Here is a 144,179-nt window from a genome sequence, read left to right on the forward strand (position 1 = left end):
ACTCTCCCTGACACGTTAACGTGTAGAAAAAAAGAGTAATAAGGACCCCTTCTGGCTTCTGATTTCTCTCTGATGGATTGACATGGATATAAGATGTTTTCACAAACTATTCTACTGCAATAATAAGTAGAAACCAGAAAATGGGAAAGGAAAAAAATCCATTCAACTCAAAGACTAATTCTTGGTAATCAACACACTCTGAATGATCTACAAAAATGTGTTAAATAACAGATAGCCATTCAAGTCCCACTGTCTACCTTCCTTTCAACACTGATCTTCGTAACTCCTCTTCATTTAGAAGTGTTCACTTCTGTCACTGCTGCTGCTCAGCTCCAGTCTTTTTCCCAGAAGGGAAGGAGGAATCAGACTGAGGCAGCCTTTGACTGACCTCTTGCACTTACAAGGCAGTTCTTAACCTTGCCTCTCTGAAGTCTTCTCTAAGCTTATTTGAGAAGATACATAGGCACAGAAGATGAGGCAAAACCTGTAGAATTACTTAGATAATTGCTAATACAGCTCAGTAACGAGAGGTGCTTTTAAAAAATTCTTTTCTTTTTAAATGTTTTTATTTTTCCTCATAAATTTGTCCAAGGAGAAGTTATTTATTTGCAAGACAGTTGGGGGCAATAATGAATATTCTTTTTTCAAATCCAGCTCAGCACGCTGGGGACACAAATGGGAATCTCTCAAAAACCAGAGATTTACCCTTTCTCAACAGCCATCTAGAACTCCAAGATACTGTTTAGAGTTGGTGGAAAAAGTGTTGTTTCTATACAGGCAAATGACCCCTTACTCCAGGAAGTGAACACTGCTAAAATAAGGAGAGGAAAGTGCTTAAAACACTGTGAGCGCTACTAATTCTAGCATCACAGCCTGAGGCATAAGTGTATTAACCTCTCATGCAAAGCAAGAGGCAAGGATTGTGAATGATGTTTCAGACTATCTAGAAATAAAGTGCTCTCTGGTTTTATGTGCTCTACTTTAAATTTCTCCAAAGTGTTTTCCTATGTAAAGTACTATGGTGTAAATGGTTGTTTCAAACATGCTAAGGATCTCTCCTTGCTGCACTGTGCCATGCTGCACTTAAACCTTCAGTCCCCCAAGCCCATGTTTTTCTGGGACAATCCCTACAAACCTTCAGATGCAGCTCTAGGTGCAGATTTCTCATCTTTCTTGGCAGTATCTCCCAAACAGTCCTGTCCCCAAAGCTATGAAAACAGAATTAAGCTCTCAGAAACACTCCAGCAAAACCCAACTTTCCTTGCATCTGTTCCCCACCATGACCATCAGACCAAAAGCTAAAGTAAGAGACCAAAAGCTAACTTCAGACACAGGGCAGTTGCACAGCCAAAAGAAACTTGCAAAGCAAATGGGCGATTGCTGAATGTGTTAGAAGCCCCTGTGCTTTAACAGCACGTGTGAACTGAAACCTGTTTCAAGAAAGGCACAACAAAGAAATCCTGAAGATCCAACTCAAGGCAAAGGAAGAGCATATTTTTGGGGGAAACTTCCAACAGAAATCTGTAGGCAAGCAAAACTCCCTGGTGCCTCCTGTGGACACTTGGGTGTTAAGTAACTGTTCTCTCCACCTGCGTGGGCATCTGTGGACAACGAGTACTCATTAACATCGATTCATTAACTTGGAATTAAGGACATCATTCATCACTTCAGCATAAATGCTCAAAAGCGAGAGAAAAACTGAACCAGGCATCATTTGCACTGATCAGAAAGGCAGGTTGAAGCTGCAAACAACTGTCCATGAAGGGATGGGCACAGGGCATTCTCAGAGGACATGAAGGCACAAACCCAAACCCTACAGCTTTGCTCCAGCAGAATCAGAATCGTTTCTTGTGTGGTTGGTCACACGTATGCAGTCACCAGATATCTATTGATTGATTTAAAGTTTTGTTTGTTACATTCTCAAAAATGCTTTGTTCAGCAGTATAGTCAAAATAATACATTTTGGTAAATAAGCATGTACTAACAATTCCTTAACTAACTGTTCCCACAACTTGCATCTTGTAGCAAGCTCATAATATTCTCCAGGAGCCAAACTCCTCTGATTATTCCCAGGCCATGTTCTGGTCACAGCTCTCAGTTCCTTGCAGGATCAGTCTGCTTATGCAGTTCTGTCTCACGTAGCTCCATTCCTTCTGCTGATGTTTTTCCACAGCTCATAGGTTAAAGCAGTGAATGGATTCAGGACTTGTACAGAAAAGTACCCAGGATCAGTTCTAAATCACTAAAGACAGTAATCTAAAAGTGGTAAATTTGGTATATCACAGTCCTAATCCTCTAAGGGATTAGGACTTCCTCTAAGGAAGTCCTCTGGCACTCCCCAGTTAAAAATTAAATTCAAGGGAATGGTCCAAAATGCTTTTAAGGCTTCTATTGAGTTGGCAGCTTTTCACAATCTAAAACTAATCAGCATGCTTGGATTCCTGAGCATAATTTGGTAAGTTTAGCTTACAGAACTGAACACTTATGAATCACACACAAACATAAAAAGATCTAGAATATCAAGCACAGGGAAGGAAAATCCTCTAAACATTCACTAGCACTTTGCAGGCTGCTTTGATTATCTTTTGTTGATAAGTATAATTTTTATAGCTTTAACTTAGTTATATTGCAATTAAGAGATCAAAAGAAGCCTGTGAAATGGATATCTATTAACTCTTCCAAAATTCTAATTAGTATTGCAAACAAGGCATACATACACTGTAATATGTCTCAGTCAGAAAAAGCAGCAGCTGACTGAAACCAAGACATTATTTTTTTTAAACAAAACACAAAAACCAGTTTTTTCTCAACTTAGTGAGAAAGCCCATAAGAAGCATTTCAACCTGGAATTTTAAGATAATCCTTTTAAAAACACTTAGCAAATTAAAATATTTAGAGGTAAGAATTTTTCAGTAAGCTCTGTCTTACTTGACCATTTCATATAAAATCCTAGCAGGTCTATTCAAGTGCAAGTGCAATTAAATTATTCCACTCTAATGAGGTACAGATTTAGCCCATAAATGGTCTCCCCCTAGAAAATTTCTCTTCCAGCTTACACTCAGAACAAATCTCTGTGTCATTCATCCAGTAGCTGAGGTCACTCCACTTTACCTCCTATTTGGCTAAGACACTTTCCAATTAGCAAACCCAGCAGAAAGCAAATCTCTAATTGTTCTCAAAAGTGGACACCAAAGGTTAGCTAACAAGTAGCTGCTAGAACTACATCTACCTGGATAAACTTGTGACGTTCCATCTCCTTCCACAGGGACTCAACCAATGCTGGCCCTGCAAATTTGCTGCCTCCTGCAGCACAAGGAATGATGGCTTTGCTAATACATAAGTAACCCAGAGGCACTTAAGGAAAGGCTCAGCAGCCAAGCAGTTTATGTACTACTAAGCACACTGCCACAGTTGCTCCTGTTGTGTAGAGGGACAATCCTGGTATACCACATACTTGGAATTTAAGTTCCATTGACCTTTTCAGATTTTCAAGTTCAGGCTTTAGCTGCTTGGCTCCATTATGAACAGTAGGATGTGAGCAGTCAAAATCCCTGAAAAAGGCTTGAAAAGCTACTTGCAAAATATTCCAGTGCCTCTCTGCAGATCAGCAACTGGCTGGAGGGAGGGGAAGCTGAGGAATGAGCAGGAAAGAGGACAGGAGGAATACAAGAGCAGTGTTCGGCTGTTACAAAATCAGCAGCACAGAAAAGACTCCTGCTAAGCTTCCTAGATTTAGGAAAAGGTACCAAAACTTTCAGACTTGTAGTTTACTCGTCTTCAAAGACAGATTGATTTCTTTTTTTGCCAGCTTTTGCCCACTGCATTATTGTGTTGGTTTTTGTTTTTTTTTTTTTTTGTTGTTGTTGTTTTTTTACACTTGGCTGTGTTTGCCAAAGCAGCTGCCAAAGCAGGGTATATCCTCCAAACATTTCTGGCAGCAAATCAGCAGCTGGGCATCCTGAGTGCTTGCTTCACAGGGTCACTTAGGAGCTTGGAGGAATGTCTTCCAATACAACATCTTTTAAATCCCAGATACAGATGTTTCTATACAGTCCTGGGCAATGGCCATATTCTTCCTCTCACTGTCTTGTCACCCCATATGCTGCTGGTGGGTACAGCACAACTATTTTCTTAACCAGTTTGTAGGTTCTCCTGCTTGATGCAGACTTCTGGATTCTGAGAACAGATGTGAAAACTTTACACTGAAGGACTAATTCCAGCTCATTTTTATAGAAGCAGGTTCCTGAAAAGATCATAATAGAGACCCCACTTCTGGAAGGACGATTGGTTATTGTCTCAGATGTTCAAGGATGTGCTGAGAAGGCCAGTAATGATTCCCAGCAATTCAGTAGCAGTTTGAGCCAGCAAGGTATAGGTCCCTAGATACATGGGGAATTTGCTTCTGTTGCAAGAAGGAAAGAAAACCACCAAAATATGTAAAATAAGATGCAAGTCTTACAGTCATTTTACAGCAAAAAAAGTTATTTCAAGACAAAGGACAACACAGTGTTCTGCCCAATCTTCACCTTTAGCTCAATGCTCAGTGTTTACCAGGGGACCAAAAGACAGTACATGCTTGGTAGCATATTACCAGGTTTTCAGCATAAAGATTCTAATAACAAATAGCAGGAGTCAACCAAAAACTGTCAGATCACCTGGCATTTAAGCTCTTGCTAAAGGTACAAGCAGAAACAGATACTCCTAAGAGAATTTTGCTTTGCCTATTATTCCAATCGACAGTCAGATCAATATCTTTCTTGATGTTTCTGCTGCTGTTTCTTGATTTCAACATTCTTATGTCACTTCAACTCTTTGTCTGATGGTAACATGTTCCATATATTTGCACAAGTTTGCTTTTGGCTCCTTTCAGTACTACATATGTATAAATCCCTTGAGAGAGTTCACAGCCATACACTCGCACAAAGTTCAGACTCCTGCCCCCTTAAATCTGTTTAATCTCAATGTTCTCACACAGATATACAGTAGCTTCCCAGAAATGCTTGCAGAATCACAAACTAAATGAAAAAATGAACTTCAGCTCTGCTTCAGGTATAGATCAAAGCAGGTATGCTTGACACTACAGCTAAAAGAGGAAAAATAACCAAATACCACTATTGGCATTGACCAGGCTTTCCAGAAAGAAGAACTGTACCACCAGTTCTGCATCCCTGCTTATACATTCCTATATGAGACCCTGCAAACAAGCTCCAAATAAAGCCCAGGAGGCAGACATGAGTTTTATGTTCTGCACAGGGGTTGAAAAGCATGAGGTAAGTGAGTCTTGAGCTCTCAGTACTAAAGAAGTGCTGAATTCAGTTCAGTGAGACTTGCTGAGCAGTATCTCCACACCAGAGGAAAAAATAGAAGTGTGAGTTCACGTAACAGATTCAACAGGCAACCAACTGCAGCAGTTTTTTAATCCTGAGTGCTCTGCATTGCAGTCTTAACAATGAAAGGAGGATGTTAATAGGGTTTTTTTATTATTTTACTAGGATTTTCTCATTGCTAAAAAATATATATGTTTTCAACTCAAGGATTCCCTCCTCAAATGCAAGGGTTCTTATATCAATTAGATCATCACGCTCAGGTACTGATAGGAAAAACAAAAGATCTGGTATCATTCAACATAGTTAATGAGTTCAGGTTGCTTTGTGTTTTTTTTTCCTCTGGTTGGACAGGGAGAGTATGTCTAACACAGCTGCAGAGCCTTGATGGCTATTCACAGGGACATGTAAAGCTCTGACCTAAAGAATCTGTAAAGAGAAACTAGTTGCTTCCCTATGTAAATCTTCACCATCAAAACAGAGCTTAAATTAACAGGTTCCTATTCATTTCCCTTGATGGTCTCCACTAATTACAAGCTCTTTTAATTACTAAGCATATACAAGGGGTGGAAATGACTTAGATGATCCTCCAAGATTTAATTATCAAGATCACACCAACAGTGACCCAGCTTGGCCTAGTGCAGCAGAAGCTGCTGGCTCTCACAAAATTCTCTTCTCTACCACATCCAGTCTCCAGCACAGTAGCATTTTCCTGCTGCATTCATCCCAGCAAAGCAATTCCTGGTGAAAATATGGTGATCATCTAGGAAAATCTTTGCAACTTTGTGGATGGGCAACATCCATATTTATTCTCTCTCCTCAGCTCCTCAGATTCTTTCCTTACAACTCCCACACCAGGTTGAGTATCACGTTCAAAAGACTCTCCAATTACTCAGGTATGAGCCTGGCTTGCAACAACATATATTTTCTCCTCCTTAAATACACCCATAGCTGGTGTCTGAAGGGGACTTGGGCAAGAAGAGAGACACTGGTGATAGCTCAACACCATGAAATTGGTTACACTCAGGAAGGTGGCACACAGGAATCCCTGCCACTCCCAGAGCAGCAGCTGTATTACTACAGGTGACCAGGCCCAGAGCCCTGAGGTACAATCAGTAGCCCAGAAAGATCCATCTGCCCTAACTCAATCCACAGTATACAAAACTGCTAAATAGTGGAGGAGTTCACCAACTCAGCCCCTGTCAAACATAGCAATGCATCCAGAAACCAAAACCAGTGCAAATGATTTCGTTTTCATCTTCACAGAATGTTTTTACATACCAAGCACTCTGCATGACCAGCCAGCAATAACAACCCCCTACCAAAAAACAGGATAAAATGGATTGAAAAAGAAAGCCAATACTGCCCAGAGTCCCTCTGAACAGTGCATCCAGTACAGCTACAGTTCTGCCAAGAAAATACTGCTCTATAAATGTTCCAAGTAAGCTGCAGGTAGCAGCTTTATAGGTCTCACATTACAAAATGATAAAAAGTCTGTACAAAAGCCACTACAGTCTATCAGGGAGGATATTAGGACCTTCTGGTAGAAGAACTTTGGCAAACTCTTAGACTGAATTTACAGTCTGACCCTCTAGTTCTCTACAGGATTGCCCTTTGGCTCCTTCATACAAGCTATGCTCATTCCTGAGGATGGTTTTTGGCAAAGACCAAAAGGAACTCACCCGAGTGCCAGCTCAAAATCTTCAGTTTTCTATTAGTTCTTTAAAAATATTAAATAATGATAGCCTCCAGCATGTGAGAGAGAAGAGCCAGCAATAAATGCTGCTAAAAGGATAATTCGGAGCTGTGAATAGAGATCAATAAGTAAGCAGGAGATTTAGTCACTACCTCCCACAGCTGAGCAGAACTAAAAACCACACACCTGTCTCCAAGTCATTCAAATGGGAGGAGAAGGACAATCATAGGGCAAAAATTGTCAGGGGAGAGCAGATCTTCCTGAACCTTTTGTGGCTGATCATATAGCAATTAACTTACAACTAAAATAACCGAAAAGTCACTATAAATCATTACTTATGACTTTACAAAGCAATATCCATCCCCTCTTCATTGATCATCTCAGCACAGTTAGCATTTGATTCATGAAGCTGTGCCTCAGGTTGCCAAGAACAGAGCTGCTCCTCAATTAATAATAATGAGTACTAGCTCAGGGAGCCTCACACATATCAGACCCCAAAGGAGCACCAGCCAGAAACAGAAGTAAAAAGCAACAAAACTTTTTCTTTAGGAAAAAAAAATGCATTAATCAACTTTAATTTTCATCCCTATGGTCATAAGCTTTGTGAAAATATAGTATCTTTTTGGATTTTAGCAAAGCATTTGATACCATAGCCCTTGAAACTACCTGAAACGGATTGTATCGTTAAGTTTAAAAGCTGCAACTTGGTAATAAGCTATCAAAGCACATTTACTGCAGCTGAGAAGTAAAACCCCTATGTTTTCCTGTGGTAGAATCTTCTAGAAAGAAGGAAAAAAAATGATGCCTATACATGAGCAAATACTATTATGCAAAAGCACTTACAGACAAATACACAGTGAAAGTCCATCAAACTCTCACATTAGGCAGGAATCAGTCTGCCTTCATGTTTAGGAGACCCAGTATCAGCTACATTGCATATGCCAGATCCCTTGTTTAAAGAATTAAATGCACTAATGCACAGGTGGCTGATGCCAGGCCAGAAATTTTTCTTCACCTCCATCCCTAGAGATACACAAACTCCAGGTCTGACAGTCAGCACATCTCAAACAAAGTGCTGGTTAATATAAAATCCCTGCTAGTAATTGTCCAGGGGTCACATTGACCTTATAGAAGCTAACACACAATACTTGTTTATAGAAAATAAGTAATTGTTTAGGAAGTCATCACATTATAAGGGAAGAATATGTGCTAAACTGATAACCATAGCAACCTTGAGATAAAAGAACAGAAGATATTATCAACTTACCTGAGCTAACCTAGGCTGAAGAAATGCACATGCCCGGAGAAGAAGAGTTGAAAAGTTTACCCAGAGAAAGACCTTTGCTTCATTTTTTACTTCATCCCCCCGATCCCCACGACCACCACCAGAAGGCACTGGGCAGGCGCAGGAGGGAGGAGATCATGAAAATGACCTCTTAGGATTAATTTGAATATGAAGCGGGAGTAGGTGATGCATATGTATAGGCGTACTGGGAAATCTAATGAATATGTAATACTTTAGTATATATAACAAAAGCCCCTTGGCGATACTGGTGTGTATGGATTCCGGGGGAATAATCCCCTCATGTGCCCAGTGCTGGATAAACGTACCCCTATCTATAACTTTAGAAGTTGTAGAGTCGTTTTCCACAAGTCAATTTTGGCACCCCAGATGGGACACTTCTCCACCCGGCTGGAGGATTGACTGGGAAATGGACAGTCTTGGTTCTTACCCCAAGTTTTCTCTGGAGGACTCCATTCCTAGGTGCTCACTGCGGGAGTGGACAAGAACTGTGGATAAGGTATTTCTATTAAATGTGAAGTACTGGGGCCCATAAGTTGCTGAGGGCGCTCATGCGGGTTGATGCTGCCGAGGTAGCGCACCAGAGATGTCGTGCAAGGCAGAGCTCGTTGGGTAGTTAGAGGGTACCCACTAAATTGCTAGGACCAGAAGGACCCTGCCAATGATTGTACAACAGGCAGAAGAGAGAGCGGAAACAACCAGCTGGTGGTGTAGTGGTTAAGATTCGGCGGTCTCACTACCGTAGCTTGGGTTTGACTCCCAGTTCACGGAGCCGTGGTTTGGTTAATGTAGTGGAAATTGCGTCCAACTAAGGTAGTTATAACTTTTATGTTAAATGCTGGGAGTGAGTGTGTGAATGAATGAGACTCAACACATTTGCAAAGTAAGTGCGGAGTCCTTCTAACCGCGGTTCCGTCCCCATGCCAGGAATGAATGTTATCTGAAGTGTAGAAACTGTGAAGAAAAAGAAAAAAAAAAAAAGGTTTTATTACTGGAAATTGGGTTTCACTTGCTCTAAGTGTAAACTTCAGTCTAATTGAGACTATCAGTGGTCTAATACACCCATGCCAAAGTTGTAAACTTTAGTGTGGAACATCATCGTTTGGTTGTTTTTGGTTTTCTTTTTTCTTCAGCGTCCACTGCCTGTAAACTGCAAATAAGAAAAGTATTCTAGGTGTCTGGAGGAACGTCTTCAAGTTAAATTTTAGTAAAGCTCTCAGAACAAAGGAAACTCGTTAGCATCCCAAACAAAGTCTGTGTACCCATTCTCATTACAATTGGGCGCTAATGTTCGGTAATTGTAAAATAAAGGGTAGCACAGTAAATTGCCCCACACTAAAAATTACTGTTTATTAAAGATATCTGTGCCTCTACGCTCCGTATAGCAATATTATCTGCTATCTGCCTGACGCGGTGGTAGCAGATTTGAGGAAAAATGTGTCATCCCTAGTGTGGACTTCTGTGACTGTCCGGTCGGGGCTTCTAAAGTGCTAAAGGGCCAGAGGCAGCTTACAATTAATCATAAGTGCAGCTGTGGGTATCCTCAGCTCCCCCTCCCCACTGCAAGGGGAGTAAAAAAGGAGGAAGGTGTGGGGGGAGTGGGCAGTTGGAGGAAATGGATTTTAGTCTGGAGCAGGGAGAAGGAGGCAAGCACTCGAGGTGTAGGGAACAACCTAAAAACAGTGGCAAAGCCCACCCAGGTGCTGAGCTTTCCTAGGGAGAAGCGACCTAGTGGGTCGCTAGGGCAAAACAGAGATAAAGAAAGGGGAGTGCAGAGGCATTTCAAGCAGCCCGAAAACGCAACAGCAAATTAGAGACAAAAAGCTCTGAAATGGCTCCTTTTAGTGCAAAGGACACAATCTGAAAACGTCCAGTCTCTCTGTCAAGTGGGACAGGGAGGGACGTGCTGCTGCCACATGGAAGGAGCCCACAAAATCTTACTAGAGGTCCTTGAGAGCGTCTTGTGTTGCAGGTAACGGGGGCCAGGTGAGCCGGCAGTGGCACAGGAAGGCTGGAGCCGAACCCCGCGGGCAGGACGGTGCGATGCCCTGCTAGGCACTCTCCTGAACTCATCGGCACGTCTTGCCTGTGGGTCACCCCGGCATCCTGGGAGCCTTGGCATGGCTCCCGTTAGAAGAGCAGCAAGGATGCCAAAAAGCATGGGGGCTGCTTCCTCGCCCTGCCCCAGCCGGAACCCCATCCGCCATTCAGCTGCCAGAAGGAGGAGCCCGAAAAAGAGGGGGGGGGCTCAAGAGAGCCAGTATCTTCTCCCTTCTTTCCGCCCCCCGCAGGGCCTGGGGCACGCATCCCATTTCTCACATCCTGCCACGCTGGGAAGAGCTGACAGCATCCCCCGGGAGGGACGGGGCAGCCCGGTCGGTGTCCTGACTCACCCGGCAGACACCGCGCTGCAGCAATGAGCGCAATAACAGGGGGAAGACCCAGGGTGCCGGGGGAGGCAGGAGGAGTCCTGGCAGGGCTCGAGGCGCACCAGTGGGGTGTGAGGTCCCCAAGAAGGGACTGGGCACCATCCAGGCGCCAAGGTCAAAGCCAGAAACAATCCTGGGATCAGCACGGTATCAAGAGTGGACTGGTAGCGCCCCATCATCCTCCCTGAGGCTACCGGGGAGGAGCGGGACTCCCAAGACTGGGATTGAGTTTTTCCCAGTCAAAGGTGGCCCCAGGGATGCTGCTGAATGGGACCTGACAGCTCACGGGACCAGGTGGGAGAAGCCCTGCCACTAGGTTGATGCTCCGTGGTGTCTGGAAAAGGGATGTTGCAGAGGGCATAGAGGGGTGCTAATTATATTATAGTTAAAGGAACCACCGGACAAGCTGACAAAGCATATTTCAGTAAACCTTTAAAATACAAATTGGGCAAACAAACAGGGATACGTAGATTTTTATATATGTCCCACTCTCCAAAGCCCCATTTTGGGAAGAGACTTGCTGGAACAAACGGGAGAAGTAATAAGATTTAATAAAGGAGAAATAACTCTTGAAGATCAGGATTATACTCAAATTATGAGCTTATTAGCGGCCACCACTCCCATGGTGAAAAGAAAACTCAATAATACCTATGGACCACTATGGGAGAGAAGAACAAGAAATTAGTTATCAATAATCAAATAAAAGAGAGCCAAGATGAAATGTAATCTAGGACTGACAGGAAAAGCAGGAAAATAATGTGAAATTTATCTGCAAAAAGCTTTAAAAAAGAGGGGAAGAGAAAAGATTCAGACTGCTTTAAGTGTCTGGGCTGATACACATATATAATTACAAATAAAAGGAATCCACACATGTAAATAACTAGGGGAATGGTAGAGATGCACGGCAGATGAGAGTCTGTGTACATACATGAATAAGTCCTAGGGTCAAAAAGGTCAAAGGATAAAATTGATATGGCCATGTCCGAAGAGCTGCAAAATCCCAGTTGTTTCATTCCTCTTTCTCCCAACTTGGACAGGGTTTGTAGTGGAAGTGGAGACATCAAAGGAGAAAGTGACAGACTTCTGGAAATGGGGTCAAAACACTTGAGCAAATAGAACAGAATCTTTTCTTCCAGACTCTGCACAAGTATCACTCTGAGTATCATACAGACAAGACAGACCGTAGGATCCCATAAGAAATATTTACCTCAAAACAGCTGCCCTGACAAAGTGGACATTGTGTTTGGGTGGAAGCCTCATTCGATAGCCATCTGGACTCTGTTCTCTCAAGGAGAGACCCCCACTTGGGTCACCACCCTGATAAACTGGGCCCTGTTCTCACAAGAGCAGCCCCTCCCTCAGTGGCTATCCCGATAAGCTGAACACTGGCCTTGCAAGGGGAGCTCTGTTTGATGGCCACCCTGACAGGCAGGACACTGTCCTTGTTTGATAAGGGACAGGGGCAGGCAAGCTGCACCCTGTAGAGGCAAAGTGACATCTTGTGTGTGCCCTGGGTAAAGCCACTGGAGAGGGCACATGCACAGAAATAAGGGTTATTGCTGTCATCCCATCTGGAGGGGTTCAACTGAACACCAGGCTGTGCAAGACATGCCGAAGCCCCCCACAAAAAGGTGGGTTCAGGCAGTATAAAAGAAGCACACTTGAAATGCTGGATGCGTGCCCACCATCCAAGGACCCGAACTTTCTACCGAGATCATCACTGGATCCAAGGGTTGAGATACCTTTTCTACCCCTTCTATATCTTTATCTCTTTCTCTCTCTTTCTCTCTCTCTGTGTCTCTGTTTCTAACCTTAGCTCAGCATGAGGGTAACATAGTTTCTAACTTTGTTAAGTTTTACTCCCTGTTGCTTTGTTAAGTTTTGTTAATTGTAACCTGTTGTTTTGACAACTTCCTTCAGATTTGCTAAATTGGAATCCATTGCTTTGAAAGTACCATCATTTATAATTCTGCTAGTTGTAATCTCACATGCTTTATAATCTTACTCACTTTCAAGTAAAGTTGTGTTTTATACAAACCTCCTGGGTAATAACCTTACTCCTGAATACCACACGGAGAATTGCCTAGCTTAATCTCGCCAAATGGGTTGTTAAAAAAGATAGAAGAGGAGAAGGATTTGGTCCAGCTACACCTAGGCTCCTACCTGAGAGAGTTTAGAAAGCAAGGAGGTCCAGTCCAAATTCCCCTGGGTCGACCCGCACTCTGGGGAACCCTACCTGTGTACACTGTGAGACATAGAGACGTGCCCACTACATGGGATGTGATATTTTGTTTGGCCCCCCCCATCTGAGGAGCTGTGCTCACTTTGTGAGATATGACAGCGCTGCACCCACCTTGTGGGGCATGACACAGACAATAATAAAATTAGTGTTCCTCACTCCCATTTTCTTTTTTGTTAGAAAATACATATACAGTGATGTTGCAGCCTGTCTAGGTACAGTCTGCATCCCTATGCTTCCTTTAGCAGTTCAGAAAGAATTTTTCTTGGGAACTTTGTTGTGGTATCTTGTGAGAGCAAACCCTGTGATACATTTTTCAAGGGCAGAAAAAGAAAACAGACAGAAACAAGACACACATACAGGCCAGAACATGATGGGGTTTAACAGGCATCTAAACAAGCTCCAACCTGAGCTGATTTATTTTCTAGCACTATATTCTGCTACATAGCACACATGCTGATTGCATGGCCAGTCGTTCCTCCAGGAGATTTTACAAGATTTGATGCTATAAGTTTCTCATGCAGATTCCTTCCAGCCTGCAACAGGCACTGCCAAAATGTGTATAATGGCATAATGGCAAAGTCTGCATTACCTTCCAGCTTTTCATGCTTAAGTGGTATGTACCAACAGTAACTCATATCATAGTACCTGTGGAAGATAAAAGGAAAAAACATAATGAGTTTGAAAAAAAAAAAAAAGACCAAAAAACTCCCTCTGCTGGATTCAGTCTGAAAAAATTAATTATTCTTCAGTAATGGTGCAAAGCACTGCTATCCTGAGAAACTATCACAGATCTAGCAATAGAAGCTGTGTTTGCAAAGTACAATACTGTATTTCTACAGAGCTCCCACCTAAGGTTTAAAACTCTGACTGCTTACTTTTAAAATTAATGTAAGTTGTTCTTTAAGAGTGATTTGGCTGCTATCAAAATAAGAATCAGTTTTTCAGAGAGTAGGGGCCAGGACTAGAAGCCTAGAGCACTAGAAAGCAAAAGTTGCCTGAGAATGGGGTGATAGGCTAACAGGGACAGTTCACTTGAAAGTCCAAAAGGAAATTGTCAAATCATTGCATTTTTGAGGTCATTAAGAATCTTTTCCTTGTGTACTGCAACAGAGGTTGAGGACAAGGTTTCCCTCAGCTACAAATGAAACAAACAAGCAAGCCACAATATAAAACACCAGGACTAATACATCACTACATTAATTCCCTGAAAAATTGTCTGCTTCTATCTATCCTAATTCAGAGCAGTAATGTGTGATTCCTAAATTCTTCTAACCTTAATTCATACTTATTCTACTCGTAGAAATGTTATCTTTAAATTAATGTGATCATAGCAGGCCTCATATTTCATAAAATCCAAATAATTGGGTTTTATCCTTGTGTTTATTCTGCACTAAATATTATCAAAGGATTTCAGTGCATTCTTGGGGGTAAGCAAATTAAACCAAATTCTCAAACATTTTCATATGTGAAAACCTCCTTCTCTGCAGAATGGAAGGGTTGGTACAGCGAGGGTGCAAAGTGCAGAGCCTAACAAATCAACAGGCAACCAAGACTGGGAAATGAAAGATGGTAAAGTGAGCAGCCAACACAAGTCATGGTTGTCATTGCTGAGGGTCTGGGGGTGAGGTGTTACTGGCTACTAAATGCAAGGAACTTTAAGAGTGAGCAATTTATTTTTAAGGTATAACAAAAACATGCTTGAGAAATCAGGCTCACTTTAAGCACATTGAAAACTGAGAACCATACATGCAACATTAGTTTCTGATTATTTAATCCATACTATATACCTTAAAGTTTATGCACATTAAAAGAAAGAAAACACATCCATGCTCTCCCTGAGCAGTTTGTGAAAGTTGCAAATTGTTGCACAGGAAATTGTTACAGAATAGTGAACACCTCTTCCCACCAGGAGGGCAGGATTTTCTCTGCAGGGCACTTTGCACACTTAAAGAGCAGTTAAAGATTACTACAAGGCCTTCAGGTCACAAACACATTTGCACATCTAGTCTCCATCTCCTATATCTCTTGTAGATTTCCAACCTGAGCAGTCAGTGAGCTGCATGATAGATACAGCAGGCTGGAGCAAGAGGAGCCTGTCACAGACACCCAGCAGGGAGAGCTACTAAATTATTCCAGCTCAGGTTATATTGATGCTCCTGTTCAGGTTACCCGTCTGTTTTACTCCCTCCACCTCCAAACAGATGAATGCTGCTTTCAGCTCAGCACAGTTGCTCCTACTTGCTGAAAAGAATAAATCAGCATTGCTTAGTTTGAGGCTGCCCCATCAAAGCAAAACGGGACAGGCTGAGGAGACGAATGGTCTGTATGCTAGCCAAAGACGCACAACCCGACCTATGGCTAGGCAGGGGATCTGATATTTTACAGAAATATCCCCAGAGGTGACAGGGTTAGCGAGCTGCAGCCTCTCGGATGCTTGCACTGCACTGCCCTCTGCTGGTCCCAGCAGCACTCTCCAGACTGCATTAAAATGGGCTGGAGTTTTCGCTATTGAACCAGATGAAAATACGAATTCTCTTTTAATCTGCCCTGAAGAGAGAAAAAGAATAGATAGAAGTATTTTCCATGCGATTTTTGCCAAAGTATATAATCTTGCTACCTTCTTTCCCACCTGCTTTCTATGGAATGACAGCCAAAATAATGGTGCTTAATTCTTGTCTGCTTCTGTCAGCAATGCTCCAAGTGCTTTATGAAGGGAATACTATCAGACCTTGTTATTTGCCCTGCAGACACTTACACACGTTTCCTAAGGCCTGTGCAACTAGTACTCAGCACAGTTAGCACAATGCTCTTACTTACAGTTTGTGGCTGAAAAGCCTTTCTATAACACCCTGTGACCATTAGTATATTTCTCATGTTCCTCCTCAAATTTCTTAGTTTGTACCTCCACTAGTCATACTGCAGGATAAGACTCTAGAAAACAAACTGCAGTGATGCAGGGTTCTGCATCAGCAATAATTAGTGTGAAAATAACCTCGCTGACTTTTTCCTGTAAAAGAAAAGCATTTGAATGAAATTAGACAATTTTACATGACAATAAAAACTGTCATCCTTTGAGAAAATCAGCACCCTCAAAGCAGCTCAAAAATAAGTGTTGTTGGAAGCATATTTTAAAGGAAAAATGTATTTTGAAGGAAAAACATATTTTGCATATAAAAAATTACAAAATCCAAATACACAATATCTTTCGTGTCCCAGAAACGCCATGCATGGAAGCTTTCAACAGTAGTTCATATAATGCACCTACATAGACTTGAACTCTTTTGAAGTAAGAAATTGAATGTCAGCATAAAAGGCAGAGGAGTATTATTAGCAGAGAGATCGTGTATCATTAAATTCCCCTGCATGGTAATACCATATCTGCAAGAGCTTCTAAGCACATAGGTTGAACATCATAGACTTTCTAGAAACATTAAGGTCAGGATCATAGAATCATAGAATTGGCTGGGTTGGAAGGGACCTCAGAGATCATCAAGTCCAACCCTTGATCCACTACTGCTGCAGTTACCAGCCCATGGCACTGAGTGCCACATCCAGTCTCTTTTTAAATATCTCCAGGGATGGAGAAACCACTACTTCCCTGGGCAGCCCATTCCAGTGTTTGATCACCCTCTCTGTAAAGAAATTCATTCTAATATCCAGCCTAAACTTTCCCTGGCACAACTTGAGACCATGCCCTCTTGTCTTGAATCAAGTCTTGTCTTGGATCAACTCACTTTACCGCCTTCTGCTGCCCAATGGGCAGCAATAACTTCTTTGCTACTACTGTTTAATACAACATCTCACCCACAGGTCTCTAACCTGTGTTTGAGGCTTCCAGGTTGCTACCAGAATACGAAATATAACACAGCATAACTTTCTGCACCTAGGATGGGGGAAGCCTGGAGGCAAGTACAGACTGGGGAATGAGTGGCTGGAGAGCAGCATGGCGGAGAGGGACCTGGGGGTCCTGCTTGATGGCAAACGTGAGCCAGAAAGGTGCCCTGGAAGGCAGGTGAGCCAACCATGTCATAAGGTGCATGAAGCACAGCTTTGCCAGGAGGCCAACAGAGGTGATGGTCCTGCTCTAAACTGAGATGGCCTCACCTTGAGTACTGTGTGCAGTTTTGGGCACTCTACAGTAAAGACATGAAGCTACTGGAGAGCCTCCAAATGAGAGCAACAAGGATGGTGAAGGGTCTGGAAGGGATGACTTACGAGGAGCAGCTGAGGTCACTTGGATTGTTGGAGAAAAGGAGGCAGAAGGGTGACCTCGTTGCAGTCTATGTCTTCCGCATAAGGGGAAGAGATGGAACTGGCACTAATTGGTTCACTCCCATGACTAATGACAGGACTTAGGAAAATGGTAGGAAACTGAATCAGGGGAGGTTTAGATTAGCTATCAGGAAAAAGTTTTTCACTCATAGGGCAGCTGAGCAGTGGAACAAGCTCCCCAGGGAAGTGGTCACAGCTCCAAGCCTGCCTGAGTTCAAGAAGCATTTGGATGATGCTCTCAGGAACTTGGTGTGATTCTACACAGGGACAGGAGTTGGACTTGATGATCCTTCTGGATCTGGTAGTGATAAAATAGTTCCAATAAAGGATATGAAATCTGCTCTGCAAAGAATTACTTTAAGACTTCTATTTTTTTTTCTATTTTTTTTTTTTTTTTAAACTGAGTTTTGTGAACAGGCCAGCCTTTTGAAGCAGGCAAATACTGGGACATTACTGTAATAGTCAAGAAAATATGGGAGAATTCATTTCTGCAGTGAATTTTCATCATGCTGTCAGCACGGAATCTTGCAAGTATTGACTTTTCAAATACTGGCATTCTCATTTTAGATAGGGTGAAACTGAAGCAGAGATGAAAGGTATCATGGGATAATTAGTACTCTTGTCAAACTGAGTAACAATTAAAATGGAGTCAAGAATTGTAAAAACTGCTGGACTTCTATTTTACTATGCAATGAAATTTATCAGACTGATCCAACTCTTTAAAAACTCCTAATATTTTTATGTGTACACTTCTGCCTGAGCTAAATGAGTGCTACTTACCATCCCCAGACTGAGCACTGTGTGCACAAAAGCTATTTCATACTGATGGTCACAAGAAAATGAGGGAAAATCACACCAGTTTATTTTCAAGGGTGCCTTTCTTTCTAGCTGTAGCATCTATGACAGTGATGTATCAGGTCTCTTCAGGATAAAACCTAAACAATTGTTAAAACTTGAGACGGATCATGAAACCACATTTTATCAGAATACACAGCTTCATCAAAATCTAAATGTTTCTCACAAAGTGCTGCATTTCTATGGCATTTTCTGGAAAAACTAGAGTAACATTTGGAGTATCCCATCTTGGCAAGTGATTTTAAATGCCTGCCAGCTTGGGCAACTTCAGAGGCTTGCTTTGCAATAGGCTTCAAAAACCAGCCTCTCAGTAAACACTTTTAACAACTGAAGTGATTTTCAGAGTCTGTGATGGAGGGAAACATTTCACTACTTAAACAGCTTTCAAGTGTTCAGATTTTGTATAACTGATTTGTATAACTGATTTTTGGATAACTCTGGAATAACAAAATTAAAAGTAATTCTTAAAACAGAGTTTCTGGTCCATTATGTAAGCCAATTACTTCTATCTTTAGCTTCATAACAAGAATTCCCAATATATTCCCTTAGGGCTTCATTCAAGCACAAAGAACTATCCCATGGACTGGACTAGACCTGAGAACTCCAACTGCCCATGGTTTCATATGAACAACTAGAACTCCTATCAGAAAACCCCCCTCTTACTTTTCAGGCTGACTGATTAGCATCAGATACTCAAAACTCATTTTTAGAGCTGTGACATTTATGTTCAATGTCTCTACTAACAGCCAATTCTCATTTGAAACAGCAGGTCATACTCATGACCAAGGGAAAGCAGCAACAACATCAGTTTGAGTGATGTTATGAATGTACCAGTATTAAACTAGCCTAGCACAGCTGTATTCTGTTGTGCTCATAAAAAAGAAACCATTCCTGTACAAAAAATAATAATAATAATAAAAAAAAAAGGTGCTAAGGGTATTGATTCTGGTTTGCAAAAGGGAAATGTCAGAAATAGCTCATCATCCAACACTTTCTCCTCACATGCAATATTCTGCCCAGTGACAGTAAAGCTGACCTCTTCCAGCATCAGAACATTGCATTACATCCAGTCAGCAGAACATTTTCATCACTGCCACAAGGCTTTTGCCTCTGGATGGCAGAAGGCAGAGAATGAATTACAACTTTTAGGAGCACCTTCTGCAGAAGTCATTGAATCAGCTATTTAGCATCTGACAATAACACTGATAAAAGACATAGAATCATAGAATTGGCTGAGTTGGAAGGGACCTCAGAGATCATCAAGTCCAACCCTTGAACCACTGTTGCAGTTGCTAGACTATGGCACTGAGTGCCACATCCAGTCTCATTTTAAATATCTCCAGGGATGGAGAATCCACTACTTCCCTGGGCAGCCCATTCCAATGCCGGATCACTCTATCTGTAGAGAAATTCTTTCTAATATTCAACCTAAATTTCCCCTGGCACAACTTAAGACCCTGCCCTCTTGTCTCGTTGAAAGTTGTTTGGCAAAAGAGCCCAACCCCCTCCTGGCTCCAACCTCCTTTCAGGGAGTTGTAGAGAGCAAGGAGGTCTCCCCTGAGCCTCCTCTTCTTTAGGCTGAACAACCCCAGCTCCCTCAGCCTCTCCTCATAGGATCTGTGCTCAAGATCCTCATAGGATCTGTGCTCAAGTCCCTTCACTCACTAACTGAGTCTTGTCCATCAAGCAAAGTGCCCACTCACCCAGCAAAACCAGGTCCAACAGCACGGAACTACCTTTTTGGGCCTCAGTTATGTAAGGTAGCTAAAACATGTGTATGCATTTGGAAACTCTGTGCACGAGCTTCCCAAATACCCCAAAAAACTTCACAGATCATCTTGAAGCTCAAAATAAAACATTAGGTTAAGGATTACAAGTGTCTGCCTTCAGCATTTTCAAACTTCATGATTCTCCCTTTAGCAATCCTCAAATTTTTAGTTAAAATTTCAAACTTGACCCTCCAAACTTCATTTTCCATCTACTGGAACAGGTCAGATACACTTAATGGAACAGATTTTTTTTTTTTTTCCTCAAGAACAACAAAACATTCAAACTTTGGGCAAAATACTGATGTACAATCAGGAGCTTTTTATGTATTTATCTTTATTGTATTGACTTGGACTGCCCTGGAGGAATGACTCAAATTAATCTCATAAATTTTACTAGTTAATTACATGAGAAAACTATGAAATCTATGAAATACTCTGCTCTCTTTGACAGGGCATTAGGGATGAAATAACGCTTTTAAAAACTGGAAACAATACATTAAAATTTAGCTTTTCTATGACTTTCTTCTTCATTTTTTCTTTTTTTTGTAAGTCTCATGTTAAAAAGCCTGTAAGTCTGTTGGGGAAAGGAAATTCCATGAGAAAACACTATAAGCATAACCTCCAACTCCCCCAAAATTTCCTATTTGCAGTTCCATAATTCTACACAGTCAATGACTAGAAGACAAACAGACAGGAGATAAAGATACTTATTAGAATTATGACTTTTATTTTTTATTCACTAGAGCAACATCGAGTAAAGAATTTTTACATACAGGTTTTTATAATCAACTTTACAAGCAAATTCCAATATACAGCATTTACTCTGGCCTGGGTTAAAAAACAAAAACAAGGCAGATATTACGGGTACCTCTTGTTTTAGTCAGTATTGAATTTAAGCTTTCACCGACACTGGAAATATATTGTTTTTATTGTGGTTCTTTTATAGTTAAGTAGGCAGTGAGCAGCTTTACCACAGCAATGACTAAACTTCCTTGATGGCATAGTTGTAAGATAACTACACTGAAACCTACCACCAGGATCACGTATTAAATCCACTCTGCTCAGAAAAAGCCACTTATAATGAGGTAAGGAATTGCTAAGTAAATCTAATTCAGGGACCTATTTCCATTTGTATCATGAGAAAATGTCCATTGAGGGTTAGGTGCTGTGCAAAGCCAGAAATACTTCCCCCCCAACATGCAACCTACTCAAGTATGATACTTTAAAATGTGCATATGGTTCTGACATGCAACAGAAGTAAATCACACAAATGTATTCAGTTTTCTAGCATCCTTACAATAAATCAGGAATTAGATCAAGAGTGAATTTAATGTTACTGACCTATGATGCAGTCTAGTCTCACTGATATGAGATGTAAAGGAACCCAGTTATTTTGGAACTGTATGAAAAATTCAGGGCCGTTTTGGATTTGCAGGGCCTTTTGATTATTTCCAGAAAATCTGAGAGATAATATTGCACTTCTTTTCTCAAACTAAAACATATGCTGGGAACATTACTCTTTATGCTAGTCCTAGGGAAGTTTTGCCATTGGCCTTGATTGGCAGTAGGAAGTGTCAGCTTCAGGGAAGGGGAAGGTAATAATCTGGCTGCATCATGAGTGCTAAAATTCCATGGTTAAATTAAAGTCATTGCACAACAGAAACTCAGTACACTATATGAATATTTTTAAACATGCTAGAGTGCAGCATATCAATTCTGTGAAAGTGATGTGAAGATACCTTTGAAACAGCAACACTAGCAGGAAAATAAGTTTCAAAAAAAAAAAAAAAAAAAAAAAAAGCCACACACAGAAGGAGGCATCTAGATTTTAGGCACAACTCTAAGCAATAAAGCTCATTTAAAGTGCAACTCTGTTTTTTTCTTTTGTGTTTATTCACTTCTTAAAACACTTAATTGCCTCTGTACACACACACACACTGAACAGTAGTTTAATACTTTTGTGGATATTGCACAAAAGAATGAGGAATCAAAAAGCAACAAAAAAATGGCAATAAACCCAACTGAGAAACCTAACCCCCCCTGAATATATTAAACCCTTTAATTTACACATACAGGTTAATCTGCACCAATAATCATGATATATCTGCAACTTCCATCAGGTAGTTACCTGGAAATACTTACTTAATCCCACCTGACAAGCTCTATGTAGCACCCTTTTATCCTTCTCTCCCCAGCCCTCATCCTTCACTGAAGCTTTAAACTTCACCTCTCTTCCAGCTGCCTGTCAACTCACAGGCTTTTCTCCTACTCTGGACTTGCTCTACATGCAACAGAGCCTTCCCTGGTGAAGCCTGAAGGGCCAAAAAACAGTTGTCTTTCAAGGGATGAGGTTATCAGCTGAATACAAATGCAGTTCAGGCTAGCAGCTGTCTCATCCAGGATCAAATCCTGCTGTTGCCACCTCAAAGTGTCTCACTATTCTGTCAGAACAAAATGAGGAAATGCTGCAAATAAAGAATATAATCTACTTACGCTTCTTCAACATAAAAAAAAACCCTGCAGAATATATTTTGTTCTTCTGGAAAAAAATAATTAAGAACTATAGCATTTTTAATGAAAACCCTGATCATCGTTTAGCTTCCTTCCTTATTTTTCAGTAAAGGTGCAGATAGATACCTATACTTTTAAATGTAAACAAAAATCTCAACATCACTAAATCAAGCTGGTGATACCTCCAGAATAAAGAGCACAAGAACTCATGGTGAAACACCTCTGTCAATAGCACTATGTGAAAATCAGTTTTTTGTTTTTTACACAAAATCATATACAACTAAAAATAAAATCAGCTTCTCTTCATGGAACGTAAACTTAAAAAACCCCACCTTCCATAGAAATCTATATGGACCAGAAAAAGAACCAGGAATCTGATCATTCCCTCAGCAGTTTTTAAACTCCTGAGAAACACAATTAGCTGCCAGGAGCTAGTATTGGGGGAATCCAGAAGGCCAGTTTTGTTTTCTTATTAAAATTAAGTGCTTAGAGTGAAGGCCATCTAATCAAATGCACTTCAAGAAAATAAGGAATTTTTTCAAAGAGAGTAATTTTTACAGCAATCTTGTAGTTATACTGATTCTATACCAGCTGTAACAATAAACGTTCCCCTTGTTGCTTCTTACATACATTGTCCTCACCACAGTTTACGGGAAGTTCCGCAGGTCTCTTATTTCAGATTGATCCAAGCAGTTCTGAAATAAAATCTCCCCCATACCTTTTTTGCCCCCAAGTTTGTTTGTTTGTTTTTTTCCCCACTTCATTATCAGTTAAAAGAATTCAAAGTGTGAGAAATCCAAAAACTTTCTTGGACATAAATTCCATACTGAAAGACTCAAGTGAGATGATTATATTTTTTCCTTCACCCATTCAATATCAGGATGCCTCTTCTTAAGGGATTATATTACCAAAGTTGATTACTGAATTTCTTTATGAATTTTCTGTATCTATTCACTTCTCACAAAGAAAATACTGTAAAATGTCAAAGTTCTATAGTCAAAGCCTAGAACAAACTATGTTTCATCTTACTGACATTATATGCTCTTGGGGAACTGATTTTGAGCAAAAGTAATTGCAAGAGCTTCCTGCTTACGATTTTAAAACCAATTCAAGAACAGGAAAAAAAAAAGAAAAAGAAGAAGAAAGAAACAGTAACATCTGAGAGACAGTGATGGGAAAGAAAGACCAAACTAGAGATGGGATGTAACAAAGTTTCTGGAAAGTTTCACTGGATATGCATGTTTAACTCACAGCACACATGTCAGGGTCCCACAGTTGCACCATGATGAGCATACATTTCCAGATCACTTTGAGAAAAAATACTTCTCCTAGAGAGCAGAAAAATGTTTGGTGGTTTGATTTTTGTTGCTTTATTTCCCCATAAAGCTCCTTCCCATTTATCATGCACTTTTGAAATTACACACACACAAAAAAATTTACAAAAAACCCCAAACCAAAATACACAACTCTGAAAAACTCTTAAGAGTACCAGCTCTGGATTAGGACATAATAGGGTTGCTTAAAGCAAATAAGTGGGTTAATTCAATCTTTTGTTTTAAAAATAGTTACTTTTTAATACAAGTTTTATTCTGTAAAATAGTTTCAAATCCTTACACATATGGCAAAGTTTGTGCAAAATTTCAAGTCAGGTACTTCAGAGCCTTTCAATATTAAACAGAAATCAATAAATACAAGTCGTACAGTAAAAGTTAAAAACTATTAATTAAAATGCATGTTGTGCAACATCAATATAGGTGTTATGGACCCCTTATTCCCAGAGGTTCCCTACTTACCAATTCACAAGAGCCTGTATTGGAAGGTTTTGCACTAGTATCCTTAGCACTGCGTTTCAAGAATCTTTCAAGAATCTACCTGGTAATGTGTCTATTTAACACAATAAAAACATACCACAGTCTTGCAACAAATTATAAATACTTAAGAGAGAAGAATTGTTTCATCCTGTGAAATCTGCTTATTGTCTGTGAACAGTGAAAATGGGATAAATAAAGAACAGAGCAACTTCAGATTACAGCAAAACAAAACACAACCCACCCAACCCATCAGATTAAATAACATTAAATATGTCAGTCTTGAGCTAATGATAAATACAAGGATTTTTGCATAGGCCTCTGGAATAGAGAGTCAAAATTGTGGCCAATTAAACATCTGCTAGTAAGCCTAGTTTCCACCACTCTAAACTAATGAGTACTCAGAACCAAGAAGTTAAATTCAATATTAATTTCATTGTCTAATAACTCAAATGGAGGTAAGAAATTACTTCTGCTGTCCTGAAATTCATAGTGCAGCATTCTAGTACTTGTGGTCACCACAGACTTCTGTATGGTTTAATTCCTAAGATCACTGGCCAATACAATCCTTAATTCAGACCTACAATGTAAGAAAACTGACAGAAGCTGCACAGCTCATAAGATGAACCTCAGAACATAACAGGATGGAGTATGCAAACACCAAGCAACGATGCTATTTTAATATTCACTCAGGATTTGCAAGCTGTAGATAAAGGAGGCTCAAAAGCAGTCAATACACAGGAAGTGGTTTGATGTATGGCATCACCCAGTGATATGTAGGTACGTTCTCAATGTGTCTTTGGTTTAGGGAGACGGGAATGCCGATTGCAGGGCAAACCATCCCCAGAATGCAAACTGGAATTCTGTGCCTGCACACTTTCTTTTCTCTGCACAGGTGGCTTCGGGATGTTAGTCTTCAAGCAGGTGTTCTGAGGCTCGGCTGATACTGGTGTGGATTTCTGACCGTTCATTTGCTTAGATTTAACAAAGGATATAGTTGGTGGGCGAAGTTTAGACACTTTCTGACTCTGTTTACCCTTTAGGTTACCCTGACCAGGTGCTGACTGTAGCTGAGTCAAACTACTTGATGGTAGAAGCTCACATTCCTTGGAAGCAGCGGAATGGTTTGCAGATCGTGCGAGCACGGCCATTGTAGGAGGCACTAAAGCATTTGGGGGCTTTGCTATTCTTAAAGTCTTTGGCCGAGAAGCCTGGTTTGTGAAAGAGGGTTCACCTTTCACTGCTAATTCAGTCTGCACCTCTCTAGCATCAGCTCTTGTAGAGGTCTGAAAAGAGGAACAAGATTGTGGCATCCCTTCTTTCTTCCTAGCCACCTCTCCAGGGTCTTCAGTATTTTTGTTTTTCATATTTTCCAAATATGATGCATCCTCATCTTTTATGCTTAGCTGAATGCTCATTAAAGAGTTCACTTCATTCAGGCTATTTATGAGAGAGACATTTGCAGCATTATGAGTCTGTTGATTGCTATTTGCATGCAGACCATGTTTAGAATATTCATTGTGGGCCTCGATATGTGGAGTTTTTATTAGTTTTCCCTTGGCGACTTCTGTGGAATTGGGAAGGCTGCTGGAAGGCTGTAGTACTTGAGGCTGTTCAAGAGAAAAAATTTACAATAATATATTAGGCAAAGAAAACACCAGATTACATTCTGAATCAAACATGCACTGGCTGGATGCTTGGTAAGGGCTGTATAGCTGGGTTTTTTAAAATTAAACTTTGACAAAACAGGATGGTTCATGGGGTGTGCACAGATGTAACTTGCAACTTAAGAGGGAAAAAAAGTACACCAGCACTGAAATACACAACACGGAGACAAAAAAAGAAACCTATTAGCTTAAAAACCAAAAAAAGGCATGGTTGATGGTTTCACCTCAATCTATAGGACAGCATAAGGATGGTACACGAGTACCATTGACAGATTCTGATTCAAGTGCCTAATGAACAAATGAAGCAGCTATGAGACTGTATCCATTTTTTATTTCTGTTCACTGAATACTCAAGCTAACTATCCCAAATCTTTTGTTAGTGATGTATATTGTTCAGGCAGGAAAGGAAGTCAATGGACCATATGAATTCACACTATATTTTTCTTGCCTTACTGAGGTCAGAAAATTTGATACAGGTATGTTGTAGTTAGGCTAGTGACTAGGCTCAGCTAACTTTTATCTTTAATATAATGCAAATAGGCTGATAAAGAAACCCTCTTCAACAAAGCAGTGCAACTGAGTACTTGTGAAGCTGGAGATCATATATTGCTACACTGATAACCAAGGGATAAAGAGAACAATGAAGACTCTACATTTTATCAGGAGATATCTGATCAGACATGTATCTAACAAGACCATTACCTCTTCTGGGTAATTTCTATTTTCTCTTTGCTCCTTCCTGTAAAAAGACTTTGAAGATTAATATATGCACTAGCTTCACAAACACATCTTAGATTTGCAACCTGTATAATCATCTTGAAAGAATTATTAACAATTCTGCAATTCATGGCAAAACAATGCCTATTAAACAACAGTTTCATCAAGTTCAGGTTTGGATGCTTTTCTCTTTTTCTTTATCAAGTAAGGGAACAGAACTATTACAAGCTAGTCTTATCCCTCAAGTACTTGAATTCTTACCAAATGATAGATGACAGATACTTAGTAAACAGGCTTACAGTATTTGTTTATTAGTCAAATAGAGTCAGAAAAGCAGCAGCAATGTTTGTCTCTAAAGGATTTAACTAAAAATGTCACTTCAGTCACTCTCTTGAATTATTCAAAACTTGTAAATATGAAAGTGAATTATTTGTCTGGACTTTTTAGCTATTCTTACAATCAGCAGAAGAATGTAAAGATATTTGTGCATGGCAGAGTCTCAGTACATTTCTAGAAAAACAGCACATCTCTGGATTCTTTAAGCTTTCATCTTTTTCTTGGGAGGATTACTACTGAAACCTGAATCCTCAAAATTCCTCATCAAGAAAAAAAATTCAATGGTAATGAGAGAAATAAAGATTTCTCAACTTTGTTTTTATTCACTAGCAGCTTTCCCCTTTAGAATATATCTGTAAGCAATGGCAACATCAAAGCTGGACCAGTGACATTAAGAAGTGAAAGACAGGTAACTGCAAATATGTTGAGCAGTCTGAATAGAACTGTTTTGGAAAGAGGGAGGAAGAGGAAAAGGCAAAAGGAAAAAGAAACCAAAACCCCATTTGATATAGCATCAGATGAGTAACAAAGCATTTTTCTTTATGTGATCAAAACTAGCTTAACTTTGTGAATCCTTTTTAACCAAGCAATCCTACAGGAAGGAGGCACTAAGGACAAATTAAGAGTTACAAAGAAAAAAAAAAAAGGCAAAAACCCAAAACCCTTTAGATATTTGTTTTTCATTTTTCAGTGTTTATGTAAGGGGCTACAGAAGTCATCATCCTTCTAGCTTACAAGCTGATAGACAGATATAATGATTTATGGATTTGAGACCTCACCTGAAGAAGCAAAACTGCTAAAAATAAGCATAGAAACCAAAACAATATATCCTTGATTACCATACAAATACTTCAACACATTATTCAGATTTTCTAACACTTCCTGAAGTAAAATACTAGTATATCTATAGCAAACAGTAGTGTCAAATTGTAACATGTAAAAAATAATTGTCAGAAAAAAAATCTTGCCCTCACCTAGAAAGGTTTCCTAAATACTCATTTTGAAACATGTAGATAAATACCTAATCTGAGCCTTACAAATCCTAACTTTATTTCAAATAATCCTAGTTACACTCATCAGCAAAATAAAAATATGCAGCTTACAGAAGAAACTAACTTTGTACAAAGTTAAGACACAACATCACCTGAAATACTGCAAAAAAGCAGGCTTTAGATAATGCTATTTTGAGTTCTTTTGACAAAAATGAGGCAATTTTTGAGCTTTTTCATTTGGACAATTTTCCATTTTTACATATAAAAATATATATTTTTCTCATTGTATTTCATGACCTAAAAAGGTCTAAGCAGCTTAGTATCCATAAAGTTAGCAATTCAAAGACAGAAAACAGCTCCATGCTCAGAACTATGAGAATATTAAAGCTATGGTGTCATCTTTGCTCAGTTTTAATAAATATTATACCATTTTCTAATTACATATTTCTACTTCTGTCGAAGTATCATAATTACAGATTTTAATCTCAAATTGGTGCAAGCATTAACATCCATGATGACACTGAAAGTAGAAGAACACTGCTTCCAAATTATACAAATAACTGTTCAGAAAGTATCTAACAATGAAAACTGCATTATCTTCATCCACAGTTTACATCTTTGCCTTATATACAAGTTTTACATTTAGTAGGGAAGTCCTAATACATTAAAATCAAGTTATCAGTCAGTAGAAAGATTAGTTCTTGGTGAAATCTATCAAGAGGAGGAACAGGAAGATACAGAAGCATTCTACCTTCTCAGAATAGCAATTTATTTGACCGAAATATTGAAAAAAAGTTGATCATCTGCATTGCTTTGAGTGCACTTTTCATAATGCTAACTAGACAGTTTCTTTTTTTTTTTCTCCATAAAAAACATTTAAGTGGACAAACAGCTGCATTCCTTTGAGATGCTCCTAAAATGTGAAGTTGGACTCTAAAACATCTCTTGTACTACATCACTGAAGAGAATCATCCCCAGAATGAAAGTTCATTAGACAAAACCCCTTGTGCACATGCTCCTTTTTGGCACAACAAAGAAGCAGACTTTTCTGTACTGGCAAGAAAGCCATTGGAGCACCAGTCAAAATTACTGAATTATGTCCCTACCACCTTAGTTTAGGAGATTTTCTCTTGTTTCTCTCAAGTAAATCTGGCTGCTACATCACCTAGAGAAAAATTACAACATGTCCATGAGGAAGATTATCTTTGCTACACAGTTATTGAACCCAAGATTGCACTAAGATTGCATTAGCTTTGTCTTCTAAAACTGAGACAAATATGTCATAATGATAAGTTAGACCTATGTGATCATAACAGTAATAGTCATTGCAATAACACTGCTTTCAAATTACCTTACTTTAGTTATTTTATATCTCTAGCCTCAATCCCAATCTTGATTCCCTAGGTGATACCTGTGTAGAATGAAATACATTTTCTCCCTGCAGCATTTTGAAGGACAAGGGCAGTGAAGCAATGAGGACCCTGAGGAATGCATGCACATCTCCAACAGACATGCACCATGCACAGGGCAAAAAAACCAACAGCAAAAATGCGATGGGAAGAAATCTGAAGTTGTACTGTACCACGCTTTATCACAGAAGTAATGGACTAACTTCTCAACTCCTTGCCAATAGCATAATGGGAAAGCAGAGACAAGAAAAACACAACGACAATGATATCAGAGGACCAAGACAAAACAATGAGCAATTGCCATGACAGAACTGCAACTTTTCACCATTTAAATTGCAATTACCATGTCCCCCACTCATTTTAAATCCACCTTCCAGAAACAAAGTTAGCAATAGTGTTGAAGTAATGCAGTACAAGTAGTATTTATAGCAAGACCTGGATGGAATACTCTGGTAGCTTGAAGTCTTTTAAACTCAGTTCTCTTACACTTCAAATACTGTTTAGAGCTGTAACTCTGTGTGTATGATTACAGCTGTATGCATCAAAAAAATACCTGCATCAATTCACATCCATGTAAGACATCTAAGAATAAACAACATCATCATAAGATACACTGTATATTTTGACCATGTTTCCCACAGTTTAATAACCCATCTTTTAGCAACTCACTCACAAGCTTGAAGACACTTCCAACTACCACAGTTTCTTTTTAGAGGGAGGGGGAAGGGAGAAGGGACAAAAACCCTACTAGAAAGTTTTTAACTTTCTGACATCCCTTATCTCACTGCCTTGTCACAGGAGAAGCTGTCATTTCACATGTCTTCATTTGAAGACATAGCTTTGCTGAAAGGCTCTATGGAAAAGCTCTCATTTTCTACCTCTGGAAAACACCAATATTTCACATCTTAAATCAGTAGCACTTGTCAATAACTTCAGTGTAGATTTTTTTCTTCTCTATTTTACCTAGCTATACATGTATAGCAACACTGCAAAACAGCATACCACAGTATGAAGCATCACTTCAAGTCATAACACCAAAGAACCCTAATTTTTTTTTTAAACTACCTTTTTCACTACAGCATGGAGGAAGTAAAATGATCAGTAATGTGCTATAGCAATATTTGGTTTCTGCAGTCTGTATAGAATTCCCAACATTAGAAAAATACTGTCTTTCTCAAAGAAAAAATTACTGAAAGTAATATGTAACTACATCAAGGCAGGCACTTCAGCCATAAATACAGATACATGTGCAGTCAGACAAATATTATAACATGTAAAATTGAACTTTGTTTGCAAATATATACTTAGCAAGGTACAAGAGACATTTCTCCTGTAGTTCAATCTGCAACTACCCGATGTGGGAGGTGTGGCTTGTTCCTCAAAGGCATTTCTTCATAAATCTGAACACTAATCTCTTAGAGAATAACCAAATACATATAATGGACAGTAACATAATGGTTACAGGCCATTTTTAATAATTTGTTACTCTCTTAACATCAATCATAGAACTTCCAAGATTCTGAAGCAACTTCGTTCTGCTAATGCCAACACTTTGTACACCCTACAAAGAACTAGAATCAGTCAGTAAAGGTTTGGAATAATTTCATAATATTAAGCAACATACCTTTGTTAATAAAAAAAAAACCAAACATGAAAAAGCAAAGCCTGGACCTTATTTATATTCAGTGTGCATACAGCAGCTTTCCAGCTGGTGATAAAGCTATGTGTGACCTGCTAGAATTGCTTACATGATCTTTATTAGTAATGCTTACATACAAATAGTCTAAATACTTTAACCATGAAGTGCACTGTAAGCAGAGATGTGAACAACTGCAATGCTTGAGTAACAAAGCAGTTTTCATTTGCATTTCTGTGTGAAGAAGCACTCAAGTCTAGGGGCCTAGAGAAAGTGGTAGAATATTCTTTTAAAAACAATCCAAGTTCATAATTGATTCACCAACAATGGGTATTCTAAACGCTGTGTTTCTAGAGTTGTATCACTCAGATCAGAATACAAATGCATACACTTTGTACTGTGTTGAGGTTTGCTATGTTATCAAATTATATCCTATTATCAAAAGAAAAAAATAAAGGACCATTACATAAGAATTTAGTTTAAGGCATATTTGAGTTTTAAGAAGAAAAACTACACAATTTTGTTCATTAAATGACTAAAATCAAGGTACTATTGGGAAAGTGATTATGAAATACAAAACGTTGAATTGTTTCCAAGGCTGTTGAAACAACAAAAAGGTAGTAAATGTGAAAGTATTTATAATTCATTCTCATTAGAAGTGCAAAACATACATCCAATTCTAATGAATGTTAACAAAGTGTCATGTTGTAGTAAGCTCCTAGGGCAAGTAGATGCAATTTTGGTTTCAGGATCCAGAAGTCAGAGAAGAAATGCCTGAATTCCAAGATATCCAGGCAGAAAACACAGCCAAACAAAAGTAACACGACTTCATTTTTGCATCACTTTCTCTATATTCTTGCAAAAGAACAACAACATTGACTTTAAGGCCGTTTTTTTATACTTGGTGGTGATATCCAGCTCACTACTTGCCTCAAAATCCAACACTTGGTATTCTGTTCTACCTCAAAAGACCAGCAGACCTAAAACATCTGAATCAAGGGAAGAGGTAATGCAGGTAAAAGATGAATGTTAGTAAGAATTCCAGTAACATTCTACATAAAGGGACCCCTCACACAGCCATACCTTGTAGATTTTGCAGGGAAGTCAATGAAAATGTCAAAAAAACCTCCTAATTTCCACTGTATTTTTATTCTCAATATTTATTTTTTGATCCAACTTCAGAATTAAAGAAAAAGACTAGAAATACTCAGTTATAGGAATTATTTTCCTGAGCAATATGTTCATTATAGTTTAGGTTAGTTAGTTAGTGGTCAGTTTTCATCTACTTTATTTCCTTCACTAGTAATCCACAGAATTTAATGTCTAAGATGTATACTAAAAAATCCAACCTGCCTTGGCAATGAAAATTTTCTGTGGAATCCCTGAGTAAAAGCTGCTGCCATAAGTAGAGGAATGAAGTGAGGCATCAGAGGTAGGAGAGATTAGCAAAGCTTTCTTCTTCAGTAAAACAATCAGTGTGAATAATGTGACACCAGAGGCACACATGTGGCAGCTCAGACATCAGCCTCGCATTCTGACTCTCCAGTCAGTAAAAATGTGACATTTGTATGTTCCTGAAGTCTCAATGGATCTGTTTAAGCTCAGATTGCCTACTAACAGGACAGCTAAATAGCCAAGCTGTGCTACTGCTGGCCCTCTACCCAACAACAAAAGACGTGATGATCAGCTTTAGGGGTTCTATTTCATTAGACACAAATACACACAGTCCCACAAACAGCACAGGAAAATGAAGTGCATCCCTTTGCTGCATAAAGAAAAGCCTAAAAACCAGGCTGTGCATTCCTGATGAGTTGTGTAAATGAACATTGTCACAGACATGTCAAGAGAGTATTTGAAACATAGTTTACAAGATTATTTTTTTTTTGTAATTGAAACAAATCGGGATTATTGCAGTCTGAAATATATGTAAGATTTGTTTTCCAAGGTACAGCTTACTCTTCAGATCTCCATTGGCCCTGGAAATCCTTACTGTCACCACAATTTTACTTTTTCCTTTATTTCTTGTCCAAATACACTCTTGGGCTTTACTAGGCAAACACACTGTAATTCTCAAATTACAGTACATTTTAAAATATAACTTTAGCTTTATGAAGTAGTTATATTTCTTTGAACAATTATCTGTTCAGAATGCAATAACAAAGCACAAAATAAGACTTACCAGTTCTCTATGTCTATGTAAGCACACTTTTAAAATCAGCAATTGTCTTTTGCTTTGCAGATCCAAGCCAAGAGAACAAATGCATCATATATCAGCCCACATTGTAGCTAGCACATAAGTAACATTAATAAATCATGCAAGTTTTGCAACAGCCTCTTTACAACAAATACTGAGAAGGGTAGGGAATTAGTTTCAGGGAAGCCATTCTGAAAAGTTAAGAAAACTTCTCATGAGAAGCAATGAAAAAAGACACTTTCTCACCAACATTTTTATGTACACCCACAACGCATTTAGGTATATACATCCACATACGTATACATGCAGACTTATGAGCAAACAGAAGACATAACACATACAGGATGGTATAATACAGCCATGAAAGAAAAAGGGAAAATGCAGCAAGCAAGATTCATGTTAAGACAAGACTGGAAACGGGGGCCTATTCAGGTTTGCCTGAAGAACCACTGAAATAGTGTTTAATAATTGTTACAAAGCTTTATGTTGTAGCTGCTGATACACTGGCTGAAGGAAGCATTTTGGTTAGCCACAAACTATTGTGTACACCTGGAAATCTGCCTGAGAAAGGAGGGGACTACGAGATGAACAGTGCGTGCAAAGGGGAAGCTTCTACTGGAACATGGTGAGGGAGATGAGTGAGAGGTACAGACTCACTCTGTCTGCGGTGCGGTGGAACAGTCCGAGGGATGCCCTGGAATGAGCCCTGCCAGGGAGAGAAGGAGGGAGCAGAATACCCACCCTGTGCAGAAAGAGAGAGGGGGAGAAGTATAATAAAAAAAGAGAACAGGGAAAAACAAGACACCAAAAAGCTACACCATTCTTTTTCTCCCTCAGAAAGGTATCATTATATTTCCCAGTTGTGAAAACAAATGCTACATGCTACGAAAACCTGAAGGAAAAACAACATAATGATGCCGTACACTAGTAAGAGTTCTTAAAAATACCTCAATTTTTATTCAGGATATATGCATACTTTGCTGTTAAGGATGTTTTTAGGGGCAAAATATAGGAGCTGAACTTCTCATGTTAAAAAGATATGTGAAAAATTCTATTTACACAGCTTTCAAAAATGTTTTTAAAATGTCTCACCAAGCACAAAGTTGCTTTATACTAAAATATTGGAAACCATTTACCTTTAGTTTACAACAAAAAAAATCTAATGCATAGAAACAGATTTTCTAGCAAATCCTATTGCTTTGAAGTCCATTTCACTCATATTTTGATAGTAGTATTAAAGCTGAAAGAGGGCAGATGACACATGACTGCTTTCCTTGCACTTCATTTGGTTTCAGAGAAGTGTGCACCTCAATGCTATGCAGGGTTTGCCTATCAGACATTTCAGATCACCTCAAAAATGACACATTGTGGCTGCTGCAGTCTCAGACCAAGAAAGCAATGCTATGCATTCTATCATTCTCTCTATCCCCTGACCTTTCAAAGAAGGTTCCAAGCTGGAGCTGCCCTCTTAAATCACAAAATCTTGATTTCTTATTTCAGCAAGACAGGTCTAAGTCATCACAACCCCTTCCTTCAACTGTTCCTTCTATGAGTTCTGGAAAACTGGTGCTAACAATTGCCATTGTCTGCTGCCTATCAGTAACCACAAATATCAACAGCAACCAGTTTAAGACAGCAGGTATAAGATTTCTGAACAAATGAAGAAAACAAACACAGTTTTCCTTTCCTCTTCGGCTTGTTTGTTGGCACATATGCTGCAGATCGTACTGCCAGGGCTAGACACACAATAAAGTAGTACTTTATCTCCATGCTTTATTTAAAAGAATGCTAAGCATCACACTATTTCCATAGAGAAACATTCCATTTATTATTTATCCTAACAGAATTTTAAACATTTCCCTGATTTTCCAGTTACCCTAATCTAGTTAGTTTTTCATTCCAAGTTTGAGTACTGCAAAGATGCAAACTTATCACATACATAAAGCCAAGCCTTGGAATTTACTAGGAGAACTATAACATGAAATTAGGAAAAAAAAATTTGGCATGACTTTTTCAACCTTCTTCAGAAGCTGACACAAAACATTGGAGCAAAATCCAAGGAAAAAATTAAAAGTTCTTTGATTATCCCTAGGCAGAAATACAGTTTACCTAACATGTTCTTTACAGTCTTCCTATCAGTATCCATTAACATCCATAGAACTGAGGCTTCTGCATGAAAGAACTACAATACTAGCTTCAGTCAAGCAATACAACAAAATAATGCAAAACACTGCATCAGCTGAGTATTAAATGCAGAAATATTCCTGGGAACAGGATTAAGCAATGATTGATGAGACATTAACAAAAACTTGGGTTTTCACAGCACTCTACAAAAGAACACTTATTTTTTCAGGCTTTTCCACATTTCATCATGAATTGTGTCAGGGTGGTGGAACAACAAAGAATTGTACTATTCTCTCTATATAATTACATCTCTAAAAAAAAAAACAGTGCCACCCATCATAGGGCTCATCTTGCAGAGGCTTGTTTGAGCTGGCAGTGGGCTTTTTCCAGACTGAAATTTTTAAGGCATTAAATTAAGAAGGTGAATAACCTGCATCCTCTCCCTTCTTCTCTTTGAAAAGAGAGATTAAGACAGGTATGAGCCAGCTGAGATACATAACAGTTATGATAGTATTGTAAAAGCAAAAAAATATTTAGGTATCTTGATAAATTCCAGTAATTTTTAAACATCCATACTAGCACTTCAAAGTCCAGCCACTAAGCACAGTCTTTTCAATAATTCTTCATTTATTTAATCATTTGGCTAACTGAGGAAGAAAATGAAGAAAGTTTAAGTAACTTCCTTCAGTGTTTTGCCTGCTAAATTGAGCTTCTTTCCAGGAATGGTTCAGACCTCTTTTCCCAAGTGCTAGAGAACATTCTGTAGTCTGAGAAGCAGAACTACCTCTTCCTTTGGTAGCAGTTTTGAGAGTGTCCACTACTCCACAGAAACAGCTATCAAATACATTTTTTATTTCTTATTTATAAAAAAAATAATAACAAGAACTGTTTAATTATATATCAAATAAGGTAAATAATATTAACAACAAGTGAACCAATTAATCATCAGGAAATACAGCACCGGGAATTTATTAAGAGGGGTATTATGAATTATATGAATGATAACGGTTGCACCAAATCCATAGATACCAGCACATTAAGAGACAAGTATCTGTAAATAACCTTGGCTTATTAAAAGACTTGTCTTTCAATGGTAGCTTACAAAACTCCAGCAAATTTACAAAGCTTTCTCCTTCAAACAACTCACATGCATCCCCTATCTCTCAAATGTTACAAAGTTCCAGAGAAATCCAAAGAACAGGAAAGAAGAAACCAATAAGCATGACTCCTCAGATCACGGTACATAGTCAAAATGTATAGAATATCTGGCAGTTTCCTACTAAATACAGGGAAGAAGAAAAAATTTTATGCTTAATTATTAGATTCATAAGCAAGCAGTACTAGAATTGAAAGATGAGACTTACCTCAGATTCTACTTAAAAAAAAAAAACAAACCCCAAACATCTGATGGTTTTCCTGTGTGTTCTGAAGCCTAGCCTGATGCAAGTCTTTCCAATTGCACTTTAGTGTCAGAGAACAGTCAGAACAGTTCCTCCCCCAGCTGTTATGTGCATCCAAGTCACTAAACTTAAATTCCCTACCTCTCATTTCCCAGATACTGGCATTGTGAAATAACAAAAGTATCCTAAAAGAAAAATGGTTCAAAATTTTAAACACCAGGCAAACAGAAGACTCAAGAATGGAAAAATAAGAGCAGCTGAAATAAAGCAGCCTATAAGACAGAACAAAATGATTAATCTTCTTCAGAAATCCTGATGAATTGTGCAATTGCTGCTGAAGACTTTATGAAGTTCTGACCCTGGATGCACTGGAAGATGTTGTTTTTTTAAAAGAAAGGTTACTATAAATAAGGCCACAGTTTACCATTGTTATGAAGAGACCTCAACCTATCTTGTAAGCAATCATATGAACAAATTAATAGCTTCTACCAGAAAAGGATGAGAAATATCTCCAAACTATTGCTGAATAGTAATTTTGGGCCAACAGCCAAGTATACGGACTGTTTTCCCAAGGATACACCAATATCCAAAACTGCTGCTGCTTTAAAACAGCTCTTCTGTTGCATAAACACAAACACAAGGAAGAACCATTTTTATCTTCATCTCACCTAGCACTGCCAGTTGGCTCATACAAACTCATAGCTCCACATCATGAACAAACCTAGAACCTAGAATGTCGTTTGTCAAGACACGTCATCCATGCAAAGAAAATGTTTGGAATGCCTCCTCTTGCTACCCAAAGATTATGAATCAGCAGTTCTGGCATGCAGTAGTCTTTTTAAAAGTATTCAGGTAAAAAACAAAAAACAAAACCACAAAAGAGTTACAAGATGCTGGATTACATTAAACCAATAAGAATTGCCTGTGAAAGGTTTGAAGGACCTGCCCTCTGTGTAGTCACCTACACACTACACACAGTAAGAGAATAGGAACTACCTAGTAACAACTATCTAGTTCAGCCATGGCTCTTTCTCACCAAGAATGCATATTATAATGGATCAGCAAATGAACAGCAGAGAACTGGACAACAAGAGAAGCCTGGGCTGACTGTGAGGAGAAACACCAATAATGCAACTACCCTTCAAAGCCTGGAAGTTTAAACTCATACCCACAGAATTCAAGTAGCTTCAAGGCTAAGATGGAAGGAGAAGACAAAACAGCACACGATGACAACTGAAATATTATGAAGGTTTATAAAAACAATTGGTGAGAAAGCCTTTGGAAGAACAAACTGGAACAATACTCAAATGGAAGGCAAAGTCGTAGTGCAGAAGTAAAGAAGAGATGTAGCAAAGAAAAAGAACATGCATGCTGCCAGGCAAACTGAGATTTTGTTTCAATTTTCACAGAAACAATAATGACTCTGTACACACATTAAGCAAAACTTAATCTCATCACTCTGCATATCTGCTGATATCTTGCAGGGCATGGAAGAGCACCCATGGACTTGTAGGAGTTATGCTAAAGGACCAGGGGCCAGAACCCTTCTCAGACATCATCCATATCAGGCTTTGTAGTTTGCCTGTCTTCCATTGCTCTGCATCTGAAAGCAACCTTTCCATTTTGAGAAGACAATTTCAAGAGAAACTTGACATCTAACCACTTTACCTTGAATATCTTTAAAAACCAATAACCAGGATTTAGTATTATAGAAACAATGCTGCAAAGCCTGTGAGACAATTACACCATTGGATGCTTGCATTTTGCTTCTCTGTAAGCTTGACCCATCAGCATTAATTTCTTCAGGTACTTTTATGCTCAACATATTCACCCAGGTTTTGGTTTTGTGTTGGATTTTTGTTTTTCCACGACAGATATAAAATAGGCATAAATTAACTGGATTTTAATTAAATTATATTATACTGGATTTTAATTATATATACTGGATTTTAATTAAATTAAATCCAGTATAAGAGATCAATGAGAAATTCTTCTAACACTGTCATGTTTTACCCCATCAGGGAATACTTGTACAAGCCTTTATCCTAAGGACAGCTAAAAAAAAAATGGTGTTTAACTGTAAGTGATCATTGTACAAACAGAACAGAAACTACAGAAATTACATAACATACTTTTGAGCAGACTCTCAGAACACTGCTTCGACAGGCTTCTACACCATGTAGAAGACATCGAGGCAACAGGTTAGTTCTTAATATGCCAAATCATCAAAACATTTATTTTAAGCCTCTAAGTTTTATTACATGGAGTTCCAGGGATGAAACTAAAGTTACATAGCTCCCATTTATGTAAATATTTACCTTTAAATAGGAAAAAGTCTTAGAAATATTTTCAAAAACTGTGATCTTTAAAGAGAATAAACCCATACACATTTTAATCACATAAGGATGGGATATTTTCTAGAAATATCTCATAATAAAGAAAGAACAGTTAAGAACACTAGTTCCTACAATTAATTTTTAATGATATTGAGTTGCCTATTTACTAGGAGAACTATCAAGTCATCAGAAATTTTAGCCATTTCAGTTGCTAGTAGAACTACAATAAATAACTGCAATTCATATGGTCTTAAATTCCTACCTGAAATCTTTTAATAGCCAATTTCCACTCTCATTATTTCCTCATTTATTCAAGCATCTATTCTTCTGAAACATTACATTAACAATGGTGTTAAGCATATCTGAAAGCATTTAAAGTATTTCTGGAAACAACAAATTGCTGTGAATGTGTTCCTAGACTGCTACTTATGCTTCAGGAATCAATACATAGTATAAATTCTCCTGGAATTTGTAACATTCAAAGTTATGATAATCTAACTAAAGTATCTTCCTGATATTCACCATCATTTCAAGTGACAAAGAAGTCAACACTTAAAGGAAAAAATGTAATAGTTAAATAGTCATCAATTTTGGTAACTATTACCAAGCTTAAAGTAGCAAAAAACTCATATGCCTCAAAGGAGTTTGAGAATGCCTCAAACTACTGTCAAGCTTGGAATTAAAATTTGGTTTTTTAAAAGTGCCATCTATAGGAAAACTTCAAAAGTATGAATTATGATCCACACTGGTCCACATTTAGGATCAATAGATCTGGTTTCTTCCAGCCTACACCTTCAGTTCAAACCATTCTATTAAACTAAACACAAACATAAATGAAGAAAAACATTTCCTTAAGACTTTTAAAATGAGAATACAATTTATTATATTCCTGCCTCAAGAAAATAGAGCCTATTATCTCTCGTTTCTATTGCAAGTGACAGTTTGTCAGACAACTCCAGATCAACAACCATTTCATGTCCAGGCTTTTTCTACATTTGCATTCCTACTGTACCAGGCAAGGAAGCACACAAAGCCATGTTAGCAGAACTATTAAACCAGAAAGTTAAGATCTCATCAGTAGAACTGGAACACTGAGCAAGACTGGAACAGCAAGACTATCATCCCCCTTTTAGAAATCCCACATTGAGGAGCTCATATCAATTTCTGTGTGCTTACAGGAAGCCTCCATGCCATTTACAAATAAATGCAAAGGAGAAGGTATTAAAAAAAAAACATTCTGCAGAAAGCTTCACAGATCATTGGCAAATAAGTTTCTGAAAAGCAGTGTATTTTGAAAATTTTTCAATACTTCATTAATAGTTTTTTCACAAGAAATGTTATAAGATACTAATACTGGTATCTTTATAAAGCACATCTAATAAGCATATACTCATGCCATATGTGTGTGTATTGTAAACATATATTTATGTGTATGTATATACACACACACACACACACACATATACCTCACCCAATCATGTATAGAGCAAAGGTGGTTTGGGTTCTTTCGAGTAAGACTACTTTAATTTCCTCATGACAAAAAATAAGTGTATTTCTGAACAATATTACTGAATAACTTAAAAGAAATATATTTCAACCTGACCAACTCAGACATAAATTGCCATAAATTACTACTTCTACCTGAGATAAACTCACATTCCTCATCTTTTGTGTTACCAGTTAAGACCATATATTGCTCAAGATGAAGCTTCTGAACTTCAGTAGTTACTAATCTGTTTCTGAATTTATGTGGAAAAGGAAAAAAAGTAGCATGGAAACAATAACAGTCACTAACCAAGCATTAGTACCAAAGCACAAAAACATTAAACGAATGCCACAGATAGGAAATTAAATGGGAAACGGAACCAATACAGGAGCTCAAAAGCTATAAATTACAAATTTACAACAGTAAAAGAAAAACAAATGGGATAAACCTCAAAGGCATTACACAAACTTTCTTGAACTTAAGTGTCAGAAAATACCAAGCTACTTAAAGGGATGGTCTCTTTGAACTGGATTCTTATCAGATGCTGGAAAGCATGGTCTCAACAGGATAAAGCTGTTTGCTAGAAACTGGTGAATGTACAATGTGGTGGTATTTGTATCCTAGCACAATTTACTTAAAAGAGTTAAGTTTAGAAGGATAGCAGGGATGGTTTATCTTGACTAAAATCTTACATCAAGTAACAGAAGCCACAGTAAAACCAAAGAAACAAAAAAATCTAACACCTTTTTTAAATCTTTAAATGTAAACTTTTAGGATTCTCTAGGTGGAACATTAACTTCAAGATCAAAAGACTATTTGCTGCTGACTGACAAAAAAAAAGTTTTCTTCATCATTTAAAGATAATTTCTTAGTATTATAAAATATCAATGTGTTGTCCCTCACCCATCCTAAGTGTTAAGAGATTCATGAAGAATGCAAGTTGTATGTAACGAAAGAAAATGTGATCCATGCAACAACATATGGGAATGAACATGTCCTTTGTCAAAGTGACTTTGACTCAATAATTAATTCAATGACTCAATAATTAATTAATTCAATGACTTGAATTAATCAAGTTCTTCAAATAAATGATTATTTAAAAAAAAAAACCAAAACAAACTTCTGGCTCTACCACTATGAAATATATAATACAATGGTGCTTTTCCTGAACAAAAGTGAGCAGTGCAACAATGAAACTTTAACTAAGAAAAAAATATAAATATTATTGGCAGGATAGAGAAAAATATCTTACATATGATTAAATACACATCTTGGGCTGACTAACTTAAATAGTTCAGAAGGTGATTGTTTCGAGAAGAGACTTAATTACTTATTTTAAAATAAATGTTTGTAATAAATGTTTAAATAAAAGGGTTGCAAAAGAATGCAAGGGATGCACACCACAAAGGATACCATTCTCACATACAGCACAGAATCTCACACAATGTCAACCTGCATGGCAGCTAATGTCATAAAACTGGGAAATGAAATGCAGAAAGTCATAGTGGAGAAGGAATGGCACATTTTACTCACAGAACTCCTCCTCCAGGAGGTTTGTGTAAATTTATCAGCATACATGCACTTTGCACCTGTAGGTTTTTGACTGTCTTTCTGGCAGTTACATCTAGTGGCCTTCATCACCCACAAAAAAGAGAAGAAAGAACTTGTGAGCAAATAGAGAAAGACACTTGAAAAGCAGTCAAGACTGAGTGTTCAAACATCATGCATCCCTTAGCAGTACAACACAGTCTGATTAAGCTGTGGAAACAGTGTATTTACAGTGCTGCACAACTGCTTCTTTTCCCAAGGTATATTTAGAAACAGTTTAGAATAAATGTTGAATTTCAGAAAGGGTTTTTTATTTACTCGAATTTCTGAAGCACCACATTCTTTAAGTCACCTTTCAGTAATTCCTAATGTAGTCTTAACCATCTTTACAGCACAGTTCCTTAGCTGTAACAGAGTTTTCAGTTACTACAGTAATCAGGTCTGTGGCCTACCAGGAAGGAGAGATTTCCCTGTAGAAATCTTTGAAGGTTGATGGTAAGACTGACACTAAGCATACTGAAAAATCACTACAATGCAGAATACTAACAGACAGCAGAAATTGCTTTGATATCCTGGGGATCAGAATTCTGTAGTTTAAGCAAAGCAGAAACTCAAATCTTAAGTTTTCAATTTTTTTTAAAGGAATGACCACACGTTAGACAGGGACAGCATCAAGATCACAGGGTCAGTTTCAATGCACATGTGTATAAAAGCATGTGCTAAACATTTCACTAGAGGTTGTAGTCACACAATATATGACACCATATCTTCTATTTATTTGGCCAATTTAATCTTAATATTCAACATCCTTCATTTTGCTTTTTCAAAAATAATAAACTTTGAATACTACCTTGCTCAACTTTTAATTCTATGGTGGACTTTTTAATGAAATTAATGGGCAGCAGAAGAAAGGCAAGGGAGAAAAATACCAACAAAAAGCTTCAAGCAGAATGACACGCCTGATACTTGTTATTTTTACAACACTTCAAAGTGCCTTATCTTTGCTCATTGTTATTTCTGAACAGCTCCTAGACTTTTATATTCGAAGTGTTTGTTTTAGAAATTAAATATATTAAACAATCATCTAAGCATCCTTTCTCAGTGCCACACATACAAATCATGATTTACCTACAGAATTAGAAGATCCCAGGTGTACAGTTGCAAACATATTAGAACATGCAGAATCAGTCTGCTAAGAAAGCTACTGCAGATTCATGAGCCAACTGGGTATAAAAAGAAGCCAAAGTAACCCTTCCTTTAATGAAAGCATAGGAATAACTAGACATCTAGCAAACCTAAAGCCTACATAAGAATTATCTACTGAAGGCACACTCTGCAGTGCACACTTGAGATATCGTTAAACATTGAGTGTTATACTTACAAGTTGATTCTCTAATTGGTTGATTGTTTCATCCTTTTTCTTCAGTTCATCTTTAAGCTGCCTGATCTCATTCAGCAGATCGTCCATCTGCAACAGAACCATGGGCAATACAACATTTTCTGTAAGGGCTACACCAACTGAATCAACAAGTCTATAGGACATATTAAATCAGATGTTTATGGAGGACTGGCAGTAACATTAGCATGTGCTTTCTTCTCGTTCACATGGAGAAATGAGATGTATGCAGAAAACCCAGAGTGAAGAAACTTTACAATTTTCTGTAATAAACAGAATTGAGCTGGAATACTACATTTTAAGACTAATGTAAGGGAATCAGCAGCATTTTTGATGCAGCAGTTTCTCTCTTGTACAAGTAACTGGCATCAGAGATGAACATCCTCAGGCATCAACTACTACCTACAGTTCTCTTTATACAATGATTAAAAAACCTGAAGCTTAAATGTTAACTGAAATTACCAATAATACAAAATGATAGCAACAAGAAAAAATAATTTACTTATGCAGAACTACAATCACTGAAGGCAAAAGCACAACTGATTTGAACAAATCCTACTAAAAACTGAAGAACTAAAATAATTATGCAAAGTTCAGAGCAAATATTGGTAAATATGCAAGAAAGACTTAAAAATAGTTTTTAATTACAAGGTAACTTTAATGTATTTTATAACTGTACCATTACAGGTAGGCCAAACAATTAAGGGGCATGCTTCCATTTAGGAGGGCACATCTATTATCTCAGTTTAATTGGAGATGCTATGAGTTAGTGCATTAGGACAACACCCTGACTGACTTGTGCAGTTTTTCAAACCACATGACAGTAGCAGGTAAAGTGACAATTCAAAATATCAGTTAAACCTAGCACAGTTTTTATTATGAAGTTAAAAAGAAATACTTTTTCCTCTAGGAATTAAAAGATTTTGAGGGAGGTGACCATAGACTAACACTGACAAATGCAGACATCAATTAAAGGAAAAAAGAAAGCTTAAATGGCAAGAAGTATGATGCTTGTGGATCTAGAGCTCTGGCAAACCTCTTAAACCCTGAAACCAGAAATGGGATAGATGCCCTCCAAACAGGAGTAAGACTGTAAATGTCCTTCCCTTTCAAGAAGTATTTCTAATTTCATTGTATTTTCAGCAAATCTTGTTCCTCTACTCTCTAAGTGCAGGATTAGTGATCTTTCTGTACTGATTTTATAATAAGAGCCCCAGGCAATGCTATAAAACCTCAGTACTGTGGAAAGCACAACATTACAAGTCTGTGACCTCAAAAGATGATCTTTTGTGGAATATCCATTGTGACTGCTTCCCCCTTTAGAACCCATTTTCATATAATGAACACGTCTTTGTGGGCTTCACTCTTTTTTCAAGTTACATCTGCAATACCTGCATGACCTCTGGGAAAATTTATTTTAGATGAAAGAATTTTAAACTGAAGTCAACACTACATTTCATTAAATAACAAGTATTTAAGTAAGGTATGATTACACTTCAACACAAAAATTGGCTTTTCAATTTCTAATACTTATCAGGAAGACAGCAATTCCCACATACCTGCTAGAAATAATAAAAAAAGTGGAATTATTTTAAATATTTAAATGGTGCTAGCATTTGCAAGCATGTATTTTAAAAGTTAAAAAAACCTGTTCTGTTTTAACAAAACTAAAAAGATGAAATCTATCAAATACAAACCTTGCAAATGTTTCACAGATGAAAGAAGAAAGAAGCACTGCTTCACAGTGACAGAAAAGTCTGTGTTTTTTAAACACTAACAGGCTTGTATCTTATATTCTGTAGAGCAAATCACTGTCATTTACCTTGCAAGTTGGCTCAGGTTCTCGTGGTTCTGGACTTGATGGAACTGAGAGTGGGATGTCCTGGAGTGACACATTTTCATCATTCTGTCAGACAACAAAAACAAGAACAAAGGTCCAAACTATTTCCTGAAGTAGTTCCTTTGCAAACTTGCTCCCAAGGATGGACCAAAAATCACCTCTCTCCAGAACCTGTTACAATGCTTGATACCTCTCACTGTGGCCATTAACAGCTTCCTTCTGCTCACAAACCAAAGAACAGCTGCAGCTATGCCAAAGCACACTGATTTTGCAGAGAAACCTGGTAAATACTGTCCCCACTGTGTTTAAATGTGTTACAGCAGGAAGAGATAGTGGTACTATATGATTTTAAAAGCTTCATTTTCTTCAGTATACCTTCAAATAATATGCCCCAGCAATACCAAAATATACAACAAAATATGAGCTAGTAATTCTTAACTAAAAAAAGCAACATTTGCTACATGGCAGACTAATAATAAATTTAAATCATGGCCATCAGAATAACATATCAATTATAAAAACTAGAACCACAGAAAAGCAGCATTCCCCCACTGCAATAGCCATAAATTCTGAAACTATGCACAGCAAGTAGAAACAGAAATAATAACCAAAGTTGCCAAAAGATGATTGCCTGGGTATTCTCATAATACATTCTCAGGTTTGTACCATTATGTTTTGTGTGACAATCTTAACATGACACAAGACTACAGTACAATTACAGTATTGTTATTTGATGGTCACGGAAGATCACAACCCCCATTTCTTTGGTGTAAAAAGATTTAAAGCCTTCCCTCCCCAGTCCCTCCCCACCATCTAGCTGTCCATCCTACTTTCTTAAAGAAAAATAGAAGATTTTTCTATCATACAGTATTCTGCTTTAGTTCAGGGTTCTTAGAGGGGAGTTTCTTGACCCAATGCTCACTGCCTAAGATTGCAGCAAATCCCTAAAACCACGAACCACTCTAAGGCCGAGCCAGCAACTCCCTAAAACCACAAGAGTAAAACCACAGCTCAAATGCTAAAGATAATTAAAGGGAAAACTCAAAATAGACCTTGTTATTTTATGTCCATGATTTTTTTTTAGATTTATAGTCCATAAAAAATATTTCTTACAAGTTTCGTTAAAAACTACAAAGAATCATCATGACTGTGCAAATGCAAAAAACTATCAAACTGATTAACTTTTAACAATTAAGTTTTAACTTCATCCTATAGTCACCAATTACTTGCAGCCAAAACATGACCAACCCCCACCAGAATTAAAAAACAGTAAGAACTGTCATACAATTCCAAATTGCTTTTACGATACTACAGAAAGTTAAATTCCATTTCCATCACTTAGTTGTAATTTTATATCTTGCAATTTTTTGGTGGTGTTCAGTTAGATATTTTCTTTATAAACTTCTTTGCTGGGTTTTTCTGGGGTTTGTTTTTTTTCTTAAAAAAGACTATTAATTGTGAAATCAGTGGAGTATCAAGGCTTCAGACTCCTTAGCATAGCAAATACTTCAGCTTACACTGTCCAGCATACAGTTGTATTCACCCCACAAGTAGTTGCTTGTTTTTTCTGGGCAGAAGGCCAGGAATTGACAGGCTGATGAAGCATTACCTTACAGTCTATGTTATGAACAAGTTCTAGTACAGTGTCTTACAATAATTTGCACAATAATACCATAGAGAAACAAACACTATTTAATCCAAAACAGTTCTGAAGTGCTATATATATTTATATATAATTATAGATATACTTATATCTATAATTTTATATAATATATATAATTATAAATATATATATTTATATTATACTAATATATTTTAATTTCTTCTATTATAAAAATCAAACCTTCAGAAACAAATGTATTTTCAGCAGTTCTCTTGTGGCTCCCCTACAGCATAAACTGCCTTTTAAAATGCAGGATTTTGAAATTATATACTACTAATGCTATGCTACTAATATCACTCAGCACCTACAGTTGATTGAGAAGTTGAAAAATGCTAAATAAACAAATCTAAGGTTTATCAAGGTTTATTAAAGCAAGTGCTATTCACCTGATGACCTCTTGGCATTTTGAGTGCAGTTTCATTCAAATGTCACCAAGAAATAATGACCTAGTTTCCACTGCCCATTATCAAACATTTGTCACAGTCCAACAGCTAACCAACTGCTCAAACTTATAATTTGTCAAGTTAATTTCCTATTGTTTATTGATTTCTTTGGTTCTGTTTCTTTCAACCACTGTTAAGTTCCTGAGATGAACTATTTGGTGGCTAAGAAAAAAAAAACCTAACAACTGTAGGTGCATTTTATAAAACTTAATGTGATGATGAAAATCTTATATTTCAATTTGTTTCTTGTCTTCAGGCTTCTTTAAAAATATCTATCTCTGCCAGATCTTATCATATGCATAAGGAAAATAACAATAAATACCTGCTTCAAAGTGACTTACTCATCTAAAGTCTCAGCAAAAATACATTGGTACATTTAACAACTGGGCACTAGACTTCATTTTTTCATGCATCCCTGTTTGCACAATGGGCTAGTTGTATCTGATGTTACAGTGAAGATTTGTGTTTCGAAAATAAGCTCTTTCCCATTCATAAAAAGTTGAAAAGAAATGTTTTTAATAAAACTTGCCTCCCCTAGAAAAAAAGGTTTCACAGATCCCACTGTGATCAGTGAACTGCTTCATGTTTCAATCCACCTCAAAATATGCTTAGGTGCTTATCTGAGATCAAGTGTGGTTGCAAATCATTGCTGCCAGGCATGAGAGGAAGTTAAGGCAGAGGATAGTCAGTCCTTGCCTAGACCAAAGGTTCTGAGGCATCAGAAACACTACAGTTATTTGAATAAGGATGATTTAAACACATTAGCTCCCTAGACTCAATCTAGAGCAGCAACTTTAAGAAATTAATCAAGGAGGAAGAAGTTTAAGATCAGAAGAAAACTTACTATTAGGCATGCAAGTGAAGTAGTCAATGTTTAAGAGGCATTACCATTTAGACATCAATGACTACTAGAATTCAACTTCCAAAGTATTTCCTGGTTACAAGACAAAGCTAGTGCTCCAGCTAAACATTAAGTGAGAACATTCCCTAGCAGTTCAACATGTCCCTGGGAACAATTATCACTGCACGTAGTGCAAGAATGTACATTTTTCGCTCCATATAAGCTACTATAACAGTATGAGAAAAATTTAAAAAGTTATACCTACTACAGTGCAAATTTTAAAAGCCTCTGCATGAGACAGGACTCCTACTCCTGTTCTCTCTGTTTGAAAACACAGAAAGATTTTCAAAGGAATCTTACTCAAGGAATAAACAGACAGCACATGTACTGCTGGCATTGTTATCCTGGTCACAGGAAGTTCAGAAAAGGCTGGACTACTCAAATAACTACCTACATTTCCAAGCAGAACTGGGAATACAACACTAAACCCATGTTGCTGCAGCTATGTTACCAGTACTATTTGAGGTAATTTGTATATGTGAGCTACAGTCACAGTAATGAATCCAGTACAGCACATTAAGTCTCCCTAGGAATCTGCTAGCACATTCATTATGTGCTGTGCTCACACTAAGGTTGATTAGATAATTATATAAAATGAAATCATTATATCTTACTGTCTTTCTGCAACTGTTCCTGTAAAACCTCATGCCTAAGACCTGACTACAGCTCTATCTATGCAAATTAATTATATTGCTAAAAGTCCTAACTGGAAAAAAGGTAACATTTACAGATGTACATGTACAAATATAAGTGAAACAAAAGTAAGAACTTCTGCTTCCTTTAGTAAAGACAGTGTTTGAAAGGAGCTAACTTTTTATCTTGCTTTGAAAGAAGTGACCCAGATGGAGATAAAGTTGTTCTTCAGTGTTCAGACTAGTAATGTTATCACAGTTGTTTTCAAAATTACATTTCTGTTATTTACAAGAAAAAATAAATACTTTTACTCATTTCTGAGAGAATGGAGTTCAGTATCTTTGGGAAAGGCTTAACACTTAAAAAATAACAAAAAAATATTCCATACAAGTTTTACTCTATTTGTTTAGTGAATAATGGTAGTAAAGGTCTAAAGTTTTCCCTTCTGTAGCAGGTTAATTTACTTTTACTATTCATAATGCTGATTAAAAGGCTAGAAAATGCATAGGAAAACAAAATAAACATTCAGAAGTCCAGTGATGAGTGTTGGAAGCAGTGAGTCAAAACAGGGGTGGTTAGGTAAGAAAAACAGAAGTATGCTTGACAAAGGTTGAAGAATAATACTTGCTATTATGAAACTCTATTACAGGGAGTGTAACTTTTGTCAAACTTTTGTCAAGAAATGCAGCAAATTCTGAAGAAAGTATATATTAGGAGTAACTGTTTCTTCTGCGAGGTTAAATTTAAAAAAACTTAATATACACTATTTGTGTTGGTGTTCTGTAAACTTTCAGAAATATCTGTCTGTTAGAAACTAGGTCAAGATTTAAAATAGAATATAATCCAGAGGGCCACACACTGTGTGGCTGTAACATGCACCCCTTTACACAAAGAACTATATGCAAACAAACCACCTATCTAGTTGTTTAATTGTCCTTGTGTTAAAGGCAGTGAAGGCCCTGGATAAGAGTTCCCTGCTATCTCGGGTACTACTTGCATGCTTGAGGCTGCTGGGCAACAGTTTACGCAGTCCACTACTCAGAGGTTAGGCACTAAGAACACATTCCCTGACACTACATTCTTTTTGTTACAATGATACTTTTCATTTTGTCATGAGAAAAACATCTCCAGTATTCTCAGTTACCGTAGGAAGCAAATGCTCACATTTCTAAAAGGCACAGTAACACCCTTGAATTAGCCACAAGCCTGATGTGCTTTTTGTTTTGCTGTGTTTTGTTTTGTTACTTTTGAAGTACCAACTTATTTCCACATTATTCTGTTAGAATAAGGAACAACAGTAAGTCCAGTATGAAAATTAACACCATGCAGGTCCTTTTCAATGCTAATCTGTATATGCCTCCAAAGAAAGTCTCATGGAATTTTTTCATTTCAGGTAGCAAAGGAATATTTGTAGCTGAAATTCCTTACTTCTGAAGTCACCAAGCATTTACCAACTCTCACAGTTTGGCACGTTTGGAGGTGAAATAAAAAAAGTCTCTTAAAAGCTTAGGGCAATTCAGTGATTTCATAACCACAAGGGTTAAATCTGAGCAATTCCAATAGAAATGATTTGGTAGAATTTTCTAAGCTTTCTGTCAAAACACACAGAAAATAAGGAAAACAAAGCCTTAAGAAAAGCTATTACCACTGTCTTGCTGAATGCAAGTTTGATTAATGGGATGGATTTGATTTTTTTAATGTATTTATTTTTTTACTCTCAGCTTCTTAGGGACTTAAAGAAAAGACTTCCTTTACATCCTCTTTTTTTAATCTAGCGTTACTTCCTTAGAGAAGAAGATTAACAATATTAAATATTTTTTGCAAAGTACTGAAAAATCAGAAAAAAGCACTATTTTACATTGCAATGAAAAGTTCACACTTTTATGAACACTATAATTCCATGTATAAAGGAAATTACAATAGCCTAATAAGGCCAAACAGAATATTAGCCCACCCACCTACTCTCCAAAATACTTTGTTGCTTTTGTTCCATTTAAAAAGCTCACCTGGTGCAATAATCTCTTCAGTTTCAACAACTGAGTTTTTACAGCTGTACAGTCTTGGACCATGTGCCGAAGTGTCATTTCATCAAGCATCACAGTATTCTCTGACAAGCCCACCAGCTGTCTAGGAGCCTGGTAAAAATTTGGTGCTCCATAACTTTCAAAGCGACCAACAGGAGAATCTAGGTAGTCTGATCCCCTTAAAATAAAAATAAAAAAAATAAAAACACAGTGACAACAAACTTGAACTAGAGAGCATTTAGTAAAAAAGGCAGTGTTACAGAACATGGACTAAATTCACATATTGTGTTATACAGAAGAAAATCAACTAAATCAGAAAATGTCAATCCTTAAATGCTGGGCTTTCCTTCCCTCTTGCATAAATCTCTCAGAGTAAGAACCACAGTGCCAGAAAACCAGTTTGCTCATAAGGATTTCTATAAACTCTGTCATCTAAACCAGACCATAAGACCTATGGGATTAAATTTCATTTAAAACAAATAAACAAACGAAGTAAAAAGCTGTGCACACTCACAAACTGCAAAATACAAGATTGTGCAGTGTTTTTCCATGGAATACATACACTTATAGAAGTGAGCACTTTTGTGTCAAAAGACATTTCTCATCACAATATTTTAATTGTCTGTCAGAAAAGAGGCAAGTCTTACCTATTCAAATCATTTTTACCATGGATATAATGATCAGTGTGCCCTAGATGATAGTGATCCTGTGTATTCCACCGTTGTTGTGGTGCTCTTTTCCAGAATCCTTCCTGGTGTTGCCTAGCATTTCTGTCTTGTCTATCATAACGGCTCATATTTTCACATTCCTCTACAGAGAACATAAGAAAAAAAAAATGATCACATTTGTTCCTAACACCTGGTAAATAAAATATTTACCATGTGCTAATAGCAGATGAAGTGTAAAATCTGTGGGGTTTTATTTTTTTAAACTGATTTTAAAAAACAACAAAAAAAACAAAAAAAAACAACCCCAAAAAAAGAAAACATTGTTTGGACTGTCAAGTATATTCCTGAAATGTCCAATCTTTACTACTATTACTATTATACAAACTTGTTAGAAGAATAATCTGTAGCAGAAGCTATAGGATTCAGTCTTAACAGTATTTCAGATTTAAGTAGAAAACCTTTTGGAGGCAATAAGGTTAAGGGTAAAAGAAAAAAAAATACTGAAGTAACGTTTTCCTGCCTTACTTACTGACAGGATCTTCTGGCCTTTAAAAAAAGTTCACACAAAGACACAAACACAGAAAGAGGACATTGTAGGAACAGGCCAGTACTTGACACCAAAACAGAACAGTTTCATTGCTTAAAAAATATATATATATATCTCATCCTGATAATCTTGGTTGTTTTTCAGTTTGTGGCACATTTAATCTTTATTTTACCTGGACAACAGGAATGACTTTAAACAAACAAAAATAATCTCTTTAAAATACTAACTTCTGCAAAGCAAAGACTCCACAATATTCTTCCACAAAAGCTGTATTTGGCAGCAGCTTGCAAAGCACCAGAAACAAAGCCAAAACAACTGCTAGCCGTGCAGTCAAACGCAGCAAAAAGTCATTAACTCTTATTCTAACATTGCACTTTCTCCTTCACTTACCCAAGGAGTTTTCCCTCACATTGTGAGTCCTTTGCTAGGAGAACAACTCTGCACAAGAGAACATTGTTGTGCTCGGCTGCCTACTCAAGACATAGCTGCGCACAAGACGCTCACAAACAAGGCCTTCCTTCCTTCCTTCCTGCTCAGCTCCCAGCCTGCGTGGTGTTGGGAAACGAGCCCAGTTTCACCCTGTGATTTAAAACTGCCATTCCTCACTCACTGCATACTTGTGGAGCTGGAACAGTTTCTATTAATAGTGTTCAAGCAGCATCTCAGACTCCAGAACGAAACAAGGAGTTTGTGCAGACCTGGAAAGTCTTAAGAGGTTGGCAGCCGAGAAGTCACACGTTATTAAGAAAGAAGTGCTGGCAAACAGTGCTGCTCAGTAGGATTACAAATTCAGATTTTATCAGCTAGTTCAATAGCAAAAGAAATAGGTAAGAAAATACTGTTGTTCACCTTAAAGTAACAGATTTCTTTTCCTACAGAATCATCCTTTTCTACACAAAAATTCAAGTGGGTCTACTCAAAATAACCCTTTAGTAACACCTAAAGGTGTTCACCTTAAAGTAACAGATTTCTTTTCCTGCAAAATCATCCTTTTCTACACAAAAATTCAAGTCTACTCAAAATAACCCTTTAGTACCTTTATTATTATGATTCTCAGCCTTGGAACATTATTTTGAGACACTGAATAAATACAAATTAAGAAGCTAGTTTTGCTTTTTCAGGTGATCATGTTTATAAGGGAAAACCTGGAGGTGACTTTTGAATAATTTTCAGACCCTTTTTTGATAAAATTCCAGTGATTTCAAGATAAGAAGCAGAGACACCCAATTTATGAAAATGTAATATAATATGGAAACCAAAGTTTTTTAAAAGTCAAAAATAATAATTAGCTAATGTTTATCACAAGTCTCTTCTCCTGAACCAACAGCTTACAAAGCAGATGGCCATACCTACAAAACATATTCCAGCTACACAAACATTACTGGTATTAGCCATAGAAATGAGTAGATTTAAGTTTACTGAACTGATGCAATTAAGAAGTGAATTACAATCCTGTTTAATCTGTTTCTAGATTAAATGAATAACAAACTTTTTGATATTTATGTGGCAAACATTCACCTTTAAAATGCATGTCTTTTTAACAGTTTTCAAATGAATAAACTGAAATGGAATTACTGATGCAGAGTCAGTGCATGTCATAAAGAACAAGGAAAATTATGTGACATTGGTTTACCCTGTAAAATGTTTCACAATTTTTCTCAACAAGATTAGAATTACCATTAGTGGAGGAATACTCAGGTTCATAATCACTAGTACTTCAAGCAAACATCTAGATTTGATCTTTCATCCGTTCTGCACACAAATCTGGGCTGAAAATTTGAATACTAGTACTAATGTTAATACAAATACTATGGAAAACTTATTCTGAGATTCAAAGATCATGTGCTGCACTTCATATTTATTTACTCTTAGTTTGGCTTCATCTCTGACACTCACAGAAGTCTTCATCCAAAGAACTGAAAGGATCTGGGAAAGAAACTGAATTTCCCCAATATTCAGCAGGCAGGTGAACAATAAACCAAAAAAACAAACAAAGCTTTTTTTCTTCCAATGTCTGTTGGTACTGGGTAGGGCATTCCAGTGTTCTCACTCCCAATGTTTCTGTTCAAACGAAAATCTATGAGCCTCCTCTGAACTTTGAGGTAAAGCTAATACCTATGTTCACATGACAGTGACAGTTCTTAAGAGTAGTTATAAAATAACCAAAGGAAATGTCTGAAAAAATTCTAGACTATCGTTGCAGAAAATGTGGTGATAACTTGCCTTACTTAGTTCATTCAGGTCTGGATTTGTATTATTTTAATGGCATCCAGACACCACTGTCCTCACTGTGAAAGGTTTGCCATCATTCTCACTGACAAGAGTGAGAGACTTTTTGAAAATTTGTATCTTCCAGTTACCTGAACTGTACATAATGTGTTAAGTGGCTATAGAAGATCACAGATTTTGTAGAAGAAAACAAATAGTTATGTCAAAAATACTTAAATTATAATTTACCAAAGCTGAAAACAACATTATTAGCATTTTCTAATATAGCTGAAGAATAAGACTGGAAGACTAAAGTTTTAAATTTAATCTACTAAAATAAAAAAGAAGCAGCATACAACAAGGTTGTATTTTTATGTATATTTTATATTAGGCAGTAAATATTTAACTGTAGAACTCTTCAAATGCAAGAGTTGTATTTGGGGAAACAAATATCATACTTCCTACACTTCAGAAAAGAAAGAGTTGATAGTTAAAAATAACCCAAACAAACAATTTTAAGATTCAATCAGCTTATTAAAACAGAAATATGAACAACACAACTCAGACTTCTCTTAAGCCCACAATGCAGTTTCACAATAAGATTGCTTGGCTCATTTACTAACCCTTGTCATGAGGTGGGTCTTCAGGAAGGTCCACATCAAGCATGAGATCATCATCTTCAAGATCACACGAATCAAGATTATTCAAGATATCCTGCAAGAAAGAAAATCTAAGATACAGGTGTTTTCATGATATTTCAGTTAACCTACTGATGCAAAAGAGTTTATTTCAATGCTTTGGTTCCATTAGTGCTGTAGATACACCCAATATTGTCAATAGCCTCTTCTCTTTAGAGACTAAGATTAACTTCTGTCAGGGTCACCTATAAAATCACTAATTATCACACTAATATCATACAATAAAAATGCTAGACGAAACAAAGATGAAGTAAAACAGCTTTCTGCTTGATGGCTACACAATAGTCCAAAGGTTTTTGCTATTCATTAATATTATGCCTATTCCTTAATTAGAAACATTTAAAAATTATTTTTGAAATAATTTTTCTCACCTAAAATTCAAAAATAACTTTTTCAAAAGAGAAGATGTTAAATTACCTTGCTTTAGCTCTATTATTGTACTGATCAAAAATCCATAACATTATTGAAAGGAAGAGGGGAAAACCTATATTATCTTGGCTTTCTGGGGCAACATATCTTTATAATACACTATTATCAGCACTAAACTCTGCTGCCTTTTGTCTCTAAGATCACAGCTCATGTAAAACTCTAAAGCAACAAGCAAATTGTTGTGCTGCGTGGGTAGGCTAAAAGGAGAAGAAAAATGCAATGAAGTGTTAATACTCAACAGGATTATACATATTCTATATAGTCAGTCAGATGTATTTAAAAATCAACCGTAGTGTGAGCAAATAAACTCATTGTTTAAAGAACAGAAACCAACTTTATTAAATGAAGAAAACTTCATTTAATAGCAAAAGTAAGAAAAATAAGAGGTCAAGGTTGCAGAATCTCTAGGCTACTGAGCAGTCAGATTCTGCAAGCACCACGTTGCCGAGAGGTCAAGTCAGGCAACAGAGTGACACTTCAGAGAACCCAGATTCTTTTTAGTTCATTATTCACAGAAAGCTGAAGTTATAAACACCAAGTGATTAAAACACAAAGCAGTGTGTTACTAAAGGAACTGTTAATGGCTATACAGCTCTAACTCGAGCTCCATTTTTCCTTATCCCACAGATAAGTTTCTCACTGGTTAATAAACTGGTGATTAAATATTCAACAGAATACCTGCATACAAACTATCACTATACTGCAAAGTAATATGCATCTCGAAGTCTACCACTTGTTATATTCCCTTTGTCAGAGCCTCTAGGTGAAAATAAGAACATAAACTGTTCCTCCAACTGCCTTTCAGCAGTCTTCTGATAGTCTTCACAAAAGAATGCTATATTTGACTACAAATGAAAGAATATTAAGATTTTTTTTTTCTTCCTCATGATGCAGAACACTGAACATTCTATATTTCTGCAGAAGTGATTTATTGACTTAGGAAGGAGGGTATGAAATGAAAACAGTTAAGATGGACTTGGTAAAATGTAAGCAATGTAAAAGAAAGATGGAATACTTGAGACAAAAGCACCTGGTTTTGCCACATTTCAAAGTCCTACTGGAATATTTTTGTTTATATAAAATAAGTATTTAAGAAGAAACAGAAAGACTAACATTGTGAATGCAGGTCCAGGAAAATGTGAGTAATAATGAAAACAGCTATGGAAAAACTTCTACAGAGAAACTGAGGCCATTTGAAGGAAATGTGGATTTAGCATTTGTAAGGGCAAATTGCCTGTATACATTTACTTCTGTTTCCATTAATTTACATTTTTTTCAGGCATTAGAAGATTTTTAACTTTTTTGAAACAATTCTGCAAAATGTAGGTATGTTTGAGAGGCAGATTTGGCTTATTAATTGATAAATTGTTTCTATGCCATGATTTAATCTTAACAATCACTATGAACAAGCATTATTGGCTTCTAAGGGGGGAACTTTCATGAGCATAACAAATATCTTACAAACTGTATCCACAGTCATATAAGAATGCTGAAAACATTTGTCACTGCTGTGTCAAAGCATTTTAAAAAGCACAATATAAAAATGTAGTTTCAGAATGTTAACTAATGTATCTAGATGAGCCACTTCACTATATTTGTATCAGAACTTCAGAAGTCTATTGATGTCAGAGAAGGTCAGCATTTGAGATGCCAAACATACTTTTCTGTCAACAGCCCATTTCATTATGTTTCCCTAATTATAGATACATGCCTGAACCACACTCAGGCAACTCCATTCCAGAACACACCACTGTGCATATGAAGTCTTTGCAACAGCTGGGCCACATGTTAACTCATTTTGGATTTGAGTATTTCCCAGTGCTACCTACTTGGGAAACGTGATATGACAGTAGATGTCAGTAAGGTGATCTTCAAACAGCTGTAAGATAAAGTTCAGGTTTCATCAACACCTTAGCACTTACTATGAATAACTGGTATAAAACTATGTAAATTGAGAACCCAAGAGCAGGCAACACTTACACTGCATAAGCTGGTCAAAAAAGAGAACAGAGATTAATAGAGAGGCAAGTAAGTTAGGTCTTGCTTCCACTAGTAACCATTCTGAAGTAAATGGAAAATGCAAGTAAAAGCTCACTTTTAATTTAAGCATTCCACAGTGACTACTTAACTTGAATATATATATACACAAATTTCTTCAGTCAGGTTTTCATGTCTTCCTGATCTTTTCAGTCCTACATGCACAATTTATTTGATCTCAAAGGAGACCAAACGAGCATCTGCACATAGATCAGCTAACACAGCAGATTACAACTCCTTAAAATCTTCAAATAACAAAAAAATTTAGGGAGGGATATCATTGTCCTGGGGAGAAAAATGAAGCTATTTAAAGTATGTATACATTTTGATGTGTATCCTAATTTTATAGCAAAAGATCACATGATATCTACACCATCAGTAGATAAACACCTTTCTGGCATGCCTGGTTTGGTACTACTGCTCACATAGCACTTTCCCAGGTTACTGTTAATTCATTTGTAGAAGTTTTACCCAACATGAATGTAATCTCATTTAGTACAAAACTTTATTCTTAAATCTAATTGGGTATTATAAAAGGTAAACATGCTATGCTACTTCCACCACATATTTTCAAAGTTGTTTACTTAAAGAACACAACAGTAATTACAGGTCACTTTGTTGAATGACAGCATATTATGGCATGCTCTGTTTATTTTGTCACTTTAATCCCTTTGAAAAAAAAATCAGCAATAGGTTAGAATTAGACTTCAGACTTCTTTTTTTTTTAAATCTTAGAGTACCACATTGTATTACTTTGATTTCCATTAGTTAAAAGATTCTTTACTTATTTTTGACAGCGTTAGTTTTTATGGCCAAATTTTAAACTCAATTTTTCTGCACAAGTTGGCTTCAGGTTTTCAGTAAGAGATTAAACAATTTCTCAAACTGTTGAAAGAAGCAGCAGTGATTCCTCCATGTAAAACTACTTCTTTGGGTTTTGTGTGAAAAAGATTACATGCTATAAGAAAGCAGGACATTTAAACTTAGATAATCTGACAGTTTCCTAAAATTGGTCAACTTTAGGTATGGGTAAAAAATGTTGATATGCATTAGCCTACTCATGCAGCACAACAAACTTAGAAGCTATTGAAAATCTAACTGAAAATTTAGAGCAATTTAAGAAGTAGCTTAAAGAATGACATTTAAACCATCCTAAAACTAAAAAAATGTGTGTAAATAAAATGTGCTCTATTCCAAGACACCTTACTTTTCCAGGTCTTTTACTAGAGTTAGAAAAACATTTTAAAAATACAATTTTACAGGAAAAAAAAAGTCACCATAAGTCTTAGAAAAACTAGCATCTCTGTATTACAACTTTCTTAGCAATTCTAAACTAGAAACACAGCTGTCAAAAGCTACCGAATCATTTAAAGCAGACAGGTCCTTGTGACATTCCACAAAAAGAAAAAAAAATAGCAGTCAACATCCTGGTCTGATGCCACCTTCATTCTGAAGACCCATTGCAATAAAACTTCTGGTGTCTGTGTTACCATGACAATGAAGTAACAATGCTGCATCTAACTTTACTCTGATGCTATTCTTTAGAACAGGACCATAGCAGTGCACTGTACCACTAGTTGCACTTTTTATTGCAACAGATTTTCATAATTTCCCCAACCTATCACTTGGCAATGAAAAGGCAAATGTCTTTTTGAGATCGTATTATTCGCAAAAACATTGATAAGATTATACCTTTAATAAAAACTTTCCTCAAGTCCAACAGGCTTAAGTATTACAGAGTAAGCAAAGCTTTTTCTGCTTCAGAATTTCTGGAGTTGAGAAAAACATCACAATGCAGCCTTGACACACATCTCAGTAACCCAGCTGCATCATAAAGCCTTACTTACTGCCTTTAAGAACCAGCAGTAATGAGGCTGAAAAGGAAGCCAGCTAGAAAAAACATTTTTTCCAGGATTTACTTGAAATAAAAGTCTTAAAAAGATTGCTAAGAATACAAAATCATCAAATTAAATGTTAATTTGTAGGATGCTAATTCTGGACAACAGAAAACCACCACAAAATAACAGAAAGCTCTCAAATTAGTTTTATGAAGAGAAACCTGGGTATGTCACCTTAGAATGTCAAAAAATACCTACTCTAAACTGAACCTGGCCTACATGCATTTGTTTCATCTGTACTGAAAGGTGTAACTGTAATGCATCAGAAGGGCAAACACTCAGAAAACTGAATGGAGAAGGAAAAAATGAAGCTTTTGCAATAATTTCTCCACAGTTTGAATTCCTGTTGATGAAAAGCATCACTGTAAAATATGAAGAATTTTCTTCATCTTTATATGATATATATATGAAGATATATATATGAAGATTTATATAAAAATATATAAATATATTTTTATATTTATTTTATAAATATAAAAAAATAGACAACTTTTAGTTACAATACTACAGCTTTTCTTAGATGACATTTTTGTTACATGTAGTGTATCCAAGTATTTTTACTTTAAAAATATCCATCAATTGCCCTGCCACTACAGCAGAAATAGCCACAAAGAAATCTTACACGAAAAAAAGTACTAAGGCATCAGAGTATCCCAGATGAAATATCCTCATTTGTAGTCATGTCTCTGCAGATGTTAAGAACTCCCAGCTGGATGCTTCTGTCTTGACATTTGAACACTACAGTCATCACATGGTTGTTCTTTCAAAACAGAATGCCTTTTACAGTCTACAAAAGGTCACTCACATGACTGAAAGTAGGGATTGTAGCAGTGAATTGGCATAATTTTGGAAGAACAACAAAAATAGACTGTGTTTATGAGATTCTCTATGGTTTCATGTTCAACATGAGAAGAAATTGTCCTTTTTCAAATCTGAAAGTGATTAATGTCTCTAGTATCACTGTGGAATATGACTTATGCTATACTAAGAGCACTGTAGTACTGTTTCTTACTTAAAGCATTCTTTTGCAATTAAAATCTCACTGTGCTTCATGCTCAAAAAAACTAGCAGCTTTAAATGCATGAAAATTCCACAGACATTTTCACACTTGTTTTCTATGCAGTTCTGTATGCTACATCACTTCTGGCAAGATGCCATAAGTTAGAAAGAGTTTGGATTTTTCATTATGAAAAGAAAGGATGAAAAAAAAACAAAACCACAGAAAAAAGTTCAACAAGCCGAAGATTAGAATCAGTAAATGGAGAGAACTAAAGGAGAATCAGTCAAAAAATTCAGGCAAAATGAAGATGTTGAGAGTAATACAAAAATTAACAAAATTATCATTTCAAGTACTTGAGGTATGAAAAAAAGGAAGTAGTTTTTAAAAACCAACACAGAACAGACTGGGTAACTCAGTCATCTGGCATGCAGCTAAAGGGTAACTGAAAAAGTAGGTCAAATATGACTCTGATAGTAGAAGAGAGAAAGACTATACTATACTATAGGGCTGAAGAGAAAAAAAACCAAAACACAGTAAAAAATGTCATAAAAAGAGATGAATTACCAGAGGGAAGAAAAAGGCAGAACTCTGCAGGATACCAAAAATCCCACAGGAAGGGAGCTATTTTAAATGCTATATATTGCAAGTCACATAAAGCATAATTAAACAAATATTTCATTACATTTTTCATCCTCTGTAAAGGAAGGTTGCCATGACAACAAATTCAACAAGAACTTTGCTCTGAAAGTCCAGGACATTTTTGTTTAACTATTTGCTGTAACAGTCTTAAATTAAGATTTATTATTCTTGAAAATATTTTCTAGAAGCATTTTATGTTCTACCTGGGTTTTTTGCAAGGAGATAGGAATTAATTCTTAGGTTAAGGGTTAGTTTCTAAAGAGCAGCTATTCTGGCTGCTTAGGTATTTTTTAAATAAAATGTTAGGGTACATGAGAAATCTGAAATTCAATTGTATGATGGAAACAAAGAAGAAAACCAGAAATATTAACAATTCCATTAAGACTTCTTCAATTCACTTTCAAAACAGGCATCACAAGTTCAATGCTACACCCACAAAGAGCCTTCCTTGACTGCCATCTAGCCTCTGGGAATGAACCTAACAAAAAAGACACTGAACATGAGGGAAGCAACTCCACCCAGCTTCCTGCAGAATTCCCACAAAATTTCAGAGTATTTCATAATGATTTGTTTTAGCAGGCAGATGATTTTAAATAGTTTCTTTTTTAGTATAGAGCACAATACCAGAAAGTCATCAGCAGTATACATGAATAGTGACATTAAAGCAGCAGAGGCTGAGGACTTCCTACTCTTTCTGTTTTCAGAAAAGTCTACTGATAGCAGAAGTTCAGATTGACTTCTAAGTTTAACTACAAAAAATGGAGCACTTCACACTATAAAGCAAAATGTAATTGCTATGGATATTCTTACCTGGCAAAAATAATTGTGAATGATTCTTGCTGCACTGCCTTACACTTGCATTAATAGTGTGAGGTTCAGCTTACAGGGAAACAGGGAGGGAAAGACCTTGAGAATCAGGAGAAACTACAACTTAAGCAGTTTATTTCCTCATAACATCAATGTTACCAAACATCTTGGATGGCACACCTGCTCATTTTTAGGCACCTGTAAAGACAAATCAAAGACAACCTCCTCCACCTCCCCAAATGCATTTCAGTTTGGTTTTGTAACTTGCACAAGTACATTTGAAAAACCAATTAACATATGAAATACTGAAACTGAGCTTTGTTTTCAATTTTAAATTAATTGCTCAATTATTTTAATTTCAAAATCCAATTCTAATAGAAAACCTCTATCAGCCACCTCATAATTCCTATAACCACCAGCAGAGAACATCACAAAACCATAACCTCAAAATTCAGAGGAACACCATGGACAGGGCTGCTATAAGGAGATGAGTTAAGTTTCCTCTATACAGTAATTTATAATTATACCCTAACTAGATTTTTGGTGATACCTGAATACAACTGGTTACACAGCATTAGTGTGTTCTATTCATATACAGTTTCTAATTAAAAACAAAGCAATCCTCTAAGACCTCCCAGCTATTTTCAATTCATTCTACTTTTGACCAGTCTCTAGGTGAACTGCAGGTAGCCTCCTATCACAAACTTGCACTGTCACAGCATATTCTCACTACATTATCACAGATAAATTTCAACACTGTACCAAGAACATAAACACAGAGTTACTGTTTACTCATAACCCCACCCCATTCATGGGAAAATGCCAAATTTCCAGTTTCAAGGAAGATGACAGTAAGAGTTAAGGTGTAGATGCAGTTGATATGCAATATGGCCTGAAGGCTATGTTAAGTGTTACTGAAGAGGGCCTAAAGTGCATCCCATATTTAAAATCCACAGGACCAACAAGACTGAAATTGGGTGTACGTATTTCATCCAGAGGGACTGAAGGTGTGTACTACAAAACAATGACCCCAACATGTACAAGACACTGCCCCTTCCCTAAATTTCTTACATTTCACAAGTGAAAACAGTTTGGAAAAAGATTCAACATAAATGTTCTGTAACTTCTTAGGACACAATTTTAGGTAAAAAGGAAACTATGTGCCAGTCTAGGTATTTTTAATCAAGACATCTGTAAAAAAAAATTCAAAAAATCTGTTTGGAAAACCAGTTAGATGGGTTAGATTTATGTCTCTAATTGATTTACAAGCTTTTATATAATGTTTTTCTTGTTTCTACTGATAGCTTTGGAAAACATTAAAACTTTTAAGACAATTGTTCTCCCTGGGTACATGTTTACCCTGCTCTCTATGGCCTGAAGATTTCCTAGGAGTTAGAAAAACAGTGTGTGACTTAAAAACTCAGTAATACAGTTAGAAAAAGTACAGTTATTCTGTTAGAGTTACTCTGAAGTCCTTTTGTTACTGGAAAGTGATATGACTTGGTAGAAAACAGAAAAAAACTTGAAAAAAAATGTAACAGTGGATATGCAGTTTCCAACCCATATAGGAAACATCACTTACAACATAAGAAACATTAATTTCTAACAGTATTTATTCTTGTATTTTACACAACAAAAATCAGCTGCTGCTCCCTCCAAATTCAAAACTGTCATTAACAGATACCACAAATGTAACACAGGAGTACAAGTGAAGTTGCCTTCCTTGATTTTACTAGCCAAAACAGCACGAGAAGATTTACTGTGTCAATTCTGAATCAAGAAGCTCTCAAAAGCATATATGCTTTCCCATCCCAAAGGAAAAAAGATAAGTTGCCTTAAAAGCTTGTTCACAAAACATCCTGCCTCTCAAAGCAGTATCAGAAGAGGTCTGTGCACTGTAATACACTCATAAAGCCTCTTAATATTTGACAGCAGGGACAGGTACATAAGACAGGAAGATGCCATCTTATTAAGTAATTCAGTTTCTTTCTATCTGCCATTGCTATAACAGATCAGCTCTGATGCTGAAGACCAGAGTGGTGGTGGGAGGGCAGGCAGTGGCTACATCCACTTTGAAGGCAGTACCTCTGAAATCAGTCTCTGATTTCATGTCACGTCCTTTCTCTGCCAAGAACAGCAAACTGCCAGCAAGCAAACTCTACCAAAAGAATGTCCAAAGAACCTTGCTAACAGAATATACTCAGACTACAGAACTAAGCATAGAAACTTGTAAGACAACTAATCATAAAGACTGAGTTATGCACAGCAGTTGCACAGTTTCCCACTAAAAGCTTAATTCTGCACATGTTCATCAAGGATGGTGTCCAACCATTTTAAGATGTACTAGTTCCAAGGGGCAGTCAGGTGTGCATTAACTCAAGCACTCAAAATTCTTAAATCTGATACTTTATCAATTGGATTTTGACACACAGATATTAATTGTTTTAAATTTCACAACACTAGAGGATGGAAACTGCATAATTCAATCACCTATCTCCCAGGAATCAAAACATTCAATGTGCTGACTAATCACAATAATTATTCTCAGTGCTTTCAGATCTGATTTTTTTAACCTGTCTTCATACTCACTGCCTGCAGAGTAAAGAAAGAATATGGATCTAAATCTTACATTAACCTAACCAAGAATATAAATCTCTAGAAATTAAAAACTAATAGAAATTCTTCTACATCTTCAGAATGAAAATTGAGCGTGCTTTATCTTTAAGAATCAAATGTATCCTGCTTTCTACAAAAACCAACAAGCACAGGAAAAACAACACACAACAAACACCACCACTAGAATGCAATACAACACCACCTCTAGAAGGCAATACAACGAAGACTTCAAAGCTACAATTTCTCCTCAAAACCCAAGCTGACTGAAAATACATTTCTGCATTGTAAAAATGCAAGCTGCTTTTCCAAGCTGCATAGTTACCACAAAGCCTGAATAATGATGTCTGAACTCTTTGTATGAACTACAATCCCAGGATCATAATTTAAGTCAGAAATCAAACAACATGATAAGCAGGTGAAAATGTATCAGGAATTTGTTTGTACAAATGTATAAAAAAAAGGTTGTTATGCCTTTTGTGCTTGAGGCATGCAAAGAGTCCTGCTATAGTGAGCTAAAGTCAAGCACCTATTGTAAGGATTCTGTGCTTCAACACAGGCATCAAAAAAAACTTTGGTTCAAAAGGGTTATAATGTGTATACAGTATAGAAAAAAGATAGTGGATGAAGTCATATAGGCAACTTATTTCTTGCCTCTTCACTTCTAGGTTTAGAGATTGGTAGGCAATACTTAACCTATAATTTGCAGAAATTAATTATTTTGTTATTTGTGAGCGCTACTATGGGCTTGTTTAAGTAAGGACCCATTGTGTTCTAACTTGACAATAAGGAAAGTAAGTGTATATAAACAGCTTTGCCAAAGTCATCTGTTCAGAACCAGGAGTTCCTAAACAAGAAATTCCAAAAAGCTATCAACTACAGAGGAAAGAGGAAACAATTACCAAGTAAGAGATAAATTCTGTTTTAAAAATATAGTTAATGAACTCAAAGCACTATAACCGTGCAAGTTATGCATATAAATACATACTATGCTGTTCATTTCTGAAGATTCATAACTTCCACAAGGATGGACACTTCCAATAGGTTCCAATCCTTCTTCATCCCACATGTATGTGCCATCAGAGCTGTCAGATGGAGAAAGCTCAAAAGAGGAACCAGTTCTGTAATTCATCTCTGGAGAAATCACACTCTCGGCAGTACGCTTTGTGCTTTCACTGTTGTCATCCACTGCTTAAATAAAACAGGAAAAGTCATGGTTTCATAAATAATCCAATTTGCCAGAAATAAAAACTAATATGTGCATTATTTGGGCTTTAACTTTTCTCAAACTGTACTGTAACAAAAATCTCAAAGCACTGTACAGTATTGTTTGCTCATCCTAGAGAGGAAAAAAGCTTTAACTGTTTTGGTAGCAATAACTACGTAGTCTTCCAACCTACATCTTTGCTAGCCTATCACACTGCATTAATTCCTCATTATGAAAGCTACTTTCTAGAATTCTGTAAATTTTTGAACATAAGATGGGTCCAAAATTAGATAATTTCTCTCAAAACATGTGTGTACTTTGAAAAGCCCAAAGACTATAAAATATGGCTTTTAAAAACTTGTATCTCTTCCACTAATTTTTAAAGAATATAGCACACCACTGAAAAAAGAAAGACAGATTTCATTAGATACCCTATGCTTATTCCCACTACTTAGGTGCCATTTCAGCTTTTCGCTGCCTACAAGGGTGGGAAAGGGGGCACTGGGAAAGCCATTCCCTCAAAAGGGGACAAACAAGATTATCAGGAATCCCACAACCCTACCATAGACACGGTTAAAGGATCTATCATCCACTCCTATCCCAAAGAAAGAGCTCTTCAAAGTCATGTCTGGGAAAGGTAACCATCACACAGAAAAAGCACTGTGAGAAATTAAATGGGTGAGCACAGCCAGGTTCTGCTCTGAAACATTTCACAAGCAATGGGTAATTTACATAAAATAACTTAGTTACAGAATCTTGATTTAGTATCTAAAATTTCAAGTAGAACATAAAGCACTTACCAGACACATTTATATCAAGCCAGTCATCAGCATTACAGCAAGATCCTCCACTTTCCTTGAGAGAACTGAATGGCTTGATAGATGTTACGCTCCTGTGCTCTGACTCCTGCAGACAGCTCTCCTTTGGCTGTATTTGAATAGTTCTGTTTGGGTCTTCTATATCTATGAAATCATCACTGAAGTCTTCACTCAAATCATTTTTTTCAGAGGATGACAAAGAAGATATAGAGATTTCATCTCCATCATCACTCATACACATGACTTTTGCCCCATGTTTTCCCATACTTTCATGCAGGGCCTCATCAGATTCCGTTCTTTGAGCACTGCTCTCTCTAATACTGTTTTTCTCAAGTGCTCTATTTATATTTGTTGAAATGTCAGATTTCTCCAGGATAGGTGTGTCAGGAGTTGTACTTTTGCTGTCATCCACAATATTCCCAGCAAACTGCTGCCTGGTAGGCTTCAGCAGAGAAGGCCGACTTAATCTGTATCCAAAAGATGGTGCTGACCCAGATCCATTTGACAGTGGGGACTTCTTTGAACAAGGAGATGATGTACCAGAGGAGGGCCTGGTAAATCCATACTTCATAGGTTCATTTCCATTTGGTACATCCAACAGACGTGTATTTCTTGACAACAAAGTTGACCTCTGAGATGTCCTGGCAGCTAGATTTTGGCTATGATAAGGCCTTGTAAGATCCACAGCTTTGTTAAAGGAATGTGATCTGGTTAAAGATGCAGTGGGAAGGAAAGAATTCTGAATGGAATGTGAAAAACTTTGTGATCTTACCATTTTTTCACAGGAAGAAGACTTGCTACTGTCTGTAGATTGTGCCAGGCTTTCTCCAGAACTTGTCCTTGTGGTACTGGAATTAGCTCTAGGTCTCTGCAACCCTATCACTGGCCTATTTCCATAAAATCCATTTAAATGGGATTTTGAAACACTGAATCCAGAATATGAGGTTCTCCCTGACAGGGTACCTTTGGTGAATTTTGCTGAACCAGTGAGTCCAGGCAAAGACTTTGGGTTTAATTCCTCAGTAGGAGACACAAACATACTGGTGTGCTTTGCTGATTTTGAGGCAATTGAAGTACTGTTCAAACCCACCCTGAGCACATCATTGCCCAATGCTCCTTGAGACTGAGAACACCTTTCAGAATCGATTAATTTTTCATTACAATTATGCTTAGAGTTGGTCTCTCTCCCATTTTGATCGTGAAGTTGGTATTTATTTGATTTTTTCCAGTTGAAAGAAAAGGAAGACATGTGAACAGTGCCATTGTGCTTGCTGAAATTTTGGCCACCATTATTCCCCGCTAAACTATCAGCTGTCCCATTTGGCACAGGTTGCAAGACACTTCCTAAAGTTTTCATTCCATATTTCGGTAGCCTGGAAACCAAGGATGTCCTGATTTGATTTTGATTTTTTTCTTCCATGAGCTATTGGGTACATTGGTCCTTACAGGGTGATTGAATCTAAGGAAAAGAAATAACATATTAGATTCTGTATCAGCCACACATCAATCAACATGCTTTCACACACATTTACATCTGTTTACTACATTCCTGTGCCTAACTGAACCATGATAATACAAAGCAACTTGAACAAATATTGTGAAAACCAGATTTTATTCTTCAGATAAACTGCCTTTTTTTCTCCCCTTCCTTTTGCAATGTATAGAATAAGCTTTAAAAAGGGGTTTTGGTTTTTTTTTTCATTTACCTATTTTGAACAGTAAATTGAATTTTTCAACTGTATTACAATTATTTTACAGTTGACTGAAAATTAATTTACAGTTGATTGACTATTAACTGACAATTAACAGACAATTTATTAAATTACATACTTAAGACTTTATATTCTAAAAAATCCCACAAATTTAACACACCACTGATTTGTGGTCAGCAATGTGGAACTGCAAAAAATATAATGTAAAATTTGATTAAAAGACAACTTTTTGTAGGTTTTTTTTTCAGATTCCCCATTGTCTATTATGAGATTCAAATTATTACTGATCATCCACCTTCAACAAAGCATTTTTTTTTTCCAGATCTTACTGATACCTCCAACTCAAGATGAAAATTACTAGTAATTTTTTCATTTTTCTATGGAAACTGTAGTGTCTTTTGGCCATCTTCTCATTCATGTATAAGGGCAACAGTCGCACAAGGTCAGTGTTAGTAGGGGAATTCAAAAGTTCTGCTTCTGTGCTGTGACACATACCCACATAAACTTAGCTACAAGTTTATTCCTTTCTATCTTGTATTTCAGTACCATCCACCTCATTTGGTTGGACTCTGATTTCACAGGTCCTTTCCAACCATGACTGTTCTGTGATACTGTGACTTGCAGTACTGGGGACTCCACTACACTTTATTAAAGATTAGATTTAGCTCATCTTCTAGATAAGTCATTCTGGTCTATGTTACATCTTTGCTTCCAAAGAAATTGCCTTGAGAATTCCCATCTCCTTTCTTTGATATCATAAAATCAGGGAATTGTTTTGGTGGAAAAAGACCTTTATGACCATTAATCCAACTGTTAACCCAACAAAGTCCACCACTAAACCATGTCCCTAAGATGTCCCTACGGCTTTTTGTTTCTTCCACACTCAGCAACACATCCATCCTACTGTATCACTCTTTTGTACAGCATTTAGTGTGCTGTTTTTCCTGGCTATACAATATGAACAACTTGCCCAAGTGCTACTATGTGCATAATACTATGAACTATTTGTCCAAGTCTTGCAGTTGAGACAATAAGGCCTTGAGAAGTCTCAGAGTTTCAATGCTGCAGCTGAAGGCAAGGTTTCACTCTAGGGTTAAATTCTGTTTGCAAGACCAGAATTCTGTTTCTTCAAGACAGCTGTAGAAGTGTAAAGGATACCTTTCTTTTGCTAGCCTGTTTTCGTAAGTTCTACCTGCTGGTCTTGCAATGGTGTCAAGACAAAAAGTTTCAGTAATTCTTATGTTATTCCCTGAAATCGTTAGCCATGTTTCTCTTTACAGACCTACACACAGCTGGCAGAACCGAAAAAAAACATGCAGAAAGTAATCTTATAGTTACTCAAAGTACCAGAAACAATTTTGTGTAACCCAGCAAGCACTACTTTATAAAGTGAGTCACTTCCCAAGCTGCAAGACCTAAGAAACACTAAAGTTAAATCAAAGTGGCACAAAATTCATGCACACCGAGGTACCCTTAGGAATTTCTAAGTGAACAGTATGACCCAGAGCTGTACTTCTGGAAGTGTATTTACCTGACAAAGATACAAAGAGAAACAAATCCAAGACTTGGGTTTTTAGGGGCTCCTAACCCAGTGAAAATGTCAGAGTCTTCATGCCACAACCGTCAGCACACAATTCTAGTTAGAAGCATACAAATTCATAGTTTTCAAGTAGCAAGGGAACTCTTGTACACCAGAGACATAACCCTCACCTACACATACAAAGAGGAGCGTATTTCCCCTTGACAACAGCAAAACATCTAACTCGTTATACATAACACCTATCTGTATGTAGGACTTGGATGGCTAATGTTAGACACTTCAGAAACACTGTGACCAACATCAGCTCCTAAGAAAAGCATTGACAGTGTCTCATTTGTGTATCTAAACCCACAAATAAGAAACTTGCCTACAGTGCACCTGTATATCTTGCAAGTGAAAAAACTGCTTTAATATCAAATGTCAACCTCAAAGATACTTACGTCAAATACATAAAGGCAGAAATTTTTTTTAAAACCCTCCATAAAAAAAAGCCTTTAACATTATGAGGCATTCATTGGCCATAAGCATCATATTGCAGATACATCTAAACATATACCAACAAAAAGGCTCAAGTCTTGTAAAGAAATCTTCCAAATTAAAAAGTTAAATTAGAAAGCTGCTAATTTAACTTTCATGCTTCATGGAGAATTCCCTTTTCGCATCTGTCTATCGTCTCTTAGGTGACTGCAAAATTTAAATGAGGCTATTTAATGAAATTACTTTAATCCTCTAAGTGCTGCAAATTAAAAAGACCTTTCAGATCTCTAGGAAGAGTGCTTGCTCATTTATCCTTAATTAGGGAAAGACAAAATATTATCTTTAAGGAAACTGTACACTGATTGCTTCCAACACTTCAGATTAATAAATTAAAAAGACTGCCTAACTATTTATTACTGCTGCAATTTTAGGTTGTATTTATTTGGTGGAAATACAATGCTGACAAAAAAGCCCAGGACAACAACTTAACAGTATGTTTGGCAGATATCACTTTTCCCAATAATTTTTTTTTAATTAAGTTCTCTTATACATCCTCAATCTTGGCATATATTTACTACTAGAAATTACATTACTGTAAAAATGAAATTCACTTCAAGAAGTATAGTACCTACAAGTCCTACAGTGCTTTCTGCATCCCAGGAAACTCAGAAACAATTTCAGTTGTATTCCACTAAAGAAATAAAAAGAAATTGGAAGTATTTTTAGACCTCTGCAATCTATGGATTTTTAAAAACAGACATTTTGGCAGATTAGCCTTACATATTTTGCCTTGGGAAATACATTATCTAGTGCACACAAGCCTAATCAGGAATTAAACTAATTATAAAGAGCCTAGTCTTCCACAATGATCCAGGGAAAAGGAATTAAAACTTACAACCCCCCCTCCCCCCTAAAGTATAATCCAAATTAACTGAAAAGCTGTTACATCCTTACATTCAAGGATATTCAAGATCCTGGTGATAAGCAAAAAGGATATACATTCTCATTCTCCTTTGTGTTTTCTGTATACACATACAGAATATATACTGTCTATATACTTAGACCTTGAAAAGATCCTTAGATGCTACTTTCAGCTCACAAACACAACACTTTAAAAGTACTTAATTCACAGACAGTTTCAGTAACACCAGGAAGACAGTCACCTATGTATTAGCTTCTCAGCAAAGCTTGGTCTTGCAGCTGAAACCCCACCCTACATGACGCAGAATTATGTTATTGAAATCCCTATCACCTGAGCTGTCAAAGACCTAACAGCATTTTCAAGTTTGAAGCAAACTGCTATGAGTGGGACCAAATTCCCCTCCTATTCTTACAGCAATGTGGAATAAACAGCTGCTGGATGAAATGTGTCAGAGAGACTGCTGACAAACAAAAGCAATTCTACGGAACTGCTATGCCAACAGTTTCAGATTTATGTTTCATTCTTTTCAATTTTAAGATCACCTAAATAAGAAACAGAAATACTGCGTAGCTATCTTAAGATTTTTTTTTTTTCTTACAGTAACCTACTTCCCAGTATACAGAAGTTTGGGGTTTTTTTGAGGCAGATATAAACATGTCTGTGTAACAGGATTGTGCTGGAAAACTCAGATATTCAGCGCTACATCTGGATAACAAAAATGGTACCTTCCTGTAGGTCTGCAAGAAGCTAGCAGCTACAGCAGTACACAAGATTCCTTGCCTAAACAGAAAGATTATGTCCATAAATGTCGACTAGTTATTATTAATAATATTTTATTTATTTATTTGGTGTGAGCAGACTGATATTCAGCTCTCTGAGTAAATGAATTATTCATATTTCCGTCATCATGTGCTGGATGTTACTGAAGCAAATGATGCTTAATGACCACGTTTACCAAGCTAGACCTTATACTCCTACTATTTGCCTTCTGCAGAAGGCCTAAGAATTAAGACACTGGCTAATTCTGCTTGTTTGTCTCAGTGACAGGTGATATGAAGCAGCAGTTCACTAATATCACATGTATTTATCTTGCCAACTCTACAGTGCTACAATTTTCAGTGACCTTCATTCTTACTTCTAGAGAACAAAATCACATTTCTTCAGAATGGACAGGAAAGTGAGAACATCCTTCCTAGGATAACCTAAATTATCTCCTCTTCTGAAAAGCTTACTTGGCAACAGCATTGTATTAGGGCAGAGAAAAGAACTGTTAACTGCCAAGCAGTGCAGAAAAGGAGAGAATTATACCCTTGGGAACTGAAGAGCAAAGGTCAGGCAATGAACAGATCACTCAAGGCAGGCACAATACAGCACCTAAGTAACAATTATATCGTTTTCTGCACCACGCTTTTAGGAGGAGAGCCCTGCTGAAATCAGGCACAAGACCAGTTCTTCAAGGTGCTATGGACATGCTTTCAGATAACAGCTCCTAGCATCCCACTGATTTTCATGGTAACTACCACACAAAGAACAAAATACACTCACCAATTTGAAGAAGATTGTAGTTTACTTCTTATTATCATCTGTTGAATTTAAATTTACAACACAGTTTTTGTTAATTTAAATTCACATGTATTTCAACCCTGTCCACTGTTCATGGCTTATAAAAATGACCTCTCTACACCTTTGGGTTTTGATGCCATAGTTCTTATTCATTTATTGTTCTTTTCAGGACACACAGGTTGCAGACCTTTTCACTGATAAATGGTGAAACTTAAGAGTAACTTTAAATCTTTTTTTCTTAACAACATAATTCAAACTGCATTAGTAAATTATACAGAAATGCCTGCTACATCCACCAGTGTAGGGACACACTGAATGACATAAGCAAAAAGATCAGGTAGATTCTGCAACAGACAGAGTCGGAGGCTTAATTATCAAGTTCTTAGGAACACTGCAGGATAGAGAGCATAGCTGCAAGTCACTTTTCAGCTTTACATGGATCATGGGAGCTTAACACATTGAAAGAATCTGGGAGGAAATCTAGCTGGCAAACATACACCTGCTTTGAGCAGGACAAGCCCTGAGGAACTGAACACGATGAAAGCCAAGGGAATTGCACATGTTGTAGGAATTACATTGAATCAGAAGATAACTAAAAATTCTGCTGGCTTCTAGGTTGAACTCCTAAGTATTTGCTTCCTTTCTTCCTTCTCCTGTCTTCAGTATCACCAAAACACCCCTAGTTCTTGATTCAATTCCCAAAGTTTCATGAAGGCATCCATTGATTTTTATGTCTCACCCTTTATGTCCAAATTGCACAGTGATTAATACTGGCATCCCTGGCAGTCTGTCACTTGAAGTTACCATAGTCAATGTTTGGTAAGAAATACCAAGACAATTAACATGTAATTGTTCTGTTTCTCTGAAAGGATTTTGTTATTTTGTATTCAAAGCTGTGAGATTCTGTTCTCCAATCTCAGAATTTAGAGCTATGTCCTTTTCTATTCTTCCTCCTTCACACTTAGTTATGTTGAGATTTTACCCACTTGCAAAGTTTGTTATCAAACACCAAACAAAACAGATATACACAAGCTGCTCTTGTGCTGAATTTTATTTACTGTCTTAGTGCCCTAAGTCAAGGAATATAAACAGAGCATGGTAATGAATAGAGATAAAGAAAAGAAGAAACAAGAAAAACATCTTGACAAGATTGGGCTTCTGTATTTCTAAAACAGAGAAGTATCTTTAGCCAAAACAGCAAAAAACTTAAAACATTCCTTGCAATCTTTAAAAGCATTGTAGTTACTCATAAGAATACAGTTTCTTAATGCTATGTAAGGGCAGAGGATACAAGCACCTAACTGGAGAAAAAGAAATAAGGAAATGCAGCTTTTTGTAAAAGAAAGCTATCAGAATACCTTCCAAACCAAAAGCTTCATTCATATTCCTTAAAGGACACACTCTCAATTCACTCTGCCATTAATGCTATTTATATTGAAAATAAGGCTCCTCAAGGAAGAAAAAAGAGCTAAGTGCTATCTGCCCAGAAACATACGTAATAGCTTGCCCACCTGTGCTTTACGTATTAGTAGCACAGATATCATGCATTTTATACACCAAACAAAAGGGTGAAACAAAACAGGATTTGAGTCATCATAAAAGCCTTAAGATTTTATTGAAAAAAATGTCATGCAAATTTTAATTGAGCAAGACCTTTGCTAAGGTTTCTCAAATAGTTAAATTTGACCCAATTTTTGGCATTTTTACAACATGACTAACAAGGCAGAGAGCAAAGTCCAGATGCTTAGCCAGAAAGGGAACAGTTTTAAGACAAAAAAAAAACCATAATAGAAGATGGAAGAAGATACTTAAGGGTAGAGATAAGGTTACTCACAATAAAAGAGAGCAATAGGGCTTACAAAAAATGAAGACACTGACAGACACTGGATTTCCTTTAAGTTTGCTCTTGTATACTCTAGGACACATTCATCCAATACAGCAGTTGTACCTTGTTAAAGCTGAACTAGTGATACCAGCTCTGCACGTACCAATATAAACATTACACACTTCCTGTACAATTAACTCTTCAAAACACAAGATGCCGAAAACAGTATGGCTTTTGCTGGAAATCCAGAGAACACAAGGCACAGATGATAAAAACACTACTGACCCCAAGAACAGTTTTCGAAGCTATTCAAGAGGCAGATGGCAGACACTAACAAGTCAGAAGCAGAAAAACCTGACATAATCATAACTGATATACCCAGCTCCAGTGAAGAAAGACTCTTGCTAGAAGGAATGAAATTACATGGATCACTTAATTTTTTATGTTATCTGAGGAGCAAGCCTTCCCTGAACAGAACAAATTCTACAGATTTAACCATAGTGAGCAGCAATGTAGACCACGCTCCTTCCGCAGGGAGCAGGGTAGTTAAACAGCTCATAAGCTTCCAAAAGGTGTATGCTTCTCAAAGTCTTTGGTGGTGAAGACAAACTAAGAATCTTTATTTCCTTCAGTTCTTTCATGACATTATTCAGTTTCAATTGCTCCCAAATTTGAGATGTAATGCACAGAGAACCAGACTAGGAAGAGACATACACTATCTATCTGCCTTACAGATCAAATGCTCTGCAACCTGAAGAAAAAGTTGTATGGCTACAGAGAAGAACTAAACTACTTTATTTACTCAAGGATTATTTCACACACACAAAGCACTATGACAATACAGCACATCTGTATGTAGATTGCTCTCTTTTGCTGTCTCAACAACTGCTTATAGTTGGCAAGATTTCTGTCCTAGAATTATCCATAATTGCATTTATGTGTATGCACATGTACATATATATTCAAAAAGCTCTGCTCTTTTCCATTTGATGTAGATAGCTTACTTTTATAAGTTATAAAAGGTGACACTGCTGTTTACATCATAAAGGCAAAATATAATTTAGGCTCTAGTTATGATTGACTGAATAAACCCATTTATCAACCACAGTCTAGAATCCAAGCTTTCCAGGACTGAAAAACAGCAAGTCTCAATTTCTCCTTTCAAAAACTTTGGTTATGTCAGCAAACTGATAGCAGAAAGAAACCACTGCCTTTTGCCAATGGCATTATCCTTTGAGAAAGAGCTTTTCATGTTGGTAATTTCAATTTTTCTGAATTTATTCTTACAAAACAGATTAATGTGTCTCTCAGCTCAGACATAAAAGCAATGTCATTCTACAAACAAGCAGTAATTACCTGCTATTGTTTCACAAATATTTCACTTAAAAACAGAGGAGCAGCCCTCTGTCCTCAGAACTATTCAGTCACCTCATGTTTCAAACACAGCACTCCTCTTAACTCCACCAGGAGATCCTTCAACAGTGCTTCACTAACAGTCAGCTTCCAGTTACAGTGTTCTGCTACCTTCATAATGCGTATTACCTGCAACAGGATTTTCTTACTGTTAAGTACAGGGAGGCTGGAAGCCAAGTGAAACTTTAAATATAACTGATTATAAATAGAACTATCCCTTTTTAGATTGCCAGCTTGTCCATGGTACTATTCTCTAGTTGTTTATTCATGCGATGGATGTTCTCCATACAGGAACACTGCACTGTCTTGAGCCAAAATCCTCTTATGCTGATACAAACAGGTATTGTTCAATTTGGTTTTGTATCAACTATATAAAGACTAATGACAGAAACAATACTACCTATGAGAACCACTGCTAAACAGTTTATCTATCCGAGTATTTTAAGATTAAGAATTCCATTAGTTTAAATCTGCAGTGAGGCTGTGCTTACCACCAAAGATTAGTTTTCTTCCCCTGCAGTCACGCATGTTCATTCTTTCTACTGATGCCTGAATAAGAATTCTCATCATAGGTTAAGCTGAATGACAAGCAGAAACAGTGGAAAGAGACTGCATGTAATTCATAGACCCACTGGTATGGAGATGTCTTCAAAAAGCCTGAAGAGGTTCAGAAGTGATAAGTGAGTAGACAAGATGAAGCATTAGGAAGACAGAAAAAAACAGTTCTGAGAATTTCTTTTCTATATATTGCCAATGCTATTTTAGCATAGTTTAGAGATTTTATAATAAGATCATGACCTTGAAATAACAACATGCCAAACCATTGCTGCAGATTTAAACAAAATAAAAAAAACCCAACACAAAACAAAAATCAGAGTTAAGTGAGTCACTGCTAGATTTAAAAAAAAAAAAACAAAACACAAAAACAAACAGCACAGAAAACCCACCCACAACAACAAAAAAAAAAAGGACTGACAAGGAAAATCTTTATAACTTCTCTCATGAAGCAAGCCATAGACAAGCTTGAAATATTAAACAAATCATTATTTCTGTGGGCTTGGATCACAATGATTCAACTGTTGAGATTCAATTCTTCAGCTCAGCCATACAGTTCCAGCAGTCAATCTTAAAAAACAAAAACCACACTGGTAAGATGAACAAGGCAAGCCCTGAATGTGACTTCCTCTACCACCAACTACTGTTTAGGAACCCTCCACAGATTTCTCTTGCACTACCTTGTGCAACCTGCCCTTGAGCTCCCAAACTTTTTATCCATGACTGCCATAAGCATAATTCTTCTAAAGATTATTTCTTTACCTTGGAGAGATTCCTGAGGTAAACTGCATGTAAACTCCCTACACTGCAAGAACTGGACACACTGATTTTTGCTGTTCTTGCTACCAAAAGTTATAGCTATCAATTTGTTTTGTATCTATGTGCTTTCAAGAAGATTCTAGATTACTTGTCTTCTTTGCAGTGAGGTCTGACCACTGCTCAATAACCACCCTTAACCAAAACTACTGAAACTTATTTTTGAACCACATCTTCAAAATGCCTCCTTCTCAGGACTGAATTTCATTTCAGCAGTGCTGGACACTTACAACTTCTATCTGTGGAAACTGATTTATAGCCATCACATCAACCTCAAAACCAAACTCTAAAAATATTCTGGTACCAAACAACTTTGCAAGTTTGCCAAAGCATAAAAATATCAACATGATAACCACATGACTGGCAGCCTTCTCTAAATATTCTGAAATGTGCTTTATATTTTCATTCTAATTTTCTGATACACAAACATGAACAGTTGTATCAGAAAATCATTTTTTTACAATGTAGAAGACACAGAAAGTTGATACAACCTCATGAAAAAGGGATTCAAGGATTCTCAAAGAAACTGGCAGGTGTAACTTTAGTTGCCAGTTGCCAGTGACAGTTCAGCCACAGGATCAGTTTCCCACATTAGCTTACACAACTCCACAGCCTAAGTTCTTGAATTCAACAGAAGCTGATATGTATAATTTGTTATGTTTAATCAAGATCTCAAATTGCATTTGGTAAAGTGCATTTCAGAGATCCTTTATGACTGAAATGTTTACTCAGAGAGGGATTAGGATTTTTGGGGGGTTTTTTTAGCTCTGTTTACTGATGGACAAGGCCATGCAGGATGAATGATTCTGCTCCTTTTCCAAAGTCTCTTGCTAACAGCAGTAGCTTTGGCCTTGCTATGTATCCACCTGTGCAGGTTTGCCTTACTAAAAAGATGCTTCATTAGAAGTCAGTGTGTCCCCCCAAAATCATAAAAAATGCAAATCAACGAGCCTATTTAGTAATTTCACAATATAATTGCAGGAAAAAATGCATTTACATGAAACCTATCTTTCCTATGATTCACAAAAAGAATACTAGTTCACGGAATATATAAATTTACATTGTAGTAAGAATCTCTGTATCTGTTTAGAGGATAGTGTGGCATCTCCAGCTCAAAGCACATACGGTATTACTGACTCAAGAGAAGCCAGGATATTCAGATCTCCCATGACACACCACTTACCTTGTGCTGTGTGTGTCACAAGCCATCTGGGCCAATTAGGATAAAAGCCTAGGAGTTCTTTTGCTTCAGGGTATAAATTCAGAAATTGTTTTCAATTTAAGGGCTATTCAAGATCTATAACTTGTTCAACCACCACATAAAAGTAAAACCTTCCCAGCTATTTTTCTCTGGCTAAGAAACAAAAACTCCTCAAAGTGAGAAGCTTGCCAATATTAACCATACTGCTTCAATCAAAGCTATTAAAATGCACTCTGCAGAAGACAACCTCATCTCATCACAGACTAAGTGCTTATGAAAATCTTAACAATCTGTAGTGAAAAAGACATTTTACTGTCAACTTGTGACACCAGTTTCCCATGTGACCTGGGATACCCATCCCCTACCCAGAGCAGGCTTTCTTGCTTCACTTGCTCCAGGTGAATCCTCCCTTTAGATTACAGGGAATAGCAAGCAAAGTCCAGCTCTCTGCAAATCAAGTTACTTTTGATCAAGGTGGGAACAATATTCTCAGAATGCCTTCCAAAATGCACCTAGTCAGAGAATGTATCACAGAGGTATGACAAAAAGCAAAGATCTACAACACTGACTAGCTACACTTCATCTTTGGACTAATTACTTAAAATTATTGAATTATTCAAAGAAATCCTGCTGTTGGGATTTTGTTGTAACATACACGTGTTCAGATACCCAGAGATTTACATAAACTTCTATTGATCCAATTGAAACACAAGAGTTTAAACCTAAATTTCAATAGCACCATGAGAATTTTGATTTTCTTAGTATCCCTGTCAACAAGGAATTTCAGCTCTGTCTGAAAGCTTCTAATTAGGAAGATGTTGCTGCTGTTCACACTTCCAAGTAGGGGCTAACAGAGAACAAAACAACCACTGCTGCAACTGGCTTCCTCCATCACTCTTCCATTTTCAGAGATCCACACTTTCTAATAATTTCAGTCAAGCAATGTTCATCTGAGGACTAACAACACAATGGCTTTTTTATCTAGAGAGCCAGTGCCAACACTTCTTTGTAACTGGTTTATTCCAAATAACCAATCCCTCTTAAAGGATGATCAGGTCCAAAAGTAAGAGGTTTTACTCCAGTGAGCTTTTACATAAACAGTTCCATTAAACAGGATTACTCATTAGTATAACAATATACTCAACAAGATCATTATGTTAACTGACATCATTAGTACTCATTTTCACCCCTACTATTCATATGTACATTTCCTTCAGTTCAAAAACACAAGGTGTTACAGTGGTCCAAAACATCAAATACAAAAATCTTCTAAGTCTGAAACATTTCCACTGCTTAAATAGCTTTACAATTAGAAGGCAATACTCTGCAGGTCTTGCAGCCCAAACACTGATATTTCCTTAACAAGGAGTAGTAACCATGTGCAAATATTAACCTTTTGACTTTAAAAATATTTTTATATTGAAAGATGTATATTCATCTAGATTAACATTTAGGTAGCTAGTTATTGCTAATGTTATATCTGTTAGAAAAGAGGCATTAAATTCAAAACAAGACCACTGAGTTTAGAGTTATGTGATCATTCAATATACAAGAAAACATGCTAAATTTCATTCACTACCACCAAAAAATGTAACTATTTACTGCCTTACACTAATATGATGAAGAGCTATTTTTGACTACTTCCAAAGAGGTATTTTCAGAGCTTCAAAGTATACCTATAGTATTTCTCAGTCAGAAGAAGGTAACAAACCAAGCCTTCAGATCCAACTTCATTTTGCCTCGACAACAAAAAAAATTTCTATTTTGCATGAAATCAAAGCTCAAAGCCTACAAACACCAGGAACAAACCTGCTACAAATATGAAGCACCAATCCTACAAGCTGAAGCAATTCCCCTGAAAACCGGTTAACGCCTTTATATGACGTACCAGACAGAGCACCAGAGGTCTACAATCCTTACCTTAATTTGTTGTCTGGCCTGGACACTAATGCTCTGCTACAGTATAAAGCTCCCATTCACTTTTCTTTAAATGAAGATAAACAGCTCAACTTGCTTCAACTCAAAGTTAAAGGCTGCAGTCGTACGTTTCATTGTGTGCCAAAGTACATTTGACAGAACACGACGTTACACCAGGCTCTGGATGATGAAAGCAAAGTCTTAGCGTAATTAAAGCGAAATCATCACAACCTACATAACATTCCCTTGTTGGTGTGAGATAAAATAGATATTACACAAGATTATTTGCTTCTAAACTGTTATCTTTGAACAACCACATACTGGGTACTTTTGCTTCTTCCCCTTTTTGGAGCTAGAAAGACATCTCTGCGTCCAGGGCCTTCAGCAATCATTTCCTACCATACCTGCGGGTACGTCTGAACCAACACCGAATTAACAGACTCCGAAACCCCTGCAGAGCAGAGACCCAGGGAGTAGCAGCCAAGGCCTGCCACGCCGCCCTGCTTCTTCCCCCCTGCAGCAGCGCAGCTGACCCAGCCGAGCCCAAGCCCCAGCCAGGGCTGGCCAAGCCAGCACCGCTGCCAGCGGCCCGGCAGCCCGAGGAGGCCACACCTGCGGCAGGGCCTGCGGCCAGCGGCACCGAAGGAGCCTCCCCTGACTTTCAGGCCGCCCCGAAGGTGAAGGCTGCGCCCGTGTAGGAAGCTGCCCCACCCTCCACCGCCCTGACCCAGCCTCCGGCGGGCAGCGCCGCACATCCCGCGGCTTGCACCGCTCGTGATGCCACCTCACCCCCGGCCACATCCACGACCCCGGCGGGAGGGCGGTGGCGCAGGGAGAGGGCAGCGGCCGCCCCCACCCCAGTCTCTGCCAGGCAGGAGACCCCCGGCAGCGGGGCCCACCACGAGGGGAGGGGCTACGGGGAGAGGGCAGGAGAAGGGGGCAAGAGCGAAGGGCCGGCGGTGTCCTCCCCCGAACTCACCGCCGGGCGGGCGCAGGCCGGCGCAGTCCCCTCCTCAGGTCGGGCCGCGCCGCTCCGCGCCCTCAGGTACCGGACACCGCCCCGCCCCGCCCTCTCGCGATGGGAGGGCCGGCGCGCGCAGCCCCGCCGCGCATGCCCCGGGCACCGCCCCCCCCTCGGCCCCCCCTCCATCCGCCGCTGCGCTCTGCTGACGTCAGCGCTTCCCGTTAGCGCCCGAAGGCTCCAAGCGGGAGTTGGCGGGGGGGATGGAGGAGAGCGGGAGCGGTCTCGTCACCCTCTGCCAGCACCCACCCGGGTCCGGGGCTGCCCGGCTCAGTCCCCGCCTCGCGGGTGAGGCGGTACAGGTACGGAGGGTGCGCCCCGTTCCGCTAAGGACATGGCGCCGCACCCGTGCCCGGCTGGCGGGGAGGCTGCTGTGGCACCGCGTCACGCCGGGATCGCAAGGCCACAGGGGCCGAGAGGCTGCCGGGCAAGCCTCACAGTGTGCCCTAGCAATTAGTGAGTCCGCTGGCTGATGCAAATAGCAAAGAGGTTGCTTGGTGGCAATGGGGATGTGAGATGAGGCTCTAGGACTTCGAGAGTATTCAGAGGAGGAAAGAGGCCCCGCAGCGTTCCCCGCTGTGTGACCAGCCTGGAAGGACACTTCCCATCATCAGAGAGGTGCAGATCCACAGGAGACCAGGCTTGCTCTGTGCTGGTGCTCGTGGAAAGACTTAAGAGCTTAATTTCCTCAGGTTTTCTGTCTTGCCAGGAACGGAGGCACTGACATTACCCAAAACACAGGCAAGGTACACGAAGTTACTTGACAGTGGATACACTAGGTGGTTCAGGACCATTTCACTGACTACAAGCCAGTGCTTTTTCTAGCCATGTCTTCGGGGGCCATGTTCCTGCATCTCCTGTGGTTTGGGATCATGTGTCATCTTCCACCCTCAGCATCTGTATTTCTGAGCTTTAACTTCAATTTTTTTTAAGATTAAATTTTTCTCTAACTTTTCACCACCAGTATTTCTACACTTCTGCCTGCCTATTTCACTAATCCTCCCAGGGGAAGTAAGCTGTGAGGTGGCTTCAGGCTATGTTCATGTAGAAAAGGAAACGCCCTGTGATTGATAAGCATCATGTGCTGCAGCCTCTTGACTAGAAGTTGGGTATGCTGCCAGGGTGTGAGATCTGCTTACAGATGCCATCCCAGGCACTGCAAGTGCCTTTGCACCTTTGTAGATACAAGTCATGAAGACACTTGCCCCATGGATAGCAGAAACACCTTTTTTTTTTTTTTTTTTTTTTTTTAAAGCTAAGAAATAATAGCTGCAGCTTTTGTTTGTCTTTTTGCCTGTGTCTTAAGTGCACTGGCTATGTTAATGTATTTATTCTTAGAACAATCTGAAGTGTATTCACTCCCCAGTGGTTCAGGAAGAAGAAGAAAAAAAGAGAGATTAAATATCTTGTGCAAAGCTAAAGAGATAAAAAAGCCAGGAAATTAACTCAGATTTCCTGAGTCAGGCATCATTGCTTTAAACCACACACTCATCCTTTCTTCCAGTCATTCTCAGCTTCTGAGCAATAATGTAAACAACTGCATTAGCACAGATTTCTTATTTCCCTGCTTAAGAACAACTGTTCTGAAATTTCCTCTGACTTCCTCGTCCCCAAGGAAAAAGAAATTCCATTACAGAATCATTGGGAGGGTGAAATGGTATTACAGACTAGCTGGGAGAGTCTTAAATCTGTCACTGCCTTTCTGGGGGCACTGCCAGCTGTTTCTTCAACCCCAATACTTCAAGCACCAGCTCACAAAACAATTGTGGAACTTCCATGGTGCATCTCTTAGGAAGGTATCCAAATGCATGGTGAACAAGATCAAGGAACAAATGTTTCCTTGTCATACTTCTTAGCTAGGTCAGAGGGTTAGGCAGACTTGTAGCCAGCACAGGGAGGAACATAAGATAAGTGTATTGACCTGGAAGTGGTGACCATGTTTTATAACTCAAGCCCATACTATTATTATCTGAAAATAATTATGAATCAAAACTCTAAAAGAAAATACATATATAAGAGAAGAAAACCTAGAGGGATTTTAGGACATATTTGAGAGCCTCTACTATCTGTTTGGACATTTAGCAGATTTCCACAGTGCTTACATAGTCTCAAGATTAAAATCTGGTCTTTAAGCAGGATTCATAGTTCTTGAAAAATAGTTTCAAAAAAAGGAAAGCATTGTATACACAACTCCATCTTCTGACTACCTAACTCAAAAATAGTCTTAGCATTCCTACTGACAGATTAAGATATAGCTATGATCAAACGCAGTACCTTTTCTTATCAGTTTAATATTTGATACATCTTCAGCTTTAGGACTACATCTATTATTGATTTTAAACTGAATTGATGGAAATGGACTTTATATTACACAGAGAGATGGACTAGAAGCTTGTTCTGCTCCCTTCACTCACTGTCTTGGCATTGTGCTGACTCCAGACACCACAGGTACAGTGATGAACAACACCTATCAGCCAGAGAAGAGCATAAGAGTGATACACAAATATTCTCCCAGCCTCCAGCAGTTTGCAGGCCCAGTGACTTTATGAGCCAAGGACACACTTTCCCATAAATTTGCTGAAGTATGAGCAGCTTCAGAGCAGGGATCATAAGGGAGGCCTAGTTTTCCTTGGAATAGCTGAAAATATTTTGGAAGTATCCATCTGTATCCTTGTTGGCTTTGTTAATTCAACTGACTTGCTGATAGTTAATGAGATGGGTCTAAACAACCAGCCATATAGTGTGAACCTTGATTATATAAAAAATATATTTTCCAGTCAGTATCTGTAGCATAGATCAGATTGAAGGGAAACCATTGTAATTTTTAAGCTTTGGATTGGTTTCCATTTCATGTATTTCTGCAAACTGGAAGTGCACGTGTTTCCTCTAGGGTAGTGGAAAATGAAAGGAGGATCGTTCAGATTGGTCCATGTAACAGAGTTCTGCACTCCACAAAATCTGAACCCACCCCCTGGATTATGGTGAAGCTGAATTATTCTGCTTGGGTTAAAGCCATCCTCAGAGTAAGGACAATCTCCTTCCTCACATCTCTTCATAAAAATCATCTTTGCCATGATGTCTACTCAAAAAAAAATCCTTGCTGCATAGCTCATAAACTGTGACTACTGCTTTCATTTTTACTTTGTGCACCCATGTTCTGTTAATGTATTTAAATATTTTCTACTTATACTCTGATTTTCTATTATCTAATACATGAAGTGTATTTTTATCTGTTTGCATTGTTTCTAGTTCAAGAGACCTAAGCAGAGAGCTGCCTCCATTTTTTTCTACATGTAAGTAATAACATTGAGAGTATTTTCCTTTTACAAAGAACTGCAGTTTTTTGTAGACTATCACTATCTCACACTCAAAAAAAAGTAACCTAATCACATTTAAGACTAAGTCCTATGTTTTTCTTAATCATTGAAAAGGAATCCAAATTAAGAGTTTGATTATTTGGTATCTTTCAAGCCCTGGTTGCCATCTACCACTTTCTGAATAGTGTTTAGATCATATTTAAAGATAATAATATTTAAATGAAGAACTGTTGATTACCACTTGGCTGCTGTTTTGTATTTAAACAGTTGACTTAGTTGTTGACTTGGATGTGCAAAGACAATGTTGCTGCATTTATGGCTCTGGCAAGTGAATGATGAAAAGACCCTTCTTACCCTTCTCCTTTCAGAAAAGTTTTTTTTTGGTCTTATTTAAGTCAGCCTCTTCTTGTGAGCATTTCTTAAAGCATACTGTACCAATTGTCAGTTAAACTTGTGTCAATGAAGATGATGTGCTTGACTTAGTCCTTTTTTTACACTGGTAGTGCTGTGGTAGAAGTAGCCTGAACCAGTAAAATCTGCATGTGAACCTGCTGTGGGCAATTTTTACACCTTACTGCTGCTGTTGCCCTCGTCTTAAGGGCATGCACTAGTGAACATTAACCTAACCTCCTACTAACCTGATCTCCTATGGCAAGATCACCTTGTGAACCACTTAGTGAGTGAGGGAAATGTAGTGAAATGAAGCAACCAGGTGCCACTAATTGCCAGGAAGTGAGCATGAGCTTGTGTCAAGCCCACCTGTGCCTAATTAGGGTGGGCCCCAACTGCGCATGAGCAGGACCAGGGGGCCAATAAAGGCACAGGTGGGCTTGACACAAGCTCAAGCCCTGGCAATTAGTGGCACCTGGTTGCCTCATTTCACTACAGGGAAAGGATGCAGATGTTGTCTACCTAAATTTTAGTAAAGCCTCTAACACAGTTTACCACAGCATTCTCTAGGAGAAACTTGACTGCTCATGGCTTGGACAGATGTGCTCTTCACTGGGTAAAAACTGGCTGAATGGCTGTGACCAAAGTGTTGTAGTGAGTGCAGTGAAATCCAGCTGGTGGCAGGTCACAAGTAGTGTTCCCCAGGGCACAGTACCAGAGCCAGTCTCTCTTTAATATCTTTTTCAATTATCTGGGCAGTGGGATCGAGTGTATCCTCAGTAAGTTTGAGGACTCCAAGTTGGGTGGGAGTATTGATCTGCCTAAGGGTTGGAAGGCTCTACACAGGGACCTGGACAGGCTGGATCAATGAGCCAAGGCCAGTTGCATGAGGCTCAACAAGGCCAAGTGCCAGGTCCTTCACTTGGGTCACACCAACACCATGCACTGCTGCAGGCTTGGAGAGGAGTGGCTGGCAAGCTGCTCAGCAGAAAAGAACCAAGGGGTGCTGGTTGACACCTGGCTGAATATGAGCTGGCAGTGTAACCAGGTGTCACAGCAGAAGACCAACAGCATCCTGGCTTGTGTCAGGAATAGTGTGGCCAGCAGGACTAAGGCAGTGATTGTCCCCCTGTAATCGACTCTAGTGATGCCACACCTCAATCTGGTGTTCAGTTTTGATCCCCTCACTGCAAGAAAGACATTGAAGTGCTGGAATGATTCAAGAGAAGGGCAACGAAACTAGTAAAGGGTTACTGAGAGAATACTGAGAGAACTGGGGTTGTTTAGCCTGGGGAAGAGAAAGTTGGAGGGAAACTTTAGTTGCTCTACAGGTACCTGAAAGGAAGCTGCAGCCAGGTGGATGTTATCTGTTCTCCCAAGTAACAAGCAACAGAAAAGGGCAAACAGAGATTTTGAGCTCACCTGGAGTGGCAAGCCCACCAATGCTCCTGGTGGAGTGAAAGAGCAGCTCAGACTCTCTCATGATAGATGCAAACCATATTCTGCTTCCCCGACCCCATCTCTCAGCCCGCTCAGATGTCCCTCCTGGCTGTGCACCACAGGACAGCCTTTGGCTGAGCAGCTGCACATTGTGCAGGATTCCAGTTTACCAGAGGCCAGCACAGGGGTTACTTCCCACTTGCTCACATGAAATATTAACTGTTCTCATTTATCTCATCCAAGAGAAGAGCCTGTTAAGAGGAAGCATTCATTTTCTGAAATTTGATTCTTAGCTGAAGCAGACTGCAGAAAGATATTAAATAAAATAAAAAATTAATTAAATAAAGTGATATTGTTTCCATGAATATGAATTCAAAATACTTTTTTACATGGAAATAGTTAGTTTCAGTTTTTACTATTCAGAAAATAACAAGCAGTCTTCTCCAGTAGCAAACAGCACTTTAAAATACAGTTCAGGATGTTAAAAATAGTTGTACTCCATATATTTGACCCTAATCTTTCTAGTCCAAACATGTGAAAGCATCAGAAGGTAAAAAATGAAAGCTGAAATCCATTTTCCAGTGATTAGATTACTTTTTCAGTATTTAATGGCAATGACAAACCAAGAGCTGAAAGATGCAGCTTAAAAGCTACAATTGCTTATCCTCTTTTTGTGCACATGGCAGTAGCATGTGCACTGAGAGTTGACCTTATTTAAAATCATGTGTGTGACCACTGAAATCAGTACAGCTCAATAATTAACCAAATGTTTCAGAGCTCTCCAGGTGCATCAAGGACAGTAACACGATGCTCAGAATCATAGTCACGTGGAAAAATCATGAAATCCTGTATTAGGGAATGCTTTGTGACATAGGATTATTTTTCCCTTTTATACTTGCTCTGTTCCTTCTTTTATTAGCTCTAGTTACTCAGGAAAGCTATGCTTATATATGCATTTATGTATAAATAAAAACATATTTAAATAAAATGTAATTTGCATAGAGGTGTGTGCTTGTGTTTTTGCATAAACAAAGTTGTTCCAGGCATTAGAAATCATCTAGATAATGAGTGGATAATTAGATGATTCCTTAATAGCAAACCTGGGCTGTTGGAGGTAAAATTTGTACAGGTCACCAGGTGAGGTTGGTTACCTTCCAGGGTCAAAATCTTCCTCAACACTGACTCTCACTGGAAACTGTTTTTGAAGTGAACCATAGTTCAGTTGCAACAAGTGTTAATTACTGGCTTTCCTGTCAAGTAAGATGAATTCTCACAAAGAAAAAGTAGAAATTTTATTCTTGTTAGCTGCCACCTGTCCTTAAGCTATAGGCTTCTGAAGGCAATTTTCCACGAGATTCTGAGAGTTTCACGGCTCTATCTGGTAAGGCACTTAGCAAAGTTCTAATGTGTTTTTAAACCAGGAGATGTTGAAGGGATTTTTCACTGAGTTCCTAGTTACTGGCTGCAGATAGGGCACGTTTGGAAGAGAATGAACTGATTTAGAAGTGCAAGTAGTAAAGGGCATGCTTCAGATGGTTTGTCAGAAAGCTCAAGGAGTCTAAACAGCATGCCTGTGGCATTTTAGTTGCTAAAAATATTACTTAAATCTACATTGTGAAATAGAAAAAGCAGGCAGACAGAAAGTTACATGCAAGATTATAAGTAACTGCTACTCTTTCACTATCAAGATAACTATGAAAAGCATGTTGCCCTCTACATTCTTTGAAATCAAGGAACTCCTGGTGCTCTGCAAACATGATGTAACCTCCCAATATGTTTTAATAGAGTTAAGGCTACTTGTAATTTATTTTCTGTAAGCTGAGGTACAGAAAGGTGTCAGGATCAGGCAGTGGCAGAGACAAAGCTGCAATCCACTCTTTCTCACTGTCAGATCTGTCTCTGTAGGACTGAACTTTGCAACACCCTGTATGAAGCTCTATCCCCCACCAAACTGGTGTAGAGAAAGCACTTAGCAAATGGTAAACCTACAAAAAAAACCATTAGATAAGAGCTTAGAAAAAGGAGAACTACAAAATAATGCACAGATAGGTTTTAGGGAATGTCTGGCTTTCTTCCACTCTTTAGTGTAATTTTAAATTGCATATTTGACTGCAAATATTTCTTAAGTGTCTGTTGGGCTTGGGGTATTTTGCTACATTTTTTAATCCACTGCAGTCCTTTTTCAAGTACAGTATTCTGGCAACATGACTCTTTAAGTTGTAAGAAAAAGTGAGGAGAAATGTAGAATTCAATCAGTGATATAATGACAGCTGCTACACCTGAATATTGTATTTATGGGTGAAGGAAGAACTTGGTGAAACAGGAATGTGCTGAAAAATGTTCAAAGAAAGGTACTACCTGAATTATGTTTTTTCTGATGCGTGCATTGCCATGTGGTGCTCTATGTTTATAGTATTAATTTCCTACTAAGACAACAGATTTTGCTGCTGTGTAAGTGACATAAAATTTTACACACCTTTGCATGGAATATAATTTTCTTCATGTTTATCAGAAAGCACTGATAGAAAAAAAAGTTCTCCTTTTGGAGTCAAAATTTCTAATCATAATTAGCTCAAGATACACTGTGGTATTCAGAGGGAAAACTGGTTCAGAGGCATTTTCATGATAAAAGTGAAAATCTCCAAAGATGACAACCCTCATTAATGTGAAAATTTAGCAACTTAAATTTTCTTACTGATTCAAAAGAGAGAAATTGAATGGAAAAAAAGTTTTTATGTTGCTTCTTTTTAGGACAGAATTCTTTACAGGTATATTTGCCTCTATGAAGAACTGTATTTTCGTCCTGGCTGAGGTAGTATAAATGTGTGCCTTTAAAGTGATGTAATTCAGTACTAAAAAAATAGTAACATGGTGCTGATGCATCTCAAGCATAGGCAGTATTGCAGACTCTAGCTAGCACAAATGAGCCTTAATTTTCCCTGGAGTCGTGCTTCTCTTATAGTCCTGCTGTCCTGGAAGTCTTTTGCTTGTGGAAAGCATAGAAGCAGCTGCAGAAAACAATATTAAGCATTATTTCTCTAGATACAGATGACCTTGAATGGCCCAAAGATGGGCAAAAACAGGGGGCAGTATAATAAGAAATAAGGGAAAACAGAAAAATACAAAATGAGACAGAAAAAGGTTTGGTAAATCAAAAGAAGGCAACCCTGTTAGTGAGAGAAGATAGGTCTCATTCAATACTGAAGAGAGAAGTGAAAAACAAACAAAAAAACAGGCCTGCCATTTTCCCTGGAGTGGTGGAAGCCCCCAGTTGGCACTTGCTTCCTGATGGTTTTAATACCCTAGCGAGATGCAGAAGAATATCCCTGGGAAGACTCAACTATGATCTCTAAAATTTTACACCTGAGGCCAGTTTTAAGTACTTATCTGAACATATATTTTGCATACACAGTGAATTAATTCAGTGTATGTATCAGATAGAAACATGATGATCCTTAGATCTGTTTCCACAGGTACATGGGAGTTGTAGCTTGAGAGTCATTGAATGACTAAGGGCCATTTCATGAGTCAGGAAGTCTGTTGTTATTTTAAATTCAGAAATGCTTTCCTGAATATATTATTACTGTGGTGCCCAAGGTTACTGGCTTTTTCAAAAAAGCTTAAGCAAGGATCTGCAGTCCTATGACACCCTTCTATCCTGCTCCTCCAGGTGCACACAGTAGATTCAATGTCAGCATAGGGAACATTTCAAATCTAATTTAAATGAATGCATTCTATAAACTTATTTTCTGGAAGTTTATGAAGGATATGCAAATTTTTATAATTGCCATAAGCTTTTGGTTCAAGCACAATGAATCTGCAGAATTGTTGATAAAATTCATATGGTTCCATAAAAAAGTTTAAACGTTAGGATTTTGGTTAAGGGCACATTGGAAGGCATTATTTTTCCTGCAGCCTCGACAGATAAGTGTATTGATGGAACTTTTCAGATCTTTCCATGATGAATAATTCAGTGGAAGATGAATATGAGCCTCTTACAAATTTAGAAAGCCACGATGGTAAAGGTACCATATTAAGACACCTGAAAACCAAAAATCTCTATTTATATGTGACTTAGAAACAGCTTTAAGGAATATATTCCACTGCTAACACATCTCTCCTCTAAGCTACGAAATCATCTTCAGAGTAAAATACAGTTCAAGGTCTATGCCTAAATAGTCTATGGTCTTTTTGCTATAACTACTATAAAAAAGGTTTGTGACAGTCTTTTTTTACATATTCTCTGCAACACTGATTTCTGTAAAAGAATATATGCAAGTCAAAATAAATTTATATACAAAAATGTAGTTAAGAGCAGGAGAGTATATTTTGATTAGCATAGTAAATTTTTTATTTGTCAGCTTTTAAATAAACTGGAGGGAAGGATGAGAAGGAAGGAATATACTGGAGAACTGTTTTACAAAGGTATTTTCCTATTGAGTGGAAAAAATTACCATTATACAGGTATGGTGTTTTCTTGTTTGCATTTAACTTTAATAATATAAGCTAGATCCATATTTTGGTTTTGTGCTTATTTTCAGCATTCATTTTCTTGATTTTTTACATCTATGTATATATAAAAATATATATCACATATATCATATATATTTTTTAATATATATTTATATGTACACCCTGCCAGCTTGTTCTTAGAGGAGTGACTTCAAGCTCTTGGTCCCACTGGCTAGTTGGAAATGTAGCAAATACACAGCAACACTGAGCAGTTTCAGCCATTTAACTGTTTTACAGGCCATCAGCTTGTGGGAATATTAGCAAAGGTAAGTCATGTCTTACTAATGCTGTTTTTTCTAAAGTAAAAGATGAGAGGACAAAAATCAGGCAGAGAAGGAAAAAGAGGTCTTCTTAACTTGTGTTCGTGGGTGGAGATGAGACCACAGTCTCCATACTCCTTACCTCTGGCTTAGCTATCAATGTATGGCCCTGGATCTCACCCAGAAATGTTGCAGTTTGGAAGAGGGTGTAGGGGGGGGGCAGCAGATGGACTTCTCCAAATCCCAGGGATACTAAAGATGGCTAAAATGACAGTAAAATTCCTTCCATCCTCCCAGGCTTTCTTCACAGCCTCTTCACTTTTTAATGACTTCAGGCAGCATAACGGGCAGAGTCATTCCCCCATTACCCTGCCTGCTAGTTAATTCTAATTGCCAGAACATCAATTACAGTCCATTAACTTCTGGTTCCTTTCTTCCCTTGTTTTCCAGACATGATGTCAATCCAGACCTTGGGTTCTGTCAGTAGATGGTTTTGTTTTCATTAGTTCAGTAAGCCACCCTCTCCACCACCTCTCTCAACAACCATTGTACTGGGAAAAAAGGATGTTTTATGAAATGTCTCTCACTTAAAAATCCAGCTTAAAGTTTGATTTAGCCTCACAGGACCTCAGCAATCACAAGATAAAATCTAGTATGTCTGTGTCTCCTAAATACCGACCATTTTTGCTCTATTTAAATGGTAAAGCTCATGCCATTACAAAATCAAATTATCCTGCCCTCTAGACCTGCAATAAGTTCGTAGGAACTTAAGTAGGAAAAGTATTATGTGCTCTGTTCACTTGGACAACTCCAGAGTGCTCCTGGTACTGAGAGTATTTCCACAAGGGCAGTGTTGGTTTTATTCATCCATGACATGTAGCATGTAAAGTCATTCTTTTAACATCATGCACTGATTAGAAAAATTAAACACGTAGCATGACAAGTTAGGTTCAAAAATCTCTGAAGGACAGACCTGCATACAGCAAAGCAGCTGATACTTTTTGTCCTCAACTATGACTTATTATTCTCTTAAATTACATTCTACTGGCTGATCAGTTCATAAAGTAAATGGACAGCTGCAGTAGTGAGCAGACATTTTAATAGTAGAATGCTGTAGACATGGCTGACTGCCAAAGAACACACTGTTAAAGCAAGCAGCATAAAATGAAAAATTAGGATATTGGCACTGGTAAGACCTACTGGTAAGAGCTGAGGGTCAGTAAAGGACATGACAATAATGTGAAGGATTTTTTTCCCTGCTAGATTAAATTGAGGACAGGCAGAGCATCTGTGCTTTGGAGAAATGCTCTGCAGTGCTGAGAACTGAGGCAAGTCTCAAAACCAACATAAAGGAGCCTGTTGGCTGTCCTGGCAGCCACCGCTTCTCTTGGCCGACTCTCAATGTGCTACAATCCTCCCTTACAGAGCAGCAGTTCAGCTGGACATAACACCACTCACATCAGTACTGAAATGCATTTTGTCAGGAATCAGTATATATTATAATGTATGCATTTTATTTGGTACTCTGTATTGCTTTATTTGTAAAATATATTTCTTTATTCCTTTAAATTGCCTTTGGCCTGAAACAAATAAAGAATAGCAGCAGCAAGGAAAAATATATTCAGAGGCTCCTTCCTCAGTAGCTGCCACCATTACTGCCACTGGGTAGGAAAATGGTTTGGGAAAATTCTTTAGTTAAGTGGCTGGGCATTCATTGTTCAGGAAATATGATTGCACATCCCTTCCTCTGAGTACATACACTGTGCTCCAGTCTTCACTAACTTACCATCATGTACTGTTAACTCAAATAGCATAATGATTTTTTATTGCTGTCCCAGACAATGACTACAGTGTTGCCTGTGATATGTCTTTATTGCCTTCAGTAATTCTATTGTCACTGTGACCCACTGCCTCTTCATTGACTCTGACTTCTTTATGTAAGTTGCATTTTACTCCACAGCTGTGTTTAAATAGCTTGACAGCATCTGTACACCATCACATTCATTTTTGTGCCTGCAAGTCCTCCTTCCTTTGGAGCAATTTAGAGCTAAAGCAATTAAGCAAACAGCTACAAATTGAGATGGTTTGACTCTTTAACAATGCCTTACAGGACTTGCAACTTAATATCACATTATAATCGTACACAATTTTTTGCTTGTCTTCCTAGGATTACTGCCAGTACTGCCTGGAGAGCACAGCTAAGAATCAGAAGATCTTCTCAGCCTGAGACTGTTCACAAACAAGAGGCAACCAGAGCTACAAATTTCATTATTTGGAATCATTTAGCCAAAACCAGAAGTATGAAACATGGCCTCGGTGTCTCAGCCCAATGCAATGAGATTTTTCTTTCAAAGCAGGGCGAGTTTCCAAGGTGAATCATAAAGAATGGCCTTTTTGAATTTTTATTACAAAGCAGAAGCATTAGTAGCTATTTCAGCCTTTAACAAAGTTTGCATGGGTTGAGCCTGAACACCTCCAGCATAGTATTCACTATTCAGCTGGGTTAGCTAAGCATAGCTCAGCCTTCCCTGTGTTGCACTGGAGAAGCAGGCAGTATATCTGTGATTATCAGCGATGACAGAGCCAACCCTGCCACACAAGGTATTGAGGGGAGGGAGAGAGAAGCACGTGATGGCAAACAAGTCACAGGATGTGGGAATTTTTGAGCCACATCCAACCATGCTCATGTGGGAAAAGAGGTTTATGCCTTGTTTGTTTTGTTTTTTCTTTCCTCTTCATGCCACCTAAATCCAGGATATTTACCTGTTGCTTCAGACTGTATTTGCTTTATCATGGGGCGGATTGCAACTCTTTAAGGTTAGGTCTTCACTCTAAGGTATTTGACCATACTCCAAAATATTTTGAGACACTAATTACTGTTATGAATAATGCTGCTTTCAGACATTTTGGATTAGCAAGTGCTACAGAAAAGCTTGGGAAATATTACTGATTTCTTTTCTGCACCTTAATACAAGCAGAGGAAACCCATGGAAAAAAACTGGCCTTTTTCCTGACCCTATGCATTTCATCAGGAAAGCATGTACCATTTGTACCATCATCTAATTTCTCACATGCAGATCATCTTTACAGGGTATGAAATGAAAAGTCATAGATTAATTCTCCTAAGCTTCTTCCATGAAAAGTTTCAGCTTGGATAACCCTATGTCTGGCACCATAATCAAAAGGTGTTTAAAAATGCAAGCCTCTAAGATACATAACCAGATATAGGTGTTTTATAACTGCATCCATGTGGATTTTCGGGGTCTTATCCATACCAGCCCTAATTGATTGTGATTGACCATTCACTTTATATTGTAGCAGTCAGAGAACCTGGGTCAATTTCTTGTTTAGAAAATTGAATTGCATTTGCATTATGTTAATATGGGATCAAAAACCAGGCTGAATATAAGGCAAGGTTAAAATCCAGCACAGAAAAATCAGTCTGACTATGCTTATACACACCCTCCTTGTCTCAGGCCAGTCAGGACTGATACAAATACAGATAGTAAGCTTGCTTCCATTTTAAGCAGCATTATTGAAAAGACCTGAAAAGTGGAGCAACTTAGCAGCTTACTCTCACTCTAGCCCAGCGTGGAGACTAATCCCTAAGATCTTTATTCGGGCCACTTCTTCTGTGAGTTTGCTTCCAAAACCCTTTCCCTCCGCAAGGGAAGATCCAGGTCGTAGTGATTGAGGTCAGTGGGGCAGCCAGCCTCAGCAATATAATCTCCAGACTGCAAACCCCAGGAGTTTGAGCCTGCCATATCTGACAAAATCACAGCCACTGGCTGACCCACATTTAGGGGGGAAGGGGACCCAGGCAGCCTCACAGCTGAGCCAGCCATCAATACGGGTGCCCCAAGGCCCACAGTTTCTCACTGATCCTCAGGCTCTTTGAGAGCATTTTAAGCACCACTTGTACACTTCAGGACCTCTGAAAAACTTCACCACTGATATTTAGGTGAATATATTTTAAAGGCTACACCAGCAGATTCTTTTCTGAGGGCTGCATAGACTAAACTGAGTCCAATTAGGGGTTGAAGATTGAAGGATAATAGGAATAATCTTTTTCCTAATACCTCCTATACATAATATCACTGGTAAAGTTGAGCTATCAATAAGAAAAGTAATTTTAAGGAAAAAAAAAAGTTAACATAGGCATACATTATTGAAGCTGGGGTCAAATATTACAGTTACAACAATAATGAGTGTAATAAAGAATATTAATTTGTTGCATCTTCTAGAGATGAGGCTCTAGAGTAAGAAAAGTAATGTACGTACTAAGGACATCAAAGGTTAAAGTAATGCCAAAGCTCATTTGTTACAGTTCCTCTGCCTTCTGAAATCCATTTAGATTTCAGTGTTTCAGTGACATCTGCTGTTGCAGATGTATATAATTAATTAGTCATAATTTATCAGATGTTCCAAATGAACACATCTTCCACAGAGTTTCTGATGTTTGATTTTTATTTGTAAAAGTTCCCTACCATCACAGAAACCCTTTAATCTGATCACAAAGCCCATTACTCTGAGGTCTTTTGTTGTTCTATTCATCTGACAAGCTGTTAAATCACTGTTTTTTTAAAGGAACAGAAATTCACCCTCTGCCTTGCTTCTGCACTCCCTTCTAATTTTAATATGTGGAAACTGCACATATACATGTTTAAGTTCCAATAAAGCTACTCCCTATGCATTCAAGTCCATCAGCAGAATACCAAGATGGAGTTTATGATCAAAAAGCTACCCTGACAAAAGGCTCCATTTAAAATTATCTAAAACCTCAGTAAATTAACCTTTAAGGAGGACTAACAGAAAAGAGTAAACATTTATCTGCATCAGTTAATTTGTGGTTCACTTTCATATGCATGCTTAATGCTCGAAGAGCATAACAGAAAGGTCAACAGAATCCTGTCAAGCCCCTAATCCAAGCAGTTCAAGAAAGGCTCAGAGAAAGGCTGAAAGATTGACTCTTTGACTCAATGTAGATACAGAAGTATTCAGAATGAAACACATTGCATTGCTTAGTTGACATCACCAGTTATGGGTTATAGTGATTAATATTCTGGATAAAAGGTGTTGTGTCAACATAGGACATTGAGAGAGGGCCAAGCAGTAGACAAAATACTGCTGCCAAGGTGCATTTCCTTCTTATTCTGGAAAAAAAAATACTTCCACATCAAAATAAATGTCCCACACCTCTGTGGTGAGTTGAAGTTAAGACTGTGGAGTTGGGATCCAGAATTTTGCATCCTGATTCTGCTACAAAACTACTGTATGAACTTGAGCAAGGCACAAAGTCAAACCTTCAAGAGCATTTTACATTTCTGGGTGAGACACTTGGTTTAATCTCTCTGGAATGAGTCCAGATGCAGCTTTAGCAACTCCTTGTAGATTCTTAAAAGCTTCTATACAGCTGCCTAGGCAAGGCAGGGTCCAAGGGTGAGAAAACTGGCTAAGGAAGAGAGATGTTTCTACCAGAAAGAAACAGGTATCAACAATCCATAAATTTAAAGAACTAAACTCATATAGCTATTCCTTTTAGAAGTAAATTGTTGGACAGTGTAGAATTAAATATGAAAAAAACCCCAAACCAACCAACAAAACAAAACAAAACCAGCAAACAAAAGCAAACAAATAAAAAAATAAAAAAGAAGAGAATTCTGTCTTTCCAAAATATGATTACAATGTACTTTGAAGTTTGACACATTATGCTTTGCTTATACTATTTTAAAACAGATTTTTATAAGACTTGTTTTGCCAATACTTATCAGATGAATAAAGTTATTTTAGTATGAAAAGCTTATTCTAAGATTATTTCCCTGTTTTTTTGAATAAAAGCCACACACATGTTGTACCAGTGAGAGGTTCCACATGCACAGAATAAGGAAATATTACTCATTCAGCATTTTGGACCCTATCACTTGCTTATTGGAGTGTTGGTTGTTGTTAGATTTCTTGAACCGTAAAAAAGCAAACAAAATAAAGCTTTCTTTTAGCAAATTTCAATGTGATTTTCTTTTACTAATGTGTAAAGTCTAATTAGTAATACTCAATTAGTAATATTTAATTCTCTGTCACATCAAACTATTAATTACATGAGAAACTCTTTTCTGCATTAAGACCTTATTATTTATTTCTCTGATTTATTTTTTTCTTTCTAAAACAAGTGGGATATGGATAGTGATAGCTTATACCTCATTAAAAAATTAGTTTTCTGGAGAGATGTAACTAGACATTTGAATTTTATTTTGCAATAAGCTCTCATTGCAGAATTGGAATGCAAAGATGGTACCCAGAAATCCAAAGCTATACTGAAAGCAGGAAGATCTGAATTTATAAATGAAAAAGTTGCACAGTTCAACCACTGTAAGAAGCTAAAAGATTCATGCTGCTAGAGGTGTCTTTCAAGGTAGTGCTCATGTTCTGGCAAAGCTCCTGCACCAACACAACTTTCCTTAGGTGTGTCTCCCATCCTCTCTGGGTCAATCCATGTGAGGAAAGATGTTTCCACAGACAGATTGCTGCTGAGAATAAAGTTCCTGCAGACTGTCACAGAGGGTTTGTCTTCTGCTACTTGGAATGCCAAGACACAGAAAGAATGACATGAACTAAAATACTGGTGATTTGTTTTGTTTTGTTTTTTTAAGTAGAGATGGTAATTTACTCTTGTATTTACTTGGGTAAAAGTATGGGTTTAGTAATTTCATTAACATAATTTTTGGACCTAAGTAGATGCAGTGTGATCTTTTTTTGAGCTTCCTGATAATCCAAAATCTGTTATAAATTCCTTAAAAAATCGTATTTCAGCTTACATGAAAGTTTCCTAATCAATTAATTTCAAGTAAGTTTAACTGAGGCTTTTGTGTATGTATTCTTCTGAATGTATATGTGTTCTCCTGAAATAACTTCCATTAGAAATTAAGGACTCCATCCCTAAGTGAAATATTTTAAATACAGAGGCTATATTTATTTCTACAACCCTAAGTGCTAATTGTGCATTTTAATGAAAGAAAGTTAAATACTCTAAGCCTAACTTGAAAAAATCTATTGCAAGACAGTGATGCACTTTAATACCTGCTGTCATTTTTTCAGGACACTATGGGACTCCAGTTGTGAGCACATGGTGGCTGTTTATCATCACATACCTGATTTTACATCCTGTCACAGTTAGACACTAAAATCTCCAGGCTGCTTTATTCTTTGATAGAGCATTAGCTGAACCAAAGTGCAAGATGAGTAAAACTTTAAATGCCATGTTTATACAGGTCTGTTTGAACCCTTTCTCTTACCCAGACATTCTAGACATGCCCTCCCCCTTCCTGCATCTGCTGTAGTTGATGTATAAAGCCTTCGTACACTTCACTGCCTTGAAATCATGCTCCAAAGCACAAGGATCCCCTTGCAAATGGCTTAAACAAGCTTTTCTAGTTCTTTCACTTGCAAAAATGACCTGAAGGATGACATCAAAGGGGAAGAGAATGTGTTGATCCCTGTTGAAGTCTGAGACCACCCAAAAGAAACAATCTGAGAAATGAAAAGGGGTGCATTTGTCCCAATGAACTGTTCTGTAACTTGCAAGTGAATTTAAAATTCCAGCTCACACTTAGGATTCTGAGCTTCCTATCCCATGTTTACAGATATCCCAAATGCTAAGCATCCTACTTGGGTAATTCCTTTATATTTGAGAGTTTTTCATATAAATCTATGTAGCTCATAGGTAGGAATCACTAGATAGCAACCTGAATTCTATCATAGTGCTGGGAAATACACTTCTATATCTTTATTATTGTTTCGATCAATGAAATAGACTCAAATTCAGTTTCACTTGAGCAATATAAGAAATTCAGAAACAGTAAAAACAACAGCACCACTAACCCCATTGCTTCTAATCTCTTTGTACTAGGATCTGCAAATCCATAGATGTTGCTGAAGTAAGGCTGATCAGGAGATGGAGTTCATCTTTTAGTGTATAACCTATGACTCTCAAACCAGACACAGGCAGTAGGTAGGCATCATCTTAGCATCACTTCTGTCAGCATGCTAAAATTTTCCTAAACCTTACAGTGACTTAAATAAGAACAAAAATGATTGCCCTCAAGAAGCACAGTTCATTCCCATTTGCATGAAAAGACCAATGTTTGAAACTCAGCAGTCCTTGAAACACTCTTGAGCACATTTCTTTTAAAGGCTGGAAGGAACAGATGGCTTTTGAACCCTGATGCTACTGGTGCTGTCTGTATGATGAAGCACTGTATTCTCATTTGTACTGATTGGGGTCAAACCATCTGTAGCCTTTAATTCACCCTAACCACTGACTATTTTTCCTAATTAGAATAGATATCATTGCCTATTCCTATACTAATGATAACCTACTGAACTATAATGAATCAATCCCATCTGCCTTGCTTTGAATATATTCAGCCATTTCACCTCTCAGAATCAAAAAAAAAAAAAAAAAAAAGAAACCCAAACAAAAAACCAAACCAAACAAAAAACCCAAAAAAACCCAACACCATGGAACACAAGATAGGAATCATAAGTGCTGCTCCATGTATTGCAATGTAAATTGAGCAGTTATTCTGGGTTTCCCTGTGATTTTCTGCAGAATTTTATTACTGAAGAGTTTCTAAGGTCATTCCCATGAGAACCTTCAACAGCCTGCCAAGCCAAACACAAAATACAAAAAAATGGACACTGTTCTTCAGCTGAGGATTGATGCTCTTTTGTGAAGGACGGAGGGATATAAAGGGCACCGAACAGATGCATTCCATCTAAACATCAAATTTGAAGTTCCAGTAGGCATGAATTCTCCTGACTGTGACACCTGATTTAGATCAGAGGCATTTGAGTATCATCCCTGACATGTCACAGATGTGTTATTCAGAGCCCTAGCAGATATGCTGATGCCCTGGAATGCCAGTACAACAGTTCATTTTATCCTACCAAAGATGTGTTCCAGGCAGGAAAGCTATAGAAAGCCCACGTGCTATGTGTTGAACTCAAAATCAATTTACAAACTGCTGCTTATTTAAAGAGGATTTCACTACGAGTCCAGCTTGTTCTACCATTAGAGAGGAATGTTTCACAAGAAAAAGAGCAGCAGTTAGATTACTGATGTTGCATCAGGTTAAAAACAATTTTCTCAGGTCTATAGTTTGGGGGATTTGCTATTTTTTTCCTCACCACAATTGTGGACCTTCAAGATATTTTATTGCCTTTCAGTTTTTCTGTTCATGGATTTCCTTGTTTAAGTCCCAACTGACTTACTTTAGGGAGACAAGGAGTGGAAAAAAGCTCAGAAACTAACAAATCAATTCAAAATTGCTAGAAACAACTGTATGTGGTCTATGAACTGACTAAAAGAGGCTGAATCCAGTCAGGCTTCCTGCACAGAGGAGGTCTGCTTTCCCCCATTATTTTGAACTAGAACATTATCAGCAGTGACAGAGTTTTCAGTCAATGGAGACCATGGTCATATTTCTTCAACTGAAGCCACTGTCCCTATATTTGCCTGCCTAAAGGGTTACAAAGGCAGCATACACATCCTTCAAAGAGACTTTTCGGGTTTTGCCCATAAGTAGTATTTTACTGTTAATCAGTACACCTGTCATTGTTCAGTGGAGAAGCAACTTAAACTGGGAAAATGATTCATAGATTGTAAAAATTTAGGCTGATAAATAGTAATCCTTACCTATCAACTCACAACAGATCCTAGGTGTCTGGATGAGTTACAATGGAGAAGCAGAAGTTGCTTCATTGTGCATATCACTAGTGGCAGAAAAAAAAAATCTGCTTTGATCAGCTCTGTAAAATCTTTGTGGGAGTGTTCTCTTTCCTCCCGAGGGTGTTCTTGACAGAAAAATCTGATCTCTCAAGACTGGCTGCTCTAAGTTGGCCTGCAATTATACCAGTGGCTGAGAGAGGGTTGGTCAAATTGTTACATTCTTCTGGCTAAAACACATTTGTGCTTACTTTACACACAGCTCAAAAATGAAGAGAGGTGATTCTAGATTCTAGCTTTTCATGCCCAGCATAATCCACCCTAGGTATCTCTATCATTTCCCAAGGGAAAGGCTTAGGAAAACTTGGATATGAGACATTTTCTGATCAATTTTGGATTGCTAAATATGGGCAAGAGATACAAATTTAATTTCCAGATTCAGGTATTTGCTTCTGGAGCATGAAGAACAAAAGGCTTGTTCTAGATTTCTCCAGTGGCAGTCAATGATCTGCCAATAAAATGCAGATGCAGCAACAAACCCCAGAGATTTGCCACCGTAAAACTCATGCAGAACAACTGGAAAACTATAATTACAGATCCCACACCAATTTCTCCAAGAAGGAATGCATCAGGGGTGAATTTCTTTAGGGAGGAATGTTAGATCAGTACTGTCCAGCTGCCCACTGCCAGCTGGCCTGGAGGGTCTTCTGAATTCCCCACACCAAATGGCCTCAGAAACACCAGTGTCCCAATATTGTCAATTATCTGAAGAAGATGATGCTTTCTAACAGCTTGGAATACTATTTTCTTTCTATCCTGGAATTACCACAAAGCATAGATGACCACTGCCAGCTTGGACAGAAAAGCAAGATTGCACACTGTGTGTTTGTGGAGCTTTATCAGTTCAGGAAGAGGATTACAGGGCAGGGCTGCCTCCAGTACTCAGGGAGGGAGCCAGGATGGCCAAAAATATCAGTTCTACCCTCATGATTATGTATCACAGGATAGCCAGCTTTTGGTCTGAAATATCATACTCTATTAACAAGTTTTTGATCAAAGAAAGTATTAGATGGGTGTAACAGTTACTGCTGTTTCATTATTCCATCTACAGGTGGGAGGCAGAAGAGCTGAGACTTCATGAGAGAGAATACGGAGTCCTCAGTAGGCAACACAAGCAGTAATTTACAGCTTTGCAGAAAAACTGGTCTAGAAAGGATTTCAGAAGTCATCTTGCAGTTTTTCAGGGGTTAGCAGGAAGGCTATATAAAGTAGTCCTGACAGGACCTGAGACTGTGGAATTTGGATTAGGAACACAGCAGCTATATTAAGAAGATAGTATCTGGGACAAACTTACTTCATCTCAACTGACTGGTCCCTGGAGCTGGTGCTCATCTGCAGGATGAGCCTACTAAATGGAAAGTGCAATGTGACATCTAATCATAACATTATATCCCATGATACATCTTCAGGCCAGAATGTGATGATGTCTGTTTGCTCATTATGCAACTGAAAAGATTCAACTTGGGGAAATTAGTTTAATATATTGTCCATTAAATCAGAGTAGTGTAATGAGGAATAAAAGCAAATCCTAGAACACCTTTCCCCCACCCCTCCATTCTTCCTGGGCTAATCTTCACTCCCAAATTCTTTACTTTCTTGCCTGCAGCAGCAAGGGGAATAGGGATAAGAGTTGCAGTCAGTTCATCACACATGGTCTTTGCTGCTCCTTCCTCCTCAGGTATCACTGCTCACACTCTTCCCCTGCTACAGAGTGGGGTCCCTCCAGCAGGAGACAGTCCTTCTAGAAAATGAAATTCTCCTACTTGAGTCCTTCCTATGGGCTGCAGCTCTTCACAAACTGCTCCAACTGTGAGTCGCACATGGGGTCAAGTCCTGCCCGCAAACCTACTCCAGCATGGGCTTCCCATGGGGTCACAACTTCCTTTGGACATCCACCTGCTTCAGCATGGGGTCCTGCATGGGCTACACATGGATATGCTCCATCATTAACCTCCATGGTCTGCAGGGAAACAGCCTGCCTCACCATGGTCTTCACCATGGGGTGCAGGAGAATCTCTTCTCCAGTGCCTGGAGCACCTCCCTGCTCCTTCTTCCCTGACCTGGGTGTCTACAGAGCTGTTTCTCACACATTCTCACTTTTGTCTCTGCTGCTGTTGCAGCTGCCTTCCCTCATCTTCACTGTGTCATCCCAGAGGTGCTCCCACCATTGCTGATGGGCTTGGCCTTGGCCAGAGGCAGATCCATCTTGGAGCTGGCTGGGACTGGCTCTGCTGGGAAAGGTTCTAGCAGCTTCTCACAGAAGCCACCACTGTAGCCCCTACGTCTGCAAAACTTTGTGTCTATCAATAGCTACAGTAACAGAAATATTATTAGAAAAACTAATTAAGTGGAGTATTTTATAGAATGTCCAGGCTTTTTTCTAATTTGGTTTTCTTTTTCCTATGACTAAGCAAAATATGCTCTCATCCCAGTCTATTCTGCTCTACTGAGACCACATCTGGAGTATTGTGTCCATTCTGGGCTCCCCAGTTCAAGAGGGACAGGGATATACTACAGAGAGTCCAATGGAGGGCTATGAGGATCATCAGGGGACTGGTCCATCTGTATTATGAGGAAAGGCTGAGAGACTGACAGAAGACACAAAGGCACAGACCCCAGTTGCTGTGCACAGTCAGAATGGTTTATTGTGTGGCTCACAAGACTTATAGAGTATCCTGGTATCTACTGATTGACCTACAATTCACACCTTAAAGTGTTCTTTCTACTAACACAAAACCTTATCTACACATTCCCACCAGAGGCACCTGATACCAGGACATAACATTGCCCAGATGGCAAATTCCCTAGGTTGTTTACAGTTCTTTGTTCTTCTTCAGGGTCAGTGAGTGCCAGGGAATTCACAATACTCTATCCCATGAAGGCCTGCTCCTCTGCTGTTCTCCTACAAGAGACCTGGGGCTGTTTAGTCTGGAGAAGAGTTAGAAGGGATCTTATTAATGTTTACAAATATCTGAAGGGTTGGTGTCAAGAAGAAGGCACCAGTCTCTTTTCAGTGGTGCCCTGTGATAGGACAAGGGGCAATGGACAAAAAGTAGAGTGCAGGAAGTTCCATCTTAATATGAGGAAAATCTTCTTTACTGTAAGTGTGATGGAACACTGGATCAGGCTGCCCAGAGAGATTGTGGAGTCTCCTTGGAAACTTTCAAGACCTATCTGGATGTATTTCTCTGTGACCTGCCCTGGGTGATCCTGCTTTGGAAGGGGGGTAGATGATCTCTACTCAATGATCTCCAGAGGTCCCTTCCAACCCCTGCCATTCTACAATTCTATGCAAAATCTTGAATAATTTTTCATTAACAAGAAATAAAAGGAATGCTTTGCAGCAATGTCTGGTCTCTCCAGAACTTGATATGGAAAAATATTAATGAGTTCTATCACCTTGATTGTTATAGCAATTATTACACATATTATTTATTCTTGTTTATCAAAGGTAACCCACCTGCGTTATATTTTTACTTCATCTTAACATACATGTAGATGTGCTAACTTAATTAAATTCTTTACATTCCTTTACTGACATGGAGTTTGTAATCCCTGAACACTTTTCCATCAATGGGATGCTTAACAGCAATGCCATATAGCAATCCAATTCAGTTAGTCACTCCTGAGAAAAAGCTTCAGGTTGCTTTTGATAAGTATTCTGGCACCAGTAGCTGAACAGGCTGATTACAGTTCTGTCTTGAGGGAGGGATTTGCATGATATTTGTTTCAAGATGGCAAAGCAGAATGGAAACAGCCTGCTGGGTATGTCCTCATTGTGTTAGAATGGTGTTAACAGGAGTTGCTCTGATGTTTTTCTAAAAAAAGTGTAGCCACTGAGCTACAATTTTCAAAGGAGTCTATGAAACTAACACATGGTAGAACAGAGCTATGAAATTCCTTGCAAAAACCAAAGCTTTAGATAACAAATGAGATCAGGAAAACAAACAAAAATATTGTTTGAGTGCTGTATAACCTTAAAAAAGGAAGCACTGTTGGCATCCTATAGAGCTACAAACGTTAGCAAGCACTTCTACTTCAAGCATAAACAAAATTTTGCAAGCAAACTCAGGTGCACACTTACACTGCAAAAGCTTTTTCCTACCAACAGCTTCAGGAATACTCCTGACATTTCCTCACAATGCCAAGTCCAGTAAGACTCTGTATTTTCACGCTTTCAATTAACATAGCTGCATGTTAGAACACAGAGCACAAACTTCTCTTTCTAGGCCACAGCAATGTTTACAGAGGATCTCCACTACTATTTACAGTAGTATTTGCTTATGCATGTGAAAACAGAGTTTATGTATAAAAGGCCAAACTGTCCCCTGGTATGAAACTTAGCTCTCCCCCATGTAAACACACCTCTGATGTGCAAAGCCTTTCCTTGCAGGAAGCCTGAGTTCAAAAGTGTTCTTCCAGCCTTAGAAACAGAGAAGTGTAGGTGAAAATATGTAGGGGAAAATATGTCAAGCACTAGGAAAATTTACACTGAGATGTCACCAAGGGGTGAGGCCATGACTTGATGATCTCTTTTATCCTAGTGATAAGTAAAGGCCTGTTTCTCTCATAGAGGCATTAAAAGCATTAAAAACATTAAAAAGAACAGCTTTACTTACTAGAGTACTCCTAGTAGATGTTAATCAATTGGCAGTAGGGTTACAGGTTGTCAGCATGGGTGAAGCAGCATCCAACCTCACATAGGACCCAATTCTGAACTCATTCACTTTCTACTTTCATGGGACAACTTTTGATAATATACACCAGTGGAAAGATCAATCCCATGTGCCATGTCCCACCATCCATCTCATCTTTTCCTTAGCAGAAAGCTCCTCTTGTATTGTCTTGAGAAGGAAAAGATTCTCCACCTGCTAAGAGCCAGGTACCAGAGCCACATGGGTTAAATGAATCAGCCAGGGAATTGATTAGTGTGCAGAGATCTAGAGGAATGATGCATTGCAGGATGACACTGCAAAATGAGGGAGTTATACCCTGAGGGATCTAAGAGGGATTTTTCTGGTATCTGAGCACTATAGACAAGTATCTAAAATAAATTTTAATGCGCTTATAAAACTGAAGTGGACCTGTGCAAGGACATCCTGGAAATTCTGCACCAATAAACAAAATTTCTACCACACAGTTTATATACGACATATTTAATTTAAGGAACAGAAATTATAGGACCTTGATGGAAAAACTATTTTATTTTTTTCCACCATCGGTCTTTGAAAGCTTTACCAGCTGCAGTCTGGAATGCATTCACCTCAGCTCCTGCCCAATCTGATTCATGAACCAGCTCCTCTTTTTCACTTTGACTTTTGCCTGATGTATAAAAATAGCCTGAAAATGAAAGAAGCTACTTGAATTTGTACCAATGAGTTAATCTCCCAGGTTTTCAGCTCTCATCGTCATCCTAATTATGACAATAATAAAACCAATCAGAACAGCACTAACAGCAATTTCTTCAAAGCCTTCATCCTCTGTCATCTGAAAATTTCCCTGGCCTCAAACAAGACCACTCACAAGGCAGGCTGGGGAGAGGCAAGGACACAGCCATCCTACAAGGACCTGGCCAGCTGCTCTGCATGTGCACATCACTGCCAAGCAGCCATGGTCATTTATTCGTTTTTGTCTTAGTCATTTGTTATCAGTCTGGCAGCTCCCAAGCCATCACCACTTATTCTTGTGCTAGAAGCCTAATCCCAGACACTTCACAGTACATACTACTTCTTTCATGTTGCTAGTAGGGGAGGTTCTTTTCAGAGATACCATGTTCAGGAGGAACATTGAGTGGATACTGGCGTTTTCTCTGGGCCATCACAGGAGCAAAGGAAGACAGCTGCTGCCTGACAGGGTCTGCTGAATATTCAATTGCCCTGTGAGGGTAGAAAGTCTCTCAAACATTGCTTCCCAAGGGCACTGGGCAACTCTGAAGGGCTAGAGGACCACAGAGCAGAAGTGTTGCTTCAACCCAGGCTACAAAGCAGATGCATGCTGCAGCTAACCTGTATGTCTGTAGCACCATTTATTAGTTTAAGCCTGGCTACACACAGTACAGTGATTATATTGTAGAGCTGGTTCTGCCCAGATGCATGACAGTTTGTGAGTGTTGCTTGTAAATACCCAATAACCAAGGATAGACCAAAAAAAAAAGGGGATAAAAAATTCCAGGAGCGAAGGAAAATCAATTTGCAGCAGTCAGCATGAACGGTGCAGAGTATGCTGTGCACCTGCTATTGAATTACTGCAATGACATTTGTAGTTGAATTGCCATAACTAAATGGTGCTGCTGTAATTACAGTTTAAGAATTTTTTTCCTGTTCAGGATAGCCATTTTATAACCATCTCAAGCTGTATAATAGTCTGAAGTGGATCATGTAAGTTCTCACCCAGAAATACTAAATGAACAGCATAATAATTTTTAATTAGGCGAGTTAAAAAAGTTTTATTTTAAAGTACCCTATGACATCTCTGACAGATGCCTGCTGGTATGTTTATCTACCTATTCCATCTCTGCTTCTTCCCAGCTCATAAGCCTATCCACAGCAGTACCTACAGATGCAGGATTAACAGTTCCCATTGCACCCAAGCTCTTTTCCCTCACACAGAGACAGTCTTTAGTGCAGCCCTAATGACCATCTGGATCTCAAAAGCAGGAGCTTTTTTATAGACCACCTTACAAACATGGGAATACTGCAGAGCTGCTGCAGTGCTCTACTCCTCTTGGCTTCCTAGTATATTTTCTGGAGTACTGATGGGATGTGTTGGGTTTTGGAGATTTCTGGGTGAGTCACTTCTTTCTATTCCAGTTGCCAAAGCCTCAGCCACAGGGATTTTTGCCTTGAGTAGCAACAGAAGTTGCATCAATAATCTGGCACTGCCATAGGCTTCACCTGCAGAGGGCTGCTAGGATATGTACATCCCTGGCACTCAGATGGCATTAGAGTGCCAAAGCAGTTTTATAATCTGCCTATCCTGAGATAGAAACTGCATCTGCAACAGCAGGGGCAGAACCTGGACTACATTTCAGGTGGTTTACATGGCACACAGGACTCACTGCTGCTGTGTGGGAGCTGGGGAAGCCCTGAGGTCAGGGTAAGGTGACCCGATAACAGCATGATGCTTGCCAGGTCCTTGGTTAATCTGACATTATCCTGACATTATCCTATAGTTTAGAAGAGCTCTATCTACGGGTGTAGTGTGCAGACTTCCAGTCAGTCTTGGTGCCACCCCAGGTGTCAAACACTGCTTCCTTGTGCCAGAAGCTGCTGCAGGTTCCAGCAGAGAGCCACACATCAGCCTCATGTAGTGCTTGTGCTGGAAAACCTGTGGAGATGACCCTGCAGCCACTGCACAAAGAGAACAACACCTGGAGCCCATTCAGGACTTACTTTCAGGAAAGCCTCTTGTTGAGATGTACACTCTAATGCTGTCTTTAGTTCTTTTTGCACCTCTGCTCTGCTAATTACAAGTCCTGTCCATGGCTCCTGAAGCCAGCAGAAGGTTCCCATTGGAATGTTCCTCTGAACGAGTTTCCTTTGAACTTCAAGCTCCTTTGAAGTTTCTTTTCCATTGTCAGTTTAGATTTGAATTAACATTGCAATTTTTTTACTGTATTAGTTTCATCATACGTCCTTTTATGCAGCTGAGTAATTAATTTCCATTCTCAATAAAGGTTTTCATTAAAGTACTGCTATTGTTGAAACTACTTTCACAAAAGAATGGGGTGCTCTTCTTTGCAAAGATATTTAAATGGTTTCCCAATTTCAGATAAAAATTACAATGTGATTTAAATTACTCATTATATATTACTCAATTTGAGTTTCATAATGTTTCCATGCCCATTTCTAAAATTAAAATGAAGTCAAGATTTTTCACAAGCTTATCCAGCTTGCATAGTTTCTGATCCATAGTAGACATTTGTTTTGATTTGAATTTACATCGTATATATATATCAATATTAAAATAATTTAACAAACTGATATGCTTCACCTAATTTCACATTTTAAAATAAAGTACAGGTGACAGCCTGCATTTTTTATTCATACATTGCCTCAGCAGCATGAGATTTAATTATTCTATCAACTTTTTTATTTTATAGATTTGAAATCTCTTTTTTTTCCCCTTTTTTTACATGTGTGTGAGACACTAGCCAGCACTATATATGCATGTACCAAAGACTGCAGGCACACAGCATGCAAGTCCCAGTTTTTCAGGCTCCACAAGGGTAAAAGAGCAGGGAGAGGAGATTGCCATTTAAAATCCTTGTGCCTCGAAGTTGCTTTTACAAACCTGGGGTGAAGAACAGCAGTAGTTCAATGTACTGACCTTCAGCCTCCCTTCCCACTGAAGCTGGGCTCAGAGATGTCCAGTGACTTAGCTGCAGCTCCAGGGTGCCACCCCCATAGTTCTGTGCTATTTCCAAATTTATCTCCTCTGCTAAATCAATGAGAGGGAGGCCATTAGAAAAAAGCAACAATCCTACTGTAATATATGGAGTGGTTGATGTTAACTGTTCCTGAGGAGAAAAAAAAAAGACCTATTCTTACTGGGCACTTCTGACCTTAGGAGTGAGACTGCTTCAGTGGGTCTACTCTCTGTTCTGGCTCTGTGGAAGAAATATAATGTGGTATAGAGAGCTGTATTGTATAAAATGATATGGTGTCTGAGTATTGCCTCAATACCCTGAAGGCTGAGACTAGAGCTTGAGCTCTCCCTGCACACATGGCTCTTGCTTTGTCCAGGCTCTGGAAAATAGGTACAGGCCAGATGCTTACTATTTGACTTCCTGCGTTGATTTTCAGAAGCAAGCAATTTTTTTTTCATAAAGAAAGGGTGGAACAGGTATTTATTCTGTGCAAACAAACATGATTTTTTTCTGTGTTTTGAAAGGGAGTAAAATGGCAGCAGTAGACAACAAAGCTTCAGATTCAATAAGCTACTTAAAGCATCTGTGCTGGTGCCTCCAGCCAGCAATGTGCTCATTTCAGCAGCTGCATGGCATAAATAGAAGCTGCTCACTCTTATCTCAGTTAAATAAAGACTAATGGGCTTTAACTCCTGTAAAACTTCTGTACTGTTACTTCAGAGAAAAGCAACTCTTTCCTAATTGAAATGCCTCCAACCAAATAAACAATGTGTTAAATCACCAGGATACCAAGTATAACTTTCTCTTTTGTACATACTGTGGGTCCCTGAGGTCTCTGTTGGAGTGTGAACTAAGGGAATCTGACCTGCTTACTTAGCCCACCCACTGTATACATTATCCAGAATTTTTAATTTTTTTTTTCAAATTACAGTTATTTAACCAAACACTTTGCACATCTCCAAGCATCCACAAGACTGTATTGAAAAGCTAAGAGTTACCCATATTTACACTTTCTTGTTATTTTAATAGCATACCCAGGTATCCCCTTGCACAGAGCCAGACTTCCAGTCCATTAGCCACAGTGGTTTGCCTTGTTTCTGCCCCTTGTAAAAATTCTGATTTTGGCAAAATAGTGTCCCTCAGTGCAACGAGGCCAACACAACAGCTTCACAGCCATGTCACTCATCCTAAGGGAAGCAGAGCCAGCTCCCTCCCACCCTAAAGTTTGTACAGTAATAGCAAGGAAAGCACAGAGCCCTGTTATACCAACCAAAAAACTGCTGATGTTGGCAGCTCAACAAGAGGGCTACATCACAATATCACAAGGCAGGTCAGCAACCCTCTGTCTGACTCTTGGTCAGCAAAGTATTTGATATAGACTGAAGCAGCTCCTGATCCCCAGGCAGGGGCCTGTGAAGCATAGGTTGAAGAACCTCTGTATGAGAGAAATTGGTGCTTTCTCTAAAGAAGCCAAGTTCCCCCACAGCTGCTGCCACGTCTAAACAGTGTCAGATCCAGGGCTGACAGAAAGGGACCTTGACTATATATGTCAGAAGCAGCTAAAACTTTTTAAAGTAATAAGCAAAAAACTATTCTAGATGCAAAACAGGTAGATGCTGTCTAGAATGATCTGCCTTTAAATTGTGTTAATTAAAATGTTTTAGGCATCAACTTTTCTAACTATAATTTACACTGTCATCTTCTACATTTCTCATAAATTACTTTTCAGTTTTTTTCAAATAAGACTCAAACAGTTTATAGTGGCTACCCAGAGCTTTATGAATTGCATCTGAGTGTTTCCTAGTAAGGTGTAACAGAAAAGAATAAAGGCAAAGTGTACAAGTGATTATTTTGGAGTAATTGCCATTTCTTCCTAATGAGGGAGGCTGTTTAACAGCATGCACTGTAATAGAATTTTTTTGCACATATGAGCAGCTGTTGTAAGTTGCATTTAAGAGGACCAAGTGTCCAGTCCACCTGGCACCACATCTTCAATATAGGAGTAAATTATCTTAATTATATGAAAGATGCATTCCAAGATAAGGAATTTTACATGAGAAAAATTAAAATATGGTTTTGGACCTCTTTATTTATACTATCTGCTGAATTAATGCTATTTCAGAGTATTTAATAATGCCTCGCAATCTAAAATTGTGGCATGAACTGTGAAAGCTGCTTTTAATAGAAAAATCCCAAAGGGCTGTTCATACATTCCCAGAGCTCAAAAATAATGATTTATCTATATCTCTAAAACTGAAAAATGGTACCAGAAATAGATATTAGAAGCATTTCCAGATGCAGCCTTGTAACTACTTGTAACTACATCAACAACTACTCAGTGCATTATGCTAAATATATTACCCAAATAAATGCAAACAATATGAAAAATGAAGGGGGAGGGAGACTCTTAGCTGCCTTTACAGTACTGAGAAATTATCCAATTAGGCTGTAAGATGCCTCTAGGCTAATACTTGCCTGAATAATACAGCCAGGCATTTTTATAAATGTTACTGATTGTCTGGAAATGTAGCTTATTTGTTAAATTGCATTAATTTTAAGGCCGGAGCTGTAAGACCTCCCCATCCAGATAGGGTGCAAGAGGTAGCTGTTAAAGAGAAAGCTTTACCAGTAAGGAGAGCTGATGACACACAATTTTTAGGGATTTGTAACAGGATAGCAAGCTTTTTACCCATATGACACTGGATCATATGCTGCCCAGATGGGAAATGAAAGTAACTGGAGGCCTTAGCAGCTGGCTAAATGGGTTTATATTCTCAGACCAGTTTTAATGGGTGAAGTCTCTTCTTCAGACTCCAGGTATTATTTCAGGAGTGAGTACCTGCTTAGAGCAGGCATTCTTCCTTGAGGCACTGCAGGTAGGATCTCTAATTACCAGTACTAAGCCCTTTAAGATGCTGAAAAGTGTTTTGCAGTTGATGAATAGATGGTCTATCAACCTCACCACAGTAAGTTGTTCCATTTGCTTTTTCCCACATTAGCTTAGGATTTAAAATCACGATGGAAGCAAAACTACCTAACTACCACCATTTTAATTTATTCTAATGGGAGCAGGATGAGGCTGCTTCATGTTTCAGATCCTGCTCCTCAGATAGCAGGCTAGCTGTAAACTCTAGTCCAAACTGAAAGAAACCAACCCTAAGACTGGAGTAGCAGTGTCTATTACAGGGCTGTCTTGTGATTATGTGGCACCAGACTGAACACCATTACTCCCTTCTTGCCCTGTGCTCCTGCCACACGAAAGCTTCTAGTGTTGAGAGCTGAACTTTGCTGACATAACAGGCATCCACCATGGCTCTCAGAGCACTTTACAATGGGTCCTTATTTTGTATATGACTGTATAATGCTGCACATGAGGACAAATGGCACAGCTGTTAAGACTGATGGGGGACTGCATGCATGGCTTTGTGTTGCTGTTCTCTGAATGCACAGATATGCAGGCAATTTCTATCACCGTATAGAAAAGGGTCATTTTCACTTGCCTTTTTAATCCTGAATAAATAATGATGATAATTGCCCACTGCAAGCTCAGTTTATAGTGTAATTAACCTACCTCTGCTCCCAAGAATTGAAGGCAGAAAAATATTGTTGAACTATTAGGCAATAACTACCATTACACTTTCAGGGCATTACACAAAATTGCAGTCATAGAGCTCTTGCTGATTTTAGAGAGAAGCATGTGGCTTAAAAGCTATGCAAGTGCTGAAAATCTAGGAATTGGAAGAGTCCATCTGACCTTCTCAGCATGCTGTAGAACATGTAGTAAACAGCAAAAATAACAGGGAAAACAGGTATAAAAGCAGGTCTCAAAGTTATTGAAGCTCCTAATATGCACTTGAAAAATTGAGTTGTATAGAGATCAACAGAGAAATCTCTGAAAGAGGCAGTACCCCCACCCCAAGAAACTAAAGAATTATTCCAAAAAACAGTAAAAGTCCTTAAGGGGGTATGCCAGAGGTTAATACATCATAGAGCAGTACCATCAAGTAATATCTAAACATCACTCAGTGACCCAACTTGCCTGAACTCTGCAAATGGGTTTATTCACAAGCTAAACATCTGTTTCCAGTCAGAATGTAGCATAATGTTTTTTCTCTAAAGCAAGCACTTGAGTTTTATTGTTTTTCTTGTTAACCCACCTGTCAAATCGTGGGCTGTTCTATCCCAGGTAGTTTAGATTATCTTCCCAATTCATTCCTTGATGTAGTATCTCTCCAGGGAGGTTATGCTGCAAACAAGCAAAAGCAGTTATGGCTATAAAGATTTATATGGGAAGCTCCTCTGTTCTTGTTTAGATGCTCACTTTATAAATGGGGTACATTTTGTCCATTACTCTTGTGTTTCCTAGCTATCAGTTAGAAGGAGGTATAATGGAGCCAAAAAGCATTAAGCTTTTAAGTCTGCCAGAGGTTTAAATCTAATACAAAACAAGACATAGAGAACAAAACCAATAAAGTAGTGTTGCTCATTGTGACAGGCAGTGATCTGACACACCAGCAACATTACCTAAACCTCTTAAACCTAAACCTCTATACATTAGTCTTAAACCTCTTCATTTGCTGTTGAGACAGCAGATAGTTTAGAAGAGATTCACGGAAACATTTTTAGTATATTTTTTACTGACATTTGGTCTAGGAAGCCTGGAGGAATTTGAGATATCTGTTGTACTTGGGTAGAAGATAATGAGACCTTTTGCAACCAGAGAGATGATCAAAGTTGTTGTTGTAGGCCCATCAGAAACAAGGTTTGACATCTCACTGCAAACTGATCATAGGCACTGGACTGTCAAACCAGGCAAAGGAGAGATCAGTAGCATCACATGCTAGAACTGACTGTAAAAGTTGGGAAACTCAAAACAGGCTCTATACAAGACAGTCCTTGCCTTGGCTTACTACAAGGATGCAGGAAGGCTTGCTGAGAATGCAGATGTATACTGCAATAACAGAAGTGTGAAAGGGTTACAGCTGGAGCAGGAGGCTTAGTCTGGATGAAAAGTAATAACTGTATCCTTTAATGCTTCTGTTCAAGGTCAGCTTGTGAAATATAAACCCCTTTTAGACATGAAGATATTTACAGAGGTCTGGATGATATCCACACAGTGGATATTACCTTGAGTGACAGCAGGACAGTGATGATGCTTGCAGTAGCTGGAAAAAAAAGCTCAAAAGATGTGCTAAGTTGGGCACTGACATGGTGTCAGCAAGACTGACCAAGGTTTTCATTTGGAGGGAGGGGATAACAGGAGAAGGATGCTGAAGTGTGTACATAAAGACAGCCATTACCTAGGGCTTTGCAGGCAAGAATTCCTGCAGCCAAGCTGTAGAGTAAGCAAATAGGATCAAAAATCCTGTGACCTTTACAGCAGCCTTCTCAGATCATTAAAGATCTTCAGGCAGATATTGCTGAAGGACAGACAGTGACAGTGTCACAGAAATCAAAGGACAGGTTTTGGGAGGAAGAGCATAGGGAGGGATGTGAAAGGCAGCTGACTGGATCAGAAGAATGAAGAGAGTGTGATTGATCTTCTTTGGGGCCTGAGAGACTTTAGCAGCATGGGAAAAATTACTTGGGAAAAAAACAGACTCTGAGGGCCAGGCTGGGAGGAAAGGGACTCCAGATAGCAGCCACATCACAGCAATAAAAAAGAAAGCAGGCAGAAACTGGAGAAGAAGATGGAGATCATGGGTAGGTTTTTAAAGAACATGCTTTCACATGTTCTTTAGTGAAACATGAAAGAACTAACCAGCCAGCTAACAGACACACATCTTGCATTGTCAAGGTTGATTTCTGGCTTTCATTACACCACTTCTAGTCCCTTATCACTTTCTGAAACAAATTCCTTAACGATTGTCATTTTCAACATTTGGTCACAGTTTAGAGGGTGACAAATCCAGAGTACTGATCTTCAGCAGATGCATGCAATATTTTTGGTGTGCATCCCATTCTGCCCCTGCCTCCACCCCATACATTTCTGCAGATGCATACACACATTCACAATTTAACACACTCTACACACTATAGTTTATTGCTTGACAAATAATCGTGTGATTGAGAGGTGGTGTCACAAGTTATGTGACAAGGAATGGGGTCCTTCTGGACTTTGAACCTCAGTTCTGCATCTTTTCACATTTTAATTTAATCTTAAATTGCATTTTCTGATAAATATTTTGTCATCAGTTTTACTATTCATACTAGCATTATATCTATAAAGCATAAAGACAAAAGGATAAACCCATTTATATATGAAATACACCTACAAAATATTATCCTTAGCACTAGACAGAAGAAAGTAATTCCAAGATGTAACAAAACAGTTTTAGAATTCAATCTGGAAAAGGCCACCATTATTTCTTCCTAACAACATATTCTGAAGGTCCTGTTTTCCTAGTGACAGTTTTATTTCACTTTTCCACAATTAGTTCCTCCCAGATGGAAACACAGAGATGAATTAGAGTTTATAGGACAGCAGTAACATTTCCTTGAAAACATGAATTTAGGTCACTTTGCCGTGAAATATTAAGCTATTAATCTTCTTTTGCAGAGGGGAGAAGACTAAAATCCATGGGTATGCCAGACAACAAGCCAAAATGAGCAGATTTTATGCCCGCAGCCTCGTCCTTAGCTCCCATTCTCAGAGAGCTCCAGCCATCACCCAGGCTGCTTGCTGCAAGAGCCAGGCTCAGCAAGGATGCTGAGCAGGGATGGCACAAAGCACAGCAGCCCTCCTCAGAAGCACCCATGGGCTCAGAGAAGAGCTAAGGAGCTGCTCTAGTTCACTAGTACTGACACTTGGCATAACCTCTGTAAGAGACTTCATACATCTCACGTCACCTGCCCAATACTCCCATCCTCAGATGCTTATTTCAGAAATAAGCAGTGGTCAGCCAGCAAATGCAGAGCCTGACCTGAATCCAAGCTGGTGCAAAAAAACTTGTCTGACAAGAGGTGGAGGAAGGAGATCTAACAGCCCTTCCAGTGCAGGAGAGACAACATCTGGCAATGAGGAATGGATGGACTACAGTAACTGTGAATTAAGAGAAAATTAAGTGGCAAGAGGAGTAAATTGGTGCATGAAAATTCCATGTTAATCTTAGAGGATAAACACTTTATATTGATGCTTTCAAGCACTAGCTTTAGATACACATTCCTTAATTTTTTTTTGTTTATTTTAAATTATGAAATCTCTCAATGACTGCTCTTATGGCTTTGTTTTTTACTAAAAACTTAATCATTATCATTTATTCATTTCTATGAAAGATTTCATCAAGGTTGTGAAACAGCATACACTGCTAACTGAATACTGATTAACATTACAGTCATGTACATGACTGACAAGTTTTAGATTTAAATGTTTTAATCATAAACCTAAGTAAATCTGCATAGAAAGGCAATTTAAGCATAATTGGTTTTTTGTCTGTTATAGGCCTCTCAGTTTATCAGAAATGCAGCTTTTACCCTCAACTTTGAGAGTGGCCTGACAGCAAAACTTTTTCAATAGTAACCTTTCATTTAGCACCCTCTGCTGCCCAAAACAAGCGCAGACAGGGAAGACAACCTCCAGTAATGAAAAAGATGCTGAAAAACCATCGGTGACCTCCAGGAGAGATGACCTAATCTGTCACAGGGGAAAAAGCTAACAAGCACACTCAACCCAAAGTAGAAAAATCAATAAAATGCAATGCATCTCTCAAAGTCTAAGCAGATTTTCACAGTGCAGGAAGTGACACAGGCACTCTCAGATGTATCATCAGCTCTATTCACTCTCCTTGCATTAGCTTTTTTTAAAAATAAAATTGCTGCTTAGTCACCTGGAAGGAATGGTGAAAGCCTTAGGTATTTGTCTGCTTCTTTCTCCTCCAACTCACAGAGCAATGTGTGTGAATCAAATCATAATCTGATCTGCCCTTCTTACCACTTTTCTGAAGTTAAACCTTCAAGCCAGACATTTTTCAGTAACTATCATGTATGAAGATTTCCTGCCATGAACTGCACCATCTGATGCTGCTTTTCCCTTGAATTACCATCCCTGGCACAAATGGGTAATGGCAAAGTTTTCCTCTCGCATTTTCTTTCCTGTTTCAGAAAAAAAGCTCTGTGGGTTCACAAAAAGCTGCAAAACTGTTGGATACATGTCAAATACTCAAAGCCAAGCAGAGGCCTGAAGCACAGATGAGCATTCACAGGTCTACCCTCTGGTCAGGTTGGGGACGTGTCAGACAGTAGTTTTTAACTATGTCCTCAGTTCAGTATGTAATTGTTCAATATGTAATCTTGTGAACAGTGTTATAAAGAGAGGACAGGCACTTTTTAACCAAGTCATGACCTTAGCAGCTGCTGAAGTTCAAAGCAACCACTGGCAGGATGGGGCTCTTGGGTGGCACCTTGAAAAGGAGGTGACTTTACCAAGATCTACAGCACCCTCCAGACTACACTGCCAGAGCCATCAATGAGCCTGAGACAGGTCTCCATCAGCAGGGGAGAAGCTCCAGCAGGCAGCCAGGTAGAGGCCTTGTCACAGCTTTTGACAGATGGTGATCTATGCTTTTTTTTAACCCTTTATTCCCAAACATAGGAAAGATTCCTGACCATCCCAGGTAACTGTTTACTTTCCAGTCCTCATGTCATCCTCCACCAGAAGGATTTTTTGTTTTCCCTCCATCTGCCTAAAAGTGCCCAGAAAGAATGCCAGTAGGAATAAGGCTAAGGCAGCTCTAAGAAGTGCCAGCACAAACAGTTCCCAGTCTTGCTGCTGCTGCTGTGTATGCCCGGCTCAGCAGGGGCAGCCACCAGATCTCCTTTTGCCTTGCTTTCTCACATTTTTTAAAATACAAGGAATAGGCCTAAACTACCAGTATTAGGAAAATGCTCTGATTGTCTAGGTTTATTCCTTTTTTCTTTTAGGGAATATTGCAGTGGCTAGTCTACACCTCAGAACATAATAGAAACCACGGACAGCAAGAACTGAAAAAGTTTTGACACCCTCCCTTGGCATAGTGCACTGAAGCATTTTTCCACTAAGTCTTAAATTGTAAATCCCCTTGCTAAATAACAATACATCATTTCTATAAATTGAGCTGGCATGAAGTTCACACTTGTCCAGATGTGCTTCTGGTTTTAGTCCTCATAACTGAAATGCATTTCTTTTCCAGGTGCATTACCTGAGGTCCAGGGGATGGGAAGGTACCTCCTGAAGGCTGTATGTCTGGAGAGCTTCTCTATCCTTCTTGAACTATGTTTGAAGCCTGAAATAAAGAGGTGATGTGTTGAATGCTCAGCAAGCAGTAGTAGCTCCTGGAGTTCCAAGTTTAACTAAAAATACAACAGCAGAGGACCTTCAGATAGACATTTCATACTTTCCGGGAGCTTTTCTCCAGCAACATGTATCTAATTGGGTAATTATGTAACTAGACTCTGGTTAGCCATCAAACTTAAAGTTTAGGGATGGAATTCTCATGTCACTGAGTTGATTTTGGCAGTAGCTTTGGGGCAATGTAGGCTACCGTATGACACAGGAAGAACAAGCTGGTGAGTTGCTTGCTAGGATGGTGACATGCAGGTGTTACAGTGAAGAGCCTGCTAAAAAAAAACAATTAACTGGCTAATATTGGCAAGGATAATGTTACTGGCAAACATTTGGCACAGCCTAATTTAGGCTCACAGCTCCTATTACTATTGCTTTACATGAAAACTAAGCAGACTTTTGCCATGCTCATTTAAAGCAATTCCCAGGTTGTTTGACATCATACACTAAATAAGGACAGTATTTCTAATTTATAGCTCTAGAAGTTTGGCTGTCTCTGTAGGTATTTGCATGCTTCTCATTCCTCTGAAATGCTGAGACCCTGTAAACATTACTGACTTCCCTCTCCCAGTCCTGGGAGAGCAGTACTGCTGCTCTGGAACAGATGCACTGCTATAAGGTTTGCCCAAGGTCAGAAGGACAGTGGAGAACTAAAATATTTTTCAAGTCCTAGTTCAGCCTCAACTAGGAAGCTTTTTAGCTTACACCAGAGAGGACAAAGTGAAAGATTAAACCTTGAGAACTACAAGTAAGAAGGCAAAGTATCATGTTTAGCACAGATGACCTTCCTTTTGGCCCTATTGAGACAGATTAATGAACTTTGAGACCAATGTTTTTATAATGGCAGAAGAGTCAATATTATATTCTTGGCCAAACTTGTGTATTGTTAATCTATTTCAGTCACACAAAATCCAGCCCAGATCCAAGAGCCCTTAAACTCTAATCTCTTCCACACGTTTCTGCAGACAAAGAGTAGGATCAATGTTTTCTAGCACTACACATTATTTGAAACTCAGAAGCAGAAAGGTAAGAAGCAGAAAAGGAGAGCAGAGAAAGAAGTGGTTAAGGAATCAAGGAAACATATGAAAAAGAAATACCAACTGGATAGAAAAGTATCAATATCACTATACTGTGCTTTCTCTTCCTCCCATCTATTTCTCCTTAGTTGCCTTCCAAACACTAATTGTGTCACAATTTCTTCTTCATTCCTGGCACTGGCAAGCCTGAACATTCTTAAATCAGAAGCCAGGCCCTCGGAATTACTTTACTGATTTACAGATCACACATTGAAAACAGCATTGCTGCAGTGTGCCTGCAGAGTTTATTTCTTCACACAGAGCACAGGCTCCCAAGGAGCTTAGACTAACAGCTGATACACTAAATTCTGTTAGAGAACGAGCTTCTCACTAGCTCTCCTTGCCCTGATGGACCAGATTGAGGCCCGCTAGCTAAACTACAAGGTTCTAGAGAGTTTTGCATTTAAACTGAGACCTTACTAGGACAAGCATATATCCACACATATACCAAGCCCTTTACTCTGCTTTCTCAGTTTCAAGTTATTAGGATTTGCTCAGATCATGATTCTCTGCCATACTTTTTTTTTTTAATTTTTTTTTTTTTACACAGAAGCAGTAAATAAAAATTATGAGAATTAAAAAGAAAGCCAGAGCTAGCAATACTCTGGCTTTCTTTCAAAAGCAAGTTGACTTTAATTGGTATTTTGCTCAGAGGCACATTGCAAACACTTGGGGCATTGCAGTGTTCCCACAATTCTTCAAAGAGAAGAATTTGTTATTTGCAATCTACTTTCCATCCTCTGAGTCCTGTGACACAGATGGAAACAAGAAGGTTAACCTGGATGACTGGATCAGCTGTTTGGTAGATGGCTCAGAAACCTGGTACTGGGATTTCATGTAAGTAGCAAATCCCTGAAACATTCTGTAAGCATGGGAATCAAATAAATTACCCCTGCTGGGGCTCCTAGGTCAACAAAACACATACTTGGAATTTCAGTCTGCAGGGTAGATCTGCTCTACCTATATTTAATTATCTCATAGCCAGGCAGCTATAAAATTACCTGGTTGATATGTTACAGTTGAAACACATAGCAGTCCACAGGCTCCCAGAAACCAGCCCTTTTAAGCACCAGCAACACACAGAAAAGGAAAACCACATGGAACAGAAAAGTTATTTAGTAGCCAGGAAACGAAGGTTATTAAAATTGTGAAGGAGACCTTTAATTACTTGCAGCAGTTGTGGGAAACATTACCAGTTACATCTCTGTAATAGATTTGAATTTACAAGTCACCACTGGAAGGGCGTATTCAAACCTGAATTTGTTTTGCAAGCCAGTTCAAAGAAAAGTTTAAATACAGAAACAAAAAATGTCTTTTCTATGGAAAGAAGATAATATTTTTTATTTCTACCAGCTTCACATTTCCAGCAGATTATCTTGAAAAAAAAAGCTTTTAAAATACATCTGCAGTCATCAGGCTTGAGACGTATTATGGAACATGGAACCATGCAAAGGGATTAACTCCTAATATCCTCCAGCTGAATAGCATAAGCTCATCTGGGCTTAGCCTTCTGAGTCCATTCCATTTGTATAACTGAAGCAAAAACAATAAATCACAGCTAACAAGCAGGCAATTTTTATTTTGAACATTAAGACAGATGAATGAGTTCCCTTGCATCTCCATTAAGGAACAAAAATTTTCCTGGAGAGGGCATATTTATCTCTTCATGGCTGCTATGTTCTCATTAGTCCCAGGCAAATAATTCATGAAGGATCAACTGACAGCACCTCCCTTTGAGGTGACAGACTGGCCATGAGCATACTGTATTTCTTTCTGATTCATTTCTTAACACAGAACAAGAAGCACAGGGCCGGTGCGTGGAGTGCAGTTCCCAGCTGGCACACAGGCCTGGGGACACAGAACCTCACAGATCTAGGCCTGGCCCTTGTGAGGGAGAAGTTAAGCAAACTGGTTGTGGTGTATGGTGGAGAAAGAAACCCATCTCCCATCTCTCACTGCTACTGTGGCATTTCCATCCATAAATGTACTGCTGGAGCAAGCACTACCCTGCTCAGAGCAGATAGCTGGGAACAGCCCCAGGGCTATGAAGTGGTTCAGGGTATGAATGTCTTCAGTGAATCTCTAACTGGAGAGTCTAAAGAATTAAAAATGGGCCAAACTGTTCCTTCTTTACCCTGTCTGCAACCAAACTGATAAAGCAAAAGCAAAAAATTGGGACAGGGCTTAGGAAAGCTTAGTATTTGGTAGAGAAACAGGACATTACCAGTGTCAGCTCTTTGCTGTTTCCCAGAGACATTCACCTCTGCCCATTACCTGTGCCTGCAGCATCTCAGTCCTCGTCATCCAACTAGAGTTGGATGGTCAGAGGTGAGACCCCACCCTAAGCCTCCAGTGAAGCAGGACATTGCAATACTCATTTCTGTGCACTGTTGGGCACCCTTTAGCTATCCCATCCCCTGAGGTACCTGCACTGCCAGCCTGGGAGAGCAGAGAGCTAATCACAAAAATGCTTTGCTGTCCATCCTGCAGGAAGGGGTAACATAGGACTGATCCAGCAAAACAGATCTCTCCATATCTGCACATCTGAGAGAAGCCTTCCCACTTCCAAGTGCCTTTCCCGTAATCCCTGACCATGCAGCTGTGGCAATCAAAGCCAGCCCAAACTCTGGGCACCTGTATCAGCATTGAGCTGCTCTTCAACCACCTGGCATTAGCCCTGGCTGCCCAACTGCTTGTCTAAGGGCTGGCAGAGAGCAGGCACCCTTCTGAGCCCTCTGGTACCTCTGGGCCCTAAGAAGTTTTTGGTAAATGAGCGTAATGATACCAGTGGGGAAAGGGAATTAGTGCTCAGAGCTGAACCCAGACTTAGTGCAGTTTCACTGTTTTCAGGTAGCGGTGGGCCAGCTGGCAGCCAGGCTCTAGAGGAAGAAAGCAACAAGTCTTTCCTTTTTTTCTCCTTTACCTTTTCAAAAGGCTGGTTCTAGAAAAAAACTAGTGGCCAGTGCAGCCAAACACTGAGCAAAGGTGAGGTTGTCAGAAGGATAAGATGTACCAGATGAGATACAGAGGCAACAAAATATACTGAACCAAGTGTTGTGGGCAGGGTTATATGAACTGAACTGCTTCAGCAGCCTCTCTGCTCACTCCTAGCAGAAAAGAGGACTCACATCTAAGCTTACTCAGCAGGTTCCCCCTCATGCACAGCCAGAAGGGCTGGAGGGGAAGGGCTGCAGTCAGGGCAGTACAGTGAAAGCCTTCTGGGTTGGAAGACTGTAGCATGTCAACTGTTTTGCGTACTTAGCTAAAACCTACTGATTATTTTACTAATTTTATCCTGAGCTACATATCAATTTTGGCACTTCCATATTGTCCTGTGTTTTAATTTGAAATGAAAGCTCCCTCAGGAAGCACCATGGCATAGCTGTACCTACAAATCCAGCCTGAGCTATCCAGCATCAACCTAGTCCAAGTGGCAACAGCTGAAGCTAATAAATCATTTACAGCATGTGTGAATTATTGCATAAGGCAACTAAAAAGACTCAGAATTCCAAATCTAATGCACACCCTGGCATAGCAAATAAAATATTTCTGATCTGGGGGCCACCATCCCACCTCTGCGCTGCTGCTCAGGTTGCATCAGGGGTTGTGTCCTCCACCCAGCAGAGGAGACCCAGCACATGCACCTTGCAGTGCCCTTCCTCTGCAACATTTCTCACCACAAGCTTCATGGAAGCTTCTTTCAAATAGTTTCCCTTCAGTTATAAACCATGCTGGATAATTGTGCAACTATAACTAATTAAGACAATTTGACTGTTTGGGATGATTCAAATCAGTCATGTTGTCAGTTCTCATGAGGGATGAATGCACAAACACTTTTGATATGAATATCCATCCCAGGGCATTTAAATTGCAAATATTTTGTGTGACTATGACCTTGGTTTCTTTAAAAGGCTTTTTTAGAAAGAATAGCTATAAATTTATAGGAGAAATCTGGAGCAGTCTGAACAAACTTGAAAGGAAAAAGGGAGGAGAAATGAATGTAAGAACCTAGTCCCAGTTCAGAGGTGTTATTACACTCAAAGCTGACACGTGGCAGTATTTTCCTCCCTTCCACCAAGTGATGCTGAATAACTCTATACAGAAATGCTACCCTTCAAGATGCTTCAATGCTTCAAGAAAATGTCAAAGTCACCAAACCAGGAATATGCCTTTACTTAAGAGCCAGGATGCTGGCCCTTCACTCCTAATTACCACCCGAAGTACACACCCAAAATAAGAAGCCTACAACCAACACAGTAAGGCAATTTATGGATAAATTTCTCCAAAATTAAAAAACAGAGAAAAGTGTTGAGCACTTATCAAGTAACTCAAATTCACCTGCAGGAATACTGCTTGCTGAGTTTGTGTGCCCTTGCTGCAAAATTATTTTCAGCTGAGGTAATATAGCAAAATGAATATCAAATTTAACTGCTCTTTGAATAGCAGTGCATCTGCTATTCAGGACTTCTCCTTACTGTTAGTTTTCACTGTTGATCTCACTGGAAATTGTGTCTGAGAGCAGAGGCTGGATCCAGGCCCTTTGGGAAAACAGCCTGCCAAGGTCACTGCCCTTGTCTGCATCCCTTCTGCCTGTTATTTATGTCCCCTGCTGCCCTGACAAGAAACACCAACACACAAAGGCCAAGAAGCAGGCTCCAGGATAGTTCTCTCTGTGCTGCTCACTGTGCCTCTGTGCCAAGTTGTAGGTGATGGAGGAAACAAGCAGCATTCACACACCTGCTGGGCTGGCTTGCCAGGCAGATGGAAGGATGCTTCTGAACAAAAAGACTTTCAGGGATTAGCTGTTAAGGCAGATACAAATGGGTGCCTCAAGCTAGTACTTCCACACACTGGGAGGTGAACATCTTTTCCACACCTGATCTGAAAGAGGGCCCCATCCCACAGTAGCTGAGCAAAGAAAGCTGGAAGATAGCAGCCTAGATCAGACAACTTCACAGTGATGGGGAAGGTCCTTGATTAAGCCATTCCACAGGTCTGGAGCAGCAGGGTCTACAGCCAGGCAGAGGCAGAAGCTGAGGCAGAGGCACACGCACACTGAGCTGGAGATGAGCACTTTTGCAATCCATCTCTGGCCAGAGCTGAGGGCTCAGGTCTGAGTTTAACTACAACTTCCCAGGTCCCTGGGCAGAGGGATGTGGGTGAAGCCCCAGCTGAGGATGGTGAAGGCCAGTAAGGCCTATCAGTGGGACTGGAATGGACTAAGGTGTCTACAAAAGGGGGCAGTTTGGTATCCAGCAGAAAGACAAGTGAACTGTCCAGAGACTTCGTGTGTCTTTCTATAATATAGATGGTACTGGCTTAAGTTCACCAGAGTGCCTCAGAGCAGCACTGATAGAGAGATAAAAGCAAAACACACCAAGCTGTCTAATATACTGGCTTATCCTTATCTCCTGGTGCAGCGTGATTGTTTTCTACCCTAAAAATGCAGTGAATATTGATAAAAGTTATTGACTGACAGCTCTGCAGATAGATATCTTGTGCCCATCCACAGAAGAGCCACCGCAAATGAAGACAGTAAATACAATGTCAGCAGGTGCAGCAAGACAGCAGTAATTCTTCTCCAGTACTGTCAGGAAGGAACTGGCCTGTAGAGTGGTTTCATCTCCACACAGAGTATAAGCAATAGTCCCTCAATTCAGTGAGCCTGCATAGTGTCTCTATTTAAAAGGCACTTTCAAAACTATTTAAAGTTTTATACAAGGTGAGCCTTTCAGATCTCTCAGATCTCTCTTCCATCCAGTTTCTGTAACTTGCATGTGGCCCTTTCTCATTCCTGGTGTGGCAACAGGTTCTGGTCAGGCATTTGTATGTTCTCCTGATCAAAAGTACCCAAAGCTAGTTATAAGGGGAAGTATATTGGAGAAGGAAGGAAGAGATAAAGAGATCTCTTACCTCACCTGGACACTAGACCTTACACCATTTCACAGAGGACACCACTCTCAATCATATTAGTAGATGCCAAAGGTGTGAAACTCCATATTTCCTTACCAGAGATAAGAATGTGAGACTGAACTCCTTAGTGCAGAATTATATGTATTTTCACAGGGATGCCTGCATTGGGCTGATATCCCTGTTTAAACTGGAAGTAATATTATTTCACTCTACTAAATTTATTCTTGTTTCTAATTATGATAATGTAGCTATTATCCCTAGCATGATGCCTTTCCAGCATTATAGATAAACTTGTTCTCCAATCTGCAAGCGCTGGATGAGTAGATCATATATTACAGATTAAATTTCCACTAACAGAGGTTCCCTCTTTCCTCATATTTGTGACAGAGAGGCACAAGAGTCATGTTGTCTGGTATTTTATCCCTTGGTTAGTAGCTGCTCTGCAAGGAGGGACTCCCTTCTTCCTCAAACACAAAAACACCAGAGGCGAGGCAAGAATCTAAGCTAAAACCCTTGAATGATAGGCAAGAGGAGTAAGCACCATGTTTGTCCCCAAGCACTACTGCCAGTGTCCAAAAAACCTTCGTGCTCTTTAAAGAGATTTCCCATATAGAAAGGGTTTCCCTCTAGGCATCACACAGGGATTTCTGATTAGGAGTGCCTCCACAACAGGTACAAAACTTGAGACTTGAGGCTTGAGAGAAGTCTCTCAACTGACACTGACCCCCACCACATGTGTTCCCATCACTACACTGCATGTCTCAGTCCTTGAAACAGAAAATGCTTGTAGAGCTGTGCTGGGAGATAAGAGAAGGGCCCTGCTGCAAATAACCCTGCTGGAAAAGTTCACACCACAGGGTCAGGAATGGCTCTGTCCATTTGCAAGAGAGAGGCAATAGTGTTGTCACTGGAGAGGCACACATGTCACAGAGTGGTTTTGCTGCTAAAGTAAAAAAGTTACTTCAAGATGACATAGTGAATAGAACTGATGATAGTTTTCACTTAGAGTTCTTTCAGTGCATACAAAATCCAAAGCCAGTCACCACAGCAAAATAAGGAGGACTGTATATGTGGGCTCACCCTACAGAGCACCCAGAGCCACTGGAGCTTGGGCCTTCTGTCCACAAAGTGTTGTCCACTTCAGGACAGAGTGATACATCCAAGCCCTGTCAGTCAAACCCTCACCATTGCCAGACTGTCTTAACGTCCCATTAAAGGCTGATTGAAAGTATTAAAGCCAAGTCAGATGGTATCACCTCCTGCCAAAAGTGGCATGAAACACGCAAGGTCAATGGCAGAGGCCTAATCTGTGCTGCAGAACCCCTATACATTACAAGGCAATTAGAGAGCTGATACACCATCTCTTGTAGCTGCCTGCTGTCCATTACTGATGGACAGAAAGAGAGGCAGTGTCACCACACAGGAGTCATTAGTTGGCTTTTTAAGATACAACTGATGGCAAAATTTTCAAGGCCTGTCAAACTGCAGCCTAACTTCTCTACATATGGTTCAGAAATTGGTATTTTAATATAGCAGAAATATGAGCAGATTCAGCCCTGCTATGAATATTCAAAGGTATGCTTTTATGTCTCTGAGAAACTATTGCTATTATTTCCAGATGGTTATTTAGTTGTTCTCATTGCTGGCACCTAGAACAGTTGATGGTTTTGCCAGGGTTTGCAAAGATTTCTCGAACTTTCTTTTATCTTCCTGACACTGGGCTTAGTAAGAAGGCAAAAGTTGTATTACCCACTGACTGGAAAGGGCAGACCAAAGACACACAGTTGCCCAGAATGATAGACTGAGTTAACAGTGGACACAAAACTAGAAATAGGGAGAAAAATGGAAACCACAGTACTGCACTAAGCATTCTTCACAGGGAATCATCATCATTGTGTTCCAGGCACAGGGCCCACCCAAAGAACACTCAGATCCATGCAAAATCTCCCAGCGATGGGTGTGAAATTAAATTAATTGGGGTGGAGACACATATAGAGAATAGGAAAGTAGAAGAGTAGGAGACAGGGCTCAAAGGGAATGTAACCAACAAAGCCATCTTGTCTTCCTCTGTTTTGACCAGCTAAAATTATGCCATCTCATTTTTCATATCCAGTTGCCCATGGAAGGAAAAGCCCCTCCTCCAGTAAGATAAATAAAATATATCTATCAGTATCTGTATCACCAAGCCTACCAGTGCATGTTCTGAAGTGCATCATCTACACAGTTTGCAGATACTTTTAGGGATGGTGATTCCACCAATTCCTTGGGCAGTCTGTTTCAATGACTAATTTCTCAGTAAATAAATTCTTCCTGATATCTAATCTACATCTCCCCTGGTGCAACTTCAGGCCATTTCCTCTAGTCCTATCATTATTCCCTCACCAGTGCTCAGACTATATCAGCTAAAAAACACTAACAGCAATTGAGCTCTGGATCCACAGCAGCTTGACCAGAGTTGGTGACTTTACAGGGTACCTCCAGAAGGAAAAGGTTTAATCCTCTACATTCAGCTCCCAACATGTCTTGCAAAACATGTTTTTTGTTCAACTTACCCTTCCAGGAAAGGGCAGCTTCCAACACTGTTTCCTACAAGCTTTCACTCTTTTTCCTCCCTGTTTCGCTGGAAGGAGTGTGTCCATGTTATCAGAGTGCAGGCCATTAGCTAGCAGGGGCAGTCAGGGACATAAGTTAAGACTACTGAGCCACTCTTAGCCACCAAAACTCTTTTTGCAGTATGTTTTTGGTGGGGGAGCTCAGAGGTATCAGGTTTTTCACCATGGTATCATAGCAATCTCTTTCTCTGAGCATTAATATAATCTGCACCTGTGCTCTCTTTCTGTAACTTTTAGTCACTCCTGGCCAAGAGCAAAGCTGGAGTCATGCTCAGCTTCTGTGAAAATGCTGGAGCCACCCAGAGCAGCATGGTACTGTGAGTAGTTCACTGGTGTTCACCCAGTGTGGACTTACATGCCACAGGCTATTCACATCATGAAGGTAGCTGCAGTCTCAGATCCTCCTGCGGGAGCTGCCAACCTGGAAAAGATTTTTTAGAAGTGGAAAAACTCAGGAAAACCTCTTATGTGGAAAGTTAATAGATAGATACTCTGGAGCAGCTTGGAGAAATGGTCACCCACATTTCATTTTAAAAAGTGGAAAATACGTGGTCAGACTGCCAGCCTTGCCAGCCTCTTTTGTGCACTAAGCATATAGACAGGGGCAACAAAATTGTGGGGAATTTTTAACTCAAAGATGAGGGGCTCACCTCTGTGCTGTTTGTGGCATCAAAATTTTTTAAATTGGCTTTTTAAACTGTGGAATTACAAGTACATTCTTAACACCTTTCTAAAACAGAACGGGTTCTCTGAGCCAAGGGCTCAGCTTCGTAGCTGCTCTCCCCTGTGCATAACTTTGCTGCCACAAGAAGCCTTGTTAGTAATTCACGAGCAGTGCTTGCAGACTGAGGGCCTCAAGCACTTCTACTGTTGTGAAGAAAGAAAAAAAGAGTTTGCTTTGTAAAAGCATCACATTTCTATTAAAAAAAAAACAGCAGCACCACAAAATTTTGAAAATACTTTGTTGGCTTGTTCATAAGAGCACAATGGAGCTAACTTAACCATCTGCTCTAAAGTTCAGAGAGCTTAAGTGTGGGATTCTGAAACCCAGGAATAAAGCCAGCTTGGCCCAAACAATGTTTCATTTGTCTTGACCATTTAAACCACTAATTTTCCTTAGCTGCCTGTTAGATTTCACATCTTCATATGAGTGCAATGTGTGTTGCCTTGTTAAGCTTCCTTCTACAGCTGGATCAGATCGGCATGTTGGAGTGTGAAGGTGAATTTAGTTTCCTTGTGGTCTTATAGCTGAAACTACGACGGCAGAAAGACATTATTCCTTTGAATGCATTTCTCTGACAACCTGCTTTATATTTCTGAGTAGATCCTTCAAGGAAAATATACTTTCTTTCCCTACCTTTATGCCACAACACATCTTCTCCGTGCCAGGATGATTTATCAATTTTTTCCCTTCCATCAGATAAAAAAGTCAGGGGTATACTGCAGTGAAAAAGAAACATTTTTAATCGATTAACAGAAGTCTCCTGCTGACAGCAGTGCACTCATTCAGCTACTATGATAAAGATGCTCATCAGAGGTGATTATGAAGAGATTAATTCCTTTAGGAATCGACTGTAGCTTCTCTGGAATAGTGCTGGGAGCAGTTTTGCTTAGAAAGGTATTCTCCGAGAGTAAATATTTATCAACAATTCATTTCCCAGCATTTTCTTTTTCTTCACTAAAAGTTTCACTTCTCTGATTTTTCCCCTATTCCCCTGTGAAAAGGGGATTTATTAGAATAATGCAGAAATATAAATATGGGATACCGTATTTCAGACAAACTCACACCCAGAGCCAAGTGACAGGGGGACATGTTTTTATTCTTGGGCCTGCATAGTTTCAGGTTGTGGGAATACATAGACCAGAGGTTCACAGATGTTCTCCAAGAAAATCTGATAAACCTGTATTGTAAAAATGGAAACAGAAGAGCAGCTCCTCCCACCTGCCAGCACCCGGACTTTAGAGGCAATGACCTGGAGCTAAAATGGGGTGGCTGTTCCCACTGTCTCCTCTGCCTGACCTCCTGGCTCTGTATTCACCAACTCATTCCCTTTGCTCCTCAGACAGCAGCTACTCTCTCTTCCCCACTGTTTCTCACTGTGTCACAGGGAGTAGGTACCACTCCCACCCTGCCCCTGCCATCTGGAGCAGCATCCCTCTTGCTCTGTGTCTAAATGAATTCCAAGAGAAGCAGAGTGGGAAGAGGTTGTGGGAAGAGACTTTTCCTGACCTTGCCTTATGACTCCTCCAAACGCTGCATCTGCTGGGGAAATTCAATATCTCCTGAAGCTCTGCTCCTTTTTGCTTCCACAAGTTCACCATTGCCTGCTATTTACCCCATGGCCCACAATGTCTTGAAAGGATGTTCCTCTCCTACAGTCAATTTGCACTGTAGCTTTCTTTCAGGTTGGCACCTTCTGTGACAGGAACATCGCGCTATTGGCCCAGTTCCTATTCCATGTCTTCAGAACAACACGATGTTTTTGTTTGTCCTAGGTGGAAAGGTTAAACATGGTTCTCAGCTCCCCTCTCACAGAGTTGTGTGTAAAACAAGAGACACAAATATGAGTTTTCAGCAGCCTGGGGGACAAACAGGAACAGTAGAAGCCAAGGGGCTGCCTGTGAGCAGGGCTGGTAGTGAGGGCCACCACATATGAGACAGGTCTCTCAGACCACTCTGTGCTGATGCAGTCCTACTATGAGCAGCTTCCTGGAAAGCTGCATGGTGGCAGGGAAGGTAACAAGGAGGACAAGTTTAATTTCACACTGAGATCTACAGAGAAGACTCAGTAAGCAATGGCCACTGGCCAAGTGGTGAATTAAATGAGGCCACAGTAGGGAATAAATATGAAGAACTGAACAATGCCTGAGTTTATCTAGTGTCAGAAACAATATTCTAACACAGACTTGGTCTGACATGTGAGGACCTCTGCCAGCAAAAGAACAATCAGTCCCACCTGAGCTGCTAATTGTGTTTTCTTTGCACACATTTGCCTTTGAGTCATAGAATCATAGAATCGGCTGGGTTGGAAGGGACCTCTGAGATCATCAAGTCCAACCCTTGCTCCACTACTGCCGCGGTTACAAGGCCATGGCACTGAGTGCCACATCCAGTCTCTTTTTAAATATCTCCAGGGATGGAGAATCCACTACTTCACTGGGTAGCCCATTCCAATGTCTGATCACCCTCTCTATAAAGAAATTCTTTCTAATGTCCAACCTAAACCTCCCCTGGCACAACTTGAGACCATGCCCTCTTGTCTTGCTGAGAGTTGCCTGGGAAAAGAGACCGACCCCCACCTGGCTCCAACCTCCTTTCAGGGAGCTGTAGAGAGTGATGAGGTCTCCCCTGAGCCTCCTCTTTCCCAGGCTGAACAGCCCCAGTTCCCTCAGCCTCACCTCATAGGACTTGTGCTGGAGTCCCTTCACCAGCCTAGTTGCCCTCCTTTGGACCCGCTCCAGGACCTGCCCTCCAGAAGTCCAACATAGAGGTTTTATTGACAGCCCTCCTTGCATCCCTGAGTATTGAAAACTCTATTATTTCATGATCACTGTGTTCCAGACATCCACTGACCACCACATTTCCCACCAGCCTCTCTCTGTTTGTGAAGAGGAGGTCTAGTGGGGCTCCATCCCTGGTAGGCTCATTTACCACCTGGAGCAGGAAATGATCCTCTATACACTCTATGAATTCCCTAGACTGCCTCCTCTCTGCTGTGTGGAGTTCCCAGAAGACATCCAGCAGGTTAAAGTCATCCAGGAGAACAAGGGCTGACAATTTTGAAACATCTGCCAGCTGCTTGTAGAATAATTCATCACCCTCATCATCCTGATTGGGTGGTCTGAAACAGACTCCCACCAGGATATCAGCCTTGTTGGCCTTCCCCCAGATTCTGATCCACAGGCATGCAACCTTATAGTTACTGACTTCAATTTCTACAGAGTCAAGACACTCTCTAACATATAGAGCTACCCCTTCACCTCTCCTACCCTGCCTGTCCCTTCTGAAGAGCCTGTAGCCACCCATGGCAGCACTCCAGTCATGAGAGTCATCCCACCACGTTTCTGTGATAGCGACTACATCATAGCTTTCCTGTTGCATGATGGCTTCCAGCTCCTCCTGTTCGTTGCCCATGCTGCGTGCATTGCTGTAGATGCACGTCAGCTGGGCTGCTGATTTGGCTCTTAACTTGGGCTGTCCACCCTTGGGCTCCTTTCTGGAGAGCCTGGTTTTGAACGCATCCCCCTTCAAACCTAGTTTAAATCCCTCCTTATCAGCCCTGCCAACTTATAGGCTAGAGTCCTTTTGCCCTTGCTAGATGGATGAAGCCCATCTGGTTTGAAGAGACTAGGTTTGATGAAATTTGGCCCATGCTCAAGAAACCCAAAGTTCCACTGGTGGCACCAATCCCTTAGCCACCTATTGATATGATAGGTTTTCCTGCTCCTCTCCTCATTCATCTCTGCTACTGCAGGAATTGAGGCAAACACCACCTGTGCTCCTAACCCATCAACTAAACGACCCAGTACCTTGAAGTCCTTTTTAATTGCCCTAGTACTTCTTCCATTAATGTCATCACTGCCAGCCTGGACTACCAACAGTGGATAATAATCAGAGGGCCAAATTAGCTGGGGGAGTCTCCTACTAATATTCCTCACCCAGGCCCCAGGAAGGCAGCAGACCTCCCTGTGGGATGGGTTGGGTCGACATATAGGGCCCTCAGTTTCCCTCAGAAGGGAGTCACCAACTACAATTACCCTTCTTTTTTTCTTCGTAGCTGTAGTTGTAACCCATCTGGTAGACAGAGGGTGAACAGGAGACGTTCCAGACAGATCTTCCTCTTGTCTGTTCTCTGCCTGATTCTCTGAGGCCAGGGCCTCATACCTGTTCTCTAAGGGCACTTGAGGAGATGGTGGGGGTTGGGAGGGGATTCTTTTGCCTCTCCGATGAGGGACCTGTTTCCATTCCCTCCCATCCACCTGGTTTGCTCCAACTGCCTGATGGCAGGAGGGGCAGGGCTTCACCGTCTCCTTCTGGACTTCTTCTGGGTTAGAAAGGGTGTGACTCCACCAGTCAATTTCCCTTTCACTGTCCCTAATACTTCTTAGTCTCTCTACCTCCTCCTTGAGCTCTGCCACCAGGCATAGCAAGTCATTCACCTGCTCGCATCACACACAGACCCCACTCACACCGTCCTCTGGTGCTAACACCAGGCTCAGACACTCTACACAGCCAGAGGCCTGAACAGCTACGTCCCTCTTGCTGTCCCTCTTCAGGGGTTCCGTCTGTGTGGACACACCCTGCGTCTTAACAGCAACAGGTTTTGCTTTCTTGGAGACCATTGCTCCTTCAAGAGAGCTGGGAGGTGGCTGTGCCCCTCCTGCTTGCCCAGCCTGCGTGAACTGCCTCATGAACTGCCATGCCCTGTTCCTGTTTGCCGCGCTCTGGGTCGTTGGCACTCCTCACAGCCCTTTATATCCCTCTTGGCAGTGCTGGGTGCTGCCCCCTTATCAGCTGATTGGCCTCACTTGAGACCACCAGCAGAGTCAGTGCAAAACAATTCTCAGTAAGCATCCTGTAGAGGGTAGAGTTTTCCCACCTCCTCTGTGGTCCTGCCTTTGCAGTGCCATCCGTCACTGCTTCTTCTCCTGTCATAGGAGTCTGTAGAGGCCCATCTGTGAGTCCAGAAACTTGCCCGTAGAGCTAGGGGTCCTTGAATACAGCAGAGGCACAGAACAGGCAGCATCTTTTATCCCTGCCCCAGATACCTTGGGTAATCCTCCAGAAAGGATGTGCCATTGGAGGTGTCTTAGGTTTCTCTAGTTCTCCCTTTTGCTGCAGAAGCCTCACAAGGTGATTTGGTGGAGTCTTTCCTCAGCGATGAAGATGAAGCCACATGGTTCTAGAGTCAGGACAGAATCACAGTTTTTACCTTAATGATTCTGGGACTCTACTGGATAATCTGCAATCTGCAGATTGTGATAACCAAACATCTGCCGCAGAAAAGAGGGAAGACAAGGAAAATGAGCTACAGGAAACCCCTCTGCCATCCAAGGGCTAAGCACAGTGCTCAGTCACTGCTGTTATAAACTGCCGGGAAGAACAGATGTTAATTTTATGTGAGATCTGGTGTAGAAGCAGAGAGATTCACTCAATTTCATTATGAAATGATATGAGGATTGTAAAGTATCAGTTCTGAAGTTCATAATTTAAAAATTAAGTGTAAATAGCACATATTTGGAGCTCCTCTCCAGCCATTCATTTATCCTTCCCCTGTGAAGAATTAATGAGTCTATAAAGTAGTTTGCTGTAGCATAGTCCCAAACCTAAGACCCTGATTAACAGCAGCGTCTGGAGCCAGCTAATGCTTCAGGGTGTCTAGAGAAACCACACTGTTGATTTTTGATTTTTAAAAAAACATGACTACTCTAAATTTGCAAAGATTTTTCACCTCTCTGCTGAGATTCCTGCTGCAGTGCCAGAGACAAGATAATGCACTCTGTGGTTACCAGGATGTCCTAGTACAGCTTTCCCTGCTTTCAGCAGCCCGGCAGACTGCTTCCTTCAGCGGCTGCTTGAGGACTTATCATCTTATCCAAGACATCAGGAGAAGAGTTAGTGAGACAACTTTTATAATCAGATTTTCTCAGTGGATAATTCACCCCAGGCAAAACTTTTGGTGGGAAGAAGAACAAGCAGAACTAGATCAGCTAGCTCTGTATTTCCACTGCAAGAATTCCTTAAGAGATTATTTTAATATATTGTGACCTTTTGAACTTAACTTTGGGATAAAAAGCAATGTTGGTCATTTTACAAGATTCTCTTCAACTTTGCAAGGACCTGTATTCCTGCCCATTGATGTGTGCGTTTACCAATCTCACAATCAGAGAGGAGTAGAAGATAATCAGGGAGCAGGAGACTGATAGGCTGAGGAATGGCCTTGGGCAGGTACAGTCTCCTGGAGCTGGAGCCAGGAAGGACCACAACAGAGGAGTGCACAGAGCAGGCAACCGGGGTCCAGAGGTGCCCAGGCAGATGTGAAGGAGGCTTTCCATGCAGTTGAAGACATGTCCCACCAACCTGTATTCTCTTCTGCCATCTCTGGGGACTTTGGTCAACACACAAATAAATGCCCATGAAGTCTATTCAAAACCAAAGGCATTCCTAGACAATGGCTGGTGAGGCCACACCTCGAGTACTGTGTCCAGTTCTGGGCCCCTCAGTTTAGGAAGGATATCGAGATCCTGGAGCATGTCCAAAGGAGGGCAACCAGGCTAGTGAAGGGACTCGAGCACAGACCCTATGAGGAGAGGCTGAGGGAACTGGGGCTGTTCAGCCTGGGAAAGAGGAGGCTCAGGGGAGACCTCATCACTCTCTACAACTCCCTGAAAGGAGGTTGGAGCCAGGGTGGGGTCGGTCTCTTTTCCCAGGCAACTCTCAGCAAGACAAGAGGGCACGGTCTCAAGTTGTGCCAGGGGAAGTTTAGGACGGATATTAGAAAGAATTTCTTTACGGAGAGGGTGATCAGGCATTGGAATGGGCTGCCCAGGGAAGTAGTGGATTCTCCATCCCTGGAGATATTTAAAAAGAGACTGGATTACATAGTCTAGTAATTGCAGCGGTAGTAGATCAAGGGTTGGACTTGGTGATCTCTGAGGTCCCTTCCAACCCAGCCAATTCTATGATTCTATGATTCTATGATTCTATGATTCTATGATTCTATGGTTCTATGATTCTATGATAAGAACTCTGTATGAAAATGAATTGCTGCTGGCTAGTCTGTGCTTGGCCAGTGGTGCTGGAAGAGAAGATAGGATTCCATGGCTGCTAGGGCATCACAGCAGGGGATGTTCTGTATCAGAAGGGAGGATGATATCAAAAGATGCAGGGGGAGATTGTTGTGGGATGAGCTCTGCAATTTTCTGTTAATTGTTACACTTTTGCTCAACATTTGGAGGGATTTGCTCAATACCGAATTTTGGCTAGAAAAACCTGCTTCAAACTAACCCTTATTGTTGAGCTCTCTCATGAAATATCCAGATCTTTTCAATTGCACAGAAAAAAACCACATTAGAGTAAACATGGCAGACTACAAAACACAGATTACTTTTCCCTTTCTGCATACACACGCACAAGTATGTTTTATATACCTTCTTCTATACAGCCTAACTCTGATTATCATGACTATCAAGTTGCTGTGACAATTTATGGCATATTAGATGCAATGCTAACTTATTCATTAAATTCATACAACCAAAATTTCAAATGGATACTATTCCACTGGGGACAAAATGGAGTGACAAACATAACTTCATTATCTCTGCTGCATGTAAAATATTTGTAACTGAGAAGAAAGCCTCATCCCAAATGCTTAAAATATAAGGCCAGGGCAGCAAATATGATTGGATTTCTCATAATTTAATCATTTTGCTCCATATGTGGCCTCCAATCTGTTTAGGATTGTTAAAATTCCTGGGTATTGTAGTGTCTTTCTCCCCAGAGAACGCTGGGAAGAGCTAAGGACAGCCTGGACCAGATGGGATGCCAGTGACTTCAGCCAGCAAAGGCAGAAAAGAGGACAGTGGTTAACTCCTTCTCTGCCAGCCACCATGGAGGAGATCCAGGCAGAAAAATTCATGAAGTCTGCTTTCCAAGACTGTAAAAGCCTGTTTGTAGTTTAAAGCTCTTGGGAGTAAACTGCTGCAGCCCACGAGGACAAACACAGCAACGACTGACGATCACATATTTTTGAGAAAATGTTCAGTGCTGTAGGTGAAAATCTTGGTTGTTTGCAAATTCCTCTGGGGATGTGAAGAAAAGGGGGCTCCCAGGAGCCCAAGAGGGAAGTGGAATGCTGTAAATGATACCAGCACCTACAAGATGAAAGGTCTCTTGGTCAGACCAAAGGTGATTTTAAAAAGCCTAGAGAGTAGCACAGTATCAGAGAGCCTCCCTCCAGATGCAAGAAATTCATCAGTCCTGTGCCTGATTTCAGAGCAAGAGTCTGACTGCTCAGCATTCCCTGCCTCTCTCTAACTTGTCACTGTGAAGAGTTAAATTGTCACTTGAGAACCTCTGCTGTAGGAAACCCTTTGATGCTCCTTGTCAACCAGGGTGGATTAGTTTTATTTATACAAATTTAACCCTTTGGCATATAAAACAAGCAACACTGCAGCTAAGAACAAAATATATGATTATTCTGTTAAAATGGCACACTGGTTATGGACAATGAGACTTCTTCCCTTCTTGTGATTTTCAAAACTGAGATATCCAGTAGCTTTTAGCTAAACTGAACACCTCACCTTATTGTTCCATACCTGCCCAAACTGGTATGCAGCTCTGATGGCTTGAAGAAAATTTTGTAGGTGTTTTTTAAGGCATTATTTAACAAGACTTAACCTAAAATCCTTGAAGCCTAAGAGTATGGTAAAAGCAAAAGGAAATTAAACAGTAGCTCAGGACCTTGAATATGTTTTCCTCTTTAATTCACAAAGAAGCTGTTAGTGTAATTCTGACTCCTGGCTGAGAACTTGAAGATTTTTCTGTTGCACTGAATTTACACTTGTGGAGAAACAAATTCTGTCATAAAAATGAGAAATTTTCCCATTAAGCTGAATTTAGTAACTTCAGAAACAGTATGTCACAGGAATTACACATCTATTATTTCTCAACAGACTCCTCTGACTAATTACATCCTTTCTTTAAAATATGGAATAGAAAAACAGTGGGGGTAATCATGGGTCTATAATCTTTAGATTGTTACTTAGTAGAAGATGGTTAAAGGCTACCTTTAATTTCAATAGCATCAGAAAATTGTAAGTTTAGAGTGTAAAGGTATCAGCATCTTATCTTGGAGTGGGACTGCTAGCAAAACTCTCAAGTGCAATTTTAGTAGATACACCAGTTATCACTCTATAATTCCTTGGGAAACTTCTCAACATACACATGCCATAATGGAGGCTATGAATACAAAATGTAGAAGACCACTGACTTTTTATCCTGCAAACCCAGTATGTACTACCAGGACAACCCACCACCTTTCCATAACAACTGATTCTTACAGTCTCACCTGGGTACACACTGCAGAAAAATCCCAAGTCTGCTTTTTACTTATAAGCAATTCCCCATCGCTCCTGCTTATTAATGCCACTCAATAGGAACAGACTAAGGCTTTTCTTATCAGATAGTCCTTTAAGTGTTTGTGCACTGCCAAGGTTTGACAAAACCTGGAAGAAACAGAAGAGGCTGCCCCACTACAGCACCCTCCATAGGTTTTCAGTGCCAGATTTTTGCTCATCTTTCTTTCACAGCTTCAGAGGAAAGTGTGATTCTTTCTGGAGCCCAGCTGTCTGTCTCAGAAGGTATTTCTTGAGGTAACCAGAAGTATATTAACTTCTCAAGGACACACTAACTTCAGTAGCTGTCGAACAGTGATTCTGAGAATCCCTACACTTGCAAGGGGATTTTTACAGAAATTTGCATTCCCCTTTCCCATGTCTGTAAGGACAAGTCAGAAGCTAGATTCTTTTGCCAAGAGGAACAGATTGAAACTTGCAGCCATGAAAAATGTGTGTGAATGCTATAATTTTCCCTGCAGATGTGACATGGGAGGCATTAGAAAATGTCAGACATCGATTGCTACTTCCACTCACAACCATGAACAGAGTTTACAAATGCTAATTAGTTAAGAAGGTATTTTGCAGGCAGATAGGTAGCTGGAAGCTAGAGACTAACACTTCTGCTCAGCTGTTCTGAGTATACATGAATGCATTTGTAAAAGGTAGAATAGGAGAATATTACTTGTCTCATAACTGAAGCATTAGATTTCTATTTCCCCATGCATTTTTAATTCAGCTTACAAAGTTTTGTGAGCCAGAACTCTGGGGCTGCTGGGAAGTTTTCTGTGTGTGAATTGCCAGGGCAAGGGAATTGCTTAATCTGAAGTATATGTGACCAATTTTTTCACATCCCCCCTGCCAAGTACAAAGCAGCTCTGCAAGATTATCAGACCTGTGCTCTGTAGGGTAGGCTGGAGTGGCTCTTCCAGAATCCTTTTGAAAGGAATGCTGTGAAAAAGCAAGCACATGCTGAGGACAGGGAGTTCCTTGGGACAGTATGCTGCCAGGACAGTGGAATGCTCCTCTGGCTTGCAGGATTCATCACCTGAGTATGAAAACTAGGACTTTAATTCTAGGAAATCCACATCTTTGAGATCTTCAAGTGACATACTTGATGGCCTGACTCCATGATCCAATTTCAACAGAGCACCTTTGTTTTTAGATTTACCGAACTTTTAGCAGAGTTACTACATAACAGAGTAAAAGACAAGTCTCTGGTGTCAAACCTGGTCATCTCTTGCATTTGTGAAAGGTGCTGATGGCCAGCAGGGTTGGGACAAAAGTAGAATTTCTTGAGCAGCCCTTCTGAAGTCACTGATTCAGCTCTGAGGCCCAGCAGAGCCTGTTCATCACTGACTATATTTTTCTAGTGAGAAGCCTCTTGTATCAGTTTTGTCTTTTAACAGTATGTCAGATCAAGAGTTTGATTTATCCCTGCTGTAACTCCACTGAGGTCAGTCAAGTTATATGAATCATGAATTCAGCTCTGCATCAGTGAACCTTTTAATCCCTGAATGTGCATCCTGCTCCAGAAAATCATGTGGGAAGTATGTGAGAAACTACTGTGAGAGTAACTGCACTAGTTCCATACTTAAACTATCTTGTCAGCCTCTTTCATCTGACATTCAGCAGGAGACAGAGTAATCCTTCAAGTATTTGTCTTAACACAGCTCAAACCATGGCCAAGGGAAAAGACTCACACTGCCTTCCCCTGAAGCTAAGTTGTGCACTGAGTTATGTCTTGTCTTGGTGGAGGTTTGAGGAAGATAAGACAGTGAGTCCCTTCTCTAATAAATATGTCCTTTAATATTAACTAAGGATTTTACCAGATATGAGTGACATCTGGTCCTGAGCCCTGCCCAAAGATCTTCCTACTTAACGACACTGGTTACTTCCTTACTATTCTCAGTGCTGATTTCTGCCCACGAGTCACTCCAAATCTCAGTAAAAACATAATGTAGTCCCTACACTTAGGTTATGGACAATACCCTTTCTCTCAGCCTGTTTTCAGTGCACATTTTTGAGGCACCTCATCTGACCTACATTTGTCTCTTCCAGGCCTGCTCTTGGAACTTACTGGACTTCACATTTTTCTCATGCTTCTCATCAGGGGAATGGTTTGCTTCTGTCTAGGTGCTTATCTTCTCATTTGTTCCCCTCTCTGCTACCCAGACATTACCTTTTTTTTGTCATTACCAGGATAACAATTTTTCTGAAAGATCCTATTTGCTATTTATCCTATTTCTGCTACTTGTTGAGCAAACATCTTGCAATGTCCCTTCCTAGCTCAGCATTGCTGATACTCTAATGACACACTGCCTGTATCAAGGCTCCTACACAGTCTCTTTTTTTTTAAATCTCAGTTGCTCAGCAAAATTTTCTTGCATATAAATTCTTAGCAAAACTTTTATGAACAACATTGTAATTATTCCTGCCATCTGCTGCAGTGATAATGAACACACTGTAAATATTTATTTCCATTGCATCAGCTGATAAGCAAATTAACATTTTCATAGGAAACTGCTATGCAGTATCTGTTGAATCCTCTTTGTACTGTCCCTCACCTGTGCCTCTTAAAAAACTTATTCTTGGGAAGGCATAAATAATGCAGCTTTAAATTCAAGGGGACAATGGTAAAGGGTTAGTCCAAGTCATTCTCTTCAAACACTGAACAAGAGGTTTTATTTTAAAACAAATAAATAAATAAAAGACCTAGCCTCCCTACTACACTCTGCCTTTGCCCCCTGCCTAGATCATGCAGGTTTCTGGCTTGCCTTCAGTGCAGATTTGAAGCAGAACATACATGCCCAGAGGGACACCCTCAGGGCTCCTTTCCTGGCATCTCAGGCCAAGAGGCCAAGAAGTACAAGCAGCACACGAATCCAGGCCATAGCCCCTATCCCTCAGCAGGAACAGGCCTTTTCAGGACCATGGCTTTGCTACAACTGCCTTGTAGCCCCAATTCCAGGCACAGTTGTTTGCCCCTGCTTGGAGCCATTTCCTATGCACTCTTTTTCTTCCTGCCCTCTCAGTCACAATACTGTCACCCCAGAAATACTCCTCCAACCCCTACTCTTTTGGAGTTCCTTTTTTACACAGCCTCTGCAAGCCAAGAAATCTTCACAGCCCTATTCAGTAGATTCCTGACAGTCTTCATAGGATTGCTAATTCCAGACTGCTTTACAAATGCAGAGCACTCCCTCCCATACAGCTTTTCTGTTTTGCTTTCTATGAGCCAGTCAGCACCTGTTGGGCCATTAAAACAAAACAAAAAGAAGAAAACAAGCAAAGAAAAAAAACAAAACAAGCCAAAAAAACCCGCAACAAAACACACCAGAAACAGAGCACACCTGAAACCATCTGGAACTTCTGCAGTACTGAGGGTCAGGAGATCCCATGTTCTATTGAAGGGCCATCGAAGTACTGGAAGATGAAAAACCAGTTTTCTGGAGGAGATCAGTGTGCCCCTGGCTGGCTTGTATTGAGGACTAACAAGGGTTAACAGTGTTTGCTCTCTCCATCTCACCCCCCCCTCCCCTCACTGTGCATTTCTGTCAAAGAGACCTGCTCTCCGCCAGCCTCCATGGGATTAGGCTGCTCCAGCAGTCTGGCTGACACTCTGTGCAGGAATAAAGTCCTGCTGGCTGGAGGCAGCACACTGAACGTGCTTGTCAGCCCTCCACAAGCAACTCCAGAACTGCAAGGACAATAATCAGGAGGTTGGAGTTTAAAATGCAAGTTTAAAATAACCTTTGAAAACCCTACTTAAGAAAATATCAAAACTACATTTTTGTGGAGGTTTTTTTTGTTTGTTTTTTAGTTTTTTGGTGGGTTTTTTTGGGTTTTTATTTGCTTTTCTTAAAATACTGCAGGCATTTTAGTTACTATGTCTGCTCAGGAGCCATATGGAAAAATCAGTTCTGTCCTGCTAAACTGGTCGTACAGTTTTGGTTTTCATCTGTCTACAGAGATCTGAAAAGCCTATGTTGTTTTATTTTATGCTTATTCAGCAAAGAAAGCAAGTGGTCTGGGAATCATCTGGCCAGGAACACAATAGGTAAGGAGACTTTTTTTTGTGCAACATATTTCCAAGAGTCTGAGAATATACTGTTTGTGCAATTGAGTGAAATCAGCCTTTAGGATGATGTTCTCTTTGGGATAAGCTGATTATAGGTTGGTTGCTTGCTTGCTTTGTTTTCCTGGACAGGAAAAGCTGAACTGCTGTGGTATCAGGGTGGTTTTCAAGTGTGGTTTTCATTTAAGCAGTAGAAAAGCATTTTTTTTCCTTTATTTAATCCTCTCTGAAGCACAGAGCAACTCAGACTCCACTGTCAAAGGTAAAACAAAATATTGGGGGTTATATTTTGAATCTATAAACTATAGTTAGACTATGAAAACAACAATGTGGCAAAGTGACTCAGTAATAAGGAAAGCTCTGTTACAAGAATGCTAAAAATGGAATTGATATAGTAATCTTAAATGTTCTTTCAACTTGTTGTTTGTTGGTTGTTTAATCTTGCACTCAGCCAATTGCTCAAAGTACTAAAGGGAGAAAGACAATATCCTAAGTTTACTAGGATGTTAAGCAGGGCATTCAGATGACATGGTATTGATAATTTCGGTAATAATCTCATTGATACTGAAGATGTGCATTACTTTGAGAACCACAGATGAAAATAAATTTTGCACATAAAAATCTACATATTTATTCAATACTAGGTTTAAATGTGCATGTCTGAAATGGATTTATAAAGGAAGTGGTCCTTTTATAAAGTTGCTTTAATTGAGATAGGTCTGAAGAATTGTAAGTATTTTGACTGCTTAAGATCTTCTGCACATTTGCTAGCACCATAAGGATCTCAGGGCTGATCTCAGAAATGAGTAAAAATTACAAAGGACTGAGCCTGTGTCTTTTATATTCTCTCCTACCATTAGCCAATAATCACATTTAACCAGGATTTTGACTCCTTGCCGTTTGTAAGATGCAATAAGCTACTTTTTCCACAAAAAAGAGATCTTGCTCACAGAGCTCCCTCTGCTTTCCAAATCCCTGAGCTACAGCTGGCACCTGTATTAAAGGTTTATTATCTCCCTTCTCTTCTTTGTGCCCTTTCCACGTTTGCACTTTCATCTCCTTCTGAAACTGGATATGACAGACACAAAAAGTTGTCAGGATAATCAATAACCTCATGCAGTAGTGTACCATCAAAATTTCTTGTCTTAACTGGAGTCTCCTGTACCTGTGTAGCTCTGTGCAATGTCCACAGCACAGTTTAAATCATGTCAGCATTTGCAGAGGTGATTTGAGACTGTTTGTGCACACTTATTTCATAGATTCAAAGCTCAAACTAAATCTTCCTGGCAAAAGGATGGGGCAAATATGATTTTTTAGAATCTCTTATCAGAGTGAACACAATAGACCTGTTACAGTTCCAGTGAGCAGCAAGTGCTGAGGTGGACTGGAAGCGATGCAGGTGACAAAGGGATGGGAAATACAGAATTATCAGAATGATTTATCCTAAAGTAATAAAGCCTTCCTCCAAACAAGATACATAGAGCTTAAAATCTCCTAACTATCAGTTTTGGG

At 39.1% G+C, this 144,179-nt stretch overlaps 1 protein-coding gene across 8 annotated transcripts; it reads right to left on the bottom strand.

The window, feature by feature from the left end:
- Positions 1 to 20,594: 20,594 nt before the first annotated feature.
- On the bottom strand, positions 20,595 to 81,570 carry CCSER2 (coiled-coil serine rich protein 2). 8 transcript variants are annotated; one of them, XM_030452759.1, is made up of 13 exons: positions 81,444 to 81,529; positions 80,468 to 80,644; positions 76,952 to 77,100; positions 76,467 to 76,632; positions 66,506 to 67,982; positions 65,487 to 65,689; positions 55,001 to 55,091; positions 51,602 to 51,764; positions 50,937 to 51,132; positions 45,273 to 45,356; positions 43,436 to 43,522; positions 42,040 to 42,138; positions 20,595 to 25,819 (listed from the first exon to the last, which is right to left on the bottom strand). In XM_030452759.1, exons 5-13 carry the CDS (start codon positions 67,941 to 67,943, stop codon positions 24,998 to 25,000), a joined length of 3,183 nt encoding a protein of 1,060 aa, XP_030308619.1. In that variant the 5' UTR covers positions 67,944 to 67,982; positions 76,467 to 76,632; positions 76,952 to 77,100; positions 80,468 to 80,644; positions 81,444 to 81,529; the 3' UTR covers positions 20,595 to 24,997. The 8 variants fall into 8 exon arrangements, with proteins under 8 accessions (XP_030308619.1, XP_030308625.1, XP_030308623.1 ...); XM_030452764.1 differs by lacking the exons at positions 76,467 to 76,632; positions 76,952 to 77,100 and adding an exon at positions 33,818 to 33,902 and having other exon boundaries at positions 25,544 to 25,819; XM_030452766.1 differs by lacking the exons at positions 76,467 to 76,632; positions 76,952 to 77,100 and adding an exon at positions 33,818 to 33,902 and having other exon boundaries at positions 25,633 to 25,819; positions 65,487 to 65,686.
- Between the last annotated feature and the right edge of the window lie 62,609 nt (positions 81,571 to 144,179).

This window comes from Calypte anna, chromosome 6, assembly GCF_003957555.1.
Source record: "Calypte anna isolate BGI_N300 chromosome 6, bCalAnn1_v1.p, whole genome shotgun sequence".
NCBI lineage: Eukaryota > Metazoa > Chordata > Aves > Apodiformes > Trochilidae > Calypte > Calypte anna.

Excerpts from the sequence above, each read along its gene's own strand:
- CCSER2 (XM_030452760.1), bottom strand. The coding sequence starts at position 67,943 with ATGGAAGAAAAAAATCAAAATCAAATCAGGACATCCTTGGTTTCCAGG. Across the intron at positions 55,092-65,486 it reads CTTCAGAAATGAACAGCATA|GATATCTTGAATAATCTTGA; the intron begins GTATGTATTTAT and ends TCTTTCTTGCAG. Across the intron at positions 51,765-55,000 it reads AGACCCACCTCATGACAAGG|AGGAATGTGAAAATATGAGC; the intron begins GTTAGTAAATGA and ends TGTTCTCTGTAG.